At 41.5% G+C, this 122,188-nt stretch overlaps 1 protein-coding gene and 2 pseudogenes across 1 annotated transcript; all 3 read right to left on the bottom strand.

Moving 5' to 3' along the window:
- Nucleotides 1-14,788: 14,788 nt before the first annotated feature.
- LOC147035815 (extracellular calcium-sensing receptor-like) lies at nt 14,789-97,853 on the bottom strand. The gene is made up of 8 exons (XM_085869634.1): nt 97,567-97,853; nt 94,190-94,469; nt 68,528-68,801; nt 47,791-48,701; nt 45,507-45,734; nt 45,233-45,356; nt 33,470-33,859; nt 14,789-15,264 (listed from the first exon to the last, which is right to left on the bottom strand). The coding sequence occupies exons 1-8, from the start codon at nt 97,845-97,847 to the stop codon at nt 14,789-14,791; spliced, it is 2,964 nt and encodes a 987-aa protein (XP_085725760.1). The 5' UTR covers nt 97,848-97,853.
- On the bottom strand, nt 54,154-56,104 carry LOC147035817 (uncharacterized; annotated as a pseudogene).
- Nucleotides 86,600-91,141, bottom strand: LOC147035816 (uncharacterized; annotated as a pseudogene).
- Nucleotides 97,854-122,188: the final 24,335 nt, after the last annotated feature.

Genomic DNA, 122,188 nt, shown 5'->3' with positions numbered 1-122,188 from the left:
ACTATGAGATATAAGGTACTGTACTGTATTATATGTATGGAACTGTGGTGACTCCTGATTGCAATGCAAAGGAATACAATGTAGTCAGATCGACTCGACAGGGCAAATTACCGAAGACCAGACATTTGCAAGGTGAACAACTATCAATTCAGCTCAAGTTTAACTCTGTTTCGCATCCAAGGTCTGACAGTTTCAAGCTGATTCCAGCATTTTTCTGGCAAGTCACCACATAATCCCAAATTTACTTGTTAAAATAAATGTCAATGTCTTACCTGGGGAAGAAAAAACAGGCTGAGTGCTGTACTTAAGAACGTTGTATGGGTTGACGCATATGGACCGATTATAGTTTTTGTTGAACAAAAACCTTTAAAATCTTCATTAGAGTCAATTTCCCCTTCTAAGAATGTCAGACCAGTCTGTATTACTTTGGGGATAGAAAAACAAGAGTCACGGATGTCATATCCGAGCGTCGTGTTGGGAAGAAGTGTTTCATTCTGATTGATTTCTCTAATGGCAAATACCATTGTCAAAGCCCATTGTAGTCCCAAAAGTCGTGTCCTGAAACAAATTATAGTTCCAAAAGAAATAAAAGAATGTGACATTCACAATATATGCAACAGTGAATGAAAATAAAACTCAAATATTTAATAAATGTGTTGAAATCCTCCACCCTTCTCAAATGTAAAAGGTGGCACACAGTATGATTTTTTACATTCAGAAGGATTGTAAAGAAACAACCCATTTAATATTTGAAGAACAGTGCATTCCAATCTTCATAATAGAAAAAGTGTGTTTTTCAAATGAAGATCCGAGTTCCTCAAGAATCAAAAACAAGAATAGGTGGAACACCACTTTCATCTTTCCGGAGGCGGCTGGAGACAACAATCTCTTCAGGGGTAGTCCTACCATCCTGACTTTGGAGTTTAAATCTGGTGCCAGAATCATCTTACACACTCTGTCAGGATTCATGGTCATATTTTCTTTCTCCAGCAAACTTTGCTACCAGGCTAACTTTAACTTCTCTTTCTCACATGCACCATACACTCATCACGCTCATTTATTCTCAATATATTCACTTTCTTAATCAATCCTTCTGTTTAATTTACATCCTTTTCTATTAAATTTAATATCTGGCCTTGATGAGGTCTACCATGCCCTTGACTGGAGCCTTTAATGTAAAAACAAATATATTCAAAAACAACTCAATCAACACGGTGAATGATGAATGAAATGCGCGAAATATTATTGTAAGCTTATATCATTGGAACGTACGTGGTGCAGACGACTTCTGGAGGGAACCATTTCAGAACAGAATTCTGTTCCATCGCAGAATTGTGAATTGGGAACAAGCCTCCAAGAATAATATCTCCGCTGGAAAACATCGTTTTCTCATCTTTACTGACATGAGGTTGGCAAGTGTTTCCATAAGCAACAGGTAAGTAAGAATAAAGAAACAAAAAAGACACAAAACTATTGTAATAAGCCAAACAACCTGAAAACATTCTGCACATGACTTTGTTTCTTCATCCTATTTATAATCAAGCTAAAATACTATACTAAATTTGTACTTTTTCACATCTCCTGGTAGAATATCAATTCCACACATTTAGTGTTTTTCAGGTGAATGACAACCATCCCAATTTGTATCGTTCAAAGTCGGTGCCATGGCAACCGTTTTCTCAGATGCATGTTCCCTGGATACCAAATGCAATCCCGACAGATCAATCGTTATTTTCAAAACTAACCGTAGCTTCAAACATTTCGCTGTTCTGTGAATCTTTTGATTTCATGCACAGGGATAAATATGCTAAAAATATCAAAATGTATTCTCAATTATATGTTTGTCTTGTGATAGTTGTGTTGAATAGATTGAGCTTAACAATGATTAATTAGCTTTTACAATAAACGATAACTTGCTGGATGATTATATTATTATCCCATTGATTACCTTTTTGTCATAATGTTGATGTCTGTGAAAACAGGCAACATATTTAATTTAACAAAATGACTCAAAAAATGTCATGCAAACAAATTCCAAATGTTTATGCCAATACCATCTTCTTCAACTACTCCTACTCCGACTAAATAAGCTAGTAATGAATTTACAGATTCACGCATTCTACAATATTCCTGGTGTTGGCTTAATGGTTAGGGTGGTCGGTTGGGATCCTAGCGTCCTGTGTTCAAATCCCGCTCAGCTGTTAAATTAATACCAGTTGGGGTTAACTCGGCCTGTCATCCTTCCACGATTGGCAAATTGAGTGCCAGAATGCTGGTTTCCTGTGTTGGAGTGGAGACCCGTCCATGATTGTGCCCAATAGCCAAGTAGACTTCTTTGACAGCACCAACACTCTGCACAGAGTATGGTCCCTGTGGATGGATGGATTCTACAATCAATATTGGAACAAAAAAGCAGAGGTGATCTTATTTTGTGAGTTTATAGATAATAATTCATGTGTTGATTTATGAATGCGAAACCTGAGGGGTTGCTCATGAACAAAACGTAAAGATGAAAGGCAAAGAGAAAACAAGTATTCCAGGTTACACAGAACTCTTTGTCTTTGGAGAGAAGTTATTCCAGGAATATCTGTCTTCCATTCAAAGAAGCCAAATATAATCAACATTTTGGACTCCACATCCTCCAGGTGGATGAGAGAGACATTTTTGGGGCTGGGTATTTTTCAACAAATAAAGTGTATTATGATGGGTGGGAACTGCAGGCCTCTATTGGTCGACATTTTCTTTGTTTACTGTTACTTTTCATTTATGCTGAAGCTGATGAAGGAGAAGAAGTTAAGCTTCGTGTAAGCCGATGTCTCAGGGTATCAAAAGACACAGAACTCATCAGGTAGTCTACAGGTTTGTATTTATTTAATACCAAATGAAAAATGGTGTCCAGCCAGTCTCAAAGAATGGCCATCTGTTATTGTACACAGAAAGAAAAAAATAGAAATTTAGACATTCTTGTTACAATTCAGTCAATAAAGTACATATTGTCGTGTACACATCAGTTAATACTGATACTGGACGGATGAGCTGAACTGCAGGTTTACTCCCAATGACGTTCAGAATTGTGGTGGAGAACACGCATACAGGTCGTAAGGGTCGACATGAAAACCTTAAAGCTGTTAAATTAAATGGTTTACTTCCCAAACCACAATGATCAAAAGAACCGGTGGTGATGTAATCGCATTGGAGGAGATGACGGAAGGTTGTGGTGGGGAGAAGAAATGGAAAATACCCAATTGATGATAAATTATTTTGTACATTTATGTCAAATCAATCAAAAGCTACTGCGTGCCACACTCTGGACTCAGTCACAGACTGGAAAGGGACAAATCCGGTGGACTCAGCTCTGGGGCAGCACAGAGGAGCAAGTGATGAGGAGCAGGATGATGAGGCGAATCGAAGATAACCATGACGACGGAGAGACGAAGCACACAGGCAGGTCGACGAAACGGGTCATAGGGTGAAGACAGGCACAGGCAGGCAGGACGACAACCTCAGAGAAAGCTCAGACTCAATTGTCTTCAGCAGCCATTTTCCCCGTTCTCTTCAGAGCAACTCTTTTTTCCTCCCGTTGTCCTCACCTAAGACTTCCAACTGCCTATTTGCCTCCTCCCTCTCCTCTCTCTGGACAGTGCTGTGCCCCTCCCAGGCAATCCATTGCTCTGCCCCTCTGGAGGCGTCAATAACTCCGTCACTGTCTCTTGCCAAGTTTTCCGGTGCCCCCCCCCCCCCGCCTGGTAGAGATCTACATGATTTACACAATTTTTTGGGAGCCATAATCCCTAACTACTCATTACCACGCACCACCCTCTTTGTGGCACACACGCAACCCAAAAAATTATTGAGCTGACCTTTCCCTACTTCTACATCGAGATGGCTATCCAATCTCGCACAGACCATGCTCCTCTATGCGATCCTATCTGCTCGATGGTGATACCTAACCGCCACCCGCCAACAAATGTAACAATATTTAAGATTGTTATGACAATCTGAAGTTAACTAATCAACACAACAGGTGCAATATGCCATGTTTGAGTTATCTGATAATGCTATGATATTGGTTTAACATTGCAATGTGCTCGATACATTTATATGAGATAATACACAGCAAGTGAGCATATCTACATAAATAAATGTCAGTGTTTGTGTGTGTTCTCCATAACTCCAAAACTATGAAACATTGCAGCCTGAAACATTGCATGTATATGAAGGGAACTCCAAGGGAGTGCATGAAAGAAAATTTGTTGTTTGTGTTAATTTAAACATCCCATTTGAAGATAATTCATGGGGTGCTCACAATGAAAAAACAAAAAGAGACTTACTCTTTGTCAGCCTGCTTTCCCCTCGCAGATGTCTTAATCCGGCATTTGATTTCAGCCTGCGGAAAAATGTCTTGCTTTGGAACTACGATGTACCATAATTAAAGTATATAATCAAAATCTGTCTTTGAATTTGAGGATCAGAGCATGCAGAGGAAGTGTCTAAATCTGGAGTGAAATCTGGAAAATTAAACAAATTTACGATTCTTATAACAAAGTATATTTACATATTTACTTTAAGCAAGTAAGGCTGTGATCTCTCCTTATCCTCATTTACACACAAAAAAGTAAAATTGCCAAAGCATATAACTTTACTTTTTTACTGTTCAGATAATTATATTAAGTGAAGAAAAGATGAAAGAATGTTCTGAATGTGAAACTTCATTGAGCACAATAAAGACAAGTCTGGAGACTGCAATGGTTCACGAGCGGTATTTGACGATGTAGATTGTTTCAGAAGTCAAGGATGAGACAATGTGATAATTTTTGACCAAGTTATAAAAATGATCAACATGATGTCGTATGGTTGACAGATTATTCACTGCAAAATGTTGAAACCCGGTTTCGTTCAACAACTTTCAAAATTTGACCCTTGCATCACCTTTAAAGCTCACGAAACAATGTTGTGGACATTAAAATAAGGAATCATGATACGTGCTCCAGCTTATTGGAGTTATTTCGTGGAAGAAGGTCGAAAACCCGGTTGGATTCCCACAACTTTAAAAATTTGACGTTTGTGAATTTAAAGGTCAAAGGTCAAGGATTATGACTTTTGGTGCAAAACATCCTCTGGAACATTCCAGGAACAATGTAACATCATATAGGCTATATGGCATTTCACACTCTTCGGATTATCCATACTTTGATGAAATCAGCGTAAAAACAAATTGAAGGGGGCGCAATGGGCAAGGTGTTTGAGATAGAGCAAAGTAGTTTCAAGACTTTAGGTGGGGATTGATCTCAAGATTCTGCATAAAAATATTGTCATCCGAGCTCTCAAAGTTTGGGCGGTCGTATGATTTTTGTGTCAAAATTCGCAATTTTCTAAGTTCGTGACCTTGTGACCTTGACATTGGGATGGAAATGAAAAATCGAGCTCCGTGGGGCTATGCACTTGCCATTGAGCTAACCAAATACCGAAACTCCTGCCAGATTCGACAAACCCCCTCGGAGAAGATGGATTTTTTGTCAAAATTCACAATTTTCAAAGTTCGTGACCTTGTGACCTTGACCTTGGGCCGAAAATGAAAAATTAAGCTCAGTGGGGCTATGCAGGTGCCATTGCGCTAACCAAATACTGAAACACCTGCAAGATTCGACAAACCCCTTAGGAGAAGATGGATTTTTATGTCAAAATTCGTAATTTTCTAGGTTCGTGACCTTGTGACCTTGACCTTTAGACTAAAATGAAAAATCGAGCTCTGTGGGGCTATGAAGTTGCAATTGGGCTAAGCAAATACCGAAATCCCTGCCAGATTCGATAAACCCCCTCGGAGAAGATGGATTTTTTTTGTCAAAATTCGCAATTTTCTAAGTTCATGACTTTGTGACCTTGACCTTGGGAGAAAAATGAAAAAGCGAGCTCCGTGGGGCTATGCAGCTGCCATTGGGCTAACCAAATACCGAAACCCCTGCCAGATTCGACAAATCCCCTCGGAGAAGATGCAAATTGAAATCGCCTACCGCCGAGAAACACTTGTTTTTTAGGCTTGGCTCCGCCCATAATGGGCGCACCACGCCCATTCTCAGAAAACACAACTAGATCATGATATAAACCTCCCACCCAATTCTATTCAGGATCGGGTCAAAACCCACGGTGCTATGCTCGGGACAGACAGACAGACAGACAGACAGACAGGCAGACAGACAGACACACACCAATAACTAATATACTGGTCACTTACTGACTCGTGAACCTTTAATTGAAGAAGCGAGATCGCCACAAAGACTCCCGTGGCCACGGCTGGGTTCTCTATGGGGACATCTTCTGGAGTTTTGAAGGCAAAATAAATTAAACACAAGTTTGAATTAAAACAAGTCTGAAGACGTCGATGGTTTACGAGCGGTATTTGACGATGTAGATTGTTTCAGAAGTCAAGGATAAGACAATGTGATAATGTTTGACCAAGTTATAAAAATGATCAACATGATGTGGTACGAGTGACAGGTATTAGCTGCAAAATGTCGAAAACCCGGTTTCGTTCAACAACTTAAAATTTTTGACCTTTGCATAACCTTTAAAGGTCACAAAACAATGTTGTGGACATTAAAATAAGGAAACAGGATAAGTGCTATAGCTTAATGGAGTTAGTTTGTTGAAGAAGGACGAAAACCCGGTTTGATTCCCACAACTTTGAAAATTTGACCTTAATGAACTTTAAAGGTCAAAGGTCAAGGATTATGACCTATGGTGCAAAACTTCCTCTGGAACATTCCAGGAACAATATAACGTCATATAGGCTACATGGCATTTCACACTCCTCGGATTATCCATACTTTGATGAAATCAGCGTAAATACAGAATTGAAGGTGGCACCACGGGCAATGTGATCGAAATAGAGCAAAATGCTTTCAACACTTAAGGTGGGGAATGACCTCAAGATTATGCATAAAAAATATTGTCATCCGAGCTCTCAAAATTTGGGCGGTCGTATGATTTTTGTATCAAAATTCGCAATTTTCTAAGTTCGTGACCTTGTGACCTTGACCTTGGGACGGAAATGAAAAATCGAGCTCGGTGGGGCTATGCACTTGCCATTGGGCTAACCAAATACCGAAACCCCTGCCAGATTCGACAAACCCCCTCGGAGAAGATGGATTTTTTTGTCAAAATTTACAATTTTCATAGTTCATGTCCTTGTGACCTTGACCTTGTGCCGAAAATGAAAAGTTGAGCTCAGTGGGGCTATGGAGGTGCCATTGCGCTAACGAAATACTGAAACACCTGATAGATTCGACAAACCCCCTCGGAAAAGATGGATTTTATGTCAAAATTCGCAATTTTCTAAGTTCATGACCTTGTGACCTTGACCGTGGTAGAAAATGAAAAATCGAGCTCCGTGGGGCTATGCACGTGCCATTGCGCTAACCAAATACCGAAACTCCTGCCAGATTCGACAAATCCCCTCGGAGAAGATGCAAATTGAAATCGCCTACCCCCAAGAAACACATGTTTTTTGGGCGTGGCTCTGCCCATAATGGGCGCACCAAGCCAATTCTCAGGAAAAGACAACTAGATCATGATATAAACCTCCCACCCAATTCATTTCAGGATCGGGTCAAAACTCACGGTGCTATGCTCGGGACAGACAGACAGACAGACAGACAGACAGACAGACAAACACCAATAACTAATATACTGGTCACGTTCTGACTTGTGAACCTTTAATTTAAGAAGCCAGATCGCCACAAAGACTCCCGCGGCCACGGCTGGGTTCTCTATGGGGACATCTTCTGGAGTTTGGAAAGCAAAATAAATAAAACACAAGATTGAATTAAAACAAGTCTGAAATGATGATGGTTCATGAGTGCTATTTGACGATGTAGATTGTTTCAGAAGTCAAGAAAAAGACAATGTGATAATGTTTGACCAAGTTATAAAAATGATCAACATGATGTGGTACGAGTGACAGGTTATTAGCTGCAAAATATCGAAAACCCGTTTCGTTCAACAACTTAAAATTTTTGACCTTTGCATAACCTTTAAAGGTCACAAAACAATGTTTGGACATTAAAATAAGGAAGCAGGATACGTGCTATAGCTTATTGGAGTTAGTTCATCGAAGAAGGTCGAAAACCCGGTTCGATTCCCACAACTTTTATAATTTGATCTTTGTGAAATTTAAAGGTCAAAGGTCAAGGATTATGACGCTTAGTGCAAAACTTCCTCTGGAACATTCCAGGAACAATATAACGTTATATAGGCTATATGGCGTTTTACACTCCTCGGATTATCCATACTTTGTTGAAATTAGCGTAAAAACAAACTTGAACGGGGCGCCATTGGCAAGGTGTTCGACATAGAGAAAAATGGTTTCAAGAATTTAGGTGGGGAATGACCTCAAGATTATGCATAAAAATATTGTCATCCGAGCTCTCAAAGTTTGGGCGGTCGTATGATTTTTGTGTCAAAATTCGCAATTTTCTAAGTTCGTGACCTTGTGACCTTGACCTTGGTATGGAAATGAAAAATCGAGTTCCGTGGGGCTATGCACTTGCCATTGGGCTAACCAAATACCGAAATTCCTGCCAGATTCGACAAACCCATTCGGAGAAGATGGATTTTTTGTCAAAATTCACAATTTTCAAAGTTCGTGACCTTGTGACCTTGACCTTGGGCCGAAAATGAAAAATTAAGGTCAGTGGGGCTATGGCGGTGCCATTGCTCTCACCAAATACTGAAACACCTGCCAGATTCGACAAACCCCCTCGGAGAAGATGGATTTTTACGTCAAAATTCGCAATTTTCTAAATTCGTGACCTTGTGACGTTGACCTTTGGACGAAAATGAAAAATCGAGCTCCGTGGGGATATGCAATTGCCATTGGGCTAACCAAATACCGAAATCCCTGCCAGATTCGACAAACCAACTCGGAGAAGATGGATTTTATGTCAAAATTCGCAATTTTCTAAGTTCATGACGTTGTGACCTTGACCTTGGGAGAAAAATGAAAAATCGAGCTCCGTGTGGCTATGCAGGTGCCATTGGGCTAACCAAATACCGAAACCCCTGCCAGATTCGACAAACCCCTCGGGGAAGATGCAAATTTAAATTGCCTACCCCCTAGAAACACATGTTGTTTGGGCGTGGTTCCACCCATAATGGGCGCATCACGCCCATTCTCAGAAAACACAACTAGATCATGATATAAACCTCCCACCCAATTCTTTTCAGGATCGGGTCAAAACCCACGGTGCTATGCTCGGGACAGACAGACAGACAGACAGACAGACAGGCAGACAGACACACACCAATAACTAATAAACTGGTCACTTACTGACTCGTGAACCTTTAATTTAAGAAGCGAGATCGCCACAAAGACTCCCGCGGCCACGGCTGGGTTCTCTATGGGGACATCTTCTGGAGTTTGGAAGGCAAAATAAATTAAACTCAAGATTGAATTAAAACAAGTCTGAAGACGACGATGGTTCACGAGCGGTATTTGACGATGTAGATTGTTTCAGAAGTCAAGGATAAGACAATGTGATAATGTTTGACCAAGTTATAAAAATTATCAACATGATGTCGTACGAGTGACAGGTTATTAGCTGCAAAATGTCGAAAACCCGGTTTCGTTCAACAACTTAAAATTTTTCACCTTTGCATAACCTTTAAAGGTCACAAAACAATGTTGTGGAAATTAAAATAAGAAAACTGGATAAGTGCTATAGCTTAATGGAGTTAGTTTGTCGAAGAAGGACGAAAACCCGGTTCGATTCCCACAAGTTTGAAAATTTGACCTTTATGAACTTTAAAGGTCAACGGTCAATGATTATGACCTTTGGTGCAAAACTTCCTCTGGACATTCCAGGAACAATATAACGTTATATCGGCTACATGGCATTTCACACTCCTCGGATTATCCATACTTTGATGAAATCATCGTAAAAACAAAATTGAAGGAGGCACCACAGGCAAGGTGTTCAAGATAGAGCAAAATGGTTTCAACACTTTAGGTGGGGAATGACCTCAAGATTATGCATGAAAAAATATTGTCATCCGAGCTCTCAAAGTTTGGGCGGTCATATGATTTTTGTGTCAAAATTCGAAATTTTCTAAGTTCAGAGTTAATTGATGTTCAAAACCATAAATAGTTTTCACACAGAGTGAATGAGTAATGAAATGCACCAAATTCAATAATACCAGCCGAATCCCCGTCACAGACCGATTCCATTCCATGAGCCCAATATGACAACCAGTGGCGGCTCTTGTAAGAGCCGGATCCCAGTCGATGTACTCCATGGCCTTACCTAATGAGGCCTACAAAACATCCTTGTACACGACGTTTTTGGTGTACACTACTCCTTGTGAAGAAGTCCCCTGATTTGTGCACGTGTCTACCTTGACGTACACCATGTCAAAACTTCAAAGGTCACAGTACCGAGAAAAACGTGACGGGACCGCTAGGAGGAGCACAAAATTGGTCCTTCAGTATTAATATATAGATGCTTCAGAGTTGAAAGTTGACTATTGCCACTATGTGCGATGCACTCTTACAGGTACGATGTTTCTTTCAGTCCAGGTCAGAGTACCGAGAAAAACGTGACGCAACTGCGAGGAGGAGCACAAAATTGGTCCTTCAGTGTTAATATATAGACTTGCCTAAACCCTGTCACAGACGGATTCCGTTCATTCAACCACCCCCTCCAGCTGACCCACACTCGAGGGACATGGACTGGACAGGGCTGCCTACTCATCCCCCAGCCTACTCATCTTGCCCCCGCCTACTCATCCCCCAGCCCCTGCCCCATCCCCCCCTCCCGCTTTCAATTTGCTTATCCCCACCCAAAAATTTGCTTACCTTGTCCCGCACCTCTTCACTCCCTGCCCCCGTCTCTTCATCCCCCGCCCCGCCTCTTCACTCCTCTCCCCCGTCTTAACGAAAAGTTGATTCAGCTTCAAAGTTGAAGATTGACTATTGCCACTATGTGCAATGCACTCTTACAGGTACGAAGTTTCTTTCAGTCCAGGTCACAGTACCGACAAAAACGTGACGTGACCGCTAGGAGCACAAAATTGGTCCTTCAGTATTAATATATAGATGCTTCAGAGTTGAAAGTTGACTATTGCCACTATGTGCGATGCACTCTTACAGGTACGATGTTTCTTTCAGTCCAGGTCAGAGTACCGAGAAAAACGTGACGCGACTGCGAGGAGGAGCACAAAATTGGTCCTTCGGTATTAATATATAGATACTCAAATCATTCGGACATATTTGGTGCACACGACTTCTGGAGGAAACCATTTCAGAACAGATTTCTGTTCCATCGCGGAATTGTGAATTGGGAACAAGCCTCCAATAATAATATCTCTGCTGGAAAACATCGTTTTCTCATCTTTACTGATATGAGGTTGACAAGCGTCTCCATAAACAGCAGGTAAGTAAGAATAATGAAATTAATAAGACACAAACATACAGCATTTTAACAAGATAAGCAACCTAAAAACATTCTGCACATATTTTTTTCTTTACAAGAGCGAGGCTCATGGAAGAGCAATGGAGAACTGGCAGTGGGACAAACATCTAGGAAATAAACAAAGAGGAATTGAGGAGAGGGAGGAGGAGAGGTTGGTGAGGTGTGGAAGACAGCGAAGGGAGGAGGAGATTTTTTTGGGTTAGGCCATTACTTTGTTTCTTCATCTCTTTTATAAACAAACTCAAACAGTTTTGCTAAATTTACACTTTTTCACATCTCCTGGTAGAATATCAATTCCACATATTTAATGTTGTTTCATCTGAGTAACAACCATCCCAATTTGTATAGTTCAAACTCGTTGCCATGGCAATCGTTTTCTCAGTATCATGCTTCCTGGATGCCAAAATGCAATCCCTGCAGATCAATTATTGTTTTCAAAACCAATCGTAGCTTTAAACATTTACCTGTTCTGTGAATCTTCTTGATTTCATTGGCAGGCATAAAAATGCTAAAAATATCAAAATTTATTCTCAATTATATATTTGTCTTGTGATAGTTGTATATCAGGAATTTAATAGAATAATCACTCGCATCTGCGACAAACTCCACACCATGCTGCATTATTATCCCATTCGTTTCATTTTTGGCAAATCCACTCGCATTTTTCAAACTAGACAATATATTCAATTTCACCAAATGACTCACCTCAAAAAATGTATTGAAACAATAATTCTTACATTTTGCCGAAAATATCTACTTCTGTGACTACAATGCTAATAGCCACAATCCCACCTAATTGTATGGTGCACCTCGGGGAAATCTCTGGGCCAAAACTTTCAGGAAGCAGCTGGCACGGCCTGCTGTTCAACTGGAGCTAATTATTGAGAGGAATTTAGAATTCGTTCAGTGCTGGTGATCACATCTATTCTTCATCAAAAGACACCATGGGATGTTTTACATCCAGAACTTAATGATAGCAGATATGTCGTTCCAGCTTAACATCCATCTGAGGAATGCATGTTAAGGTGGATACTATCAAGACAAGACAGCTCTAAGTACATATGGAAGACTGAGAGTACGTTCAGCGGGGTTCATCCTCAGTTGAAAGCGGACCATTTGTGTTTGGAGTGGAGGATGAGAGGAGCTTCTCAGAAAGGTGACCAGGGAGACATCTGAAACGGTCTCAAACATTCAAACCTGTCAAGAAAGTGTTTTGTGAAGGACTTGTCTTCCTGCCATGATATTTTGTTTTTAGTTTTCACAAGCAATATTTTTCTCTCCCTTATGCAATTCTTTAATACTTCCCCCATTCGATTCTGTGAGATTTCTGCTTTATTATGCTGTGATATATTTACCCAGGCAGGGTAAGCACCGCACCCTGTAATTTTCAACAGGCCAGGAGCATGTGTCAAGCATGACTTGCAAGTCTCGCATGCTTCGGACATTTTGCAGAGGATTTGGGTGGTCAATCAGGGTTTGGGGAGGGAGGACGAGGGGACTCAAATTTCCATGTGGAAGAATCGAAGCAGGCTAATATTCGTTTGCCAGCAGGAAAAACGGTCAAGCCCTTGAGAGAGAGAAAAAAAAGAACATCATCCTGCTTCAGCAAACATGTGTACGTTGATCTTGCCAAGTTTTTGTGTTCGGAGACATTCACAAGCAGTACATACATAAGAATCCAGATGCTAAAGCCCACCTAAGCCACCCGGCTGGTTTCATCACTTCTTGGCAAGTCATCACTGACAGCGAAGACAGAAATTTGCATCACACCACCAGCATGTACCATGAGCAATGTCAATAGCGGTCCATATATATATATATATATATATATATATATATATATATATATATATATATATATATATATATATATATATATATATATATATATATATATATATATAAAGACACAATAATATCATTCACCGAAAATTGGTGGGAATAACCAATCAGCTGCAACCAATAAATTAACCCAAGCGGCTGGGTTTATAAACTTAACTCCTCCAATGCTCTTCCAGCTTGGAAGCCTTGGTGCATGCTTGGAAGCCTCGCTATATACTTGGGAGCCTCAGTGGTGCTTGTTTTGGCATACGGTGTTGCTGATGACTCGCCAACAAGTGATGTAACTCTTCCACCTTCTGAGTGGGGGGGGTGTATCAGGGGGATTCACATGTATGTACTACTTGTGAATGTAGGCAGATGTAGAGGAACTTGCGTAAAGTTTGAAACGATAAAGGGCTTACCTGATGTAGGTTTTGTTGGTTTGCTTTTTGCAGCTTTCTTCAGCTGGAAGAGCATGGGAGGTGTTAATTTATATTATCTCTCTGATACTGATTCTGGAAACATGCTGATTTCTGTGGTTGTTGTGGCATATTCCATGAGGGATCACTTTCATACTCAGGTTCCCTCACTTTCCTCTTCTTTGAAATCTATGGCTGTACAAATTACAAATGAGAGCAAACATGCCATGCATAAAGCACTCATTTGGCATGACAAGGTAGGTATTAGAGATGCTAGTCTGAATGTTGGTACTATGCGTGGTAGAGTTGGTGAGATAGCAGAAACTTTTACCCGCAGAAGAGTGGATGTATGCTGTGTGCAAGAAACAAGGTGGAGGAGAGGTTCTATGAGAATGGTCACAGGTAGAAATGATAGGTACAAATTCTTTTGGATTGGTTGTGACTGGAACTAGTGGTGTTGGGATTATGTTGGCTGAAAGTGGGTGGAGAGGGTGTTGGAGATTAGGCAGTTAATGCAAGAGTTATAGTTCTAAAGCTGTTGTTTGATAAGCGTATATTAATAGTGGTATCAACATATGCCTCACAGATAGGATTAAGTGGGGAGGAGAAGGATGAGTTTTGGGACACACTTGTGCATGTTATTTCAGGGATTAGAGAGAGAGAAGTTATTCCGATGGGAGGGGATTTGAATGGACATGTTGGAGCATTGGCAGAAGGATATGAGGGTGTGCATGGTCGGTCAGGCTTCAGAGTTAGAAACACTGAAGGTGGAAGAATACTTGAGTTTGGGGAAGTTAAAGTAATATATTTGGTGAAAGTTAAAGTAATGTAATTGGGGAGAGTTAAAGTCATGTATTTTCTGAACGTGAAAGTAATGTACAGTATTTGTTGAAAGTTCAAGTAATATTTTTAGTGAAATTTTTTTTTTTGAGTACAGCTGTGGCCCTGCCTAATGATTCATAAAAGAAATACACAAAATGCAATACAACGCTATTGTTTGATTGGATAGAAATGTCTCCATTGAACAAAATGTGGGGAAGTTGTTTTCTTGGTGGAAAAACATACATGTCAGGAATGTAAGTCTCATGATATTTTATTTTTGTAAATTGTGTAACATTTTGGGGCAAAATTGCAGCCAAGAAATGCAAATGACACAGCAATGATTGCAAACATTTCTGTTATATTTGTATGTTTTCCTTGTGTGCTCATATAAGCAGGAATGAAAGCAACCACAACCATTAAGAGAAACAGCATGTTGTATGTTGTAAACTTTCCCTCGTTTGAAGATGAATCCTTGTTTTGAGCCTTTGAAGCAAGACCAAGGCACAATATTGCCAAAATAATCAAGTAGGTCAAAGAACAAAAAGCCCAAAGGGGTGATGTCAAAGTGCATTCAATAATGATGATTCCCAAACGGGCCGTTGTATTGTAGTTTACCCTTGGATCACTTACAAGAGCCCACAGTAAAGAAAACACCACTTGTGGGGGAAAACAAAATGCCACAACATATTTCTGTTTCAGTGACTTCACTGCAGTTGGCCATTTCTTGAGAGGAGAACCTGGAAATAAGTATCAACAGAATCATTTTCAATAATTTAATGTTCAACAATGATGTTTGTGTAACAATTGAAAAACACATGGGTGAAGAGATTTGTTTCATAGAGTTGTGTTGTACAGTAAACCCTCAAATATTGCAAGGGTTATGTTCCTGGAAAATGCTGCGAGACTTAAAACTGACAGTGGAAAGTAAGACCTAATGGAAAATTGGGGTTTCGGTTCCCTGGCTTCGAGGAAATACAGAGGAAGGTTGACGGCAGCCAGAAATCAACACATCACAATCAAAATAAAAATGTAAAATATATACAGTGCATACAAACAATGAAATAAACATGGAAATTCAATAAATGCGGTATAAAATAAAAATGCAAGACTTTTAACTAATAAATTTATGACGAAACAGCGAGATGGATGAGGGTAAATGCATTATGTACTCCTTTGTACTGTGCTCTCCCGTAAATTGAAACCACAGACGTAGCTCAGAGATGATGATGCTGTGATCGGGGGGAGGGTGGAGATTTGAAACATGAGAATGTAGAACTTGTGATGGCTTTTGGATCATCGGGAGCGTGGCAAAGGCACCTGCTGCATTGCCACCGAGGAGAAGGGTAAAACGATCCTTCACCACCTTGATACAGTGCAAATCTTTCTTTCTTGGCTTGAGGAGGAAGATACGAAATGGTATCTCCTTCCAAAATAATCCTACCTCTTCGGCATTAAAAACCTACTCCAGCATAAATCCCTTCACCTCAATTAGTTCCATGAGCTGTAGTGGGTTAGTTTTTCACAGCATCATGGTCTGCCGTGGTTGAACTGGAGTTTTCGGCTCCGGTGCCTCGTGGAAACGTTGGTAAATCTTCAATGTTACCTCCCATACATCGGTGCACTCAAATAAGTAAATCCACAAAGGTTTCTCCCATACAACGTTCCACTCAAAGGCATTTTTCTGCATGTGACCTCATTTGACAAGAACCCTCGGCAATCGATTTTATTCTTGTAAACTTTTGAGAAGATTCTTACGTCTTCAGCATGGCTGTGAGAGAGGACAAGTATACATTCGTGCTGAACTACTGAAAACAGAAGGCCCAATTGTGGCTTCCCATCTTCTCTTCAACTATACAAGCCTGGTGTTGGTTTATGGTTAGGGCGGCTGGCTTAAGATCTTCGGGTCTTGAGTTTGAGCCTCTGTCGTGTCATTGAAATAACACCAGGTGGGTTGACTCAGCCTGTCATCCGTTGGCAAAATGAGTACACGCTTGCTGGTAACAAGGGGCACCACATCAGCAGCACAGTCGTGCTTCTGGAGAAATAATGCAACCAGCATGCAAAGGCTACATATGAAACAACAACATCAACGATATCATGCCACAAATTACCATTCCAAATTCAAACGGTAATAAACATTAATGAAATGGGATTCTGCCCTCCAGCCAATTAAATAGAATTGGATACTGCACTGCACTCACACCTGCAGCTCTGTCGGTCTTCCTCATAAGATGGTGTATGTAATGTATCCGATTTATCTCTTACCCTCACGACGTTTGATTTGACACCCGTTTGTTCATGGTATTCATTCTTGTTATTTTCTTATATTTTCTGGTAATCGGCTGCCCAATTATCAACATAATTTGGTAATCAGCTTTCATTCAAAGTCGGGGTCATTCATGGTATTCAGCTTGTTTTTATTACCATTTGAATTTGTTAATTTGAGGACACCTTGTATGAATAAAAACATGAATCGAATAAAATCCTGACATTTAAAATACTCAACTGTACTGTACTGATGAATATTTCCCTTTCTTTCCATCCAATAGGGGTTTTGACATCTCTAAAACGGGTTTGCTGGTTTCCCGAAACAAAATGGGTCAAATCCATGAAATGCAGGGCATTTGCCAGGTCGACAGAATGGGTTTTGATTTCTAACAGCTCCCTCCCGGTTTTACATAGAACACAGTGGTTAAAAAGAAAACGTTGCTATTTGGGCACGTTTTATATCCCCGCTAATGCCCCATTACGCTGCCTACCCTCCACTCATGCTTTCTTTTCCCCTCACGCTGCCTCCCCTCCTTCCTCATCTTACCTTTCCACTCCCCTCACGCTGCCTTCCCACTCCCATCACGCTGCATTCCCACTCCCCTCATCCTCCATTTTCCACTCCGCTCACGCTGCCTTCCCACTCCCATCACACTGCCTCCCCACTCCCCTCATCCTCCCTTTTCCACTCCGCTCACACTGCATTCCCACTCTCATCACGCTGCCTTCCCACTCCCCTCACACTGCCTTCCCACTCCCCTCACACTGCCTTCCCACTCCCCTCATGCTGCGTTCCCACTCCTCTCATGCTGCCTTCCCACTCCCTTCATGCTGCCTTCACACTCCCCTCACATTTCCTTCCCTTGCCTTTATGCACCATTCTCTTCTTGTCATGCTGCCTTCCTTTCCGATCAGGCTGCCTTCCCTTCCCATCATAGTGCCTTCCCTTCCTGTCACGCTGCCTTCCCTTGCCATCATGGTGCCTTCCCTTCCTGTCACGCTGCCTTCCCTTCCCTTCCCATCATGGTGCCTTCCCTTCCCATCATGCTGCCTTCCCTTCCCATCATGGTGCCTTCCCTTTCCTTCACACTGCCTTCCCTTCCCTTCATGGTGCCTTCCCTTCCCATCATGCTGCCTTCCCTTCCCATCACGCTGCCTTCCCTTCCCATCATGGTGCCTTCCCTTTCCATCACACTGCCTTGCCTTCCCATCATGGTGCCTTCCCTTCCCGTTACGCTGCCTTCCCTTCCCTACATGGTGCCTTCCCTTCCCCTCATTTCCCTTCCCTGTATCCCCTTTCACTTCCCATCACGCTGCCTCCCCTTACTCTTCTCATCACGCTGCCTCCCCTTTCCATTCCCTTCTCACCACGCTGCCTCCCCTTTCCCTTCCCTTCTCATCACGCTGCCTCCCCTTACCCTTCTCATCACGCTGCCCCACTTACCCTTCTCATCACGCTGCCCCCTTACCCTTCTCATCACGCTGCCTCCCCTTACCCTTCTCATCACGCTGCCCCCTTACCCTTCTCATCACGCTGCCCCCTTACCCTTCTCATCACGCTGCCCCCTTACCCTTCTCATCACGCTGCCCCCTTTCCATTCTCATCACGCTGCCTCCCCTTACACTTCTCATGCCCCCCTTACCCTTCTCATCACGCTGCCCCTTACCCTTCTCTTCATGCTACCTCCCCTTACCCTTCTCATCACGCTGCCCGCCTTTCCCTTCTCATCACGCTGCCCCCTTACCTTTCTCATCACGCTGCCCCCTTACCCTTCTCATCACGCTGCTTCCCCTTACCCTTCTCATTACGCTGCCTCCCCTTTCCCTTCCCTTCTCATCATGCTCCCTCCCCTTACCCTTCTCATCACGCTGCCTCCCCTTTCCCTTCCCTTCTCATCATGCTGCCTCCCCTTACCCTTCTCATCACGCTGCCCCCCTTACCCTTCTCATCACGCTGCCTCCCCTTACACTTCTCATGCCCCCTTACCCTTCTCATCACGCTGCCCCCCTTACCCTTCTCATCACGCTACCTCCCCTTACCCTTCTCATCACGCTACCTCCCCTTACCCTTCTCATCACGCTGCCCCCTTACCATTCTCATCACGCTGCCCCCTTTACCTTTCTCATCACGCTGCCCCCTTACCCTTCTCATCACGCTGCTTCCCCTTACCCTTCTCATCACGCTGCCTCCCCTTTCCCTTCCCTTCTCATCATGCTGCCTCCCCTTTCCCTTCCCTTCTCATCACGCTGCTTCCCCTTACCCTTCTCATCACGCTGCCTCCCCTTTCCATTCCCTTCTCATCACGCTGCCTCCCCTTTCCCTTCCCTTCTCATCACGCTGCCTCTCCTTTTCCTTCCTTTCCCGTCATGCTGTCTCCCCTTTCTCTCCCCTCACGCTGCCCTCCTCCCAAACCCCTTCCACCAACATACAACTCTCTGGAGGTCGAGGTGAGGAAGGGCTGTCAAAGAATGTGCGAATTGTATAAATGAAAGTTTTTTCTTTAAGCAGTCGGAACTGCTGCACAGATCAATTCCGAAATTCATCTCAAGAAATCGTGACAGTTTCACGGTGTTTTATCGCACCGCTAATGCGGTGGTACACTTCGTACCATCCCCTGTCACTGTCTTTCCATGCTGCCCTCATGCTTCCTTTCCTTCCCTCCTCTCACGCTATCCTCTTCCCAAACACCTTCCACCACCATACAACTCTCCGGAGGTCATGGAGAGGAAAGGGTGTGAAAGAATGTGCAAATTGAATAAATTAACGATTTTTTTGTTTTTCACAATCGGAGCTGCTGTTGGGATCAACAATGCAATTCATCGTATGTGTAGAAATTAAATAAAGGCACGAACACTGGCAAGGCTTTTTCAATGATTGAAGAAAAATGACCTTCCTTGCCTTCCCCTTGCCTAATGCTTACCTCCTTCCAAAGCCCCTCCACCCCCACAGATGTCTCTTGGTGTTGTTCGGGCATTTTCTAGCATGACCCGTTGGGGGACGATAAAACAGCACGTTCAATTTCGTTCAATCATGCAATGATGCCGGCATAAGAGGACCATCCTCCCCCCCCCCCCCAATCGTATAAAACGCATATCCAGAACACCCCCTTCCCTTCAACTATTATCCCACTCTCTCCCCCATCCTCATCGCCACATTCCCATCCCAGAATGTATAGCGACGTGTGATGAGGCCTCGCTTCTCCAGCCCACCCCTTACTCCCTCTCCTCCACCCCTTACTCACTCTTCCCCACTCCTTGATTGCTGCACTCCCTCTCCTCGCCCCACTACTCCCACCACCCCTCGGCCTAAATATTCCTGTGAGCTAAGTGACAGGTTTTATTTGCTCAAATAAAGAGGATAAGTTATTCAAATAGAACAGATTTTTTTGTGCTGTAAACAATTAAAGAAGATAACAAATACTGCGTTTGGAACAAGGTTAAAAAACACACTGATCAGTAATTATGTGGAGACATAAAACAATTACCTATGTATTACATCTGACAAATTGGCCCAATTGGAATTGTTGCATTCAGCATATTGTTCATGACTGCATACAATGCGTCCAGCATAAGTGTGGATGGTTGCAGTGGTTTGCCTTCAATGATTTGATTGCCTTGATTCAATGATTCAATGATTCGATCCTTCAATGATTGCCTTCAATTGCAGCTGAATTCTCGTCTGGGGGTCATCGTGTTTCATCATTCATAACTATCAGGATTGCCCTGCCTCAGTGGTAAAAAAAAATTATTGGCTGCACCCTCACTGCATCCCACGACAATGATGACAAATGAGTCAGATATACATGCCCCAACCTGCATAAAACTGTTTGTCCATCAGATCACGTCAGGCCAGGTTAGATCTGTGAATTGCTACAGGTACCTTTTAAACCTGTACTAACCTGTTTCATGGTCGTGTTATTGGCGACTAAACCATCTCCCCTACCAGGTTTCTTGGTGAGGAGGGTGTATGGCGCTAGACACCAAGCAGGATGAAGAACAAAACTTTTTAAATGGCGGAGGAGATACTTGTGAGCAAACGGTCATCGATATCTAGTGCCCAACCAAATTTGCCTTCATCCTCCTGCAGTTGAGTTACTTTTTTGAGGAGGTTGGTGGCAGGATTTGTACTCCGGCCACCATATAACCCTTCATTCCGCAAAACGTACCACGAGGAAATCTGAAAACCCACTCTGTGGGAGTAACTCCTGTGCAGCTGCCCTCCGTAGGGCAGCTCACTGAATGAGGGGATTGGGGCTAAGCCTTCGGGACCTCCACCCTTTGATGATAGGAGGAAAACCACTGATTTCTACTCCTCGATTGGTCACGTCCACAGCGATTGTATATGGAGGAGTGAAGTCAACGGAAGTTCACTTTCCGCCATCTTGTCTCCCCCAAAACATCACTGCAGCAAATAGGAAAACAGCAGACTGGCAGTAAGAATTCTCCAAATGAAAGCAATAGACTTTGCATGTAACTCATGCAAAGTTTTATTAGTTGGTGTAATGAACTTGTGAAAATCACAGACCTCATGTGTCCTTGAGAGAATGTCACTTTGTGTGGTTTAATCACCTTTTACGTCTGTGCGCTGAAAGGGAATGTTGACATTTCACATTTTCATGTGTTAAGTGTATTTTGTGATGTCATACACAGGGTGATTAAACGCAGGTGGTGACCTTTCAGCCCATCATACCTGCACCACATCAACACAAGAAAATTCGGGAGTTTTTTTCCAACTTCCAGAGGAGTGGGCATGTCTTGGGGTTAAAAAAAAAAAAAAACATCAACAACACTCTGCAGACATGCACATAATTAATCCATCAATGCTCAAACTTGCAAAAAGACCTGTCAATATATCTATATATCTCTCTCTCTCTCTCTCTCTCTCTCTCTCTCTCTCTCTCTCTCTCTCTCTCTCTCTCTGTCTCTGTCTCTGTCTCTGTCTCTGTCTCTGTCTCTGTCTCTGTCTCTGTCTCTGTCTCTGTCTCTGTCTCTGTCTCTGTCTCTGTCTCTCTCTCTCTCTCTCTCTCTCTCTCTCTCTGTGTCTCTCTCTCTCTCTCTCTCTGTCTCTCTCTCTCTCTCTCTCTCTCTCTCTCTCTCTCTCTCTCTCTCTCTCTCTCTCTGTCTCTGTCTCTGTCTCTGTCTCTGTCTCTCTCTCTGTCTCTGTCTCTGTCTCTGTCTCTGTCTCTCTCTCTCTCTCTCTCTCTCTCTCTCTCTGTCTCTCTCTCTCTCTCTGTCTCTCTCTCTCTCTGTCTCTCTCTCTCTCTCTCTCTCTCTCTCTCTCTCTCTCTCTCTCTCTCTCCCTTGCATCATTGGTTGGGATGCGGCTGTGCCGCTGATGCAGTGTCCCCCTTACCAGTACACTGGTACTCATTTTGCCGACCTCGGAAGGATGACAGGCTGAGTCATCCTCCTGGTGTATATTAATTCAGCGGCCAACGGGACTTGAACTCAGGACCCTGGGATCCTAAGCCGCCACCCCAACCACTAAGCCAACACCAGGCTTTTTCCTCTACCCCTCAATCTCCATAACTTCCAGGTTCCTATCTAATTCCAATTTAAACCCATCTACTGTTTCTATCACCAATTCCTTTCCAGGGAGACCGTTCCATGCATTAACTACTCTTTGAGTGAAAGACCCCTACCTCACTACCTTCTTAACTCGACTCTTCTTTACTCTCAAGCAATGCCCCTTGTGCGATCACTGTGTCTACTCTGCTGAATAATTATTCTGCACTTATTTTGTCGATGCCCTTAAATACCTTAAACATCTCAATCATATCACCTCGTAACCTCTTTCTTTCTATGGCATAAAGCCCTGTCTCCTTTAACCGCTCCTCAGCTGAGTCGAGTGAGGCCCGGAATCAATCTGTTTGCCCTACGTTGAACCCTTCGACATGGCAGCGACGTCCTTCCTGAGTTGTGGCGACCAAAACTGCACACAATATTCTAGATGTGGCCCTCACTAAATTCCTGGGCTATGTTAATTATTTTGATATTTAATTGATCCCCCTCCAAATACAACTGAAAACCAGATTTGCTTCACATTTTGCTGCCTGACACTGTGCTGCCTGCTTACCTCCCATATCTCTTACCACCCCGAGATCCTTCCCCCATGTGACACACTCCAACATTACCCCTTGTATCCTGTAATCTCTATTTATGTTGTTCTTCGGAAGAACTTCTTCCCCGTCCAACACCTTACACTTGCTCAGGTTAAATTACATTTTCCAATCTTTTGCCCAATCTATGAGAGTATCAACACTTTCCTGAATCTGATCACCACCCCCTCTGCTATCCACCTTCCCTCCAAGCTTTGTTTCATCTGCAAATTTGGAAAACCTCTTCACCCCTCTCTCCAAATCATTGATGTAAATAATTAATAGTAATGGTCCGAGTCCTGATCCCTGAGTACATATTATAAAGATGACAACATTAAGAGAAGAAAGAGAGGTGGGATTGAAGGGATCCATGGTGTAAGGGAGGGAAGTGACTGAGGGGGGGGTGTCTGATGGGGGGGGGTTCCTTCCCCCACTCCTCCAAATGGTAGGGGAATGGTGATTTAACCTGAAGTTTGTACATTCTAAAACATTCTTGTTTGCAAAATGAAAGCAGTCTAATCATCTTCATTTATTGATGTAATTTTTCAGTTTTTAGCACGTAACTCCTGAATATGTTTTGAACTTTACATTGTGTAACACACAAGGAGTGTTGAGATGGGGGCGGGGGGGGGGTACCCCACGCTGCCTGTGAGAAAAGTGCACAGCTACATGATATTATTTACGAGAAGGATATATTTATAAGTTTTCAGGATGTGTTGGACATTGAAAGGCTTTGTACGGAGTTATTGGCCTCGTCATGGTTAACTTTTGCCTGCGAACGTTGGTCTCAAAACGACCTTTAGTGGGGCAACTTAGCTAAATATAGCATAACAATTGTGCATTTTGTGAGGAAAGCACCAAATTTGGCACACCAGTAGCCTATCATATTATCAACAGATTTCGATATTGAGCCATCTCAAATTTTTTGAGGATTTTTAGATGGGCCAATATCCAAATCTGTTCATTGCCCCACTTGCCCCACTACTTCATGCCAACATCTCGTAGCTTACAACCTTGCCCCGAAAACATTAAGAAACGTAGAATAACAAAAAATTGCCTGAAATAACAAAACATATTTTAAATAACATAAAAAAACATGACTTTAGTTTTGTTTTGTTATTGATGAAGTGACCTGGTGCCTAATCTAACTTGGATGTTAGGCCTATGTTTGTTTTCCGATCCAACCCTGTGTCAGGCCTCATAATATGCATTGATCGCCTACGTGTAATTGCCAAGGAGCTCCAAGGGAATTTTCCGGAATTCGATTGAGTAATAGGAACAGTAATTTACTTCAAAATCCATTAAAATATTAGACAGAAGTTGAAATATATTTGAAGAAATAGATTTTGCAAAATCGGCCGGGCCCGGTTAAACATTGCGTGCTTCGACAGTTCGCCTCTTTTGGGGGAGACAAGATGGCAGAAAGTGCACTTCCGGTGGCTTCACGCACGAGCGTGAAGTTGGTTAAAGCTACTGTGACATTCATGCTGAACTTCTTAAGGCTGTTGGAACTGCTGTACTCATGTAGTTACACGCAGTGCTGTGCCCTGCCTGGAACACATGCATCACCCAACTGCCTGGAAGATGGGCTTTGATGTCCCTCTCTGAAAAGGGAAGGTTGATCGCCAGGACTGCAGCATCTAACGAGGGGTGATGCTCTAAGTTCCGTGTATGGTCTTTGCTCGGATAATTCTTAATAGGGTCCGCCACCTTCCACTTGAGCACCAGCACGCAGAGCAGTCAGGCTTTACACAAAAGAGGTCAACGATTAACCCTATCCTTGCTTTTCGGGCCCTCACCGAATGCAGACAAGAGTTTTGGCAGTGGCTGCTTGCAGCCGATGTTGATCTCTGCAAAGCATTCAATTCAGTGAATTGGAATGCCCCCTGGAAGATAAGTGGTCTTCTTGGTGTGCCAATAAAACTGATCAATCTGATGTCTGAACGATTCTCTGGTACTGAGAGCGCTGTAAGATGTGGTGATGCCATCTCTTGACTTATTTCCAGTTGGTACTGGTGTTCTTCAAGGTTGTGTACTGGCCTGCACACCTTTCAGCACTTGTATGGACAGGATTCTGGGGTGGATGTCAGAGAGATCAAGCTGTGGTGCATTATTTGGGGATGTCAAGTTCTCTGACCTTGATTTTGTAGGTGATAGTCATGTAGGTGATAGTCATGTTCGCGGAGAATCTAGATATCCTTTTGGGTATCATTGAAGTGCTGAATGAGGAGTCAGAGCACTGGGATTTCGGGTTTCCTTGGTCAAAACTAAGATCCAGGCTTTCAATGACATCTTGCTTGCTGCCATCTTGTCTGGACCTGTTTGTGGTGAGGACGTTGAGGTCACGGAGAGATTCACTTGCCTTTGCAGTGATATTCATGTCTCTGCTGGCTGTGAGCCAGAGGTCAATAGATGTCTGGATCGGGACTGGGAAGTCATGGATTCACTGGATCATGGTGTGTGGCGCTGCCAGTACCTGTGCAGGAGGATGAAAGTCCAAGTCATCAGCTCCTTGGTGCTTCCAGTCTTGCTCTCCGGATGTGGGACTTGGACACTGACCAGGGATCTGAGACATCGACTCAACTCCTTTGGTACCAGGTCTATTTGGATAATCTTTGGCTATCAGTGGTCAGACTTTGTGTCCAACGAACGGTTGTTGAGAGAGATTCAAATGAGATTTGTTACCTGCATAATCCGTTATCGTCAGCTGCCTCAGCATGGACATGTGGCTCCTTTTCCTGATGCTGATCCTGCTCATCAGATTCTCTCAGCAAGGGAGCCTTGTGAGTGGAGGAGGCCGATGGGCCGACCACATGCCTCCTGGTTGCAGCATGTTGATCAGCATCTCAAGGAGATGGGGATGGGCGAGGCATGGTCAGACGGAGGCTCTTAGAGTACCGGCGGAAAGAAGACGTCATGACGTGCTTCTCCGGCGCATGCTCCCATACCTGACCTGGCCTTCATTCGGACCATTTGAGTCGTTTTTCAAAGACAAGTCTTGAACATGACTGTGTGTTCATTAATGTCAAAAATAACTAAAGACTCAAAACACCCTGAGGACCCAAAAGACCCCGAGGACCAAAAAGACCTGAAGCGAAGAGTAATTATTGGTTCAAGAAAAAATATTTTCAAGAAAAAAATAAGTGACCACTATATTCGTTCTTGTTGTGTGTCTGTCTGTCTGTCTGTCTGTATGTCTGTCTGTATGTCTGTTTGTCTGTCTGTCTGTCCCGGGCATAGCTCCGTGGGTTTTGATCCGATCCTGATAAAATTTTGGTGGGAGGTTTATATCATGATCCAGTTGTGTTTTTTTCTGAAAATGGGCGTGGTGCGCCCATTATGGGCGGAGCCACACCCAAAAAACTTGTGTTTTTAGGGGGTAACCGATTTCACTTTGCATCTTCTCCTGGGGGTTTCTCAAATCTGACAGGGGTTTCAGTATTTGGTTAGCCGATTGGCACCTGCATAGCCCCACGGAGCTCGATTTTTCATTTTTGTCCCAAGGTCAAGGTCACAAGGTCACGAACATGGAAAATTTCGAATTTTGACATAAAAATCATACGACCGCCCAAACTTTGAGAGCTGGCATGACAATATTTTTATGCATAATCTTGAGGTCATTCCCCACCTAAAGTCTTGAAGCCATTTTGCTCAATCTCGAACACGTTGCCCGTGGCGCCCCCTTCAAGTTTGTTTTTACACTGATTTCATCAAAGTATGGATAATCCGAGGAGTGCGAAATGCCATATAGCCGATATGACGTTATATTGTTCCTGGAATGTTCCAGAGGAAGTTTTTCACCATAGGTCATAATCCTTGATCTTTGACCTTTAAAGTTCACAAAGGTCAAATTTTCAAAGTTGTGGGAATCGAACCGGGTTTTCAACCTTCTTCGACGAACGAACTCCATTAAGCTATAGCACGTATCCTGTTTCCTTATTTTAATGTCCACAACATTATTTTGTGACCTTTAAAGGTTATGCAAAGGTCAAATTTTTAAAGTTGTTGAACGAAACCAGGTTTTCGACATTTTGCAGCTAATAACCTGTCACTCGTACCACATCATGTTGATCATTTTTATAACTTAGTCAAACATTATCACATTGTCTCATCCTTGACTTTTGAAACAATCTACATCGTCAAATACTGCTCGTGAACCATCGTCGTCTTCAGACTTGTGCCTCTTATATTGGAATTGTTGATGATGACTTTCAAACTGAGCCTCAAGGACTGTGTACAGCAGTGATGTGCAATGCACACAGAGTAAAAGGGTGTTAATTAACACCCAAAGGATGTCTAATATATACAGAAACTATATCTGTACATAGCACTAGGCCGAGGCTTCAGACCTTGTCATGCTCACAAGGCTACACCATAGAATTTAAACATCCCAGAAGATAAATAAAATAGGATCACCTTTATACATGTAGTGTATTAAAATAACACTTTTTCTTCTTACAAAACATCTTATCTTCCAGTCTCCTTGCACAGGCTATCAATGAATTAAGACACAGGGCTTCATTTATTGTAATGTATGTTCTGAAAAGCTTTTTAACTCTAATTTTATGTCATCTTGATTCAATGGACATTTTTGGCTTTGTTCCAAGTGCAAATATATTTATGTTAAATTTACTTTAAATATCCAGTGTATCAACTTGAATGTAATATGTACATGAGAATTGTGAGTAACCTCAACTTTTGCATTTACATGTAGACCAAAATAATTTTCTGTGGAACAGGTAAGGATATTTTAATAATCTACTTGTATATTTAATATGTCCATTAAAATGAAACGTATAACCGATTAACTTCAATTGTTATCTTTTAAAATACCATAATCTTAATGTTCTCTTTTCTAAAAAGAGAAGTCATGATATAATTTGCAATCACATTATTGACGAACTTTAAATAATCCAAGTCAATGGACATATTTTACTCATCACAAATTTTTTTTTATCGGGTCAGGATGTGCACGGGGTTACCGATCAGGGGCCAAGTGTCCCCCAGGACGAATGTTAATAGTTTGAATAAAGCTTTCACATGGAGCCACGTTGATAAGATTGGTGCTTGCTGCTTGGATGTTGTGTGCTGTCTGAAGAATGGACACTCCTTTAACCTAAATGGCTAACTGTATGCAACCCAGTGGCTGTGAGTGCTGGGTAGCACATTACATGTACAAGTCTACACGAACTGCATAAGGTATGTGTCATCATTGACTGCTCCTGGCACGCCCACAATGGTAAATCCTCACCCATTTATTTTAAACCCAGTTTTAATTCGATCTTACTTTGTCCAGGGGTACAATCTTGGACAGGTCGCAAGTCCAACAGTGGATATTCCACTGGCTGACTTTTCCCAACAATCTGGCACTCATTTTATCACCCTGATAGGCTTGTCATCACGGTCGAGGCAAGTCACTGCAGTGATTTAGAATCACCCTTTAGCATTAGCCCGACCCTTTTTCTGAAGAATCAGCTTCTTCTTTCTCTTAGCATGAAATTGAAGAGATTTAGCCACATTGAGTTTCTCTATCCTTCGAAGCAAAGCACTCTGCTGGAAGGAGCTTTGAGCCACAACATTGTTTTTATTGTGGATCCCAGTCCCGTGTACAACATAAATGTTTTTGCTAACCTTATGAACCACGTGTCACCACACGGGTGATGGTGCAGTGTTATTTGACGAGGGATTAAGGCCATGTTTGACCAGAATTTGCAAATTAATGGGACAGCCGCTGGGAACTCCAGGAAAAATGGTGGAAAGTTGATGCTTCCGCAACGATTACAAGGTTCACCATGCCTCAACCCGACATCGGAGTGAGTTGAGACCAGTACCATCGGTGAGAGGGGTTATCAGTCTACTTGAGAAGCTATCTTGGGGGTATCTCAGTCCTTCCACGGCGGCTCTAGAACCTGTCAAAGGAGGCACCCAGTTCAAATCTTCCATTTTAAAATCACATAAAATCGTTTTTAAAACTCACGACACTCTGTGTGGTTATACGGTGCTCAGGACGGTTTATATAAAGTGCTGTTCACATAGAACCATCACTGCGGTTCCACATCCTGTCAAAGAAGGCACCTGTTCGAATCTCACACATTCAAATTCGCATTTCAGACTTGCAGCTCTCGTTGCCATTTGAAACTGTGTGGCGCTGTTTAAATGGAATGATCAATGCGGCTGAGGTCGCATGCACCGATTAATTATCTATGATGTCAATTTGGGGCTATCCCGGACTCTCCAGGGAACGCAACGAATCGCTCACGTAGGTCTTGGGATCTTGTGATACATGATGGGTTGCTTATGTAGGTCATGCGATCGTACACAACACTCGTCCTACACGGTAACAAATCCTCCACAGGGGTGGTAGAGGCTGCTACAGCATATTCCAGAGTCATATTTTGCACTCATGAATTACGGAGCGAGGATGAGGGCACACAAGCACTCCTCGTCTCACACTCCATGACCAATGTTGAGGAATTCGCCAAACACAAGACAACAACCTCAATCACTTGACACATGTCGTTGAATGGACCACCCTCCCATCTTCGCTGCGCATAGCGCATTACACATCTCTTATCCTGCCTTTAACTCCCCCGGTTCACCGGGGAGACAAAGACAGACTGTAAAAGAGGTGTTGTCACACACGTAACAGGCGCGAGTGCATTGAGTGACGATTTATTGAGCACACACAGGACACGGACCTCATGATACCAATGCGATCATCTGTCACTTATCCTGACATTGACTCCCTTCCATCTCCATGCACTTGCCTCCATCTGTCACTCAACCCTATTAAATCGCACTGTCACCGTCACACTCACATCAGTGACTAACACCTCGCATCCTCCGTGCATTCGTCCGTGCGTAAATATTCGTGCAAGTTAATTCCATTTTGTCGCCAAAGCCACCAATGTTACCATGATCACTAATCCCAGTGACCATGCTTCCAGCATAATAACCACGCCCCTTCGCTCCAAACCACGCCCCCATGTTAAATTCCATGTGCTTGCGTGTTCTGGATCTGCATCCTGACATAAACCAAAATCCAATCGGCTTGTTCATGTCACATACCCAACTCATCCATGAAGTTTCATATGAATCCAGCTTCAACTTTTAAAAATATCATGCTGTGTCATTTTTTTCCTGACCTCTCGATGGTGAAGAATGACAAAAAAGGTAAAAGTTCCAGTATCCGAACATGGATCCAGATTTTCACCAAAATCTAATGAATTACTCCGTGACACACGTCTAACTTTTCCAACAATTTTTGTCCGAATCAGTCAAAATAACGTTTCGAGATATTCTGCTCACAAACAGACATACACATTTGTGTTTTTCATATACAGCATAGATACAATGTCGAGGGTTGTGTAAGAGCTGACATACAGAAGGTATAACAAAGGGAGCAGGAGACAATAGGGGTGTGAGAGGGAGGCACAAAACAGTGGGGAACAGAGACATTGGAGATCTGTGGAAGGGAGAGGGATGGGGCAGTTTACATGTTGTAAACTGTAAACAACATGGACACTACAGCGACTTTCAGGAAGGAAAGAAAGGAATTTGAAGGAGATGGGTTAGGGGTGGATAAGCAGTGGAAGAAAAGACCATGTTTTTGGATGGGGGTAAGATAAGAGGTGGTGGGGAACAGCTGTTTTGAAGACCTGGAGGGAAGAGTGGGATTGAAGAGAGTGTGGGAGTTTGTTCCAAAGGTTTAAAAAAAAGAGGAATGAAAGAGTGAAGGTGAGCAGTGATTCTCGATTTTTGTGAGTTTTACCTCAAGGGGGTTGCCTGCAGACTTTGTGCACCCTGTGACAGACAGAACGGGGTGGGGGGTGGGAGGCTGCAGAGGAAATGCTAGATGACAGAAGCCTGTGGTGAGAGAGAGAGAGAGAGAGAGAGAGAGAGAGAGAGAGAGAGAGAGAGAGAGAGAGAGAGAGAGAGAGAGAGAGAGAGAGAGAGAGAGAGAGAGAGAGAGAGAGAGAGAGAGAGAGAGAGAGAGAGAGAGAGAGAGAGAGAGAGAGAGAGAGAGAGAGACCCAAAGACTCAGCCTCATCACAGGAGATGCCAATGATACTAAATGCCTTTGTTTCCACAGCTTGAAGTCGAGAAAGGTGAGAGGCGGGAGCACTATTCCAGAGGAGAGAGCATTGCTCCCTTGGCTGCAGTTGAAAGCATTGATAAACAAACGGGTGAAATCACAACCTCCATCCACCTTCAGAGGCGGTGGTAAAAATTAAGCAGAAACACATCTCTGGCAGAAGTTATTGTACATATAAAAACACATACATTTCCACAGGTAGCAATATTTAAGTACAAGTGTGCATGTTATATATGCTGTATATTGTTACACTTGTGGGGGTGGATTGAGGAATTCCATGGAAAAGTAAGGAGGAAATAGAGATATTTGATCTGTGGACGTGTAGGAGGCATCTCAATGTAATTAAGTAGGGAAACTGTGTGCTTAAGTGTTACGTGTCACCACACGGGTGATGGTGCAGTGTTATTTAACTGGGGATTAAGGCCACGCTCCCCAGTATGTGATTGCCCCCAATGAATTTTCCCTCTGTTTTTTTTTGTATTACAAACCAGCAATGGACCATTATAAATGAGCTACATGACCAAGTTGAAAGAGGCCACATCTTCAACGGTGACGGCAGGTGAAGTCACGCCCCCAAGGCTAATGATTGATGGGCGTGATGTCAGAAGCAAGGCAGGCATGCTGAACAGGCGAGCAGCCCCGCATTTTCGGGTTCAGGCCAAGCAATCCACACCCCAGGAGGAAACGGTTGTTCGGTGATGTCGGAGAGAGAACAGGAGGAACGCACGAGTGCGGAGTGAGGGACACATGTAGTCAAGAGAGAATGTAGCCAGGAGATGGCCTGTAAGAAAAGGGCTTTACAGATAGCATTCCCTCGATGTATGAAGAAGACGGCATGAGTCTCTTATTCATGCTGAGGCGAATTGGCTCATGTGCAGAGCAAGATGTTGGTTGCAGGCTCTTGGTTGGATAATGATAGACAAACCCCAGAGCCACTTGTTTGTCAAACAGTGAGTCAGTCAGGACGATCGATGCACAAAGCAGATGCCCAGGGTCTCTGAGCCTTGGTGCTGAATGTCACTCACAAATTGCCTGACGAATGTTCCCGCTGTGAGAGAGCGGCTCAGCACCAATTTGCGCACGTCTCCACATGCAGGATGAAATGCCTTGATTCTAAGTTTCACAAAGACCATCTATGAACAAGCTAAGTTCCAGAATAAAGGAAGGATTTGCTTTTATTTTGTTTCCCATTGTCCGTGATTAAGTCCGTGTGTTGAGGCTTCTCGACTTTAGGATTTATTTACTTCATGTTATTATTATTACATACTGAATTATTGTCCCTTGTAAATATTTGTCTATTTTCGTTAATTCTCACATTTATTAGAGGTTGACGTATCTGTTAATTTGTCATGGAGTTCAAGTATAAACACCTCTGTGCATCCATCTGTGCATCCATCTGTGCCTCCCTCGCTCCGCCATTGCATGCCACCCTCCCATGCGCGTTATTATCTCCAATGATCAACGTGTACTCCACCTAATAAGGAAGAACTGTTCGGCTATCGTGGCTGGCGTTGTTGACTGCACGTCACCACAATTTGGGCTTGGATTTAACCTTGACCGCCAGTACTGCGACAATATATTTAAGGCTTCTCCTGTCGAATAGTGGAAGGCTTATTGCTGTTGTTGGGTTTGTTTTTACATTTAGTTTCTTTGACAATCAGAGTACTAAAACAAGAGTTTGCATTTATTTTATTTTTTTACTGCTCTCTCATCACTCCAAATTTCCTAACTGTATCAATTTTCGAGCTGTATCTCAGAGCAGGCAGGGTGTTTTGGAATGAAATTTTGCATCAATAATGTGACTCGAAATAATTCGGGGTTCACATAATTTTATTTGATTTTGATCCAATTTATAAGTTCAAGACTGAATTAGAGATTTTTTTTACATTCTTCACGATAAACTGACTGAGGTTTTTTTTTATAATCAGACCACATTTTTTTTTGTCATCACTCAATTTTGCCACTGAGGAATCTCAAAGACCGCTTGAACTCCCATCCTGTGTTTGCATCATAGTGGAGCTGCACTGAAGTTGAGGACCTGAAATTTGATTTGTGTCTGAGGCCTAATTTATCGGATTTTGACCTATTTAACAACAACAACAACAACAACAACAACAAAAATCCTTTGGATTATAACTTTAACCATTTTCATTCGATTTTCATGGTGTTGCGTTTTTTTTTAAGAGATTATAGATCATGACATTATTTATTTATTTACACTCCATCCCTAAATGTTAAAGATCAAGGTCTTATGGTGGTCCAAAACAAACATGGACATCATTTGATTGTGAGAAAAGGGTAAGTCATGGGCAATCACCAAGGGTAAGTCTCTGCTGGTCTAGTTTGTTTTGGCCTTTTGTTTCCACCTATTCTGTATGCATATCATCTCAGCATTTGTCAATATAATGCGAAAATTGCCAAAATTTTGACAAAACATTGGTTTCATATGCAGTTTCAATGAAATCAAAATTCAAACAATACCTTTAGAAGCAAATACAATTCCTGTACATTTAGCCAGCAGGCAAGTTATGGCCAATGAAATCATGACACAGGGAATCGTTTCCCGTAAGCTGCACACGTTCTCTGTTGGTTTCCCAATAAAAATCAAAGCACTCCCAAAGGATCCTCCTAATGCCACAAGGAGAAGGAGATTCACTTTTAAATTTTCATCATTCATCAAAGGGAGTTCACGTTGTGTGTACATCATCGACACAACCACAGACACCAACAACATTCCAATGAGTAAAAGGACCAACAGAGTGATCGTCACTGGATCATACAAAGGCAGAAATTCTTGAGCCATAAGTACACAAGCGTCCCGATGTTTAGTTGGCCAAAAGTATTTGGGGCATTGGAAGCATTCTTGAGAATCTAAAACAAAAGCATGATTTTTAATTTTCAAGTTAAACATGTTTAAGGATAATTTTAACGCACTATAATATTATGGTGTTGTGATTCTGCTAAACTGCATGCCTCAAAGGCAATGGCACCAAACATACACTTATCCCCAGGCAGTTATTTCATTAGAATTCGTGTCGTTAGTTCTCCCCTCATGCTTAGTGGGTTAACGGGATAAAGTGCGTTGCATGGGTATCGTAGTTTGGTCTAATCAGTATCTCTGATTCAGACTCTGACCACAACTCAAACACTTTCATTTTAGCCATAGTACACAACAAGCATACAAGCACACAAGCCATTCAGTATACAATTGTTTAAAAGCACAATGCGATGCTTCTCATGGCTCTGATCATCCCAATCACTGTTGCACACAAGACCGCATGCCACGGGAATTTGTCCGCCAATTCCCAAACAGCACCTCACCTCGCTCACCAAATCTCACCACTTTGGCTACAAACGCCTCCCGCACATGGGAAAAAATATTCCCGCATCCCCTTGTACCTCAGCATTGCTGGAATTGGCCAATCAATTTCGAGGAGCACCATGCGGCATCAGATTGTCCTCGGCACTGTCATGCTCGTCAACGCAACAGACTGTAATGACAACACCACATATTACCGGGAACATCTTGGGTGAGCGTCTGGAATTGTTGCAGCCCTCATCCAGTTGTGAGACCACGGCAAGAACAGGGGCAATGAGGAGGGGTCACGGGAATGTCGATCTGTGAGTTTGGTTTGGGTCCCAGGTGTGCATTTTGGCTCTTAAAGGAGCCCGTAGGTGATGGAGAAAGTCTGCTACCATCCAACATACAGATTACACTCGGTGCATGTTCAGGGCTGGGGTGCCGGCTCGGGGAGCATTCCCCCATGTTAAGTCCATAGCTCCAAGCTGTGCGGAGGCTGGTAGGCATCTCAGCCGGTTTCCGGTCTGGGAGTCTGGTGGAGCGTGGCTAGGGCCGCTGTGGCCCAATAGAGGAGCAGGATTTGTGCTACAGCACATCACTTTCTGGTACTCGCCCCACCCTTCGCCTGGGGTTTATACAAGGGGGTAGCATGGAGCCATTAAAGGGTGCTCCTTATAACGAGCTTCTTCTTCGTGAACTGGATCCGAGTGCGACTGCCATCGTTCGAGACACCTTGCCGTGCTGTCGATGTCCCGCCATCCCCACAAAGCCAGATGGACCAATGTGAAGTGCACGCTGCCATAAGTCCTGGTGAATATATAGGCATGAGATAACGCGCCATATCACAAGTTGGGAACACTTAGGCAGAGCGTCGCATGGAGGTACATGCTGCACATACAGACTATTACACATCTAGGTTAGGAATCTTCCTTCTCACGCATCAATTCTTCTCTCTCTATATCCATCCCTCTATTCCCTCTTCTGTGGATGCACAAAGAAGAACGTTACTGACTCGCAATCCCATTTCCCTCTGGCACGACACTGCACCCCTCACGTTGCCTACACCATACCTCCTCACTCCCACAATGTAGACACCAGTATGTTTCCAACTACCCCTCCCAAAGCGTCATGGGCCACGTTGGTCAGCCGACCGTGCCAGGTATTTGGAGAGTGCTCAACCTCACCTTTCTCTTTCTCTCTTGCCTCTCACCTTCCGATTGTGTGTGTGTGTGTGTTTGTGTGTGTGATGACGCCTGGCCTGGATTAACTAATATTGCAGAAGATAGTCGGGATAATCCTACTCTGTGTCTCTTTTGTTAGGCCTAAGTCACATTTGCCATGGCGGCCGTGGGGTCTCCAACATCTACGGCCACTAGCAAATATATGGCGGCCGCAGTATTTCCATGCTCACACAATGTAGCAGTCACATACGTTTTTCTTTTTCGGGGAGCCGCATGGCGTATTTAGAAATTGTGGAGACCGAAAACGTGGTGGTGCCGTACTGTCTTTGATTTGATGTCGCACGGTGACCGTAGGGTGTCCCTGCGGCAGCCATATAATTTTCAAGGCAGACGCAAGGTAGCCTCAAGGTGCCCGCAAGGCGACCACAGGGGGGCTCTAAGGCGAACGTGCGGCCAGAAGGACGGTAACAAGTGGGTATATATACCAGTTCTTTTTTTACTGAAATAAAAATATAACAGTTCGGAATATACCAGTATATGGTGGCCCCAGAATCTGAATTGAATTCGTTCCAGGAGGCTGTTCGGATTGCAAAAGGTTTGATTCCCAAACTATTTTCCCAATAAGAAATAATGGAGTGAATTAATCTGTTCCTGGACCCCAAGAAAACCCACTTTCAAGACACTTTCAACTGAAATTCCCCATGTTTAAGGTAAAATAAGATGAGTAAATGACCTTAGGCGGCGGTGTATAGTATGTAAACTGGTACAATCACCACATCCAAAGGTCCACACACTCTCGAGCTCCGGCCTGGGTTCAGATCGCTCATGCCCTCTGTGAGCGCTGCCCCCAGGGCAGCTCATCAAACATGATGCCCCATAACCACAATCTCTTTCATCAAACGCATCGGGCTGAGGTAATCATGGATATTCCAAATTACAACTGGTTTTTCTGTGAAATTAAATCCTTGCCTGACAGTCCGTCACATCACGTGATCGGATTGCTTTTTTGTTATTAATTAAAACACAAGATGAATAAAATAAAAAAAACGCACAAATCAAGGTGAAAACATGAGGTGAAGTAGCGATCGACACACGAGAGATGCTTTCACGAGGACTTCCACTGACGAACTGAATGAACAAAGCACGAAGATGCAGGTCGAATAGGTGGGGGAGACACTTGAACAAACATGAACGCTTCGTTGTGTTCGGTTTTTTAAAATGTATTCGGTTTTTAGGGCAAAATTCATTTTTCATTGATAAGAGACTACGGCAGCCACACGAATAACGCAAGCCCACCGTACGCCCTACGTATGGTCGAGGTGGAAAACAACTACGTCACAACTACGGCATGTCGAATTGCTACGGCCAAATTAGAAATGAAAAAAGTTATCACTCCGCGTTATAATTCCACGGCGACCGCTACGGCCTGTAAAAGATAGCCAAACGGCGTAGGGCCACCCTGAGGCCACTGCAGAAGCTCTGCAGCTGCCGTACGTTTCTGTCAATTCAGAGGGTGTACGACCGCCATATCCTCGCCGTAGAGCAAATGTGACTGAGGCCTAAGTACCTTTTGTTGCACCCCACAAATTCCTTGCTATTCCATGCTCTACATGAAAATAAATCCCCATTCACTGTGCCACATACTTTTTTTTCCTTGCTTGGTTGTAAATACATGTTATATAGAAATGTTCCCAGCTCATTTTCGTGTTTTCTTCCATTGGATCAGCATGACCCACACCCCAGTTCAGCTGGGATGTTATTCCCCAACAATCTGTTTCCCAGCCAGTATGTGCTTCGCAGTTCCACTCGGCTGCATCTGATCTGGTAAGGTGATCCAGTTTGTGTAAGTGTGTATCGAAGGCATGTTCCCTGGTAATTATATCACGTGACCTTTCTATAAACGGTATTAATTCCATGGAGCACCCGAAGTCACGTGGTCGAGTTATTGGTGTTTGCGGCCGATTAGCGACCCAAAGTTATTTGTGTGTGATGGCCTGTGATTCCGGAAAGTCTGGTAGGAACCCGAGGTTGTTCACACCTCATGGTCTTCGCTTCCGACCCCGGCTCCACAACAATATAATGCAGAAATGTTCAAAAACAGACTTGGTCAAAAAGTGAGAATGAAAGGCTTTTAGAGTGAGGTTTGATAGGATCTCATGGGGTCCTATGTTGGAGGTTGTTCTTTTTTTCAGTCGTGAATGAGGTACAGCACCTGAGCACACTGCCATCATTTTCAATGACCCTGTGGGTCACACACAGTATGCTAGCTGATTAAAAAATGAAATTGACAGATACAACGAAGAATTAATGTTCATGGAGCATGATACACCATGCAATGTTCAACTATATACTTCAAATTTAATATAACAAGAAGAATAATACATAAAATGTCATGGCCCCCGTGGTTTTAGTAATTTGGCTGAATGGAGTTAAATAGCTCGTCCATATTTACAAGATTTATGTGTGATATATATATGATTTATGTGTGATATATATATATATATATATATATATATATATATATATATATATATATATATATATATATATATATATATATATATATATATATATATATATATATATATATATATATATATATATATATATATATATATATATATATATATTGTTGCGAATTCGCGCCCGCCGGCGTGCGATCGGCCACGTTACTCGAATCGCGGCACGTCGCCCACCGGACGGACAATTCTGTCGTGACCCTCTCGGACTAACGCTGGGAGCTATTCACGGGTGGGCCTTTCGGCCTCACCACGATCGTGCCAATCGGCCACACGCGTGGGATAGGGTTGTTCGCCAAACTCGACCTACCTAAGTACCCACGCGGAGGGTAGAACGGGCGCTCGCACCTCGCCGCAGGTCGACTCCGGACACGGGCTGCTTAAGCGGTCCGTTCCGTACTATCGGGATAACCGAGCGGTGTTATCGTCGGCCTCGACGATTCTGATTTATTCTCGGGCGTATTCAGCCCACGACGAACCCGTTACGTGAAGCAAGATGGAGATTCAAACAAAGGAAAGGACGCAACGAAACGGGGAACAATTCAACATGCAAGCACTTTATTCACATAGACACAGAGCACACATCTAGCAATTAAAACAATTATGCACAAAGAGCAAATGTAATACGAAAAACAATAAAGCAACGACGACGCAGAGCTACAACCGACTAAGACCGACACACGGCAACACTTATACAATTTTACTTCATTAGACTGGCACCACACACAAACACGTTTACACAGAACCCAAAATAAATGGAAGTCGCGACTTCCCTGAGCATGTCGAGTCCCTCTCCGACGTCCGTCGACGGGGTCCCGCCTGGCCGTGACTCCGTGCCTGAGCGTGGTAGGCAAGTCCTCTCCTACGTGCCTCGCGCCTGCACATGCTGGCCCCTCGACGCCACGGACCGAGTGTTCGGCGCTATCCCAGCGCGGATAGAGGGGGCGGGGGGGGGGGGACGTGGATGGCCAAAGTCGGGAGAGGGGAATGGCGGACACTCCTTCCCGCCAGCGGGGACTTACAACTGCCCCACAAAAGACCCGGCCAGCGGCCACCAGGATGAGCGAGCCGGAAGACGAGAGCAACCACCAAGCAAGAGCATCCACCAAGTAAGAGCATCCACCAAGCAAGAGCATCCACCAAGCAAGAGCATCCACCAAGCAAGAGCATCGACCCAGCAAGAGCATCTACAAAACTGCTTTCCCTGTCTCCGACTTTTATATCCTGGAGCTCCGCCCTGTTGCTCCGCCCCGGTCTTTGCTCCACCCCCCTTCGAGGCGCTTTGAGAAAGGTCTCGAAGAGGGGCGTTCCTCCTCCCTGGCCGCGTCACACCGCGCATCCACCAATCGAGCGCCAGCTGCCCTCCCCTCACTCTCTCCCCTCACACCAAGCAAGGAGAAGAATGGCGCGAAAAGCCCACCGAGCGTCCTCGTTGGGTTTTATTTGAAATAAAAGATAGAGAAAGAAAAACGACTGACTCAAAGGGACGCAGCCCGAATGAATCACATTTATTCCCTCTAAACAACGGGTTTGGGGCTAACTACACATGCACTTAAGAGATATCTCACCTACGGGACCTGAATGGTGATTTGCGAATTTTCATAGCCATAACAATATATATATATATATATATATATATATATATATATATATATATATATATATATATATATATATATATATATATATATATATATACAGATGTTTGGTAATATAGAACTTTAATATGGATACAAACAAACACAACATAATAGTGACCAAAGTTTTTTGTGCTGTACTCTTCAGAGTAAAAATCGCAGGAAGTGAAGGAGGAAGTGAAGGTGTGTGCTTTATCCGCAAGAGTAAATAAGGTAGACACTGATTGGTTCAACCGTAATGACGTCACGGTTAAACCGAACGCCCATTGGTCAGCTCATCATCTTCACCTCAAGCTCCCATTGGCTGGAACAGAGTTCGTCGATGATTGACGTTTCCAACTGCAACCTGGAAAGAGGGGGGATGGGTTTCCCCTGACGTCCATTCACCATTTGTTACCATACTTCGCTTGATATTTCCATGCTGAAAGAGACACAGAGATCATACAAATTCCTTTTGACGACATAATATTGGATCGGTGGTGAGGATGAAGGTTGCTTCTCACATATGTAAATGAAACGAGCTCCGACCTCGGCTCAATATCCTGAACATATCTGCATTGTACTGGTCTGCACAGGTAGGTTTGGTAACCAGATGCTGTGCAATTCACTCAATGGTGAATGATCACTTAAAAATTTATGGGAGTCGTATCCGAATTTGGGTCTTCACCCAAATCCGTCCACAACTTTTTGAGATACCATGATATATATCAGTTGAGCCACATTTCTCAATGTTGAATAATCACTCAAAAAATTATCAGATCTGGATCCGGATCCTGATCTTCACCAAAATGAAATCAGTTTGTACTCGTCATCCACCCAACCTTGCAATCAAATTTAATTAGGATCCATCCACAAGTTTTTGAGATATCCTGTACAAAAACAAACAGACATCAAACAGACAGAAATGGGTGAAAACATAACCTCCTTCACCTTCGGAGGTGTAGGTAAAGATATAACAAAGTTTGGGAATATGAATAACCTATCCTAAAGTGCAGAATATGGGCCTGTTGGACCCGGTGCGAAGTTTTTTTGGCTATAACTTTGTTATATAAATGGTTATTTGCTTGAACTTTTATGTATGCTTCGAAACATGGCACCAAATATTTATGTTTTTTATTTTATTATTATTGACTCAGGTTTGTGGTAAAATTTTATGTCATAACGCTTCCCATAATTTCCATTTGAATGGACCATTGGACCCGAGTTATATTTAACAAGGATTAGTACTAAATTTGCATAAATTTTTTCCAGTGTTATTTTATTTAATGGAGCACATGTAAAGTAATACAAATAAAAACAAATGCATTGTTGTTTTTTTTAACAACAGCAATCACCTTACAAATCCGGGGTCTTAAAGACCCATGAATGCATTCGCAGAAGTTTTTTTTCCGTCTGGCTCCTCACCCTAGTATCCAGTCAATGTGTGCATTGGACCCACACAAGTTATACTTAGCAATGATTAGTACCTAATTTGCATGAGGTGTTTTTCCAGTGAAGGTTTGTAACATGTAGCTACATTATGAGTCATCTTTGACATATTCACGCCATTTACAAAGGTATGGGTGCCTCCTCCATCATGTTTTCTCATGTGCATATTGGTTTTCTGCATCCTTGTTGTTTTGTTTTACCCTCTGGGAAATCAGATCAGAATTTCCATTACTTTGACAAAGGTAAGCATTTTCTTTTTTACATCTACATTATTTACAGCTGAACACCAAATGTGCATCAAAAATAAATTCAAAAGAACACATGTAAAAAGCAATTATTTCTTTTAAAACCACCTTACAAATCTGGGGTCAAAAAGACCCATCGACTGCATTCATGGGAGCTTTTTTCACAAGAAAATATTAGGTGGGTCATTTGGACCCAACAAGATGCTTGTTGTGCTCCAACTTTGATAACCAGCTATTTTCGTGACATTTTCTGGATGCTCCCAAAAGTTGTTTTATAATTTTATTCATTCAGGTTCGAGGGAAAAGGCGAATAAGAAACACTAAATCTCGTATCAAGTTGATGGGTACATTCGACCCGAATTATGTTTAGCAAGGATAAGTACCAAATTTGCATGATATTTTTTTTCCAGTGAATTTCATTTAAAAGTGCACGTATTAAATAATACAAAAAAGCTCATGTTGTTTTTTTCAAAAAAACAATTACCTCCTTGCAAAACCTGGGTGGGAAAGTCCAATCGAAGGGCAATCACGGAAGTTTTTTGTGTCCAGCTGTGAGGGTTAATTAACGTTTATGGTTTTACTGATAAAATCAAAGTAAAATTTGAAGAGTTAGTAATTGTATATCCAACGATAATTTGTCAAATGACTGGCACATAGAACTTCTATATTTCACGAATGAAGAAACTGCTCATTGTGCTTATATCAATAACTTTTCGAGATTGGGATGTAGTCAAGTTTATAAATGAAAGCATAAATCATATCCTTGTAAGAGATGTCTAAATATCTTTTGATCTCAACAAAGACTTGATAAACATTTAAAGTATTGTTCTATTAATAAAGCAGCAGCAGTTGCAATGCCAGAACCAGGAGAGAAAGTTGTATTTAATGAAACAAATAAATGTATAAAACACCCATTTGTAATATATGCTGATTTTGGGAGCATCTTGGAAAAGAATGATGATGTAAAAAATATCAAATGCATATTCCTTGCATGTTTTATTTTTACATTAAATAATCTGCAAGAAGTAAATATGATAAGTTGGAGTTGTATAGAGGAGCTGATGCTGATGATTAATTTGTTAAAAGGATTGAGGATGATTGTATTAAGATAACTTAAATTATGTCAAGAACAAATAAACCTCTTGACTTATCTCCAAATGATGAGAAAGAATTTGAAGAAGCAAGGATTTGTCATATGTGCTCAGAGGCTTTGGTAAAAACTTAAAAAAGGGTTTGTGATCATTGTCAAATAATGAAGAAATCTTGAGGAGCTGCTCATCATAATTGTTATCTAAATTAAAGAATCCCGACATTCATGCCTGTATTTCTTCATAATAATTGTCATGTTACACATCTCTTCATAAAATAACTAAGTCAGACTCCAGGAAAGATAACAGCAATTCCTAATACAGATGAAGATTACATCTCATTAAAAAAACAGATATATACTCATGAAATGGGTGTAAATAAAAATGTCAGGTTTATTGACTCATGAATTTATTACAAGCCCTATAAGTTCATGGGTTTCAAACATCTCTTCTTTTCCTTTACTTTCTAGTCAATTTCGCACTGAAGCCGACTTTGGTAGACATTTCTCTCCTTAATAAAAAGGGCATTTACCCATGTGATTATATGTATTCCTTTGAAAGATTTAAAGAAACAAGACTTCCTCCTAAAAAGCGTTTCTATAACGAGTTAGGAAGATGTCATATTACAGGTGTAGAATATGAAAGAGCACAAGTTTGGAAATAGTTTGAGAAAAGGATATGGGTGAATATAATGACCTTGATTTAATAACTGATGTTATATTACTCACTGATGTGTTTGAGATATTTAGAGAAGTTTGTTTTTGTCAAGATTCCTAAGGACTTGATCCTGTCCATTATTATACATCTCCTGGAATAGCGTGGAGTGATATGTTAAAAATGACTAAACAACCCCTTGATCTTCAAAGTGATGCAGATCTGCTCTTGATGATTGAGAAGGCTAAAAGAGCAGGAATTTCACCAGTTTGTTCAAAGAGACATGTGAAGGCAAATAATAAATATCTTCCAGAATTCCCACATGATAAGCCAACAACTTACTTAATGTACTTTGATGTGCATAGCTTGTATGGCTGGGCAATGTCTGAATCTCAACACGATGGTAACGTTAAATGGGTGAAAGAATGTGAGTACAAATCGATCTTAGATGACATAATCTCTACAAGTCAAGATTTTTATAACCAGGATTATGGGTATAACTTTCAAGTAGATAACTTTCCTAGAAAACTTCAAAACAAACATAAAGATCTTCCTTATGGAGCTGAAAAAGAGATCCCCAATCAAGAGCTATTCGGTGGTTATCAACAATATTTCTTTGGTTCTTCAAATGTGTTTAAATATGTTCCGACAACTAAACTATTTAAAACATCGTTTGATAAAGGGGCTCTCACACCTTTACGTTTTAGCTAGTGTATGCCGATGTATGAAAAATTTGGCGAATATGCTGGCACACGTCGAATACGTTATGGGTAAGTTTTGTATATGTTTAGAGCACGCTGAAGCACGCTGGCATACGCTGTAGTACGCCGAGCTCATCGACAAATTTTAAGCATGCTAAAAATTTTTTTACGGATGCCAGCGTATGACTCAAACGTTCCACATTCGCTGGCCATAAGTTGTAGGCACGTTATGCGATCGTTGACACACGACGACACACGTTACTTGAAAGTTACACGTAAGTCGAAATACGTCGAGGTAATGTCTTGCGTACCCGAAACTTATTTCTAACCTATGAGTAACGCGCTTTGAACCTATGTTTAACGGATCTCCAACGCATATTGATGTATGTAGACGTATTTGACGTCTTCCGGACGACCACAGAACTTACTAAACGTGTTTCTAACTTACAGCTACCGTATAATGGCGTATTAGCAGTGTTTAGGGGAATTGGTACATAAAAATGGGCTTCACAGGAGGAACCCGTCAGTGTTCCAGACTCCAAGTTTTTTTTCTTTTTTTCTTCGGCATGACGGTGATGTTGACACTTCGATGTCTCATGCGGTTATGATTTGAATCGTTGAGCGTCAGCCTATTAATAGGCTATGCCACATGATCGTCTGTGATAGGCTGCCGCGCTATGCATAAGTTAGGCTATCGTTGGGCATAAGTTGTGAACGCCGACAACACGCTAAGAATTCGTTGGTATGTTATCTATATGTTATCGAAACGTTCTGTGTAAGTTACTAATACATTATGCATACGTCCAACACGTTATTATACGCCCAAAACACATTACTGCTTTGAACCTCCCTTTCGACACTAATCATAGTGTTATAAATTGAAGATGCGTTCCTGAGGGGCTGATGATCAATTAATTTACAATTCAATAATACTTTTAAAATTAATATCTTTTGCTTTACAATGAAATTATAATCTTCCATGGAGCACATACGCTTTACATTCCATTCTCATGTTTGCAACACATATGATTCCCCTTTTGATACATAGATGGTTGGAAAAAATGGATATCAGTGAAAATTTGTGCGGTATATTAAATGTGTCAAATTATTTATTAATTGTGTATCAGCGAAAATGTGCTAACTGGAAGTGTGTATATCGAGGAATGCCTATAGTTCCTTTGTTCTAAATTCCAATGAATTGTGTTGGAGACAATTATTGAGTGAACTCCACAACTATACCACTCTGTGGAGGCAATAGTACACTCGAATTAGCCACTGCTTGTCATGTCATTTTATGACCACATCATAACCAAACCACTACACATCACAGGATAAAAATTGAGGAAATGATAATATTAAACACACGGATACTTTGATATGTATATGTTGTGACAATCAACAAACTGGGTGCACTTTGGCTTTCACATAAGCTTTGATCAATTTATCAAGATATGTGTCACTTTGTAATATTCTAAGGATCACTGTATTACCTGTCTCATTAGAGAAATGAACTTGTGAACAAGCAATGCAATCATGACAACATAATGGCTCTCCAATCTGAGTCGCCTTCCGTGTTCCAGGTTGGCAGGAATTGCTGCACAAAGAGCTCGGAACCTTAAAAACACAGAATTATACAAACAAATGATTACAAAAGAGAAATGGAGACCAATGGGAGTCCACTTCTCTTTTTATCACTTACAAGGATGCAATAGCTTTTAAGCTTAAAACTCGATGTTCCATGAAGATAGAGAAATTTAAGCTTGCCTTTCTGGTGCCATCATTCCACACAATTTGATTTGAATGAAAACTAAGCTGCTTCTCTTGTGGATAGGATGAATCAAATATCCCAACAACTTTGAGATCCAAATCACCTTCAGTGTTTTTCTGCCAGTTCACAATCTCATATACTGCAGGAGGATCTCCATTTTTATCGAAAAATAATGTTTCTGCTTTGTTAACGTTGAATTTAACCTTCTTCAAATAGTATAAGAGCTGGAATTTTAATTTGAAGAATAAATGAAATGAAGAAAATCAACATTAGGATTGTTATATCAATGGCACTTGTGGAGAGAAAACAAAGCAGTTTGCTTACGTGAACTTGAAATTTTTTTATCAAAAGTTAAAACTCTTCCTTTCAATGGAAATTAAATCGTACATCATAAATCAATAATTGTCATCATAATCGTTGCTCTCGAAAGGCAAGGCACCACAAAAATATAATGTTGCAACACAGAATCCAAAAATGTAAAAGAACAAGCTGCATCTTCTTCTTCCTCTTTCGGCTTGCTCCCGTTAGGGGTCGCCACAGCGGACCAACTGTCTCCATTTCGCTCTATCCTCCACATCTTCCATTGACACTCCAACCACCCGCATGTCCGCCCTCACCGCATCCATGAACCTCTTCTTTGGCCTTCCTCTTCTCCTCCTGCCTGGCGGCTCCATCTTCAACATCCTTCTCCCGATATACTCCGTTTCCCTCCTGTGCACATGTCCAAACCATCTCAATCTCGCCTCTCTCACTTTGTTTCCAAACCGTCCTACCTGCGCTGTCCCTCTAATACACTCATTTATTTTCCTATCCATCCTCGTCACTCCCAACGAGAATCGCAGCATCTTTAACTCTGCCACCTCCAGCTCTGCTTCCTGTCTTTTTGTTAGCGCCACCGCCTCCAAACCATACAACATAGCTGGTCTCACTACCCTCTTGTATACTTTCCCCTTCACTCTTGCAGCTACCCTTCTGTCACAAATCACTCCTGCAACTCTTCTCCACCCACTCCATCCTGCCTGCACTCTCTTTTTCACTTCTCTCCCACACTCTCCGTTACTTTGGACAGTTGATCCCAAGTATTTAAACCAATCCACCTTCCCCACCTCAACTCCTTGCAACTGCACCATACCACCACCCTCCCTCTCATTTACGCACATGTACTCCGTCTTACTCCTACTGACTAACATTCCCCTTCTCTCCAGTGCGTACCTCCACCTCTCAAGGCTCGATTCAGCCTGCTCCCTACTCTCCCTACAGATCATGATGTCATCCGCGAACATCATGGTCCATGGAGACTCCAGTCTGATCTCGTCCGTCAACCTGTCCATCACCATTGCAAACAGGAAAGGGCTCAGAGTCGATCCTTGGTGCAATCCCACTTTAACCTTAAACCGGTCCGTCATTCCTACCGCACACCTCACCGCTGTCACACTGTCCTCATACATATCCTGCACGATCCTCACATACTTCTCCACCACTCCCGACTTCCTCATACAATGCCACAACTCCTCTCTTGGCACCCTATCATAAGCTTTCTCTAAATCCACAAACACACAATGTAACTCTTTCAGGCCTTCCCTATACTTCTCCATCAACATTCTCAAAGCAAACATCGCATCAGTGGTGCTCTTTCCTGGCATAAACCCATATTGCTGCTCACAGATCATCACCTCTCCTCTCAACCGAGCTTCCACTACTCTTTCCCACAACTTCATGGTGTGGCTTAACAACTTTATCCCTCTGTAATTTCCACAGCTCTGCACATCACCCTTATTCTTGAAAATCGGAACCAGCACACTTAATCTCCACTCCTCCGGCATCCTCTCACTTTCCAAGACTTTATTAAACAATCTGGTTAACAACCCCACTGCCATCTCTCCTAAGCACTTCCATGCCTCCACTGGTATACCAGCTGGGCCAACCGCCTTTCCACTTTTCATCTTCTTCATAGCAGTCCTCACTTCATCCTTACTGATCCATCCCACTTCCAGATTCACTATCTCCACCTCTTCCAACCTTCTCTCTCTCTCATTTTCTTCATTCATCAGCTCCTCAAAGTACTCCATCCACCTTCTCAACACACTCTCCTCGCTCGTCAGCACATTCCCATTTGCATCCTTTATCCGTCCTAAAAGAACAAGCTGCATCTAAACCTCAAAATAAATGAATCATACTGAGGTATGTTATTTTTTACATTTTTGGCCACATTTGTTTAAAATCAAGCAAGATGAATGTAGGTGAAGAATACAGTCATAAGTGTGGTTGTTTTCCTGTTACCTGCCATGATTGAAATTTTGTAAATTCAGCACAAGTGCCATTGAGCAACGGGCCTTGACCAGGAACACATTTTTGCAAATCATGTAAGGCATGAGCAACAGCATACATAGCTGTGTATACATAGTATGACACTATCAAGTCAGACTCATCACTGAATTGCATCTCAACATTACGTAGATCTTCAAGTCCAGTGCAGGTCCTTCGTTTTGTTGAAATGTTCCAGGAACAGTTGAACATCATTTCCCAGAATTCCAAAAGAAATACATTTTCCCAACATTGCACATTGCAGCAATCATTTTCAAATTTAGCTTGATTCGTTTTCCAGATAATGGACTTGCTGTTATTTTCACTGGATGAAACACAATCATTCCTATTGTTTTGATCGATATTATTTGTTTCTTCCCCATTGCATTCTTTGTTTAATAGAATAAGATGTGAAAATGTCCTGTTATTGGTACTTGGAGTCATATTTAGCTTTGTCTGATTTTTGTTTAATTCAGGCTTAACATTCAGGTTACTCGATACATATTTGTATTTACATGTTACATTTGCAGCATTAACAATTGTTGGTTTCTGATATTGTCTCGCTGGATCAAAATTATTTTGATATCTGTGTTTGTTACATTGTGTTACAAATTTGTCAAGTGCATTTTTGAACAATGGCCGGAGATTGACAATAAATTCAGAAAAACCAGGAATTGAACCATGCCGGAAAGCAAAACCAATGGTCCCTTGAAATATGTGAGGCAGTCGATGAGAAGTGTATGGTTTCAAAGTTGCCCAAGCTTCACTAGCAATCCATATCTTTCCTGTAATGTTTCTTTTCCAAAGTTCTTCAACAAATGGACGGAAATTCCTTTCTGAACTGAACACAACAATCACTGATACTTTGGTTCTTTCAACAATTTCACCTGCAGTTAAAGAGAAATATTTTCCACTTATTTATAAATGTAGACTACATTGTGATATTTCAAAAGAATAAATTATAATATATTTTTAACAATCTTACGATCTCCGACATTTAGATATAAATTAGAGGCCACACCCTCAGTGCCACACCTGATGATCTTCTGTCAAGCGGAATAGATAGGTGCAGCACTGGCTAACAGAGGAAATCAGATGGGGTACAACTTCCCATCTAAATATGCTTGTACACTGTCAGACCAATGAAGGAAGGGCAACTGAGACATTTGAAATAACACCCATCAATTATTTATTTACACAAACGTAAGCAAGCAATCATTTGCAGCCAAGAAAAAAAGGCACAAAAGAGCAGATTTACATGTAACACACAGGCTTTCTTATGTAATTTTATTGACACAAAATAAATGGCCATCATTCAATCTGTGGAGAAGAATAAAACAAGAGGCTCTTGAGAAGAAAAGAAAAGTACAGTTGTAAGAAATCTATCTCATGTTTTAATGTATCTATCTAATGCTGTATTGCAATGCTTCATACGAAGATGTATTCCATCATGTGAGGGAGGGGTTATTGTGCTCAGAGTTTGATTTGTTCATGTCAGGTTTTTAGTTTCAGGATTTTAATCTCTTGTTTATATTTGATTGCTTTTCGTGTTAACAGTTTCCTGTTCCATTGGATGTTGGATGAAATAATAATAAAAAACAGATAATGTGTTTAAAAAAAATTAATGAATTATACCGGAAGTGTGTCATTCGTGTTTAGCAGAAATGGATCGACATTATAAATAGAGGGGCTGTGGATTGATGTGTGTGCTGATGGATTCCTATGTAAATTACGTGGAGTTACAGTGAGAAGTGTTAAGGTATTTCTGGTGTGAGTGGGGAAGGATGTGTGTGCTTTATGTTGGTATGTGGTTAGTATGCTTTCTGTTGGTATGGAGTGGGGTTGTTTTCTGTTGGTGTGTGTGTTTGTGCGAGTGAGTGCATGTCTTTTCTGTCATCCATATATCTTTTTTTTTCTCTCCTTGTCTCGGGAGGGGTTAATCTTGAAATAGTTTTTATAGGGTTCACTTAGCTGTGCCTAGATGAGTTTGAGGGTGGACTAGCAGCCGAAACCCGAATCCTATCCAGGTTCCTCCTGATGACTCCATCTTTGTCTGTTTGTTTCTCCTGATACTCCACTGCTGTATTTGGTCAGTTATTTGATAATGTATCTATCTAGTGTTGTAACGTGTCTATCTACTGTTGAAATGTATCTATCTAATGTTGTAATGTATCTATCCAATGTTGTAATGCACCTATCTAATATTGTAACGTAATGCACCTATCTTTGCTGAAGGTAAATATAATGAAAGAAGATCATACAAAAAGGAGAAACTTGGTGTAAAATATAACAGGACATTTTCAGCGAGCCAGTCAATGCCCAATGCACCGCAAAAACTACTTGGGGCCAAAAGCGGATGAGTGGCCCCTGAACTTTGTTAAAGTTGATCAATATACAGTATCCAGCGACAGTGCGAATATTGTGGAATACCTGCCAAGTCGCTAAAGTACTCAAGGAAGCACTCAAACAAAATTGTTGAGAAGGAATGGCTGACATGGCAAGTGAATAGCGATTACCATTCTGTCGTTTTAAAAACATCCTGGAGACACCTGAAATATCAAGCAAAGTCCAAATTAGATAAATGAACACTTTTCATCGCAGTAAAAAAATGCTGCTAAGTTCAATTTTGGAGCTTAAATTTTGTAATTTGGCTCAGTTTAAGATATTCTAGAAGTTATGGCATGTGCGGAAATGAAATAAAGCCACAAATGCTGGTAGTCCAGGCAAAATGTCGGATGACCTTACACAAATTGCAACAAAAGCAAACTCAACAGATTTTGATTCCTGGATATGTCCTCAGTGACAGAAAAAAGTCCAAAGGGATTCTGCGGGGGGAAAGTCCTGAAATCATTTAAATCCAATATGGCCACCACCCGGCTTCGGGGAAAATGAGAAAATTGTAAAGATTGATATTTTAATATGTAAATATATGTTTTGCTGCATTTTAATTGTTTCTAGTTATGGTCAGTATATTGATATACAAGAATAATTATAAAAAAGTGAAATGTATTGAGGGTAAAATAAAAAATTATAGCTTTTTTGTCCAAAAATGTCAATATTTAGTCCCGATAATTATTTTTTTTTACCTGATACTGATTTTGGCTCCTGGACAAAAAAAAAATAAGAAACGTTGAAGACACAAGATGAAATCAAGTCCATGGCAATACAATATAATTATGTAAATCATTGAAACATGACAAAATTCACAATTCCACTCGGGGCAATTACATCTGCCTGACGAAGGTTTCATGTCTCTGCTGGCTGCGAGTCAGAGGTCAATAGACGTCTGGGTCGGGCCTGGAGAGTCATGCATTCACTGGATCATGGGGTGTGGCGCTGCCGGTACCTGTGCGGGAGGACGAAAGTCTGAGTCTTCAGGTCCTTGGTACTTCCAGTCTTGCTCTATGGGTGCGAGACTTGGACTCTGACCAAGGATCTGAGATGGAGGCTTAATTCCTTTGGTACCAGGTCTCTTCGGAGAATCCTTGGCTATCGCTGGTCAGATTTTGTGTCCAACGAGCGGTTGCTGAGAGAGACTCGGATGAGATTTGTTACCTGCATAGTCCGTGAGCGTCAGTTGCGGCTGTGTGGACATGTGGCTCGTTTTCCTGACTCTGATCCTGCTCACCAGATTCTCTCAGCGAGGGAGTCTCATGAGTGGAGGAGGCCAGTGGGTCGACCACGTACCTCATGGTTGCAACAGGTTGCCCATCATCTCAATGAGATGGGGATGGGCCTGGCATCTGCCTGGGGGATGGCCAGACGGAGGCCCCTGGAGTACCGGCGGAAAGTGGACGCAGCGACGTGCTGTTCTGGCACATGCTCCCATACCTGACCTGACCTGAATATCGTCATCATCCTCATCATTGTCACATGAAGTGTTTGTGCAGCCAGAGCCCCTGCAGTTTCCACAAGCTGGAGTGCACTCAATGTTGTGCTTCTTGCATGTGCATCTCATGGTGCTACATCCAGCCTGCCAGTTGCACCTAATGACACATAACATCTTTTCAGGAGCTGGAGCTATTGATGTCTGAAGTGGCACAAAACCCTCGTCACACTTCTGCCAACCCCAGTCTGTCGGAAGAAGTTCATCTGCCCATCTCTTCCATTCTTTAACTTGCAGATACACGCACAGGCTATGATACTTTGCTGCTTCTGATGTTGGTGGTAACGTCTGTGGTTGCACGTGAGAGGAGCTCGAAGCCAACTTGTCTCTGTACCGCTGATACCGGAGGGTGTCCAGGGTGTCAGTTGACTTTCCGTTGTAGATTATCACCAATACTTTTTCTCCTGCATCTGCCACATCACATACGGAAGCTGGATATGTAACAAAAACCTTGACCTGCTGACAGAATGTGTTGTTTGCTTTGAACGTTTTGAGGGAAGCTACCTTTCCAATCCCATGAAGACGAGATGTCGTGTTGCACCCAAGAACTGCATGTAGAAACAGTATGTGCTTGCATATGTCTGTACCAATCATTTTCTTTGTAGCCTTGATGTTCCAGATGCGAGGCTTCTTCGTGTTCTTCTTTGGCTCGGGACAAAAGAAGAGGTCATGGGATTCTAAGCTTGCATGGCAGCATAGGAGGACGAGGAGGTCTGTGTCATCACCAACTAACACAGTGTTGGTGACATTAGCAGACTGCATGGCCTTCAGTACAATCATGAGATCAGCATCCCCTGTGGCATGGTGTGTCTCACAGTTCTTCTGAAGCTCTTCACTAAACATAAAAATGAATCGCTGTTTATTCTGCCTATTGGCAAGAAACTGTTCCTTCTTCATTGTGAGACGCATGTCAGCTGTAAATGTCACAGTCGTGCCAGCATTCCCTTTAGACCGTCTCTGGTGTGTCATGTCCTTCGTGTTGGTACTCTCATAACCATCAAACACGACTATGGCATCTCCATACTTCTTCGTTACATAATCAGTGTACAGGTGGCATATGTCTCTGTATGTAGATCCAGGAGACCATGGAATGCGTTGAACAAGTGCCCCGCCATCCAAAACATACTGTTGCCCATCATTGGGGATATCAGCTGGGACATCGGATCCAAGAAGATCCCAGATGGCATCAGCAAAGACTGGCTTGTGTGCTTCTCGGAGCTGAAGAGAGGAATCAAAGAGGGCTGGTGGATAGCTGCACAGTTCATATTTGAAGGCCGACTCCAGTTCTTCTGCTGTCTGTGCAACAGTGATCAGTCTCTGGAAGAGGAGTTGTGGGTCAACTTGGACTTGCTCTCCATCAATCTTGACAGATGACTTCATGCCGAGGGTGATAACTTGGTCTTTCCTCTTAAATGTGTACTCGGCAGGTGTTTTCCAATCCATAGATTTCAATATTTTGGCTCCTACAGCATGTGCTGTATCGATGTTGACTGTGAGGTGTGCAGGATCTCCAGTGGCAATGTTGCTCAGACGTGGATTACTTCTGAACGGATTCTGTTCCTGAAAATACTGACGAGCTGATAGTGTGTCCTTCCAGTCACGAGATTGTTTTGCCTTCGTCATGTCCTTCTGCTCTCCAGTGTTGTCGTTCACACCTGTGAGCTCCTGCATTGCCTGGTTTATTTCTGCACAGGCAGGCATTGATAGTAGCCATACCAGCTGTTGTTGCTCTGTCATTCCTCACCCTTGTGGGAGCCCCCCGCTGGTCTTCAAACTTCTCATCATAACTTGTTCGATGATCAGGTCAGATGAAAGACCTGCACACAGGTGATCACTTCGTCGAACCACATGGAACCCCTCATCAAAACGTTTGTGGACATTGGAATGTTGAGTTTTGAGGAAGGACATCTGCTGCAGATACACCCTCGCAGATTTGGCATACAGGTTGTGGCCCAAGGCTGCCAGCTAAGGCAGCATTTCCTGGATGGCCTGTAGATGTAGTGCCCAGTTCCCAGTGCGCTCTGCCTGGATGTATTTGCATAGAATTTCTGGCATGTCCATATACTGATCCCAGAGCGCTGAAGTTCTAGAAGATATCTTTGCAGACTCGGCATGCTTCTGAAGGTGGTCTTTGATTCGTTTCAAGATGTCAGACTTGCATACTTCTTCCACAGTGTCCCAGCCATCAGCTTCTCATTGAGGGTACGAGCTTCATTGAAGTCTGGATTATTGCTTAGATCTGTATGCTGGTCCTGTAGCGGCCTTGCAGCTGCTTTGGCTAAGTCCGGATCTTCATTCCCATTGCCGTCTGATGTTTCAGTTAGGCATGGTAGAGGCCCATTGAGCACATTTGTCAACAGCGAGGCATTGAGGGCTGCATCAACAATTAGGTGTGCACGGACTGCGCGGTCAAAGGCCTTGCCACTAAACATATGGATCACTGCATTGGGGGATTATATCAACTCCATCAGTTCTTGAAGCCCGGATGACACCATCAGGTGTCCAATACATCTGAGGAAACTCATCTCTGCGTGGAAGCCACCCAAGCATAGGACAATCCCTTTCAGATCACTTCCCATAGGCTCCGAGTTGATGATCATGAGGGCCTTCCACCAGAGGGGCTGATCAAAGGTGATTACTGGAGTGACACCGTTGCATCGTGCATGTTCACTGACAAACATCAGGGTCGAGTATATGCATGTGCTGTCAGTCGAGTTCATGTCTATCATGGGCAGAAACATGATATTCACCTTGCCAGGGTGGTCACCCTTGTGTTTGAATGGCATCATTACTGACCATGCAGATCTGGGGGACCCAAACAAGATGGATGTCTTCCACAGAACATCAATATTTTCAGAGCAGTTCTGGGCTTTTAGGTTGACAAGTTTCTGGTATGTCACTGCTGTCATCCCGTGACTTTCTTCCTTGTGGTACCGTATCTGCGCCCTTCCAACCATTGTGACATCACGAGACGTCACCTTAGCCATGGGTATTGGCTGGCCTGATCTGGTTCCAGGGGTAAATGGCTGTAATCATCCCCATGCCATGGAATGTGTCATGGCCATCCAGTGTGCGAATGTTATGGTCCACATTGTCAGCTGCATACTGCACAAACTCTGTTGTCAGATTCGGGATGTCTGTTCCATGTGACTGAGCAGCATTTCGTTCAAACTGATGCACCTCTTCATATGAACAAGAGAACCCGTGATGATGAAGGTAGTCAATGAGAAATCGTGATGCGAAGTGGTGATATAGCTGCACACCCAACCCAACCTGCAGTGATGCCAGCAAGACTCTGGGTCAAGTTGCCTGCACTATGGCTTGCTCAATTGAAGCCACTTTAACACCATCTTTCTTTCCCACAAACAGTCCTTCAAGCAGTACCAGCAGAGTATCTGGTAAGAATTTAATGCCAGCCTCTTGCGATTGCAGGGCATCACCACATGGGTAGACTTCATGGGATGTTTCAATGGTTTTAATGTCTTCTTTGATGAGTTTGGCAGCGGCCTGGACAAGCTTGATTTTTCTCTTCAGTAGTGTCTTTTTCCTGCTGCTGGTTGTTGTAATATTCCTGAAGCACTGCCCTGGCTGTTGTCCTGAAGGTGACCACGTTCAGCTTGCCGTTGATCGCAGTTTGGATTATCCTGTCACCAAAGTGTTCCCACAGCCTCGCCTTCATGTGGGTGTAACTGTATGCTTCGTGGTTAGTGCCTGCCAGTTTCTGTGTCATGAGGTCAATGAGATCATTGATGGTTTTCTGCTCATCATCATTTTCCTCAAGATATCTTGACACTTGCAAGAATGCTGCTGTCTTCTCATCGCCTCGAGGCCGTCCAAGCTTTGTTCTCTTTGATTCTTTGGTGTCCATCATCTGAGCTATTGGTATCTGTTTATTTGTGCGAAAGTTAACACTGCATGTCTGGTGGTAAACTGCATCTGCGGCGTGTAAGTCATGCACATGCAGAATCCGTGCCTTCACAGCATCTGACCAAACATCGGCTCGTTCGGTTCGCGGCATATTGCCAGGAGCGTGTCCTTCAATTCAATTGTCTTTACTTGAAGCACATCCTGCGTCTTCCGCTTCCTCCCAAACTTGGCTGGTCTAGCACAGAAAAGGCAATCAGCATTGAAAGAAAACCCCTCCTCAGATGACCTTAGTACATGTCCATCGCTGCTTGTACTGGCCTTTGACTCTTCTTTCCTGGTATCCTTGGTTATCTGATGTGGGTTGCAGTATATACGCCGGCAGTCTTTGTGCACCCTTTCCCCAGGTACAGTGTGAATGCTGTCTTTCCTTGTGCTGCTGGCCTGGTTGATGGCTGAACACCCCTTTCCTGTTAGAGTTGAAGCTGATGGGCCTCCTCCATCCTGTTTGCATATGGCACACCATTCAGGTCCCTCCATGCCTGAAAATAAAAATCCAGAATTAGTATAATTGTTTTAAAGTTTGAACTGACTATGTTATATTAACAAATAAACATAGCTATGGTATTTAAAATCATAATTTGTCTTAATCCTATTAATGTATTAGCTATAGCCAGGCGTTTATCCTTTGTTTGGACCGAATACGCACAAAGTGCACACATTTCAAATTAAGGGGGTAGGGGTAGGCAAATGGAAATAAATTCAATAAAAATTAATATTGTGTGTTAATTCTTCTTTCACCAGAAGATAGTCGTAATGTCCCTGTATCTGGAAATGTATAGTATGTATGCCTGGGTATACATATGTTCTTATATGAACAAACTTTATAAAGTCAAAATATTTTTTCGGGAAAAAATATTGGCATTTTTGGACAAAAAAGCTATCATTTTTTATTTTACCCTCAATAAATTTAACTTTTTTATAATTATTCTTGTATATCAATATACTGAACATAACTAGAAACAATTAGAATCCAGAAAAACATATATTTACATATCTTTACAATTTTCACATTTTCGCCAAAGCCGGGTGGTGGCCATATTGGATTTCCATGATTTCAGGACTTTCCCCGGAGGATTCCTTAGGAATTTTTTTCTGTCACTGAGGACATATTGAGGAACCAAAATCTGTTGAGTTTCCTTTTGTTGCAATTTGTGTGAGGTTGACCAAATATTTCTGCTAAAATGCCTGCACTAAAGTGTTTCTGGGAGGTTATATGCATTGCACTGTATCCAGCAATTCATAGCTTCGCATTTGATGATATAAGTGAAGAAAGTGACGAAAAAAATGTTATCATGAAGAAATCATTGCATCCTGTTTCAAGTAGACATTGTTGATCAGGCCCCCCTAAAAATGGTAAATTAAGACCCCATCAAGGGACAGCGAGGTGTCTGAGGATGCACATGATAAAGGATATAAATATATAAGGCTGTCAATTATCTTCATAATGGATGTTTTAATTGAAACAAACAACCAATTTTCACTCGTGCACTCCCTCGGTTTTCCGCTAGTATGTATGCAAAGTTTTATTCTGATAGATGTCATAGTTTTGTTGTTGCAGAAGAAAAACACACACACACACACACACTCACCTTTTTGTTGTGCTTGCAAATACAACCCGTCGCTTTGCTAATGGGGGTGTGAAGGGGAAGGTTGGAGAAAGAGAGAGGGAGTAAGAGGTGGAGGAGAGAGAGAGGGGAGGCAGAGAGGACATAGAGAAGGGAGGGGAAGGGAGGGGCAGGGAGAGGAGGGAGGGGGAAGGAGGAGTGGGTGATGCGAGGAAGGGGGAGAAGAGTGAGGAAAGGGGGGGGGTGCAGGTGGGGAGAACATTGCCTCACAAAATGTTATTATACACTTTGGGGGAGACAGACAGACAGACAGACACAGACACACAGACAGATATATGCATTTTATTCGGAGGAGGGAGCAAGGAGGGGACAGACAGATGGATAGACAGAAAGAGGAAAAGAAAAGAGATAGGTGAGGGGTGGAGGTGGTGTAAGCAAAGAGTGTGATTTGTTATGCTTAATGATCGAACACAAAAAAATAAAAAATCTAATGTCAGAATAGCTGCACTGCCTGCACACACAACAACACAACAGAGTTTGTAATGTTAACCACGAGAACATCTGCAAAAACTTTGATATCCCAGTTCCAGAAAATTTGTGGAAGCATGAACTGAAAACATTGAAGCTCTGTTCACGTATGGCTTAATGATCCCATCGAGGATTAATATCGAAAACAAAGTGTTGTGGAATTTTGTTGTTAACTGCCTCGGTGCAAATCTTATTACTCCATTTCAAATTCACAAATAATTCACTGTCCACAACGAAAAGTACATTTCACCCGAGAACATTTATTTTGTGGTTCCACAGAGTTCAAAACACTGAGATGTAAACATCCGCAATCATTTGCACTAAGCTATGTTTACATTTTCTGACATTTATATGCTTTTGTGGGAGTGGAGAGGGCTCGGAGAACAAACGAAGAGAGAACATGGTGACTTTCGGCTGGCCTTGGTGAGAATCAGCAAAAATACTAAAAAGCAGACAACCAAGAGGAGTACAGGATAAGACAGTGGGTTATAGCTTTTAGTATGAATGTGATTATATTTATTTGAATACAAAGAAATAAATATAAAAGGCAGTGAGTACAAGGGTGAAATCAGTGAGTAGAGTAACATTGAAAAGGCAACTTTTCTAAAAAGGAATATTCCCCATCACCAGATATCATACTTTGGAACAAAAAAGAGAGATGAAGGCATTACGAAGGCGTGTGCTAATAACTGAAAAACGAGGCCAACGTCAAACAAATTGCAACAGAAATGAATACTGCTGTATCGAGTAGTGCACCCTTCGGGAATAATAACACCCAGAATCTACTCGAATCTGCCGGGGACAAATTACCTAATTAACATAATTTCAAAACGTCCGAGTCGTCCAGTGTGGGACACATTGATGCGATCATGTCAGCCAACTGCGACTTCACAGCCTCTTTCATTTGTCCGTTGTCGTTGAAAAGAGCAGGTGGATTTGTAGAGAGTTCGTAATTCAACAAGTTTTCCAGTGCGTTCTCATCATCAGATGCTTGACCAGTGGCGAGCAATCGGTGAAACAATACCTGTGGATCAATATTGTGCGGTTCACCATCGATCTTCAATTGCTTCTCGTGGCCGATTTGCAGAACTTGTGATTTTTCAGGAGAAACTGAACTCGAACACGTTTGATCTGTACAGGTTTTCCAGGATGGCGTCACCCACCTCTCTAACCTTGTACACATTCGCTGAACTAGACGTGAGACCGCTGACAATATTCCGCAAACTATCGTTCTCACTGAAGGGATTGTATTCCGAGACGAAATTAAGGATGTTTGTCATGTCGTTGCAATCCCGAGTTATCTTCGCCGCCGTGGTGTCCTTATGCTGATCAGATGTTGCTAGTACTCGGCCAGTAAGTTCTTGCATCGCTTCGTGTACTGTGGCACACAATGGAAGGGACATGAGCCATTTGGTATTGGACTTTTCCTCCATAACCCTGCGCCCATGTGTTAGTCCTTGAACTGACTTCATCGTCCTCATCAGAGTCTGCTCGATTACTAGATCTTTGGACAATCCTGCAGAAAATCTGTCTGTTCTCCTTACGACGAAAAGTCTGGCCTCGAACATATCGTAAACTTCAGGATTGCTTGTCTGAAGATCAACCAAGTCTTGCAAATATACTTCGACACACTTTGTATACTGATTGTGTCCAGTAGCCACGAAGTAGGGTAACATTTCGCTCAGACAGCTTCTATGCAATGACCAATCTCCAGTTCTCTGTGCCCGGACGAAGTCTCGTAGCAAATCAACCATACCCACATGCTCCAAAAATAATGCAGCAGTCGGGTTCTTCCCCAATCGCTTCTCAGTCTCCTTCAGGTTGTCCCATATTCGTCTGAGAATTACCTCCTGGCTAGCAGTCAACAACTCACCGTCACGAACGTGGTTGCGTATCGGCTGCAGGTTGCTCCAGGTGTGCGTGTGTTCCATGAACAATCAGCTGGAAGAGTGCTTGCCAAGTGGCTTAAGCAATAATTCAAGCACACCAACGAAACACTGACTGCTTGGTAACTGAACAGACCCTTGGTCAGGTATGGGAGCATGTGCCAGAACAGCACGTCGCTGCGTCCACTTTCCGCCGGTACTCCAGGGGCCTCCGTCTGGCCATCCCCCAGGCAGATGCCAGGCCCATCCCCATCTCCTTGAGATGATGGTCAACCTGTTGCAACCATGAGGCACGTGGTCGACCCACTGGCCTCCTCCACTCATGAGACTCCCTCGCTGAGAGAATCTGGTGAGCAGGATCAGAGTCAGGAAAACGAGCCACATGTCCATACAGCCGCAACTGACGCTCACGGACTATGCAGGTAACAAATCTCATCCGAGTCTCTCTCAGCAACCGCTCGTTGGACACAAAATCCGACAAGCGATAGCCAAGGATTCTCCAAAGAGAACTGGTACCAAAGGAATTAAGTCTCCGTCTCAGATCCTTGGTCAGAGTCCAAGTCTCGCACCCATAGAGCAAGACTGGAAGTACCAAGGACCTGAAGACTCGGACTTTCGTCCTCCCGCACAGGTACCGGCAGCGTCACACCCCATGATCCAGTGAATCCATGACTCCCCAGGCCCGACCCAGACGTCTATTAACCTCTGACTCGCAGCCAGCAGAGACATGAATATTACTGCCAAGGTAAGTGAATCTCTCCATGACCTCAACATCCTCACCACAAACAGACACAGACAGGACAGCAGCATCCAAGATGTCACCGAAAGCCTGGATCTTAGTTTTGACCCAAGAAACCCGTAATGCCAACGGCTCCGACTCCTCATTCAGCACCTCGAGGGCCCCCAAGAGGATGTCTAAAGTCTCCGCAAAGATGACTGCATCATCTGCAAAGTCAAGGTCCGAGATCTTGACATTCCCAAATGACCCACCGCAACTTGATCTCTCCGACATCCTCCCTATAATCCAGTCCATACAAGTGCTGAAAAGTGTGGGGGCAAGTACACATCCCTGACGAACTCCAGTAACAACTGGAAATAAGTCAGAGATGGTACCACCACACTTCACAGCATTCTCAGTACCAGAGTAGAGTTCAGACATCAGATCGATCAGTTTTGGTGGCACCCCACGAAGACCAAGAATCCTCCAGAGGACATCCCGATTCACTGAATCGAACGCTTTACAGAGATCAACATAGGCTGCAAGCAGCCCCTGCCGAAACTCTCGTCTGCGTTCGGTGAGGACACGAAGTGCAAGGATACGGTCAATCGTTGACCTCTTTGGTGTAAAGCCTGACTGCTCTGGACGCTGGTGCTCAAGCAGATGGTGGCGAACCCTATCGAGAATTATCCGAGCAAAGACCTTGCCCGGCACTGAGAGCAGCGTCACCCCTCGGTAGTTGTTGCAGTCTTGGCGATCACCCTTCCCTTTCCAGAGAGGGACAACAAGGCCCCTCTTCCAGTCAGATGTGATGATGCCTGTGTTCCAGGCAGAGCACAAAACTGCATGCAACGACACGAGTGCAGCATTTCCACCAGCCTTGAGAAGTTCGGCATGGATGCCACAGATCCCTGGAGCTTTGCCCCGTTTCAACTGGTTCATCGCAGCCCATGTTTCCACAAGCGTAGGTGGACCACAGTTGATTCGAGGGTCAGCAACAGGGATTGTAACACCCTTGACGTCCAACTCGACAGTTGTGGGATCAGCCTGGTACAACCGCTCAAAGTAACCGGCCCAGCGGGCCTTCACTTCAGACTCCTCTGTCAAGAGCCTACCACTCTCTGCTCGAACTGTAGTGCTCCGAGGGATGGGCTTGGATGAACGTAATGCGTGAATTCCCCTGTAAGCGGGACGAGAATCACCTGTCCACAGGTGATGCTCTAACCCCTCACAGATTCCTCGCACATAGGCCTCTTTGTCCACCCTCAGTGCACGTACAGTTTTACGCCTGAGCTCCCTGAACAGCTCAGCTCTGCCATTCAGCCTGGCCCTGCGACTCTGGTCAATGGTATCCAGTGTCCCTTGAGAGACAAAATTCTTCTTTGCCCTGCGGTGAGCTCCAAGGCATCCACCGGCAACATCAAGGACGCTGGTCTTGAAGGCGCTCCACAACTCTTCAGGACACCCCAAAGTACCCAGACCCCCCAAGTGTCCACTCAGCCTGTTCGCAAACTCCTCAGCTCCTCTCTCATCCCTGAGCTTGGCAACATCCAGCCTCGGCTGGGATGGTACCATTCTTCAGGATTTAAGGTGCAGCTTTAGAGTTGCTACAACAAGCCTGTGGTCAGTATTGAGCAACTGAGCACTCCGGTGGACCCTGCAGTTCTGGATCATCCTCCAACGACCGTCAATGAGGACATGGTCAATCTCCTTTGCCACACCGCCAGCGTTGGAATACCAAGTCCAGCTATGAGCTTGTGGGCGCTGAAACCATGAACCAGCCACCCTAAGTCCATGACTTCTTGCAAAGTCAAGGAACTTAGTGCCATTCTGGTTCATAGTTCCTGACCCATGGGGACCAACACACACCTCATAACCGTCCCTATCAGTTCCAGTCGATGCATTGAAATACCCCAAGACTAGAAGTGTATCTCGTCTGGGGCACTGATCAATCACAGACTCGAGTGTGGCGTAGAATGTGTCCTTCACGGTGAGATCACTCGCCTCAGTCGGAGCATAAACAGAGACCAGGGAAATGACACCTAAGGAGTGACGAATCCTTAATCTCATAATACGCTCGTTGACCGGTGTTACCTCAATTATCATTGGGGTCAGCTTATTGGACACAGCTACAGCAACTCCTTGGGTATGGTAACCATCAGAGCGACCAGACCAATAGTACAAATGGTGTAACCACCCACCATTATCTCGCCGCAATCCGGTCTCCGAACCTCAGAGAGAGCTGCAATCCCGATGTCCAAACGCTTGAGCTCAGATGATAACAGAGACAGGTGATCATCCTCTCTTAGGGATAGGACATTCCAGGCACCCACCCGAAGGGACCGCCTCAGGTTAACCCAAGGAGACCTCCGTCTGGTGGACGACACCTCAGCACCACTCCGACACACTCTCCCGCAATCTGACCCAGGGATGTTACCCCGTGGTTTCCCTCCTATCAAAGATTGTGGGTCCCGAAGGCTTTGCCCCAATCCCATCATCCGGTGAGCTGCCCTGCGAAGGGAAGCTGCACAGGAGGTACTCCCACGGAGTGGGTTTTTCAGATTTTTTTGCGTTTTTGCGTTTTGCGGAATGAAGGGTTTTACAGTGGCCGGAGTGCAAATCCTGCCACCAACCTCCTAATAAGAAGTGACCTAACTACAGGAGGACGTCCACAGACACAGTTGGGCACTAGATATGGATGGCCGTTGGCTCACAAGGAGCTCCTCCGCCCTTTTAACTGTAGTGAAGTTCCTTGGTGACTGTAGTGACCCTTGGTGTATTCCTTTATCAATAAGCTTGCATTCACTTGCCAAGCCAGCCGTTCCTTATCAACAGTGTCGGAATGTGGAATGCTTGCTTGAGTGCTTGAGCCACTTCGCGAGTGCTCTCGAAGAAACTTGGTAACTGAATGCATCCCAGGTCTAATCGTCTGTGTGTCAATCCTTTTGAGTGGAAAGGAAGTGAAACATTGCGTTTTTGAAATGGATCAAATTTTCCATCCAATACAGGTTTTGATGATACAAAATCGAGTCTGCTGGTTTTCGCAAACAAAAGGGCACAAAAAAAGTGAAAAACGGGTCACTTGCCATATGTGTGAGTGTTTTACTTCTGTAAGTAACTCACGGGGAATGGCGTCACAGGGAATGATGTGATACACTGGTGAGACATCCCGCAAAACAATGTTTATCCCGCGAAGCTACAACACAATATGTATAGGAAGCAGGTCATGTTCGTGACTCGTGGAAGTAATGTTTTTTGCGTACGTACATCCAGATGCTTTGTGCATGTCTCGTGGAATATATTGTTGTAGATTTTCTGCCCGTCGGCGTGCGAGTGAGCGCGTCAAGCCAATAGCGGCCGCTTCGCCCACCGAACGGATAATCTCATCGCGGCTTTCCGGATCAACGCCGGAAACCAGCCACGGGTGTGTTTTTAACCACACCACAACCTTGTCCGCACTCTACCCGCGCTACAGGGTCTGATCACCAAATCTTCGATTTACATAATTATTCGCGTGGGTAGGTTACCGAGAGATTGTACCTCAACTGGACCGCTTGGAAACGAGCCGCTTTAGCAGCTCGCTTCCTTTTGGGATAACCGAGCGGGGTATTATCGCGCAGTTCCGTAGGACCCGATCACTTTACCTGCTATTTAAAAACCAACTATATTCCCAGTGCAAGATGGGGCAGTTCAATAAGGGAATGGACGCAACGAACTGGTTTACATTCACACAAGGACATTTATGATAATAAAGCACATATGCAATTAAACAAGGCAAAACACGTGTGCAATTATTCAAGCAACAAAAGCACGACAAAAGAACAACAACTGTCTACTTATTATGGACAGTCACTTGCACTTAACAGCAGTTCCGACTTATTAAACGGGCCCACGGACACACGTACGCACACACACACACACCCAAGAAATGGTGGCACAGGCCTTTAATAACGAGCTCCAGTTCGCAGGAAAGGTGAGCTGAAACTCAGAACCTATATCGAACCTCTCCACCTCTTGTGGTTTTCAAGTTGCTCGGACCCGGGCTCCAGCGAGAGTGAGCTGGACCCAATCGCCACGAGCTGCGATCCTTCCTGAGCTCCCGCTAATCCTCCCGCGCTTCTCAACACGTGCTGGTGAGACGAGGCGCCGATCCTTCCCGTCGATGCGTCGCTTCCCCGAGGAACCACCTCCAAGAAGAGGTTGATGAGTCGCACCAAGCCGGGGACCAAAATGGAGAACAAAGAGCTCCACAAACCAAGAAGAAGAAGAAGCCACCATTCACAACTTGAGCCAAGCAACTGGCTCAACTTCCTTCCAAAACAAAGCAGCTCGAAGCAAAAAGCTCTCCCGAGCCAAACAGAAGCCGAAGCTCACTGACAAAGCCGAAGCAAAAAGCTTCCGAAGGCCTTAACTCAAACCCAAGCCAAACATGACCCAAAGGTCTGCTGAACGACTACTCTCTGCCGAAGCAAAAAGCTTACTCCTCAACTCCCGAACACGAACAAAGAAAAGATCTCCTCTTATCCTTCTCCCGCCCTTCCCCCGCTCCCGGCGTGACTCATGACTCATGCCCTCATGCTCCGTCCCCTGCTCAGCCACGGGTGGGAGGGAGTTGTTGACATCATGAGTCACGGGACGGCAGGGTTCTTCTTGCTCTTCGTGGAAGAGGGGGGGGGGGATGTCTCCATTGTTCGTTCCCTAACTATTAAATCTATCCGCAGCGCATCTAATCGATTTCTGAACATTTAAACAATGGAAGGTGAGCTATCTAGGGAACAAGCACTTATCGACATCGCTGACTAAAGGAACCCGTATGCTGTGTGCAATCAAATTCCAAATTCGTAACACTAACCCCTCCCCTTTTTACAGACTCGTCCCAAGTCGTCAAATTTTCATGTGACCAGGATGTGTAAGTTTTCTCCTCTTACGTTCTACCTTCGGATCCCTGAGTGCCACATTTCTTTATACGTGTCCCAAAAATAAATAACCTAATGCACTGTGTAACTAACTAAACAAACTCTCAGACTCATTTGGACAACTTAACTAAAATTGTCAGTGCTAAAACAAACATGCAGGTGAGGTTCCACGTAATTACAATTTTCACTCAATTTATCCATTACTTAACCATGGCCCAGGACTTGTGATCTGTGAAAGGGGAGAAGGTAAAAGTCATTTCAAAGTCCATTGATGCAGGGGAATGGATGGAGATGGTCGCAAAACACAAATGAGCATGATGGATGCACGGGCTGTCTGCAGGGCAGTCCTTGCAAAACTGGATGATCCTGGCGCACATGGTGATGGATGGACACAGGGGCAAACGCAAACAAGGGCTAGCAGGCATGGGGTCATGGCAGAGGCAGGCAAACGAGGCATGGCAATGCAAGTCCATGCAGAACAGGCGGCTGCAGCACACCAGGCCGGCAATGAAGCTGGCCAGCATCTGCTGCGGTTCCATCAGGTCTGGAGGGAGTGCGGTGGTGCCGGCCACTCTGAAGGCAGGCTCGGACCTAGCCTACTGTCTCCCCCCCACTCTATCGCCTTTGCCTGTCTCTGTTCATAGCCACTCCCTTAATTTGCCACAAAACACAACAAAATTTAGCCCCTCTTTATTTTTATTTCCCTTTTATAATTGTCTCCCTAACCCCCTTTATCGTCTTTGTTCGGCTAACCCATCCTGTCAACCTAGCCAACTCCCAACCCCTACGTTCCCTCTCTGGAGGGGAATATGGAAAGACTAGTGTCCTATCTAGAGGCCCAATGAAGCCTCAGAATGGCTTCCTCAGAGTTCAGTGATCTACCAAGGTGAGTCCAGCGGCCTACAACGAGCGAAGGGATGGATGGTGCGAAGGGGTACATCTCCTAACTACCCTAACATTTATTACATCTGAAACTACCCTGGGGCTTTCCAAAAACGCCTCACACTTTAAAACTATCTGTTCTAAAAATCACGATTCCCGTCGCCTGTGTTGGTGTCCATTATAAATTTGGGCCTTGTCCTCAAATTTTCATTCGAGCCTTCGCACAATTTCCTGGCTGGGCGGCGTGGCTCAACTGGCAAGAACTCCCCCTCTGCCGAACTCTAACCATGGCAGCCCCAGGCCCGCAACTGCCTCCGAGCTTACCAGCTCCCTAAACACTGGGGAGTGCCCTCCATGGCTACTCCCCTGAAATGCTCACGTGGCAGGCTGGCGCCCTGGGCCCTTCCCTGGGTGCCCGTGCCCAATGCACTGCCCACGTGGCCAATGGCGCTCCGGGCCCTGAGGCATGCGGGCCCACCCAAGCCCACTACACTATCCCGGCCCCCCATGGACCCTTGGCTGACCGCGGCCGAATAGCCCGGTGCGCGGGGTGCCCACTAAGCAAAACTCACCTTTCCACAGCAACGCTGCCAGCCAGTCCATGAACTCCTGCACCCCTCCAAACGGGTTTCGTGCCTTCTCTCAACACCAACAAAACGTCCTCCTGTTTGTAAATTTAACTACCCACTTGCTAACATTAAACTGACCACAGGGTCACTTGGGTGGGAATCACTCCTCCCCCCAATCAGTCATCGCACCATGCATAACACATTCGCTCTACTCACACACTTGCGCCTGATGTACCATACTCATTCCTAACACACTTTCCATTTCGCAACTCACACCAACACTCTATACTGCCATCATTCCTAAATAAATCCCCTAACTAACTCGTGCTCCCTCGTCATCGCTTAAATCAATGCACATTCCTTTGACTCTACGTAGCTAAACTACATCTCCACTACACATTTCCCGTCTGTCCATGTCTCTAAACATCCAAAAAAATTCCATTTCCTAAATTTAAACTGAAAAACCTCTAACTAATCCATTCCACGGGCTTCATGAGGAACAACCAACCCATGTCCCCATGAAGCCGGTCTAATTATCGCTAACCCATCCCCCTAACTAGTACTTCCTGTGCCCCCTGACAGGGGGTCTTCCACCCTTGCCCAGGGAATCCTGTTCACCCGAAGCGAGGCTTGCTTTCTTTTTTTTCATGCGTGCACCAGCATGGCAACTCGCAACCTGCGCTCCTTTCCCCGTGACGTCATGGCAGCTGTTCACCAAATGTTCGATTTACCTAATTATTCGCACAGGTAAGTTACCGAGAGATTGTAACTCAACGGGGCCACTTGGAAACGAGCTGCTTAAGCAGCTCGCTTCCTTTTGGGATAACCGAGCAGGGTATTATCGCGCAGTTCCGTTGGACCCGATCACTTTACCGGCTATTTAAAAACCAACTATATTCCGAGTGCAAGATGGGGAAGTTCAATGAGAGAATGGACGCAACGAACAGTTCTACATTCACACAAGGACATTTATTATAATAAAGCGCGTATGCAATTAAACAAGGCAAAACACCTATGCAATTATACAAGCAACAAAAGCACGACAAAATAACTACAACCGTCTACTTATTATGTGCAGTCACTTGCACTTAACAGCAGTTCCTACTTATTAAACGGGCCCACGGACACACTTACGCGCACACACACACACACCCAAGAAATGGTGGCAGAGGCCTTTAATAACGAGCTCCAGCTCGGAGGACAGGTGAGCTGAAACTCAGAACCTACCTCGAACATTACATCAAGAACATTACATCAAGAATGCATCCTTTAGGTAAGGTCAAATTACATAAAAAGTCACATTGGTGGTCGTAGGAAACCTTCAAAATCAGTGACGTGATAACTGGTGAAGCAGTTCAGAGAAACAGGCTGCGTGAAAGTTAAAAAGCACATGTGCCAGCCAAGTGTTGTTACACTACATCAGGGGGATGAAATGCGGGAAACAATGAAAGCAAACCAAATACATTTCTGAGACATTTAGCACAACAAGCTCATTGTTCATATTCGAGCTCAAGGAAGGTGGTAAAGACACTCAGATTTTATCCCCACAAAATTCATGCAGTGCATCAGTTACTGAAGCCAGATAAAGAGAAACGTGTAGCTTGCTCTGAGTTGCTCCACAGGATTGTCCTCGAACAAGATAATGTTTTGGATGCTTTTACAGATTTTGGAGATTATATTTTCGATGTTATCAATTGTGTGGATCAATACATGTCTTTCTGTTCAAGTAGGCTACATTTATGCAAAATATTAGGTTCCTGATAGAGTTTTTATTGCATGGGAATTATTGAGGGTTCTCAATTTTTTTTTCATCACCCTTTATAAGAATATTCTCACCTATTTGCTTCATTTTGTCCACTTCATCAATATTTGGAATCGTTTCGATAAAGTCAAGACAATGCCCTTCATTTTCCGCTTCCTTTGCAAATTGAGCGATTCCTTGTTTTCCATAATCATCATCATCTTGCAATGCTCCCAGAAAAACCCAATGGAAATGAGACACAATGCGAGCCATTGCTGTGGCCTGGAAAGCATCACTTGGTACGGTGCGAAGAAATGATGGATATTCTTTCTTGTCACTTAGACATTTGCACGTTGACACGTAGCTTACCTGAAATAAAGTAAAAGAGCATTTCATATTTTTAGTAGGTGATACATTTTGTTAAGAGAAAAAACAAAAGCAATATAGGAAGAGATCTCAACATATAAGAAAAAAAACTCATTTTACTTCAAATAAATTGGAGTGAGAAGGCATACTCATTCAGTGAGAAAGCTCTTTGTATGCACATGCATTTGTTTATGCCTGCTGTTGGCTTAATGGTAAGAGTGGTGGACTTTGGATCCAAGGGTCCTGAGTTCAAATCCTGCTCAGCTGTTGAATTAATACCAGGTGGGGTTAACTCGGTCTGCCAACCTTCCAAGGTTGGCAAAATGAGTGCCAGAAGGCTGGTATCCTCTGTCGGAGTGGCAACCCATCCAGGATTATGCCCAATAGCCAAGGAGACTGCTTAAGCAGCAGCAACGCTCAGTAAAGAGTATTGTTCCAATGTCCTCATCATTTGTTTGTAAGCATGTGCATGCCGGCAAACAGCTGAGACCCCCCTTCTGCCGAATTGGCCCGGGGTGCTGATCAGCGGAATTGGTCCGGGGTGCTGATCGGCTTCTTCCCAGGGCCTCAAATGGCTTTATTCAGGAGCCGCCTGAGGACTCCGGATGGAAACATACCCACTCTCATTATTTGTGGAGAACTCCCATTGCCATTGATCATTTCCGTAGACCAAATCTGACCTTCCAGAGTTGTAATCTGAAGTCTGGCTGAAAGCCCATTTCAGAAGAAGAATCTGATCTTATTCCGGGATCCGCACAGGTGACCCTGCAGTCCACACACAATCTCCAGGAGTAGGTGAGGTCACATCTGTGGAAATTAGCTGGGGCTTGGGACCTCCTCGTGGACCCCACAAACAAATGGGATGCCATCCGTATTACCACCCAAGCGAACAAGTCAAGCATTGCTCAGCAAAAAGATTGTCTCGACACAGGAAGCAAAAACGCCATTTTTCATGGGACACATCAAACAAACATAATGCTTCCTGTGTGACTGAAGCAAGACGAGCAGAAACTTGGCTTTTGGAAAATATTCAATCGGTAACTTGTCCCATGAAAACTGACGTTTTCCGATCCTTATCCAAGACGATACCCATGCCACTTGGCACACCAAACTCTTTGATCATATCCACAATACGGTGGAATGGTGGTTGTGAATGTGCAAAAATGCCACATTAACAATGCTATTAAGAGAAGCCAAATGAATATGTCCAATGTGCTGTTTTACTTTGGCAGTTGAAGAACTGCTGATCACAACACAAAAGCATAACTGCATGGAACATGGATGTTGCATGATTTTGAGGTGTATGAGTGAAGGTCTCTTGAGTCCTTGTTATACTCTCGATACACTGGTGTTTATGTCATCGTGTAATGGAGTCCTATCTGGAAAATCATTTTGGCTTTTTCCTTCATGCTCACTGACATTGGTATTTTGTGCATCAATACTTTTTCAGTGTGATGTGTTAAAAAAATGGATCTGAGTTTTTGCCTCTATTGAGCAATGCTCCATCTCTGAGGTAAGAAAATAGAGGAACAGGAACAAATAATTTCGACTTCTATGACTGTTCTTTGTTCAGATTACCCTTTGAAAGATAACATTCCCATTCTGACCATCACCCATTTTGTAGCAAACCAAAGGCAATGCAACATATGGATGATGAAATGAACCACAAATGTATTTGTCCCTTAATGCAATTTAATTCCAGACAATAATGCAACAAAAGGTGAAAAATTTGAAAGGAGGTGTGGACTTTCTAGAGGCATTGTTAATAAAGGCATTATGCCCACTCAAGACAATCTATCTATCTTCTATATATTACAAAAACTCTCATCTTGTATGTATGTATGTATGTGTGTATGTTTGTATGTATGTTACCGAAATACAGCCTAAACAGTACAAGAGAGCGCAAAAATTTTAGTGCCCCCTTACTCACCATTCTCCTGCGGTGTGCAGTATCAAGTTTCGTTAAAATCGGGTAAAGAAAAAATTGATTAAAAAATCAATTCCCGATTCATTCAAGTACTCTTCGGGAGTATTTGATCAATGCAAACAACCTCAGCGGTATAGTTCTCTGGTGCTATCTTTTTTTTTTCTTGAAATGATTTATGAAAAGGCTCAAAGATTTAGTAGAGATAATGATTGATTTATTTTCAAGCATAAAATCAACATCACCATTTTGAGCTAATACTTCCGTGTTCATAAATATATAAAATTGTGTTCAGAAGATAGTGCACAATAATTTCATCAAGTTTCTTTTCTCTATTTTTTTTCACATTTACGCGGAATATCAAGTTTCGTTCAAATCCGGCAATGAAAAAAAATATTAAAAAATCAATTCCTGATTCATTGATGTTCTCTTCGGGAGTATTTGATCAATGCAAAGAAATTCAGCAGTATAGTTTGCTGGAGCTATTTTTTTTGATTAATTGTTTTTTAATCAACCGCTGTTACAACGGGAACCCAATGGGTTCACAGGTCGTCTAGTATTAATTAAATCCATGTGATATGCTGTAATTGAGAGGATCTCATTGGGAATATTCATTTTCTTTGTTACATTTGTGTTCTGGAAAGCATATATCTGCTTTTTGTGATAACTATTTGCTATGTATTAAGGAAATTGACCAATAATAAAGAATTACCTGTAAATGTCACATGAATTTAAGTGGAAACATGGATATATCAATTATTACATAATTAACATAACGTTTCCCTATATTCTGATTCAACTTACAACTTAAAAGTATAAAGTTCATGGCTCTTTGTGTTTACGAGGGCATGAAAGTTGCCTGTGGCACCACTGAAGGTGAATGGGAATGCAAGCAACATGGGTAGAGGATAAATGGGGCTTCTGAGGCATCTATGCAAATGAATGGGGAAATGGGGGAAAACTATGAATCAACCCCGGAAAACCCCAAAACTTGAGATTAATCCATCCCCCTCCCACACAAATGAATAGAGGAAACTCTCTGACTCGAGGCCCATCAGGTCAAAACAGGAGAATTATTTTCTCCCCCTCCCACACAAGCTCATGTTAAATTGAGACTGATTTTTCCCCCCACACAAACTAATGCGAAATTGAGACTGATTTTCTCCCCCTCCTATACAACGCCATGTTAAATTGAGACTATCTCAAGGCCCAAAAAGCACAAAATAGGAGAATGATTTTCTCCCCCCCCCGCCCAAACCCCCTCCCCCCACCCCGCCCCCTCTGACTCTCAGCCCATGAGGTCAAAAGAGGAAGCTGATCTCTGTCCCATTGAGCACATGTTGAATTGAGACTTACAGATTTCCTTTTATATTTTCATTCCACTCAAAGAGTGATCCAATGAATATTTGTTCATGTTCTATTCGAGGTAATAAATTAATTTTCTGATTACATTCATCACCATCGAGTATATTCGTAAATATTATTTTAGAAATTAGTTCTTGGTTTATGTGTCTTTGATGAGCAGAAATAAAATGATAAACTTCTTTCAGTGCTTTTGTTTGACCACCTCCTGATCCACATATCATTTTGAGATTGTAGTAAATTGTTTTTCCAATGTTCAATTGATAACCATCAAAGTTTTCAGTCCATTCAAGGATATTTTTTTTTCATTACATCCTCCAACTTATTTGTAATTAATTTTATCCACTTATTTGTTTTATTTACTCTTACCCAGGTTATTTCTTCAATAAGACTTATTTGATATTTCTCACATTCGTTATGTTTCCCATTTAAATATAAAGGCTGATTACATCTCCACTCTTTGGTTTCATTATTGCTTGGTTCTATCATTTATAAATCAGTAAAAAGATGCCCCTGAACATATACTTATAACCATAAGAGATACTCTTGATTACATTCTCTAAAATATATCTTTTATCATCAAAAGCTCCTCATGCTTTCTTATGTATCTCTTCTGTATATAATTGATGTTTATAACTTCTTATTGCGTGTCGAGTATCAACTAAGAACTGGCATGAGGGGCAAAATTTTGGTGTCCTGTCTGTCTAGCCTATGTCACAGTCAACCCCACCACAATATTTTGTCAAAACCTTGTCTAAGATACGAATTCCTGTTTTCGCATCGATGTTCCATGATAATTACACAATGGCTCGACACGCAATGCATGGACTTCCACTTGATGCATTCATTTTTATGTACTCTTCCTTCGTTAAGGTTAAACAGTTGTAATAATGTTTAAAGTTTATTGTTTCCTTGATTATATTTTTCTTTATTCCCTTTAGCTTCTTATCACACCTTTCAACGTTATTATTATCAATATACGTAAAAGCATAAGACTTTGACCTTAAACCCACAAATTCACTCATGACCTTTCCACCCAACTCATCCTTAAACTTAACTCTAACCTTCTTATTCTTTAATGAAAACAACATACTATCAGACTTATTTTGTTTGACCACCTCCTGATCCACATATCATTTTGAGATTGTAGTAAATTGTAAATTACTTGTCTCAAATATATCATTATTATCAATCATATCCTCATATACATCACTTGTCTTAATTTCTAATATAAAACTATCTGCATCCATATATAACAATGACACATTATCCTTATACTTTAATTTTAAATTATTATAGTAATAGTCATACATTAACGACTTTGTCAAGTCAAGAATTGATGTTCCTATATAAATAGGTTAATCAATTTCAATACTCTCTTTTTTCAAATGAATAGCACAAAAGTTCTCTGAAAACACCTCTGCTCGTTCAAAACTTGGTCTATTAATTAACTTTGAAGCCGGTTTCCAAGATGTAGAAAGTCTTTTGTTTTGTCGATTCCTAACATTTTCCATCGTCTTTCCAAATACAGCATTATTCATTAATTTATAAAAGTCCTTCTCAAATTCTGTTTTTGCTTCTGTTCTCTTTTTTTGTATTAAAATCAATATATTTCTTTAAACAATGACTGTTTATATTTCAAAAATTCGATCTGTTTTTCTCACTCTCAACCCAGCAGATAAATATTGCCTCAAGTTCCTCTGATGTAAAACATAACTTTCTTTATCATTTAATGTTGTAAGTAGTTTTTATGGAGATTTACCTTTAATATTAAATGACTGTTGGAAATCACTTAACCAATCTTTTCTTGGACTTTCTTTATCAGGGGCATGAGGTAGGTCTTTATGTTTGTTATGAAGTTCTTCTGGATATTTTAAATCAACCTCAAAATAATATCCAACTTCATCTTCATCCAATTATTTTTGTAAGGAGATAACAATGTGTAGTAAAACTTTTTCATAATGTTTTACTTTAACCCATTTAAGTTTTCAAAAAGGTAAAGATTGAGACATAGCCCACCCATACAAATTGTTTGCATCATAATACAGCAGGTAAGAGTAGTCCTCATTCTTATTATAATCAGGAAGATATTTGTTATTTGCTTTAGCATATCTCTTGGAACATAATTGACATATTCCTCCTCTTTTAGCCTTCTCGATCATTATAGGGCATATCTATATCACTGATTATTTCCAAATTTTGTTTTGTCATTTTTAACATTGCACTCCAAGACAAGCCCGGGGCTGTGTAATAGTGAATGGGGTCAAATCCATAAGAATTTTTATTATGACAGACTGTTCTAAACATTTCAAACACATCACTTAATAACAGTACATCAGTTTTAAGATGCAAATCATGATATTCTCAAAGATTCTTTATATTAAACTTCTCCCAAACCTTTTTAGCTTGTGTATAATCTCTATCAGAAATATGAGTTTTATTTAACTTTCCATAGAAACTTGCCCTTGAAGGAAGTTGCGTTTCTTCAAAACTTCTCAAATGAATCCATATAGTCATATGGATATATTCCCTTTTGTGATAAGAGATAAATCTCTTCTTCATTTGAGAAATGTGATTTAAGTTTCGGGAAGTTTTTAGTATTTGATGCAAAGTTAGCACAACTTGACATAAACTTGACATAACTTAGACTTGACATAAACTTGTATGTGTCAATAAATCTGATATAGGTTAGGGGGGATGTATGAATTTTTTTGTGAATGAGATGTATTTTTGATCTGTGTTAGGAATGGCAGAAATATCTCCAGATGTCTTTGAAAGTTCATTTATAAATTCATGTGTGTCATAGTGAGCGTTGTTGTGAAGAAAGACAGGAATAAAGTTTGGAGGCGTGTAAATAAGATTACAACGGGAATGAGCTGGACCTTTATATTTACCAGTAAGATGGCAGTGATCCTTATCCTTGACGTCTCCCTCAATTTTCTCCTCACAAGACAGATACTGATCTTTCTAAATTCCATTTTCTCTCCCTTTTTTAATGACATTGGTTTATAGGTTTTAACCATTATTTATCTTTGTCTTATACAGTCTTTTTCCAATCATCTTACAAACTCCTCTGAGGCATCTTCTCCTCTATAAAGTTCTAACTTTTATTCATCACCAACAGATAATTTGACATAATAACAGAAACCACAAGGAGTATGTTTTTGATATTTATTTGTGTATGATTTATTTGGATTTGGAGAAACAGTATCTATCTTTTCAAGGATACTTTCAAAATCAGCATATATCACAAACGGATGTTTTATAGATTTGTTAAAATCTTTGAATGAAACGTTTGAACCTGCTTTTGGTAAATTGATTACGTTTGATTTATGATTACTACAATATTTCGAATATTGAATAAATCGTTCTTTTGTGTGAAAGGAGTTGAGACATTTCTTAGAAGGATATGTTTTACATTTTCTCTTATAGAATTGTGATTTGGTTAATGTTGAGAAATTTTTGATGAAAGCATAATGTGATTTTTCGTTTGAAGTGAAGTGGAGAAGGTCAATGTGTGTTTCATCATTTTTATAGTTGTTTGAAATTTTTAATATCTGAACTTTGTTTGTATCCGTTAATCCAAATATATTAACGGACATATTATTCATTTTCTCAAATTTAAGAATATCTCTCAATGACATTGGAAACTTTAAATCTTTAACATTTAATGTATTCTCATATTTCTTATTATGTTCAACCCTTTCAGGATTCCATTGTGGAGGATGTAAGTGAGCAAGAACAGAACATAGAAAACATTTATTTTCTTTGTTTTGAATATTAACAACCGCTTTCTTAAGTTGTATCTCTTTTGGTAAATCAATATAAGAAGAAGCTTGAGGAGGAACTGATATTAAGATGTGTATATCTAAAAAGATTATTTTTGTGATTGTAAATCCACGACCTACTACAGTGTTATCAATATCTTGTTCTTGTCTCTGGAGTTCATCATAAACATCACGACTTACAAAATCTTGAAATGATGAGATAACGTGAGGGTTTCTCCTCATACAGGGAGTAGTTTCATTGTCTTATCTTACCATTTTCAATTTTACTCCCATATAAAACTTAAAAGTTTTCATTTCACTTGATGTATTTTTAATTATATTGTCAATACCCTGTTTAACCATTTCATCAGCTTCCATGATTGAAGATGGTCCAGTGTCTTGAAAACGAAACAATCTTATTTTTGATATGCCCTTTAAATGCCCCATCAGTGTTTTCAATAGAGAATTTAGCTTCCCTTTCTTCATTTTTCTTGTATTTGCGTGATTGAAGGTGTTTATTACAAAAAAAAATAAGAATATCATTATCACATTTATCACAATGTTTTGTTTCTTGGATGTGGAGATATTTCTCTGAAAAGATTGAATGTGTGTTTATTGGTTTGAATTTGTTTTTCACAACATTTATATTCGTGATTACAAACATCGCAGTATGTTGTATTCACCATATTTATATCATAAAACATTGCTTAAAATAAAATGTTCTTGATGAAAATTTCGTTTAATTTATAGGTGATTCTGTGCTTAAAACCATTTTATCCTCCAACTTTTTTCACTTAATAAATACAATGTTTCAAGACACAAAAGACAAGTTTCAATCAATCTCTTCATTTGTAAAAGATACTGAGAAATATGTCATGGATGTAAAATTGAACAAAGATAAATATAACAACACTTGGATAAAAACAATTATGGTGAATAATATGAGTTCTTCAATTTCCTTCAGTGGAAGGTCTTTTAGTATATCTGGAAGAACATCAATTAAAGTATCTCTGACAAAAGTTTCTGCTCTCCTTCTGGTAATATATTCAAAACTAGAAAAAGCAATGAAACAAGAAAAAGTATCAAAAAATAAAAACCTTATGGATGAAGCTTTAGAAAGAAAACATAAGACCATCTGTAATATGCAAGGAGAAATTTTTATTTTGTTCAACAACCCTAAATATGTAAATCCTGATTAAATAAAGGATGTTAATATATCAGGTGAAATGACATTTCGTTCACTAGCAGTTAAGTATCATTTTAAAATTACCTTTAATATAAAAAATGTGGTACTTGAATCTGTTAATGAATAAAAGTATATAGATATCGATGGTAATATTTTTTCAACTAATTAAATATGAGTCATTATTCAACTGAAGATTTTGAAGATTATGAGAGTGATGACAGTTATAATACCGACAGTTTGTTTTCAAACGACAGCTATGATACTGAGAGTTTGTGGTCAAACGATAGTTATGAAAGTAGTTTTATAGATGATTGTGAAAGTACCAAAGATGATATCGAAGAAGAAATTTTAGTTGAAGTAAAGTTTTACTTTATAAATATGCTAGATTTTGAGCCTCTTGAATTCCCTGATTCTCCATATGACAAATTTGAGAATTGTCCTGCGTGTGAAAGACAGGGATTAAACACAGAGTAAAAAGCCTATAAACAATGTATATTCTGTGATTATCTTCTAATTAATGATAATAAAAAATATAAAAAGGAAAATAATTCTTTTAGATTTACACCAAAAATGAATTACTTTACAAGATTGATTTGAGAAATCAATGTAAAGTATGAGGGTGATAACACACCATTCCTTGCAATGGAAGAAACTGAACATATAAGAGAAATGTTCAAAGGATTGTTGTTATATATTATTCACGATTGTTATTTTCAGGGAAATATCAACACAAGATATTGTACAAAAAAAATAATGGATTATCTTGAAATTAAACCCGAACTTATTAATTAATGCTCATAATATTGACAACAATAACAAGAATATTAACATATGGCAATAATAATAACAAATGTATGATCCCCACACTGGCGACCTGCACATATGGGCTGAGTGAAAAGCAAGCAAATGCCAAGCACAACAACAAGCGTTGCAAAGACCAATTTGTGTAACAATCGTCATAAGATGGTCACAATCGTCACAAGACGTGTATATATATATATATATATATATATATATATATATATATATATATATATATATATATATATATATATATATATATATATATATATATGAAGACCAATTAAAATTTGGTCAAACAGACCAACAGGCCCACAAATTACTTAATGCAATTGCAGAAACAAGAATTCCGACTTTGTTTGGTTGTTGTTTTTCTTGAGATGTTACATTTTTTTATATATTTATTTTCTTGTATTATAAACATTGTGTTACATTTTGAATCCTAATTAGATAAGCTTTAACATCTCACTGTACCATTGCACTGTCTAACAGTCACTCGTAAATAATTTGGGAAAATTGCAAATCAATCTGACAGTGAAAAGGACCTGATATTATCACAGTGGGATGTAGAATGGACCAAAAAAACGGCCAACGATGCGAGAAAATGAGGAACTTGCCCTTACAATTATCGCTCTTGGTTTGCAGATGTTTTCTTTCATTATGTCTGAACCAATGAAACTTACTGTGGCTTTGACTGCTTTGTGGGTATTATGACAAGCATCATAAATCATGTCACCAAGAGTTACATTTATATGCAATAAAGGGTCATTGTTAACTTCCTTAATTGCAAATACCATTGAAATAAACCAGAGGAAGGTCCTGATGTTGAAACTGGAGAAGTTATTTATTTTGATGAAAACATCCCTTTTGTAAAAGCAACTTTGGCATCATATAGTGTTTGATTATTAACTCAAATGCTTCACAAATAATCATAAACATCAACTAAGAAAGGAATGAACTAATGCATCAACTCATGAAAGGAAAATTTTACATCAAAGTACTTAACAGACTCCTTCAATTAAGGCTGCTAAATTTTCAAATCACAATTCAAACAAAGTTTTTTTTTTCATGTGTTTCACGCCATTTTTGAGAGTCTGCAGTGAGTTAATGATCCTATCATGTATTATGTATCAATGATTAGAGATATATCGAGAGAAAAGTACTGATCATAATTTAAAGAACAAAGAGAGAATCTCTATGAGTTGAGAGTAAATAAAACGAGTTGGCAATGCAATCTTTAATTACAGTTTTGACAATCTGAAAAAAAGAGCTTCCTGAGAAACAAAATATTGAAATAATTTGGTCAAAATAATTTGTGAAATGAGATTAGTAATCATTTATCTTTGGCAGATAAATCCTTGATATTTTGAAAGTAAGAAACAGAAGAATCATTACTTGAAGCAATCCGGCTGCTGAGGAAATTCCCTGAACGTGGATACAGAACTTAGTTTTGTTATATGAACACGGAAAAACCCAGCAAGCAAGATGTCTCCTTGCTTCACAACACTCTTCAAATCTGGTATTGCTCTTGCATTGCATTTCCACATCCTCAGCCACCACTGCATAGATATATAATAAAATTATGAAATGGAATACTAGTTTATGCCGATATTTAGAACGAACGATTTTCCCATTAACACTGCACCATCGCCTTCAATACATGCATGTGTTTCACCATCGATGTGCAAGAACTGAACACCTTTTCTTTTATTCAACAAACAATCATATTTATATCCTCTGAGTTTAATTTATGCAACACTCTTTGGGGAATATTTCAAAAAGTCAAAAAACACAAACGATTTAATCCTGTTTATTGATATTTGGAAGGTTATTTGTAAATGCAAATTTTAATCAGCTTCAATTACTATCATATATAAATATGAATATTCTGAACAATCACTTTGGTGAATGGAGTTTAATGCAGGAATACTTAAAGTGGTTTTCTTAATAATATTATTTCATTTAAAGCATACTCTTGAGTTTTACTCAACTTATATTTTAATTTACATTAATAAAAAGGAAATCCCTTACTCTAATCGAGTCCCTGTAAGCTAACGATTAATCGATCACACAACTTGACTGGAAAATGCAAATATAATTTACTGACATGAAAATTTTTAAGACAGAGCATAGAAAAGGCAGGAGGTGGAATACCAGAAAGGACGTGGTAACAAGACAGACACACCACCAATCCATTTGCGATGTCACAGTCATAGGCCCAGAGACTCATCTTCGGCACAAGAGTTTCCAATTAATTTGAAGGCCTTGGCTTCCAGAGTGTCAAGCTAAGTTAGTTGTGAGGCAAGTGGACCAGCCCAGAAGTGAGAGCAGTGTTGCATGAAGCTGAAAACGAAGGTCTTGTAGGTGGATAAAAGTTATGTGCCAAGGGAAAACTTTGAATTATGGAGGATGCTCAGTTGGTGACTGGCTTTGTTGAAAACGTTTGTGGTTGATGTTGATGCCCAACAGTTGAGTGACTGAACTTCATAAAGAGGGTTGTGAAAGAAGGAATGGAAGGGTTTGCCAGATGTTTATTTTTTTTGTAAAGACAGAGATTTGACAGGATTGAAAGAAATACAGGATTCAAAGTGTTTGGGCAGCTCATTATTATATTAATGTCTGCAAAGAGGGAAGACGCTGATGTCTGCCCACCTGAAGGATGATGGATGTCACAGCATAAGTTGGAGTAATGAAGAAATCGATAAAGAGGATTTTTCCAGAGAGAGAGAGAGAAAGATCGTTGATGATTAGAAGAGGAACTGGGCACAGAACACCACCTTTTGGCACTCTGGCGTTGACAGCGAGAAGAGGTAAGAGGATCGCATTGAGAGCCACTTGTTTGCTTTGGGAGTCGAGGAGACCAGAAGCTATGTGTGAAGGTCAACTTTGATGCCATAACAAGAGAGTTTGGAAAGCAAGGCAGGACTATAGACTGTATTGAAAGCTTGAGGTATGTCGAGAGAGATGGCCCTGATCTTATGCCTGACATTCAGGGCCTCCATCCATTGTTGAGAGAGTCGAAGCTTGGTCTGAAGGTAGAGTTACCAGATCTGAATCCAAATGATGAACTGTTATGAGGATGTTGCAGAAAAGGAAGTACTATTTTACCTCTACCACTGATGGTGAATGGAAGTTATGTATTCACCCTTGTTTGTTAATTGCAAAATCAAAGATTTGCAAGCATATTGGTTGGTCTGGTCTGTTAGTCTGTCTGTCTGTCTGAATGCATGTTTGCCAATTGTCTAAAGGTCAAATTATTTTTCATGAAAATGAACCACTTGGTTGAGGTAGTGTCTGTATAAACTGTAATATATATATATATATATATATATATATATATATATATATATATATATATATATATATATATATATATATATATATATATATATATATATATATATATATATATATATATATATATATATTGTTATGGAGCCTGGTGTTGGCGCAGTGGCTTGGGATCCAAAAGGTCCTGAGTTCAAGCCCCGTTGGGCCACTGAATTAATACACCAGGGGGTTGACTCAGCCTGTCATCCTTCCGAGGTCGGCGAAATGAGTATCAGTATACTGGGCCGGTGTATACCCCGGTTAAAATAGGTGTACCATATCCCTGTGTGTCGTAAGAGGCGACCAGGGTTGCGTCAGGAAGGGCATCCGGTGTAAAACATGTGCCAAATCACTATGCGGATCATATGGATGATCCGCTGTGGCGACCCCTAACGGGAGCAGCCGAAAGAAGAAGAAGAAGAAGATATATATATATATATATATATATTGTTATGGGTTCTCACCACTCTGGCGTGCGAGTGACCGCTTTTAACTAATCGCAGCCGTGCACCTACCGGAAATGGGGAAACCACCCTCGTGGTGACTCGCTGGCTGGTGACCTCTCTCCACCTTCCCACAGTTCTGCACGGCCCTGCAGGCTTGGCTGCGCTCCAGGCTTCGGTAGCGCTCCGACTGCCCTCCACTGCACTCGAACCTTGTGGTGTTCTCCCGAATGCACCGCGACTCCAAAAGAGACTGCAGCTCGACTCCACTCCCACACTTCAGATGTTCTCCAGGGTGCACCCAGACTGACTCAACTCGACTCACTGCTTGGCGAACCCAGACCGATTCCAGGCAAAACTCCAGGCAAACTCTCCAGGCAAGAAGGACTGACTCGCTGTATGTTCCAGCGTGCCTTTTATGGGGTCCGTGGGTGAGGTTGATACCCCACCTTCGACCTTTCACCCCCCCTGGCTTCGCCCCTTTTGGTATTTTGATCCGATCTCGTCGCGAAATGAGGAGAGAGCGGACGTTGTAGAAATCATCAGCTGTGGAAAGCGGACGTTGTAGAACTCATCAGCCGTGGAAAGCGGACGTTGTAGAAATCATCAGCTCCCGCGTCTGTCGGCAGAGATGCCGCTCGTCCGTTGGATTCGCCCTGGCTGGCGAAAAGATGGCAACGTTTGCGGAGATTAAGGTGAGGCAATGTTGTGATTGCTCTGTGGTGGGGAAGGCGTGGTTGTTGAGATGCGGTTGTGGTTTTTCAAGCAGTGGTTGTGGTTGTTGAAGTCGTGGTTGTTTCAAAATAAAGATAGCAAAAGAATAATGGCTGACTCAAAGATCACAGCCCGGTTACATGAATAAATCCCTTTAGACATCGATGAGGAAATCTAATATGAACACACACTTATCGACATGACTGATCTCTGGGAAACCTGAATGGGTTCTGTGAATTTCCACAACCGTAACTATATATATATATATATATATATATATATATATATATATATATATATATATATATATATATATATATATATATATATATATATATATATATATATATATATATATATATATAGTTTGTAAAAGATTGTGGTGGTTGGGATGACACATTTTTAAAGAAGAAGAAGGCACTTCCAACCAAAAGTAAAAATAACTATACTGACTCTGCTAATTTGAACAAAAAGAGAGAGCAGACCCGGTCTCTGTAAACGTTTCGCCAGATTCCCAGCCGGCTTCATTAGGCACATCCGTGCTTGACAAATCCATTGTGCTGGATGAAGCTGGCTGTGAAGCCGGCAAAATGTTGCCTGAAACCGGTCTGCTCTCACTTTTTTGCTCAAATTAGTAGAGTTGATGTAGTTTTTTACTTTTCATTGGAAGCACCTTCTTATTGTTTAACAATATATTTGTGTGCATCTATATATATATATATATATATATATATATATATATATATATATATATATATATATATATATATATATATATATATATATATATATGTATTGACACTTCCCACACTCCTCCCGTCGAAGAAGCTGCATAAATCATCCCAATAAGGCCGACACAAGGTAAGTGCTTTGGAAGAACTCTGGGAAGGGTTTGCAACAGCACAGTTATAAAGACACTCACACATTGTACACACATGAGAATCCCAATGCTACACACCCCCTCAGCTGCCGGACCGGTTTCATCGCTTATTGGCAAATCATGTGACAGTGCAAAGAGCAATGCATAGCAAGAAGCTTTCAAGTATGCACGATGTGCAAACATCAAATGCAGTCAATATATAAATAATAAAGAAAGACCCACGCACATTTCTCACCTGTGAATGGAGTTGAATAGCCAATCAGCTCTCACCTAATCAACTAAACCCAGGTGGCTATGATTATATAAATAATTGACACCTACCACACTCCTTGAGCCAAAGAAGCTGCATAAAGCAACCCAAGAATGCCTACACAAGGTAAGCACTTTGCTGTCTCAAACCCTTCCCAGAGTTCCTCCACAGCTCTGGTGCATGCACGTGCACATGTCGGTGTGCAATGTCGAGTGCATATATGAATGGGTGTGTTCAAAATATCTTTACACACACACACACACACACACACGCACGCACGCACACACACATACACACACACAGTCTTGTGTGGAGCAACTATTATTCAAAGAATGATGTAGAGATGGTTTCACATGATAATTTCTGGTGATCATCCCCACCTTGTTTTCATACTTTTGGAGGAACATCGCTACATCCTTTTGCATTTTGGTTGAGCCTCACTTGGCTGTGCCTGGATGGGTTTGAGGGTTGAAGGAATAGCAGCTGAAATACGAATCCTATCCTGCTTCCTCCTTTGACTTAATCTTTGCTTTTTGTTTGTTTGGGTTCTTTCTGATGATTCCAATGCAGGACTGTACCTATTTGGTCTTCCATTTGATTTGAATTGAATTTATTTTAATCCCATTGTAAATTCGATTGAATAATAAACATCATGGGTCATGGTCAAGTGTCCGTTCAAAGCAGGGCTGTATCAAAACGGGACGTCTTGTTATACCCGGTCATCACTGCCAGCAGTTATAAAGTGGCAGTTCTAGTTATGTCTCAGTAATTATGTTACACAACAGTACACAAACGCCACACAAAATACACCACACAAAATACACCACACAAAATACACCACACAAAATACACCACACCATGCAACATGCAAAACAAGTCCTGGTGAGGGTCTGAAATGTCTGATTGCTCTTTTTCTTGTTTCTTTACATTTTTTAGAAATGTTTCTATGCTGGACAATTTCAATGATATTGCATGAATTTTTTTTATTCTGAGGATTTGTGTTGCATTAAACATGAGCAACACCCCCCCCCACCCCTTTTTCCATCCCTCTCTCAGGTTGAATGATGTGGGTACAGAAGGTGAATATGAAGTGGAGTACAATCTTTGCTGAAACGAACTAAGTGACCAAATTGATGTAACGGTAATTTCTATGTTTCAAGTGTTTTTCCAAGAGTATGTGACAAGAGTGCTTTTATTAACTACCAGCAAATACAAACCATCGCTTCGCTGGAGGCGATAATGAGGGAGGGGGGGTTGAGAAAGTGGGAGTTCATGGAGAGAGGAGGGAGAGAGGAGGGAGGGAAGGGAGACAGGAGTGCAGAAAGAGGGACGGAAGGGATGGAGAGTGGGTGGGGGTGGGGGGAGAGGGAGAAGGAGGGAGCAAAGAGGGAGGAGGGGTGGGGGAAGGGAAGGCAGTGTGAGGGGAGGGCAAGGTAAGGCAGTGTGAGGGGAGTGTCAGTGCGGACATAACCATCATCCGGACACATCCGGAGATAACATTTTTAGCTCTTACATGAGCCTCAACATGGTATATACAAAAAAACACCACCATGCGGAAATATCCGCAGGTAGTCATGTTTGGAGATAACCACCTTTCGGATAAGTCCGGAGATTACAACCATCCGCATACGTGCGGATATAACCAATGTCCGGACATAACCACCATACAGATATTTCCAGAGAGAGAGAGAGAGAGAGTGAGAGAGAGAGAGAGGGAGAGAGGTGTGGGAGGTAAGATGCTGCATTGTTTTCGGAGGGGGTGAAGCGAGGATGGGACACAAAGAGGGGTGGGGGTATGGAAGCAAGCAGAGAGAATATATGATGCTTTATGAAACCCACAAACACACACACACACACACACACACACACACACACACACACACACACACACACACACACACACACACACCATCGTCATGTTATAGGTGGAAAAACAATTGGCTATTTCATTTGGAATACACATTAATATGGTGAATTGCTCAGAAATTGAGTCTTATGAAACATATTTTCCTTTGAAACCCACAAAAAGATACCATATAATGTTTTCTGAAGCACATCCGATTCGTATAAAATAACCAATTGCTTTAGAAAAAGTCATGAGGACAAATTAAAACGTGATCACTCGGACGCTGCTGGGGTTAAAAGTTAAATCCTTCACCACCCATCATCATCATCATCATCATCATCATCATCATCATATACGGGATGAAACTTTGCCACCACAGCGCCCGCAACCAAGCACACAGGCATGCACACACAACCGCAGAGAGTCCCTTTACAGATCCAAATCTGCCCTAATGTACAACGTCCGTGTGTGCTGTCGATGTACCTCTACCTATCTTGAGCAACTGCCACCTGTACATCCCGAGTGGAACACGAACTGTACCGCTATCGACTGTCGTAGAGTAGTGTGCTTAAAAAGTGACTTAAGCACTCCAGAGACTGGTTATATTTCTGGGAAATCTGAATTCAAGAAGCATTTTTGAGGAAAAGCAGGCAAACCACTTTTTCTGGGGTAGTTTTTCGCGCTGAACACGAATCTGTTGTTTGCTGAGCCCACAAATGCCTAATAAGGTCACTAATTAAGGTCAAAAGTCAATGAGTGCAAACTTCAAAAAATTTCAAAAAGTGTTTTATTTGACATCCTCTATCCAGATATGTAACTTATTTTACAATATTTTGTATAGTAGGGTTCATACAGGTTTTCAAAATGTGAGAAAAAAAGTAAAATGTGAAGGAAAAATAATGCTATTTTGTTAATATCTCCGTACGAGAGCAATTTTTAGTTTTTTAACATACTGTTTCATTTCACTTTCATTTATATGATTAAATGCCACAAGTGAAATGGTTTGACTGACTCCTATCCATACGTAATTCCTAAGCAAGATCATTCTCAATTTTGAAGTTCACAATTTGACTAATTAGCATCCTAATGAAGGTTAAAGGTCACCAGGTGCAAAGTAAACTTATGACGCAACCAACTGTTCTGACAGTCAATCATGTGTTCTTATCTCTCAATCAGATCCTACTGCAATCTGTCTGACCAATTGGGGGCAAGGGGAAGAGCTTGTTCACTGTGACACGCCACCCTCCACCCACTCCACCCCCACCCCCACCCCCAACCCCGACCTGATCATGTCTACTTTACTTCGCCCTGTTTCGACATGGTATTTCTGCGCCATTGCACTTGCAGGCATCAGTGCACAACTGGCTCCCCCACTTCCGACAAGAGCAACTATTAGTACTGCAACCTTTTGTGCAACTCCACTGCACAAGTTCTCTGCATCCCTTTGGAATTGGAGGCAAAGTTTTAAGAACCGGTGACAATTTACCATCCACGAGTCTCCATCCACATTCTGTTGGTGGTGGCGGCAGGGATGGCATTGGGTTATGAACTTCTCTCCAAATGAAACCTTGGTAGTTTGCTCGTTCTATGTGGAATTTTGCAGCGTCACTAGATGGAGGGAGGGTCTCCTTTGCATGACATTTACTGAAAAGCTTAATCCGGGCTTGATTACAGTTATCAGATGGTGCCTTGTAGATGTGGCAAATGAACTTTTCAGCATCTTCTGTGACCTGTTTTGAGGCAAGTCCAAGTTCCCTCCTTATGTCATGCACAGGAACATACTTCGGTTTCTTCATTGTTCCCACTTTCATCCAAAGCTTCGTGCAAGACATTCCACCGAAGTTGGCGACCAACAACACCAAGACATATGTGTCATGAGTTACGACCACAATGTTCGGTGCATCTGTTTGAAGGCAGTGAAGAATCATTCTGGAATCCACCTCCTCTCGATTGCTCTCCAGCAATGTTGTGTCCATTGCAGGGTCTGAACTCTGGACTTCTCTTTCAGAAGCAAAATCTCCACCAACAACAACCACTTTTTCAGGTGGTGCCGCGGCTATGAGAGCATTTGACAGGAACTGAGCAAGCTCTGTCTTGTTTTCAGTTGATGCAAGAAAGTCAGGCCATTTGTTGGGGAGTGGTACATCCCTATCTTCAATCAGACGCCGAACAGGCCTTGACTTCTTTGAACGTTTGGACCTTGTTCCAACTTTGATGGAAATATCTCTATACCGATCGAAGGTAACGCCAATTCGGCTGTAAGCCTGGCCTTGCCGGAAAATGAACTACACAAATTCATCTGCATAGTAACCAAAGGTATTTGCCTTGCTTGGCTTTCCATGTGACATAACTGCAGCTTGTCCATCAATGATCAAGCAAGAAGGCTCATCATTAGAGATTTCTGTGGGGCAGGTTACACTTTGGAAAAGAATGTCAAATAAGTTGGCTTTAATGCCAGATCAAAGTTCACTAGACGTTTCAGTAATGCTAATTGGCACGTTCATTAACTCACGGTTCAGTATTCTCGCTAGGTCTACCGATCTTCCAGCTCTGTAGGTTGCAATTAGTCTCTGCAAGAAGTTTCTGTCTGCTTTTGTGCTTACTGTTTTCCCACTTGGCGTCTTTGTAGCAACATCATAGAGTGCTGCAAAGGTTGGAGCCTTCACCTTTTGAAGTGCAGAACAGAACAAGTTGGTGGATGACACAAGACTCTCTTTGCCGAAACTCTCCAACTTCTGTTGCCCAAGCGTTTCAGCATTCAGCAGCGACTCTTCTATTTCAGAAGTCGCAATATCTTTTGTTGCGCAGTTAAGGAGCTTGTTTGGTCGACCAGTAGATTCTTCAGCAAATACTTTGAATCGCAAGAGAGTTTGAAGGATTCGTTCCTCATCAGAGTTGTCACGTTTAGTGCGGAAAGAGGTGGCTTCATTAGGGGTGTACCCAGTGTCCACTCCAACGTTCATCATTTCATACATCTGCATTGAAATGCGCATCCTGTGGTTGTATGAGAGTGTCCATCTTTCCAGGGCTGAATTGGTTTTGGTTATTCCAATGATTCCACCACTCTTTTTCCCAATTCCATTGAGCCATTCCAGGCTATGATCCGCATCGACTTGGTTGAAACTTTGGTCCGATCCTTTCCCAACAAAGTTACCAAGGCGGAACTCTTCCTCCACTTCTGGTGGGAGCTGATGCATCTTTGACAGGTAAACACAGCCCCATCTTGCATAATTCACGTGATCGTATCGGAAGAAGAATGGCAACATTTCTCGGCACAATTCCAAATTTAGTGTCCACAACCCTGCTCTCTGTGCACGAACGAAAGCAAGAAATACAGTTACCATCCTCAAGTAATCCCACCAAAACCTGAAGTTTGGATCACTCTGTCGATTTTCAACGAAGACTGTGTGGTGCTGCCGAAAGGTCTCAGAACCCACAATATCAAGAAAGCTATCGAAGTCTTTGCTGGCTAGTGCATCCTCCAGGGTTTGGCAAGTTTTGGGATCTTGTTTATGGAGGTCAGTTTTGAATTGCGGCATCAATATTTGCCACTGCGCTTGCCAAGTTAATTTGTGCACCCTCATTGCCTTTGCATATGATTTTCCATCTTTAGCCTTCTCAGCCGAATTTGGTCCAAGTAAACCACTTTCAACCCACAGTTCAAGTATTCCAGAATCTTCTGTTTGTTGCCCTATTGCTTTCAAAAAGTTCATAGTGATATGTAACCCACCTAATCTTGGAACTAGGGTATCTCTGAAATCGGACACTGACCATTTCAGCTCCATCAGTTGGGCTCCATCAGTTGGGGGTACAATGCCTGATCAACTGTGATCACAGCGTAGCGGTTTCCTAGAGCCCTTGCGACATGCAATGCCCTTTGTACCATGGTGTTCAAAGTTGAAAGTTCATGAGCTGGGGCTAGTATGATTGGCATATATCCAATGGTAGTTTTGGCTATCTCTTACCTTGTGCTGCACAACTGATTGAACGTGATCCAGGAACCTTTTTCGTCCTCTCCTTGCCGAGATGTTAAGAATGCCATGTCCCAATCTACACTGTCTTGTATAGAACTGGGAGTATCTTTCTCCCTCAGAAACCATCCTGTTTCAACCCCATCGAAATCAGGAATGAGGGTGTCCTTGTTGATAAACACCTCATGAATCTTTTCAACTGAAGGTGGGATATCCAAAGTTGATGTATTGGATGGTTTGATGTCTCTAAGACCACTTTCAGCAGGTGGCCCTCTCTGACAGGCAGCAAACTGTGTAGCTTGAAATGTATTCTTGACATCTAGGGTTGAGACATTGATATCAATATTGTCACCGGAAAAATACACAAATCTTCCAGAGACCAGGTTGCTAGGTACCACCGCCCCAGATTGTGGATCAAGCACTTTCAGTGTTTTCAGCCATCGATGTGTCATACTTGAGAACCCGGTTGTAGCTGATTATGTGCCCAGCATTATGGAATAGCTCAACCAATTTCTTTGACCGAGTTGATTGGTGCAGTGTCATACCCATTCCAACATGTTTCGGCGGTGCTTTCTTGTCTCCACAAACACCATAGACCATATCTTACCCAATGCCAAGGACCCTTGTTTTCTTCACCCAACTAATTTCAGACGTTTCAGATTCATCAAACTCAGCATCAACACCACTTTGGCCATCAACCAAGATATTGACAAACATGTGTACAGAGGGCGGTATGCTTGCCAACTCTGCTTCTTCACTGACATCACAGCCCTCGAATGCAGGATGTGACATGATATCACTGCGGAGTTTAAGAGCATCATGCACTAAAGATAGAAAATCATTATCCTGCTGTCTAAATACGGGAATATTTTCTGCATTGTTCTGACCACACACCATTTCTGAAAGGGGTATGTGACTGAACTGTCTGGGAAGAAGCAGAGTTTGCCTTTCTGAAATAGCTACATTTCTTGGCACAAGAAATTCATGTGTCCCCAATGTACTTTGACAAAGTTACTTTGAAAGTGCCCAGTCTACTAACATACGATGCAGGAATCATGCAGTCGCACTCACTGGTTAGTTCTTTGTACCTCTCGAATAGTGCTGACAGTTCAAACACACGTCCTTTCTCAGCAGAGTGATGCAGTTCTTAACACAACCATGATATGGCCATGTCAGCTGCTTTGCTCATGGCTTCTGCCCATTTTACATCCCTATATAACTTTTTAAGGCAGTTAGCATGATAACATGCTTCAGCAGAGATCAAATCATTCTCAGTTGCAGTTCGGACGAAGATCTCATGTACAAATTGAGCTTTTGCTATGATGTCGTCACTCACGTCGAAGGTTGTGACACGACTTGTCTTCTGCTTCCTATCGAATTTTTGGCAGAACATACACAAAGTCCAGTCCACCTTAGTAGCACTACTGCGTAAAAACAGGCGTCCTTCAACTGAAACACCCTTTCTTTCATTAGGTTGCGCTTTTGCCGGATCTTTTGATTGCTCCTTTTCTAGATTAGCATTTATTTTCCCCTTATGTGTGTATGCTGAGTAACATCGTTTGTGCCATTTAAGTTTGGGGATACTGTCTTGAGGCTCTGCAAAGAGCGATGAAAGCCTGTCCACAGCTGGCCGAAATTCACAGTGCCTCAGTTTGCATCGGAGCTCAGTCGCCTCTCTGATGGAAGCAATGCCTTGGTCTGTCTGGTTGAAAACAGTGTCTTTAGCCCGGCTGCTTTCCTGGCATATGATACAATGTTCAAACGTCACATCCTCACGCTGTCGCTTGAGGCTTGCAATAGGTTCCATAGTTGCCTGGGGAGAGAAACAAAAACCTGACTAAGCTCCAGGCATGCATGTTCTGATCATGAAAAGTCGTCCCCCCCCCCCCCTCTACTGCAAAGATAGCTGGTGCTTGCCCTGGCTCCCGCTCTGACTTCATCTTTAGTACAGACAGCAGTCCAATCAACAGCATAGCAGTAGATGCACACATCACTCGCTCTAGGCCCACAACCTGTGCATCTGTGGGTGTATATGATGTCAATCATGTCTGGCCATGGATTCATTTACTGTCACTTTCACTTTCATTTTCATTCATATTTCTGTTGGATAAAACTTGAAGAGGATCCCTACCTTTTCTTGTAATGCCTAAGGCACTAACTAGATGGCAAGGCTATTACATTCATTCTTCATTTAGGGCTACTTCAAGAACACCCTGTTTGAATGGAAAAGGAATGTCAAGCATGGCTGGTGTGAAATGTAGCCGGATTCACATAGATGGCAACACTGTCAAGTGGAGTGGACTTGGAGAAGCCAAGGGGCAAAATTACCAGTAGCTGTGAGGCAAAATGTAACAATCACCTTTCGTACTCATTAACCTTTGACCTATATGCTTAATATGCAAATTATGTCATTAACACATCTGTCTTATTCACCATAGGATATCATACCATCAGCAGAAGCAGAAAACCCTTCCTTACTGTTGGAGTAAAAAATGCAAGCAAAATTTATACCTCCACACGAAACTAAAAGTCGCACCGTTGCAGAGATATTTGCAAAAGTGTGTAATTTTTCCTTAACAATTTCCATTTATTCTACAATTTTGATGACCTGTTATAGTTTTACCTTACAAAATATCAAAAAATAAGTAACATATATGGATAGAGGATGTCAAAATAAGCATTTTTTGAAAAAAAATTGAAGTTTGCACTCATTGACATTTGACCTTAATAAGTGACCTTAGTAGGCATTTTTGGGCTCGCAAACAACAGATTCGTGTTCAGCGCGAAAAACTACCCCAGAAAAAGTGGTTTGCCTGCTTTTCCCCAAAAATGCTTCTTGAATTGTAAAGAAGCACATTTTCTGATTTTTTGTGCGAGTGCGAGGAATCGGTGAGAGGGTAGAGCATCACCTGTGGTCAAGTGATTCTTGTCCTGCTAACAGGGGAATTCACGCATTGCATTCATCCAAGCCCATCCCTCGGTTTACTGCAGTTAGAGCAGAGGGTGGTAGGCTCTTCAAAGAGGAGTCTGAAGTGAAGGCCCGCTGTACCGGTTACTTTGAGCGGTTGTAGCAGGCTGATCCACCAGCTGTCGAGGTGATGTCAGGGGTGTTGCACTCACTGTTGCTGACCCTGCAATCAACTGTAGTCCACATACGTTTGTGGAAATACAGGCTGCGGTGAACCGGTTGAAACGGGGTAAAGCTCCAGGGATCTGTTGCATCCATGCTGAACTTCTCAATTCTGGTGGAAATGCTGCACTCGTGTCGAAGCATGCAGTTCTGTACTCTGCTAGGAACACAGGCATCATCCCAACTGAGTGGAAGAGGGGCCTTGTTGTCCCTCTTTGGAAAGGGAAGGGTGATCGCCAAGTCTGCAACAACAACCTGGGGGGGGGGGGGGTGATGCTGCTCTCAGTGCTGGGCTAGGTCTTTGCTCAAATAATTATTGATATTGTTCGCCACCATCTGCTTGAGCACCCGCATCGAGAGCAGTCAGGCTTTACACCAAAGAGGTCAATGATTGACCGTATCCTTGCTCTTCTGGGTCCTCACCGAACTCAAACGAGACTTTTGGCAGGGGCTGTTTGCAGCCGAAGTTGATTTCTGTAAAGCGTTTAATTCAGTGAACCGGGAACCACTCCTTAGGATTCTTGGTCTTCGTGGGGTGCCACCAAAACTGATCGATCTGATGTCTGAACTCCACTCTGGTACTGAGAGTGCTGTGAGATGTGGTGCTACCATCTGGGAAAATCTCATTCTGCTAAAATTACAAAAATAAAGAATCAATACTTACCTTCACTATTTTATTCCTCTTTTTTCCGCACCTTTGGAACAAACCCCCACACTCTCTTCAATCCTCTCTTTCCTCCAGGTCTTCAAAACAGTTGTTTACCACCATCTCTTATCTTCCTCCATCCAAAACCACGATCTTTTCTACCCCCATTCATCCACCCCAAACCCACCTCCTTCAAATTATCTGGTGTCCTTCCTGAAAGTCCCTGTCGTGTCCACATTGTTTCCCTTGTGTACCCCACCCCATCCCTCTGCCTTCCACAGATCTCCTCATGTCTCTGTTCCCCACTGTTTTGTCTTTCCCTCTCCCACCCTTCTTTTCTTCTGCTCCCCTTGCACATTCTGTGTAGTGGCACTCATACGAGCCTCGACATTGTATTCAAAAATAGTGACTTTCTCTGAGGATTAGGCTTTGTTTAATTCACCATGTAAGTTCTGAGTGGGAGCGCATCATTCAAGTAATATGCTCAATATCAAATATTCATCTAACATGTGGTAAAGTTTCAAGTTCCACCGTTGAATGGTTTTTGATATGTGCTATTAACAAAATGCAGACACCTATTTACATACGCACATGACCAATTGCTTAACCCCGCATACTGCTCTGCACGTACAGTTTCAGAAAGCAAGTCACTGTATCGAAGAAAGCAAAGAATGACTCGCTATTCTTGTCTGCTCCCCTGTCATTCTGCTTTACATATCATATGTACGAAGACGAAAAACATTTTAGGAAGCACTTCACAAGTCAGAGTACTCGTAGTTACGAGATATTTCATTGATGATAATCTGTTAAAAATTGCTAATTTGCATGAGTTTGTGCAATATCCAGTAATTACCGGAATTTTTCCAAAATCTTTCAATTGTGCCACACAGCACAAATTCTACGTGCAATATTAGAACTTGTCACCGTTTTAGTGTACTCAACTTCTAAAATAACATCTCACCTAAAAATACATCAAAATCATATATAATAAACAATTAGTTCCTTTTCGAAACAAAAGAATACAAGCGTTAACATCACACTGAACCAATACACCATGTGACAGACACTCAAAATTAATTTCTGACAATTGCAATTCAATGTGACAGAGAAAACGACCTGATTAGTGAAGTGAGATTACTACCTGTGGGATGTAGAATGGACCAAGAAAACGGGCAATCATGCTAGAAAATGAGGAACTTGCACATCCAATTATCGCTCTTGGTTTGCAGATATTTTCTTGCACTGGTATTATATCTGAACCAATGAAACTTACTGTGGCTTTCACTGCTTTGTGGGTATTCGAACAGATGTCGTAAATCATGAAACCAAGAGATATATTTGGAAACAATAAAGGTTTATTGTTAACTTCCTGAGTTGCAAATATCATTGCCATGAGCCAGTGAAAGGTCTTGACGTTGAAACTGGTGAAAGAAATTAATTTGGTCAAAATGTACCATTTGTAAAAAAAAAACTTTGACCTTCATGGTGTTTAATTATTAATCTGAGGCTTCACACAGAATAAAAATAATAATTATCAGAACAGTTCAGTTCACATGTAAATTGTACATGACAATATATTGTATAATTGTTCAGTGAAAGCTATTAAAATGTAAAATCAAAACTTGAACAATATTTTTCACGTCACGCATTGGATTTTTTGGGAGAGTCCACAGCAGGATAATCATCCTCTCCTATTAAATAGTGTATATGTCTCTCATATGAAAGAATATATATATATATATATATATATATATATATATATATATATATATATATATATATATATATATATATATGTGCAGTAAACCCTCGCATTCTGCTGGGGTTATGTTCCTCGAAACTACCATGAGCCATACAAGTTAATGAGATACATTCCAGCATCCCAAAATAAGTCTAAAAATCATGAATAAATAAAAATAAAAAGGCATTTAATTGAAAAATATTAACAATTCAGTAAAATATGATAAAATATGTTAGATTTCCCATCAATAAAAGGCTTTACTGCTCGGAGTACTGTTGGTGGGTAGCCCTGGTCAGTTCTGCTAGAATATAGTCATGCTATGGAGGTAGCTGATCAATCTCCCAGGCCAGGTCAGGTGTGGGAGCATGTGCCAGAACAGCGCGTTGCTGCATCCACTTTCCACCGGTACTCCATTTGCCTCCATCTGGCCATCCCCAAGGCAGATGCCAGACCCAACCCCATCTCCTTGTGATGCCGGTCAACGTGCTGCAACCATGAGGCAAGTGGTCGGCCCATTGGCCTCCTCCACTCACGAGACTCCCTCGCTGAGAGAATCTGGTGAGTAGGATCAGCGTCACGAAAATGAGTTACATATCCATACAGCCACAGCTGATGCTCACGGACTATGCAGGAAACAAATCTCATCCGAGTCTCTCTCAGCAACAGCTCGTTGGACACAAAATCTGACCAGCGATAGCCAAGGATTCTCCGAAGAGACCTGGCACCAAAGGAATTAAGTCTCCGTCTCAGATCCTTGGTCAGAGTGCGTCTCGCATCCATAGAGCAAGACTGGAAGCACCAAGGACCTGAAGACTCGGACTTTCGTCCTCCCGCACAGGTACCGGCAGCACCACACCCCTTGATCCAGTGAATCCATGACTCCCCAGGCCCGACCCAGACGTCTATTGACCTCTGACTCACAGCCAGCAGAGACATGAATATCACTGTCAAGGTAATGAATCTCTCCACGACTTCAACATCCTCCCCACAAACAGAACACAGACAGGACAGCAGCATCCAAGATGTCATTGAAAGCCTGGATCTTAGTTTTGACCCAAGAAACCCGTAATCCCAGCAACTCCGACTTCTCATTCAACACCTTGAGGGCCCCCAAAAGGATATATAAAGTCTCCGCAAAGATGAATGCATCATCTGCAAAATCAAGGTCCGAGATCTTGACATTCCCAAATGATGCACCACAGCTTGATCTCTCTGACATCCTCCCTAGAATCCAGTCCATACAAGTGCTGAAAAGTGTGGGGGCCAGACACACCCCTGACGAACTCTAGTAACAACTGGAAATAAGTCAGAGATGGTTCCACCATATTTCACAGCACTCTCAGTACCTGAGTGGAGTTATTCTCCCAGGAGAGACCCACAAATCCTTCACATCTATTATGTTGAGCTCTTGCCTTTGTGGAGATTTATTATGTTGATCTCGCCTTCATTTTGTCATGAAATTTACGAATGTAATGAATAGTCGACTCATTGATATTGTTGTCTTTCGCCAACACACTAACATATGCACCACTCTCAAGTCCATCTAATATTTTCAGGTCTTCCACTGTCAGCACTTTCATCACTTTCTTAATTCTGCTCTTCAGCAGATGCACCACTTAATGGACATTTTGGACCAATTATTAAATAAACAGGATACAAAGTTTTATCACAATAAAATTCCACAACTCACCAACCGCCAAGCAGCCAGAAGACAATGGTACGGCGGTGCGGCACATGCTGGAAGACGCAGAATGTACATTTTCTAATTGTGATATTTTCCAGCGGTACGGTACAATTATAATTTAACACGTAATGTTAAACGAAGGAAAAATTATCAAACGTTGAAAGTGTAAATAAAAAACTTATGAAATACAAACGAGTTCAGGGTGGGCATGGTTTATTTTGTCAGCAGTGGGAGGATGTTCCTGGAAGACTCAGAAGGCAATTTTTTAGATTTTATGGCAATACAGCACAGTTGTGTTTTAACTGGTAATGTTAAATGAAGGAAAATATTGTTATCCAAGCATTGGAAGTGTTAAAAAAAACTTATGAAAACCTAAGGAGTTTATGGTGGGAGAAGTTCATTTTTTCTGCGGATACGCGGGAGTATCGGCGAGTACGGAGAGAAAGGGTGTCTGTCTATAAGGTAAGCACATAAACGTGACACAAAATATATATGTATATACACCCCCTTCGACCCCGATTTTTTTTTTTTTTGGGCGTGAACAATCTTCGTTACATCACGGGTGTTGAAGGTTGTCGTCAAGTTTCATAGGAATTGTGTGTGTAGGTTCAGAGAAGAAAGCAAACACGTCTTTAGGAGGTGTGGCAACCCCCCTATAAACTCCCCCCGTTTAACCCGATAAATACGATTTATTTATTTATTTATTGATTGTGCGAACAAACTATAATACAATACGGGTGATGAAAGTCGTGGTCAGTTTCATTGAAGAAGTTGCAAGGATTTGTGGACGGATGGACTAACAGAAGAAGCACCATCCCATAAGCTCCCAGGAATTTCGTTATGTTTGTGTTATTTTTATTCTGACAATTCTATTATTGGCAAGATGTAAAAGGATTTTGACATTTGGTGTAATAACGAAGGTAATACTGTAAAATTGGGAAGGTTTAATGTTTTTATAAAATATCTTCCTGAGGAACAAAATATCGTGATGCACATAATATGGGAAATTTTTTTTTAAATGGGATTAATAATCGCCTGTCTATGGCAGAGAAATCGATGATATTGTAAAAGGAAGGAACATAAGAATCATTACTTGAAACAATTCGGCTGTTGGGGCGATTCCCTGAACGTGGAGGCAGAACTTGGTTTGGATGAATGAACACTGAAAAACCCAGCAAGCATGATGTCTCCTTGCTTCACAACACTCTGCAAATCTGGTATTTCCATCGCCTTACATTTCCCTTCCTCGACCCCTGCTGCTCGGATGTATAACATAATGAAAAAAGAGAATACAAGTTTCTGTCTATATTTTAAACAAACCCGTTTCCCCGCAACACTGCACCATCGCTTCAATATATCCACGTGTTTCACCATCGATGTGCTGGAACTGAACACCTTTCCTCTTCTACATCTAACAATCATATTTATATACTCTGAGTGTAATTGTCCAACGGTCTTTGGGGGATGTTTAAAAATATTTCACAAATGTAAATACAACCAAATTAATGTTCAGATTTAATATTTTTTAAAATGTCATTTTATTATTTAAGTGCCATCACCATCAATTAGATTTAATTAAATGGAAACAACATTCTGAATGATCACTGTGGTTAATCCATTTGAATATAATTATTCTTAAAATATTTCTCTCAAAAATCCTTTTTTTTTTTTAATAGACGTGCTCTTGGGTTTCACACACTAACATTGTAAGTTATACCTATGATGAGAAATGGTCTTACTTTGATGACCTCCCTGTAAGCTGAATGCTACTACATCACACAGTTGGATACAAAGTATAATGGGAATTTTGGAGTATTTATTAAATGTTGAAAACATGATGGTATTCCTAAGGGGGAAAAATGCAGGACACTCAAGCACAGATCGAACATGCTGCTGTTGGCCCCATTACCTCGAGTAAGCCTCATTAATCATTGTCGGCCCAATTGTGAATGTAATTGTGGGAAGGGAAGTTTTGTATATGTAGATTCACATTGATTAAATTGTAGGATTTTGAATGTGTGTTTTTATATCACCAATATATGCACGAATAAATGTTTTAAAATAAGTATGAAATGTAAATTGTGAAATAACAAAACAAGAAAGATTTAATGCAAAGCATATTACTTGTGAAATCCAAATGAACAATAGTTACCATGTAAACAGCAATTTGGTAATTTCAAAAATTTGACCTATCGAGCATTTTACGTGACTGATCATTATGCCTCAAAAATTTAGCTGATTAATTTTGTAACTGATGCCTGAAGGGTGTGTCACATGTTTTGGACAGCTTTGACCTTAACCTTCAATGAATTTTTATCAAAAATTTGCAAACATACGTACATTAAATGAGAGGAAGTTTTGCAGAGTTTGAGCTTCTTTATGAGCAGTTGAGTAAACATTATGCAGTTTCCATTGAAGCAGATCAGGTGATGAAGGCTCGACTTTGTGATTTATCATATGCCTACTGTGGGGCCCTAAACGACCTTTCTGACTCTATTTACAAAGGGAATGCATTATTGCCATGAAGAATTTAAGAAGAAACCCGTAAATCCACATATGTATACCTGAAAAAGGCTGTGGTGTTGTTATTTTAAACCAGGTGAACTACGTGAAGAAAATGTTGGTTATCTGACAGGATCAGTCCAGGATTGACAGCTGGGAAGTGTGGATACACATGACCTTACATCACACTTGGAGAATGAGATCGGTAAGAGGTTGCTCCAACTGCATAAACGTGGTGAACTGTCAAGGGAATATTACAAGAGGATCAAGCCAGTAGGCTCTCTTCTTCTGAGAATGTATGATCCACCGAAGATTCACAAGCAGAATGTTCCACTGAGACCAATTCTGACCATGGTCGGATCTGCCCAGAATCAGCTGGTGAAATGGCTGGGAGAGTTCCTGCAACCAGCGCTCGAGTTGGTCTCCAAGTTTGTCATCAAAGATTCTTTCACTTTTGCTGATGCCATAAGGGAGACGTGTCCCACTGGTTTGGAGAATGTAATGTGTTCTTTTGACATTGAGGGCCTGTTTACAAATCTCCCTTTGACAGAGACCATTGATATATGCGAATATTTGCTGTATCACATGGAACTTGAGAATCCGCCCATTTCTAAAACTGTCTCCATAGAATTGATGAACATGGCTCCAAGAGATGTCGAGTTTAACTTTAATAACATTATGTTCATCCATATTCATGGTGTGGCCATGGGCTTTCCTTTGGGCCCAACGTTAGCAAACATTTTGTTGGCTATCAAGAACTGCAAAAGTTGACCATGTTGCAGGCATCTCAATCCCCCATCATATACTCGATATGTGGATGACATATTTTGCCTGTTTGAATCTCGTGAAGTCTGTGACCACTTCTTGAATGAATTAAATTATCTTCATCCTGCCCTCAAGTTCACGATGAAATTGGAACGTTCTGATTGCTTACCCTTTCTGGATGTCCTCGTAAAGAGATCTGAATCTTCATTTACTATCTCCATCTATAGAAAGCCCTTTTTTCAGCATCCAGTATACTTGATGGGACTCTTTTCGTTCAACGAGATGCAAGATTGGTTTGATCAATGTTTTACTGAGTCGAGCTAAGAGAATATGTTCCAACTCTAAGGTTCATACAGAGATGGACAAGATTGCCGGCATCCTCATTGAGAATGGATATCCTGAGTATATCATCAGGAGGTTTTTTCACAAATTCCTCACTGCTTTTGATGAACGGAGGATGGTTCCTGAAAAGTGACTGGTGCAGATAAAGATTCCTTGAAAAGGGAAAATGACACAACAATATGAGGAACAAATCAAAAGATGCATCTCAAGCACGTATCTGGCTGTTCATCCAAGAGTGATTTTCACCTCTCGATGTCTGATTCCTGCAGTAAAGAAGGATGTTCTGCCTGCCTAAGAACTTAGCAATATTATTTATGAGTTCAAGTGCCGATATGATGCTCGGTGTGAAGGCGGAACTACCCAGACTCTGAAAGAAAGAATCAAAATCAAACAGCATGTCCCTTTGCCCATCAGGAAAAACACAATTGGTTCACGAATACAGCTGGTACGTGCTTGTAGGAAGGTCCCAGCATCAATCCCAACATCGTGTGCATCTGCGATTGGACAGCATTTGAATGAGAATGCAAACTGTGCTGAACATTAGAATGTGGATGCATTCAAGATGTTGAGTAGAGGACGAAGTACAATGCATCTCCGAATACAGTAAGCGATATTTATCTATTCCATGGACCCTATGTTATGTCGGCAAAAAGAGTTTGTCCACTCGCTTTACTTACTTGTGCAAAGAAGAGGAACACGAGCTCGTCTCACGATCACAGATGGTGAGGAAGAGGATTCTACAACAGCCTTCATGGCTCCGCAACCTCCAATTGAAGAGCTGAACACTGAATAGACTCCTCCCACCTCGACCGTTGTGAGATGATTATGCATCAGTATAGAATGTTGAATCAGAATTGACTTTGTTGATTAGTGTCTATAAGACTGTTCTTCATCATTTCTCATTCACTTTGTGTGAATTTCACCTGATCAGAGCCCAACAAAAAGCTTTGTGGTTTTCTTTTTTTGGGCATGTCCTTCAAAATGTCTCTGTTTATGTATATATTAAAACATACGTACTATATGGCTAAAAGTACGTGGAAAGGTGCTCGTCCACCATCTCATTCCACAATCATGGGCATTAAGATGGAGTTGGTCCCCCCTTTGCTGCGATAACAGCCTCCCCTCTTCTGGGAAGGCTTTCCACTCGATGTTGGAACATTGTTGTGGGGATTTGCTTCCATTCAACCACAAGAGCATGAGTGAGCTCAGGCACTAATGTTAGGCAATTTGGTCTGGCTCGCAGTTGGCATTCCAATTCAACCCAAACGTGTTCAATGAGGTTGAGGTCAGGGCTCTTTGCAGGCCAGTCATGTTCTTCCACACCGATCTCGCCAAACCATTTCTGGATTGACCTCGCTTTGTGCACAGGGGCACTGTCATGCTGAAACAAGAAAGGCCTTCCTCAAACTGTTGCCACAAAGTTGGAAGCACAGAACGATCTAGAATGTCAACGTATGCTGTAGCATTAATATTTCCCTTCAGCGGAACTCAGGGGCCTCACCCGAACCATGAAAAACAGCCCCATACCATTATTCCTCCTTCACCAAACTGAACCGTTGTCACTGTGCATTTGGGCAGGTAGTGTTCTCCTGGCATCCGTCAAACCCAGATTCGTCCGTCAGACTGCCATATGGTGAAGCATGATTCATCACTCCAGCGAGTATGTTTCCTCTGCTCCAGAGTCCAATGGTGGTGAGCTTTACACCACTCCTTCCGATGCTTGGCATTGCACACGGTGATCTTAGGCTTGTGTGTGGCTGCTCAGCCATGGAAACCCATTTCATGAAGCTCTCGACAAACGGTGCTTCTGCTGATGTTGCTTCCAGACTCAGTTTGGAATTCAACAGAGTGTTGTAACCGACAGACAATTTTTATGCACGACATGCTTCAGCACTTGCTGGTCCCGTTAGATGAGCTTGTGTGGCCTTCCACTTTGCTGCTGAACTGGTGTTGATCCTCGAAGTTTCCACTTCAAAATAACAGCACATACGGTTGACTGGGGAAGCTCGAGAAGGGTAGAAATTTGACAAACTGACTTGTTGTAAGGGTGGCATCCTATGAAGGTGCCACGTTGAAAGTCACGAAGCTCTTCAGTGTGGCCCACTTCTTCTTCTTCTTCTTCTTCTTCTTCTTCTTCTTCTTCTTCTTCTTCTTCTTCTTCTTCTTCTTCTTCTTCTACACACATTAAGAAATAAAAAACGATTCCATGAAAACTGTGACCAAAAATTATATGACCGTCAGACAAACAGACAGCCAAATGCACAAACCAACATACTTGGGAAAAATATTTCTCCAAGTAACAAACACACCCAAATGCAATACCCTCTCCTTCGGTGAGGGTAAAAAGAGCAAGAATGTCTGCACAATGCATGTCCCCTACCTACGTAATATTTTCTAAATCCAAAAGTGGAAGAGATACGAAAAATTGACGAAACACCCTGTACCTCAAAGTTGGTCTTTAACTCATGAAAATATAGCCATGGACCAGGTTTCAGTTGAAGATGTTGAAGGTTATGGGGGAAAAAAACTCTGAAGTACCACAGGTTGGACAGATGGATGGATATACGGAAGCAATCCTACAGGGCCCTCCTGTGAAACCGGTGGTGGACGAATAAATAAAACCTAACTCACACTCAGTGCCACAGATCACATTAGTCCAAAATTTAATATTGCAGGTGAGGAATTACCTTTGACTATATGTGGTGTAGATGCAGGAGTCCCTGCAGCCCATTTTGGAAGCCAGCAGTAAAGCAAGCCAGTGACGAGGAGCACCAGTGACGGTCAGCGACTCGAGACGTGAAATAGCCCTCGTGACCCTCTCCCGTTTCACTTCTTCCCAATTTCTCTGCACGCTGGGTGCTCTGGTGTCCTTTTTCTTCTCTCAATGCCCTTTTTCTCAGTCTTCAACCTCCCCCCATTCTTATTATTCTTCATAGTATCAAAAGGGAGGGTTTGACGTGTCCCATTTCTCAAATTCGCAATATTTGCTCAATTATGCTCACCCATATTTCTCCTTTTCAAACTGGAATGCATTACTTAGTCAAACACCTAACTTTTGATAATACTTTCACTGCGGGCTGGAGCTTCGCCTTCCTTTCATATGATCGTTTCTTTCACAAAATTGAGTCGTCAAATAAAGATCCTATTAGTCTTTGTTTGTATTTTATTTTCGGGTATAACTTAATTTATTCATCAGTTAAAAAAAGGTGGCTGGAGCCCATTAAAATTCCCAACCCCATTTTTATGAATAATTACACTTGAAACCCATAAGGTAATGTATTTACTCCATCACTCATTATACATCATTTATTATCAAATGCTGTTAGAGCTTTCTTGCTAAGTCCCTGAAAATATTTCATGTTTATAATTTATAATAAGATTCATCTCTCTGTAAAAAAAAATTCTCTTCCATACACGTTCAAGATAATGTTGAAAGTTCATGGTCTGTTTTAATACACCCCTCTTTAGACCTTTTAGTATATTTTCACAGTTGAATTCATTTAACCCTCCAGTTAAGTTTTTGTAAGCTTATTCCTTTGATCTAACACCCACAAATTCACTTAATATCTCTTCACTAAATTCATCTTTATATTTACAGATAACCGTTTTATTCTTATTCAAAAAGAGCAGGTTATTAGGATCATAATTACTTGTCATAAATATCTTCATCTTATTCCAAATCTTCATAAACTTCACCTGTAGTTATCTCTAGTATGAATCCATTCATATAAATATATAGCAAAACAATATTCTCACCATATCTTTTCTTTGGAATATTATAAAAATAATTATAAATTAAATACTTTGAAAGATCAAAAACAGATGTTCCCCCATTAATCGGTTTATCCATCTTTATACTCTCTTTATTCAAATGAACAGCACAAAAATATCTGTAAATATGTCTACTCTTTTAAGGGTTGGTTTATTTATGAACTTCTCCACTTGCTCCCAAGTTGTAGCAAGACTTACATTTTGCCTTTTCTTATATTTTCCATTGTTTTACCAAATACAGAATTATTCAACTTGTAAAAGTCCTCAAAATTATTAGCCTTTCTTCTCATCCTCATATTATAATCAATATATTTACATAACCAATGACTTTGATGAAATTTAGTGCCCTATGTACCTTTTTTAACTTGTAATCCTACTTCTATAAATTGCTTTAGATTTATTTGATGTAAAACATACTTCTCTTTATCAAACAATGTTGTTTGCAATTTTGTTGTTCAAATATATTTAAACTCATTTGAAGAACTAAATAAACGTTGTTGATAACCATGGAATTGCTCTTGATTAGGGATCCCTTTTTCAGCTCCGTAAGGAAGGTCTATATGTTTGCTCTGAAGTTTTCTAGGATAGTTTAAATCAAATTCAAAATAATACCCATCATCCCGTTTATCTAAATCAATTTCACTTGTGGAGAATATATCATCAAAGATTGATTTGTATTCCTATTCTTTCACCCATTTATAATTACCATCTTGTTAAGATTCAGACATTGTCCAGCCATACAAGTTATTAGCATCAAAGTACATTCATATCAGGGAGATGTCGGCTTACCAGGTGAGAAATCTGAAAGATATTTAATATATGCCTTAGCATATCTCTTTGAACAAACTTGTGAAATTCCTCCTATTTTAGCCTTTACAATCATCAAGAGCATATCTACACCACTTAGAAGATCAAGGGGTTGTTTAATCATTTTTAACATAGCACTCCAGGCTATTCCAGGAGATGTATAAGAATGGACAGTATCAAGTCCATCGTAATAATTTTTAATAGCAAACTTCTCTAAATATCTTAAACACATGAGATCGTAATAAAACACCACTTATTAAATAAATGTCATGATTTTCACCAATATTCTTTCTCTCAAACTCTTTCCAAACTAGTTTCACTCATTCATATTCTTCACCTGTAATATGACATCTTCCAAACTTGTTATAAAAACGCTTTTTAGGATGAAGTCTTGTTTCTTTAAATCTTTCAAAGGAATCCATATAACCATGTGGGTAAATGTCCTTTTTAGTAAGAAGAGAATGTCAGTAACCAAGTCAGCTTCAGTACTAAATTGATTAGAAAGTATAGGATAAGAGGAGAAGTTTGAAAGCAAAGAAATTATAGGGCTTGTCATAAATTTGCTAGAGTCAGGAAATCAGGTCAGGTATGGGAGCATGTGCCAGAACAGCGCGTCGCTGCGTCCACTTTCCGCCGGTACTCCAGGGGCCTCCGTCTGGCCATCCCCCAGGCAGATGCCAGGCCCATCCCCATCTCCTTGAGATGATGGTCAACCTGCTGCAACCATGAGGCACGTGGTCGGCCCACTGGCCTCCTCCACTCATGAGACTCCCTCGCTGAGAGAATCTGGTGAGCAGGAAGAGCGTCAGGAAAACGAGCCACATGTCCATACAGCCGCAGCTGACGCTCACGGACTATGCAGGTAACAAATCTCATCCGAGTCTCTCTCAGCAACCGCTCGTTGGACACAAAATCCGACCAGCGATAGCCAAGGATTCTCCGAAGAGACCTGGTACCAAAGGAATTAAGTCTCCGTCTCAGATCCTTGGTCAAAGTCCAAGTCTCGCACCCATAGAGCAAGACTGGAAGTACCAAGGACCTGAAGACTCGGACTTTCGTCCTCCCGCACAGGTACCGGCAGCGCCACACCCCATGATCCAGTGAATCCATGACTCCCCAGGCCCGACCCAGACGTCTATTGACCTCCGGCTCACAACCTGCGGAGACATGAATATCACTGCCAAGGTAAGTGAATCTATCCACGACCTCAACATCCTCACCACAAACAGACACAGACAGGACAGCAGCATCCAAGATGTCACCGAAAGCCTGGATCTTTGTTTTGACCCAAGAAATCCGTAATCGCAACGGCTCCGACTCCTCATTCAGCACCTCGAGGGCCCCCAAGAGGATGTCTAAAGTCTCCGCAAAGATGACTGCATCATCTGCAAAATCAAGGTCCGAGATCTTGACATTGCCAAACGATGCACCGCAACTTGATCTCTCCGACATCCTCCCAAAAATCCAGTCCATACAAGTGCTGAAAAGTGTGGGGGCAAGTACACATCCCTGACGAACTCCAGTAACAATTGGAAATAAGTCAGAGGCGGTACCACCACACTTCACAGCACTCTCAGTACCAGAGTAGAGTTCAGACATCAGATCGATCAGTTTCGGTGGCACCCCACGAAGACCAAGAATCCTCCAGAGGACATCCCGATTCACTGAATCGAACGCTTTACAGAGATCAACATAGGCTGCAAGCAGCCCCTGCCGAAACTCTCGTCTGCGTTCAGTGAGGACACGAAGAGCAAGGATACGGTCAATCGTTGACCTCTTTGGTGTAAAGCCTGACTGCTCTGGACGCTGGTGCTCAAGCAGATGGTGGCGAACCCTATCAAGAATTATCCGAGCAAAGACCTTGCCCGGCACTGAGAGCAGCGTCACCCCTCGGTAGTTGTTGCCGTCTTGGCGATCACCCTTCCCTTTCCAGAGAGGGACAACAAGGCCCCTCTTCCAGTCAGTTGGGATGATGCCTGTGTTCCAGGCAGAGCACAAAACTGCATGCAACGACGCGAGTGCAGCATTTCCACCAGCCTTGAGAAGTTCAGCATGGATGCCACAGATCCCTGGAGCTTTGCCCCGTTTCAACTGGTTCACCGCAGCCCGTGTTTCCACAAGCGATGGTGGACCACAGTTGATTTGAGGGTCAGCAACAGGGATTGTAACACCCTTGACGTCCAACTCGACAGCTGGGGGATCAGCCTGGTACAACCGCTCAAAGTAACCGGCCCAGCGGGCCTTCACTTCAGACTCCTCTGTCAAGAGCCTACCACTCTCTGCTCGAACTGCAGTGCTCCGAGGGGTGGGCTTGGATGAACGTAATGCGCGAATTCCCCTGTAAGCGGGACGAGAATCACTTGTCCACAGGTGATGCTCTACCCCCTCACAGATTCCTCGCACATAGGCCTCCTTGTCCACCCTCAGTGCACGTACAGTTTTACGCCTCAGCTCCCTGAACAGCTCAGCTCTGCCATTCAGCCTGGCCCTGCGACTCTGGTCAATGGTATCCAGTGTCCCTTGAGAGACAAAATTCTTCTTTGCCCTGCGGTGAACTCCAAGGCATCCACCGGCAACATCAAGGACGGTGGTCTTGAAGGTGCTCCACAACTCTTCAGGACCCCCCAAAGCACCCAGACCCCCCAAGTGTCCACTCAGCCTGTTCGCAAACTCCTCAGCTACTCTCTCATCCCTGAGCTTGGCAACATCCAGCCTAGGCTGGGATGGTACCATTCTCCAGGATTTAAGGTGCAGCTTTAGAGTTGCTACAACAAGCCTGTGGTCAGTATTGAGGAACTGAGCACTCCGGTAGACCCTGCAGTTCTGGATCATCCTCCAACGACCGTCAATGAGGACATGGTCAATCTCCTTTGCCACACCGCCAGCGTTGGAATACCAAGTCCAGCGATGAGCTTGCGGGCGCTGAAACCATGAACCAGCCACCCTAAGTCCATAACTTCTTGCAAAGTCAAGGAACTTAGTGCTATTCTGGTTCATAGTTCCTGACCCATGGGGACCAACACACACCTCATAACCATCCCTATCAGTTCCAGTCGATGCATTGAAATCCCCCAAGACTAGAAGTGTATCTCGTCTGGGGCACTGATCAACCACAGACTCGAGTGTGGCGTAGAATGCATCCTTCACGGTAAGATCACTCGCCTCAGTCGGAGCATAAATAGAGACCAGGGAAATGACACCTAAGGAGTGACGAATCCTTAATCTCATAATACGCTCGTTGACCGGTGTTACCTCAATTATCATTGGGGTCAGCTTATTGGACACAGCTACAGCAACTCCTTGGGTATGGTAACCATCAGAGCGACCAGACCAATAGTAGGTGTAACCACCCACCATTATCTCGCCGCAATCCGGTCTCCGAACCTCAGAGAGAGCTGCAATCCCGATGTCCAAACACTTGAGCTCAGATGATAACAGAGACAGGTGATCATCCTCTCTTAGGGATAGGACATTCCAGGCACCCACCCGAAGGGACCGCCTCAGGTTAACCCAAGGAGACCGCCGTCTGGTGGACGACACCTCAGCACCACTCCGACACACTCTCCCGCAATCTGACCCATGGATGTTTCCCCGTGGTTTCCCTCCTATCAAAGATTGGGGGTCCCGAAGGCTTTGCCCCAATCCCATCATCCGGTGAGCTGCCCTGCGAAGGGAAGCTGCACAGGAGGTACTCCCACGGAGTGGGTTTTCAGATTTTTTTGCGTTTTTGCGTTTTGCGGAATGAAGCGTTTTACGGTGGCTGGAGTGCAAATCCTGCCACCAACCTCCAAATAAGAAGTAACCCAACTGCAGGAGGACGTCCGCAGACACAGTTGGGCACTAGATATGGATGGCCGTTGGCTCACAAGGAGCTCCTCCGCCCTTTGACAGGTTTTGTTTTTAATCCTGCTGGGTGTCCATATCCAAACACCCTCCTCACCAGAAAACCTGGTGGGGGAGACGGTTTAGTCGCCGACAACCCGACCATGGAACAGATTAGTACAGGTTTACATGGTACCTGTAGCAGGTCACAGATCGAACCTGACCTGACAGGAAATCTCGTAGTTGTAATTAAACCCATTTCACAAGAATAAATCTATTTGTAAGTGAGACGTAATTTTGATCTTTATGAGGAATTGCTGTAATCTTTCCAGGAGTCTTCCTTAGTTATTGATAAAGATATGTGTATCATAATGACAATTATTATGAATAAATACAGGTATGATTGAATGGATTCTATAATTAAGATAATAATTATAATGAGTTGCTCCTATATAAATTTCCACATGATATAACAATGATATTTAATTGTTTTATCAGTTCTTTCCAAAGCCTCTGAGCATATGTGACAAATCCATTCTTCTTCAAATTGTTCTCTTCATTAGGAGATAAGTCAACAGGTTTATTTGCTCTTGACATAATTTTAGTTAGCTGAATAAAATCATCCTCAATCCTTTTAACAAATTCATTAGCAGCATTAGGTGCTATATACAACTCCAACTTATAATATTTACTTTCTCCAGATGATTTAATGTAAAAACAAAACCCACAATGTGTATGCTTTTTATATTTTGTAACATCATCATACTTTTCCAAGATGCTTACAAAATCAGCATATATTACAAATGGGTGTTCTATACATTTATTTGTTTCATTAAATACAACTTTCTCTAATGTTTCTGGCATCTCAATAACTGCTGCTTTATGATTAGCACAATAATTTACATAAATGTTTCTCAAGTCTTTGTTGAGATCTCAAGATATTTAAATGTCTCTTACAAGGATAAGAGTTATGCTTTGATTTATAAACTTGAATAATTACCAATCTAGAAAGTTTTTGATATAAGCATAATGAGGGGTTTATTTATTAGTGAAATAAAGGGGATCTACCTACCGGTCATTTGACAAATTATCATTGGATATAATATTACCAACTCTTATTATTTGGACTTTGTTTATATCAGTAAAACTATAAACATTTATTGAAAGGTTCTTCATATTCTCAAACTTTGTTCTGTCTTTTAAGCTCACGTGTTCTCCTCTCGAGATGCCTTGATCCCCACTTTCTAATATACTCTCATATTTCTTATAATTTGATGCTCTTTCACAGTCCCTTTCCTTTGAATAAAGATGTGCTAATATACTCCAGAGAAAACATTTATTTTCAGTATTTTAAAAATTAATTATTGCCTTTTTATTCCTTATCTCCTTCGGTAAATCAAAATAAGAAGAAGAAGCCTTGAGCAGAGTGGATTTATGAATATTAACATTAATATATGAAACATTCCCAATGTTATACCTGTCAATGCAATTTCTCCGAAATTTGCATATTTGGTTTGAGGGTGATAACAACAATAATACCAAGTTGTTAATGAAAACTTGATAATAAAATATATACATGTTATTAAATCTGAAATGGAACATGTACTCAAATAGGGTATGATTCTATGTGCTTGAACATGTATCTATATTAATTAACAATTAACATAATCATATCTTTCCTTTGTATGGAAGATGATCGACCTGTCTAGCAAAGATATGCTGAGCAGGCAGATCTTTCAAATAAGCTGAATTTACGATAAAATAATTGCCTATTATTTAAATATATATTTTACTTACAAAGGGATTTTATGAAATGGTGGATATGAGGCACCAGTAATCTGAACAGGGAGTATGATTTCAGTATAACTGGAACGTGAATCGAAGGAAATGTCCAAATGTATTCACTACAGATGTATTCTGTTGGAAGCAGTCTGACTTTTAACCTACATACCATGGAAATCTATCAATATGCACAAATGAGTTGCACTTTGACGGCATTCTATCATTGTGTGTGTGTCATTCTATAGAGAGAAGAATAGAGAGAGGGAGGTAAGGGAAAAATAGAGAGGGAGGCAAGTGATAAAAGGGAGGAGGAGGAGAGGGCGGAGAGAGAGAGGGCGGAGAGAGAGAGGGCGGAGAGAGAGAGGGCGGAGAGAGAGAGGGCGGAGAGAGAGGGGGGGGAGAGAGAGAGAGAGGGAGAGAGGGAGAGAGGGAGAGAGGGAGAGAGGGAGAGAGGGAGAGAGGGAGAGAGGGAGAGAGGGAGAGAGGGAGAGAGAGAGAGAGGGTGGAGAGAGAGAGAGAGAGAGAGGGCGGAGAGAGAGAGAGAGGGCGGAGAGAGAGGGCGTAGAGAGAGAGAGAGAGGGCGGAGAGAGAGAGGGCGGAGAGAGAGAGGGCGGAGAGAGAGAGGGCGGAGAGAGAGAGGGCGTGGAGAGAGAGGGGGCGGAGAGAGAGAGAGGGCGGAGAGAGAGAGAGGGCGGAGAGGGCGGAGAGGGCGGAGAGGGCGGAGAGGGCGGAGAGGGCGAGAGGGAGAGAGGGAGAGAGGGAGAGAGGGAGAGAGGGAGAGAGGGAGAGAGGGCGAGAGGGAGAGAGGGAGAGAGGGAGAGAGGGTGAGAGGGAGAGAGGGAGAGAGGGAGAGAGGGAGAGAGGGAGAGAGGGAGAGAGAGAGAGAGAGAGAGAGAGAGAGAGAGAGAGAGAGAGAGAGAGAGAGAGAGAGAGAGAGAGAGAGAGAGAGAGAGAGAGAGAGAGAGAGAGAGAGAATTAATAATAAGAAATATGGAAATCAGTGAGATTTAAAAAATATTGGAGGTATTACAGAAAATAAATTGATCTCAATGCACTGAGGAGGAAAAAAACGAATTAACAAGTTTATCAAAAATATATGGGTCAAGCGTATTAACATCAATTTCAGGGAGTAGATTTAAATGAGATAGTGGAGACAAAGCAGAGAAAGAAGGAAAAGATTATGTTGTTGATGATATTGGTGCTTTGACTTTGATTAAAGTCTTACATTTTTCTAAAATAAATGGAGGAGAGAGTGAAGGCATTTCTAAGTTTATGTTTTAAAATTAAGATTCAAATGTACAGGTTGCAAACTATAAAGGTTTTTACACTCTAGGAATTTTTCTCATAAATAAATGAGTTATTGTCTCAAATGTAAAAAGAAAACCATGACTAAAAATATCTCGTATGTCAAAAGTAAAATTGATGGGGTTATACAAAAAGGGATATGTTCGGTGTGTCTCTAAAAAGAGTAAATTCATCTCCAAACAAAAATGTGGAGGAGATATCCCAAATTATTTATCGGTGAGTAAATTTACATCAACTGGAATACCAATGGAATTACATGTACCAGGATCGTCTTTCTGTCATCTGGAAACAAACTTGGATAAAAGATTAGATGATGCCAACAATCCTAAACCTTGGTCTAAACATCGAAATAGGGTTGATGAAGTGTGTATGAAGCACAATATTGATTATGGAAATAACACGATGTTAAAAGAAACACACAAAGCAGATCGAGAAATGTTGTGTAATAATTAGTCTGATACAAAATACAACCTTGAGAGAAAAAGTTGAGAGGTTCATCATGAAGAAGATGTGAAGTGAGACTTAATTGAGACTAGGACTTGGTTATCAAAAAAAGTTTAAGCTCTGATGATGTCATTAAGATTGAAGAGCAATGAGCTGATGAATTACATAAACCAATCATGACAAAGTTTAAAAAAAGGAAGGTTTCTTTGGAAGAAGTTGATTATATCTGGTCTGTTGACTTGATTGAAAGCAATAATGATAAGGAGTACAACTATGCTTTAACCGTTCTTGATTTAGGGAGTAGATATGCATGTCTTGTTCATTTGAAATATAAAAGATGTAATACACATATGTTATCCTTCCAACAGATATTTAATAAAAGCAAGAGAAAACCTAAAAAATTGCAGCATGAAGAGGGAACAGAGTTCAACAACAAAACATTTTTGAATTTTCTTTATATTAGTTGTTCACCTTTGGCCTATGTTGACCTTTTGGTCCATGTTGACCTCAAAAATAAATGGCTAATTGAATTCAGTGACCTGAAATATCATTCAAGCCTGGTGTTGGCTTAATGGTTAGGATGGTGTGTTTGGAATCCAGGGATCCTGAGTTTTAATACCCGGTGGGGTTGACTCTGCCTGTCATCCGTCCGAGGTCGGAAAATGAGTGCCAGCTTGATGGTATCCTGTGTCGGAGTGGAAACCTGTCCAGAATTGTACCCAATACCCAAGGAGAATGCTGAGGCAGCACCTACGCTCTGCAAATAGTATGGTCCCGATGGATGGATGGAATATAAATCCTCTTCAAATTTCAAGTCAATTGGATAAAAATTGAGGGTTTTAGAAATCCCACCGAAATTGGTGACCTTTGGCCATGTTGAGCTTTTGGTCGAAGTTGACCTCAAAAACAATAGGCTTCTTCCTTTTGACAAACTCGACGATGTGGTGAAGTTTTGTGAAGATCGGTTTGAAATTGTTACCTGTGGGCGATAAACAGACAAACGGACAGAATAACAAAAACGACTAACCAATATATTTGAAAACTTCGATTTTGCAAGTAACAGACAGTATCTCCTTCACCTTCGGTGGTTTTAGGTAATTACAATATGAATGGGAGATTAATCTGAGAAAGCCAAAGTTGAAAGTTGGTGATATTGCAAGAATATATCGGTGGAAATTATACTTTGAGAAAGGCTAAAAAGAGGTGGACTCAGGAATGTTTTAAAATAATTATCCTAGACAGTTCCTTGCACATATAAATTGTATGATTTACAGGGAGAAGAAATCTTGGGATAATTTTATTCACAGGAATTACAAAAGCCAAATATAATGAATAAGAAAAAAATGAATAATTGAAAACAAATAAATGATTAATTAAATAAATTTAAATAATTGAAAAAATATGTAATAAAAGTATAAAATGCATCTACATTTATAAATTCTTACCACATTATCAACTTCAAATATTGTTGAAGTGTGTGTTGGTTTAGTGTTTTCCAGGGGGAGCTGAGTTCACAGGTAAGTGTTGCAAAAGCACCAATTGCACTGATATTCTTCTCTGGAATGCAGTCAAGTGAGTTTGTGAGGAGGGATATTGGGAAGAAGGAGGACAAGTAAAATGAGCTCGTTGCCTCAGCACAAGTTTGAAACAAGAGCTCAGGTGCACAGCCAAAAAATTTGACTTATTTATGTGAAACATTGGCATGAATTCAAGGTCCTAAAAACAATTCACTTCCAATGCCGTTTTCTTAAAAGCTCGGAAGGAAAAATATTTCATTAATTTTAGGTGCAAGAGCAAAACAACCAGTATAACCAAGTAACTACACAATGATATACTTGTATACAAACCCCTCACCTGTCAAAGGTCTTGAAATGTTTAACCTCAAGGCAAACTGAAGCCTGTTTGAATATCCTTCTTGAGCTGGAAATACACACAAGTTGCTTTTTAAGAGCAGAATTCTTACCAAAGAGCTGATGAATATTAATGGTCATATTAAAATTCATCATTTAAGAGCCCCCCACCACATGATACATTTGAATATTACTAATTAAAGTCAATAGATCACACCTGTCGGATGACAATTATTTGAGTGGAACTGAAACAAACAAATTGCATTCAGTTTCACCAGCATTAGGGTCATTCAAAATGTCCTCAAATAAATATATCAACTCACTTCAAGTTTTGGGAAGAATTTCCTTTTCATAAATTAATTCTGAAAGGGTATCCTTTGAAAATAAGGAGATGCATTACAAGAGAGCTGTTTGTATGGCATTGTATTTAAAAATAAATGCAACTTTACTTCAATGTGGTCGATCCCTGAATTCACTTGCTCGAGTTTGAAATATACATCAATATAGAACATATCATGTTTTGATTCAAAGACATAGTCATCCCGTGATAGCAATTTTCCATGATGATCTCTCACAGACAAATTAAAGGATATAATGGAAATTTGGTTTTGGCTTTGAGCACAGAATCTCGTTGACTAAATAATTGTCAATCTGGAATGAAATCTGAAAATGTGAAGAAATTAGTTGTGTTTTTGTTTTACCGGGGTGTCTGTCGTCAAGATTTGCAACCAAAACAGAAAACCCTTTATAATTTAAAAGATTGTTTATTATACAAAAACACATATATGTGGAAAGAAGAGCTTGTCTCAAGAGTCCAAGGGGTCAAATTTGGAGGGGTAAATTGGAAATTGGGAGGAGTCACAAACATCACAGGGCATTTGGCCAATCAAACTACAAGAAAGCTTTGTTTGCACACGAGGTCCTTTGAGCAAATAGAAAACAATTGTGTGCATAATGAAGCAGATTGTATTGTGAAAGAATGTGTGTTCTTTCAGGGCGTGTCTACACAGCAAACCTACATTTACTTTAGACAATGATAAGCATTTATCTCAGCATGCAAATGGAGAATCTGGTTTGCACAACTTTTGCAGAACAATTTGAGGTCAAATGTACTTTTCAGTTTGGTGAGACTCCTGTTGATAAGAGGACAATGGGATGACAGAGTTCGTGTTTGTACAATTTTTCAATTGAATGGGAGGCCAGAGTTAATGAGAATAATGCCTCTGGGGAGCAGCCTCTCTGGTGTCACCAAAGTAATTCTCCCCAATTTGCCAACCAAGTGAAAAATATAAGAATATATTGTAACATAGTTAACTAATACACTATATCTCTTTATTTATAAAACAACCTTCATTATGAAATGATATATTTTATTTTTGAGCAACAAACAAAACAAATTTGAATATATTTCCTTTAACTAAGCATGGGCTAATAACAAGATCTTTCACCAGGTGCAGATGTGCTTGGGCCAGCATGGGGATTATATATTGGTTCACGAGCACCAGCCAGAGTGACCACTATATTGGTTCATGAGAGCCAGCCAGAGTGACCACTATATTCGTTATGTCTGTGTGTCTGTCTGTCTGTCTTTCTCTCTGTGTGTCTGTCTGTCCAGAGCATAACTCCATGGACTTTGATTAGATCTTGATGAAACTTGGTTATGTGTTCGATATTAATGTCTAGTTGGGTTTTCCTGGATGAGGGCATGCAACACCCATTGTGGGCAGAGCCACGCCCAAAAATAGCCATTTTAATGGGGTAGTCGGATTAAAAATCTGTCTTCCCCGTGGGAGTTGACTGAATGGAGTGGGTTCTTCGGTATTTGAATAGCAAAATGAATTATGTAAAACTTGTCGTTGTCCGATTTTTCATTTTTGTCCCAAGGTCAAGGTCACAAGGTCAAAAACTTAGAAAATCGCGAATTTTGACATAAAAATTCATACGACTGCCCAAACTTTGAGAGCTAGGATGACAATATTTTTAATTATACCTTGGTCAAAAATTCTGACATTGTCTCATCCTTGACTTCTGAAACAATCTACATCATCAAATACCGCTCGTGGACCATTGCATCTTCAGACTTGTTCGTTATTATTATTGTCATATGGTTTGAAATTCATCTGGTTTTAAATGTTAGCTATGAGTGGTGCAGTGATTGTGTTGAGCATTTACTGGTGGATTCAGGAGAGCACTTTCTCAACAATGAGAAAGGCAAACAATACATTAAAGAGCAGGTTGCGGGTCACCAAACATATTCTGAAAATTTATCAATATGATTATATGTGCATTAAATAGATTGATGCAAACTATTGTGGTTGCCTAACAATCAAGAAAATTAATGAAATTTAACTACGAAGTTGTTGAAGTCCAGGAGCTGCTCTGTCACAGAATCAATTGTTGAGTTGAAGTGAGAAAACCCTTGAAATGTATTCTTAAAGAGTACATGGAAAAACATAAATCAATTTTCTGAAAAATTCAAGCATGAAAAAAAATTCTCAACAAATCAACTTATTGTTGATTAAATTCCTTTTTTTAACAGCATCAGCAAATTGGACTATTTCATTTCAATTGTAAAAAATTGATAAATTTTCCACTTTTTTCTAAATTTGGTAGAATATTTCCCAATGAGGCTAAACATGTTTTGGTATTTATATGCCACACCAGTCTCTTGAAAGTTGGGGTTTGTTCTAACTGTTCACTTTCGCTGGGGTCAAGCTCAGCTGTCAGAAAGACTTCAACGTCAAGGCTATGGTGTATAATATATTTGGGTCCATTATTGATTCATTCTATTTCTGACTCTTGAGTGACTGGAGGGTTTAAAATCATGATATCAAGTCACAGGCGAATCAAACTTTACATTATTTTATGCATCGAACAAGAAAATGAAAATCTACATACCAATCTGTTCTGGTGGAGTCTGTCAGTGTGAACTGCCGGCAGTCAGTCCTGCCGCTTGTACATGAAATAGGCCATTTTCTGGAACTTGCTAGTGGCTCAAATTTATATGGCTCAGGGCCAGAAACTCCATAGTATAAATTTCCATCATTCTCCGACTCGTCCTCGGCAATATCGGAATGAAAACACTCAATTTAATTGCCACTGAAATCACTCTCTGATTCGCATCTTTCCATTGTTCACATGCTGTTTCCGAATGTTCACGAAGTTTTCGGAGAACGTGACGTCATAGCATCTTCGGTAAATTCCGGTCTGTTTTTTGATCACTGACAAATGTTTTGATTTAAAAGTTAATTTTACCATATTTTGAGTTTCAAATGCAAGAAAATAATTGCCCAACGATTATTAATGTGATTACAACCTTCGAATGACACAGTCATCAGCGACCCAAAACCTGCTCTTTAATCAATGATCCTAAGTTTTTAACAAATATATTACCGTTGTATGAAATGAACAAGATCACAATATGCTCGAACAGAGATTCGATTCCACTCATTTGTGGCCTGTCAGGCAGACATTGAAAAAAAACTAATTGGCAGTCCAATCTGCAAATCTAATGAGTTCTGACTTTGTCATCGTGAGAGTTGTGAGAAGCATAATTGCAGACAATTGAAATCGTTTCTCTCAATTCAGCGCATGCAAACCATTCTTTGCAAAGTGATTTTAGCCTACACTTTACAACACATTATATACCTCAATATTGTTTTAAAAACAGAAGATAAAGAGAAATGAGGACATAATTTGTGGACAAAGAACACATCTGAATATGAAAAATATTTTTTCAGTGTGATTAATACAGAAACTCCAGTGCTTTGCAATAGTCATGTGATCCAAAGAGCTTTCTTTACCAAAATATTCATGCTCATATTTCACAAGATGGAATTAATTATTTTACTTCCACATGTCCCATTACCAATCCGTTTGCTATTTGCTTCCCAAGCCTGCCATTCCTAATCAACCGTTTCATTGGAGTACTTGCTTGAGTGCTTAAGCCATTTGTCAAGCACTCTACAAGCTACTTGGTTGTTCATTTGCAAGCCATGGCGAAACACCTTGTTACGACTTTTACTTCCTCTTGACAGACAACTTCGCTCATCTCCTTGGCACACCGGGACGAGCCGACACAATGACAACATGGCACAAAGTGGCACAAAGTAGTGCAACATATATCAAAGATGGCCCATAGAGCAGCTGATCCGAGGATCTCATCAAACCATCCCATTAGTAGTAGTGAAGGGCAGTGTGTATAAATGGCAGGGACTTAATCAACATGAGCTGATGACTTGCTCTTTCTTGGAATTCCTCGTTTGTGGAGCACTGTCTCAAGCCACAGTCCCTCTCATGGACGGGGATCAGTGGTTTACCCAAGCCTGTCAGTGATGGGCAGGGTACATGCCTGCCCATCCAGTGTAGTGCGCGTGTGGCCCTGGACATTGATGGGCATCACAGACCTGTTATTGCTACGTCTCACATGGCTTGCAGCCACTCTTCCCTCAAATAAGTTAGTTCAGCAGCCACAACAATCCATTGGTCTTGGTCAGAGAACTAGTTAGTGTGTCAGTCTTGCTCATTATCGGAATCAACCAGACTGATTGCTCCACCAACTAAGAATGGCCATGCACTATCACTCAGAAAATCGTGAAAGAGCTCTCGGTCTGTCTATCCTTCAGGAGCGGTGACTCATCTGCTGAAAATGTTGTGCAATTTTATTTTTACATGACAGCTCTCCAAGTTGCTTGGTTGTTAATTTGCAAGTCATGGCAATACACAGCAAAAGTACCCGCAATGTCACTCTGTATTGTCCCTCTGCAAAATACAAGCAAAAATACACCAATCAATGTACAACGTTCAGGCCCCACCCACCTGTTTTGGGCCCTCCAGAGGCATGTGGTGCCTTGCTTGGGGGCTCGTCCACTGAAAATGGTGCGCATTTTTTTTGACATGTTTCCCCTTTTTGTGCAATCTGCTTTCATTATACAACCCATCACTTCGACATAGATAGAGGCATAGAAAAAAATTCTTTTTTTTTAAGTTTCTTCAATTATTTTGTTGGAGTGTTTGCTTGAATGCTTAAGCCATTGGGCAAACACTCTACAAGCTTTGAACTCGACAGATTTCCATGCCGATACCATGGCTCGTTTCTGCGTGGGTACATACAAGGAGTTAGGAAGGCAAAATAAATTTGAGGATTAGAATAAATAAGGCAGAAAATAAACATTCAATAAATGGTGATCAAAATTTTAAAAATATCAACAGAAGGATAGTGGGTATAACTCTAAAAATAATGCAAATAATAGAGGTGAAAAAACATTGTTGTGCAGGATTGCTCATCTGGTAAACTGCAATGAAGACATTTGCTGATTCCTGCTGATCCCTTTTCTGGTAACTGGCACAGTTCAGTTTTATGTTTCAGATCTATCAATTTTCACAATTTATCCAAAAATTAAACCTCTCAATCGCATTTATATTTTATATTAGTCGGTGAAATTAAACAAGCAACTTTTCGAAAAAGTCACACCTGAGAGAAGAACGAGACAACAAAGGGAAGATGGTAGACAAACACAAAACACAACAGGATAGGTCACTGGAATAATCCCTATCTAAAAAGGAAGTAATACTGCAGAAGTGAAAATTGTCATGCCATTAAATTTCTGATGTAAATGCAACTTTCAAAACATGTTCGCACATTTTTAATTTCGAACAGCAGACAATAGCGACCTGAGAATCTCAATAATCTTAACCATGCGAAAGTCCAGCGAATGTTTTCATCAGGAGAAAACAACTTGTCGTGTAACCAGAACTGAAGGCAAACAGGTATGAAAACATACTTTGTTATCAGAGAGTATGCTGGCAGCACTCTCTATGTTGGGATAGCACAGGGAAAAAAATGTCGGTCCCACCTGCTATATAATGTACAAACCAAAAGTTGGAGTATCTTCTCTAAAAAGTTTCTTTGGCTATATATGAGAGCCTACCTGGTCTGTTCAGCTCAGCATCTGGGCAGGGATCACTTTTCAGTCCTCCTACACAATGGCAAAAGCAAAAAACCAGGATTTATCAAAACCAGTAAATCTTTTTCTCGTTCTCTACATCTTTCTTTAAATAGTGGTTATCCCTCGAAAATACAGTGCGTGTGTGTTTGTGTGTGTGTGTGTTTCTGTTTTCAATATAACTGCCTTTTCTAGGGACAACCATTATTCAAAGAAAGATGTAGGGATGGTTTCACATAATCATTTATTGTGACCACCTCTACCTTGTTTACATACTTTTTGGAGTAACATCCCTACATCCTTTTATTTTTATAAATGTTTTTATGACTTGTAAACTAAAGTTTACAAACCTGGTCTTAATCATACGGAACCATTGACATACGGATTGCAAAATATGACAGGAAGTAAATGATTGGTATGTAGATTTTCATTTTCTTGTTCGATGCATAAAATAATGTAAAGTTTGATTCGTCTGTGACTTGATATCATGATTTTTAACCCTCCAGTCACTCAAGAGTCAGAAGACAAAATAGTAAAGCACATCAAAACAATAGTTAATTAAATGCAAGGATTAGGAAATGAATGATCTCCGAGAACATTTGATTTTTTGTTTTTCATTCCAATCTCTGGCTTCAGCATTGGTCTCCACATGCTATGATGGGATTTTTTTCCCAAACCAGCTCTCAATACTTCCTCATTCGTGGCATGGACAGATGATGCATGAAGCACTTCCTTAATCAAACTTGCAGATTTCAGGAAACATTGAACTTTTGAAATTTTGAAAATTGACTTCAAATAACGAAGTATAATTCATGTTGAATTGTGGATGCTGAAGTGCAGTCATGTTTGTGTAGACTGTATAGACCTACACTTCAAGTGTCGGTCAAACGCTTTGCTTGATAATCACTACGGCAGGACTTATAACTGTATGGACACAGCATGCTCAATCTTTGTATACTCTTGTATTGCAATCTCTCTCTCCAAAAAAAAGGCAAATATATTCATGCATTGTTAAATTCATGCTTATCTATTATCATGAAATGCGTGAAAATTTACACTTTTACAGAAGTACATCAGCAATTATTTTCTATTTTTTATTTTCATTCTCTCCAAAAACCACCAATAATATAGACATGACACATTTAAAGAGAACAAGTATTTTATTTCAACAAAGTGCAAGCTGTAAAGTGAATATGAAAACTTTTCTCAAAAGCTCGAGATATAGATGTAACCAGCATTTTAAAAACAATGAGGAGAACCTAAGATATATTCTGACATGAAAATCTGTTTTTGCTTTGACATTCAATTCCACATCTGCACGATAAATATTACAAATGGGGATTAAGTTCAAGATTTGTGATTCATTTGTATGCTGGAGTAAAAGTATTCTAATTATTGCTTTTTCTTAGCTTGAACGCATAATAGCATTTTGGGACAAACATACAGCTCAGAATCCCAAAAGCAGTAGCAAGGAGAGCAAATATTTCAGAGGCTGTGGAATATTTTCCCTCTGTACTTGCATAGGCTGGAACAAAGGCCAAACATATGAGAGAGCAGACAAGCATACTGAAGGTAACAAATCTTATCTCACTGAATGCTGGGGAAAGTTTAGAGATTTTGACAGAAAAACATAAACATGTTAAAATCAAGAGTCCCAGGTAAGAAAAAGCACTGATTGGCCAAACAGGTGATGAATCTCGACACTCCAAAATGACGGTTCCTGGATTTGCCAATATATTTTTCATTGACTTTGTGGGGTTCCATAAAACCCAAGAAATACACAGTACCAATTGCGGGCACACACCCAGCAACACGAAAACTTGTGGATTTATTCTTCTCAACATTATCCAGAAGGCAGCATCTCCAAATGGGGCTGTAAAAATGTTTCTGTTTAGTCAAATCTCATGAGATTATAAAAGATGTTTATTGAAAGAAAGAAAATTAAAAGTGCTGAAGTAGAAAGGATAAGTCTGTTGAGTAAATGAGCTGTCTGGCATTGTTTTTTGTTCCTCGTGTTATAAAAGGTTTTTGTATGCAATGTCAAGGCTCGTCGAAGTGCTCGGGAGTCTTGGAGATGCTAATTGATGTTCTTCAATGAGATGGCGATCCATCATGGAGCACTTTTGATTTTAAAAGTCATGTCCAAAATATAAAATTATACATTTTATGGTGATTGTATTGCATGTACTTAGAGTATGTGTTTTCAGCATAAATCAGTGAAAAAAGAAATGATTATTTTTTTTTGGTCAAAGTGACCAACTTGCATCAATCTACTTCCTCTTGATCTCAAAGTGATCACATGGCTCTATGATGTCTCCATCAAGAGTTAGGATAAGATGTTATTTGTTTATGAAAACAATTTACAAAGGGGTGCATATTA

The sequence above is a fragment of the Eptatretus burgeri genome, chromosome 1 (assembly GCF_056783735.1).
Source record: "Eptatretus burgeri isolate ZD-2024b chromosome 1, Ebu_testis_v1, whole genome shotgun sequence".
Taxonomy (NCBI): Eukaryota; Metazoa; Chordata; class Myxini; order Myxiniformes; family Myxinidae; genus Eptatretus; species Eptatretus burgeri.
This window is presented reverse-complemented; position numbering and strand designations above follow the sequence as displayed.

Bases quoted from the DNA above. Each gene is read 5' to 3' on its own strand.
- LOC147035815 (XM_085869634.1), bottom strand. From the start codon at position 97,847: ATGGTGAAACACGTGGATATATTGAAGCGATGGTGCAGTGTTGCGGGG. The intron at 33,860-45,232 runs GTAATACAGTGA...CTTTTGTTTTAG, and splicing joins TCATTTCTCTAATGAGACAG to ATTCTCAAGAATGCTTCCAA. The intron at 15,265-33,469 runs GTATTGTTTGAA...ACTTATTTCCAG, and splicing joins AATTGTATTTGCTTCTAAAG to GTTCTCCTCTCAAGAAATGG.